The sequence below is a fragment of the Rhineura floridana genome, chromosome 3 (assembly GCF_030035675.1).
Source record: "Rhineura floridana isolate rRhiFlo1 chromosome 3, rRhiFlo1.hap2, whole genome shotgun sequence".
Classification (NCBI taxonomy): Eukaryota; Metazoa; Chordata; class Lepidosauria; order Squamata; family Rhineuridae; genus Rhineura; species Rhineura floridana.
Genome location: NC_084482.1, coordinates 193,868,799 through 193,990,694, shown reverse-complemented (window position 1 = coordinate 193,990,694; position 121,896 = coordinate 193,868,799). Strand labels below are relative to the sequence as shown.

General features: G+C 45.1%; 3 protein-coding genes across 6 annotated transcripts; 2 read left to right on the top strand and 1 right to left on the bottom strand.

Moving 5' to 3' along the window:
• Positions 1 to 1,345: 1,345 nt before the first annotated feature.
• GTF2H4 (general transcription factor IIH subunit 4) lies at positions 1,346 to 24,187 on the bottom strand. 2 transcript variants are annotated; one of them, XM_061619184.1, is made up of 16 exons: positions 24,064 to 24,187; positions 22,914 to 23,022; positions 21,492 to 21,561; positions 21,254 to 21,390; positions 13,702 to 13,806; positions 13,254 to 13,385; positions 11,737 to 11,833; positions 10,516 to 10,604; positions 9,782 to 9,893; positions 9,610 to 9,678; positions 7,236 to 7,319; positions 6,856 to 6,988; positions 5,659 to 5,789; positions 5,364 to 5,411; positions 4,522 to 4,600; positions 1,346 to 3,892 (listed from the first exon to the last, which is right to left on the bottom strand). In XM_061619184.1, exons 4-16 carry the CDS (start codon positions 21,382 to 21,384, stop codon positions 3,720 to 3,722), a joined length of 1,383 nt encoding a protein of 460 aa, XP_061475168.1. In that variant the 5' UTR covers positions 21,385 to 21,390; positions 21,492 to 21,561; positions 22,914 to 23,022; positions 24,064 to 24,187; the 3' UTR covers positions 1,346 to 3,719. The 2 variants fall into 2 exon arrangements, with proteins under 2 accessions (XP_061475168.1, XP_061475169.1); XM_061619185.1 differs by lacking the exon at positions 21,492 to 21,561.
• VARS2 (valyl-tRNA synthetase 2, mitochondrial) lies at positions 24,170 to 58,601 on the top strand. 3 transcript variants are annotated; one of them, XM_061619181.1, is made up of 30 exons: positions 24,170 to 24,366; positions 26,234 to 26,539; positions 27,238 to 27,322; positions 29,522 to 29,622; positions 30,809 to 30,930; positions 34,401 to 34,467; positions 34,782 to 34,879; positions 35,111 to 35,192; positions 36,936 to 37,055; positions 37,148 to 37,259; positions 38,548 to 38,636; positions 39,879 to 39,969; positions 40,091 to 40,218; positions 40,632 to 40,735; positions 41,079 to 41,160; positions 41,718 to 41,794; positions 42,838 to 42,925; positions 43,056 to 43,164; positions 43,498 to 43,568; positions 44,442 to 44,567; positions 45,702 to 45,806; positions 48,078 to 48,146; positions 48,225 to 48,303; positions 49,288 to 49,415; positions 50,947 to 51,099; positions 51,766 to 51,975; positions 52,236 to 52,347; positions 54,571 to 54,752; positions 54,938 to 55,087; positions 57,831 to 58,601. In XM_061619181.1, the coding sequence occupies exons 2-30, from the start codon at positions 26,267 to 26,269 to the stop codon at positions 57,933 to 57,935; spliced, it is 3,318 nt and encodes a 1,105-aa protein (XP_061475165.1). In that variant the 5' UTR covers positions 24,170 to 24,366; positions 26,234 to 26,266; the 3' UTR covers positions 57,936 to 58,601. The 3 variants fall into 3 exon arrangements, with proteins under 3 accessions (XP_061475165.1, XP_061475164.1, XP_061475167.1); XM_061619180.1 differs by having other exon boundaries at positions 26,140 to 26,539; XM_061619183.1 differs by lacking the exons at positions 24,170 to 24,366; positions 26,234 to 26,539; positions 27,238 to 27,322; positions 29,522 to 29,622 and having other exon boundaries at positions 30,837 to 30,922.
• Positions 58,602 to 62,152: 3,551 nt separating this feature from the next.
• LOC133380936 (E3 ubiquitin-protein ligase TRIM39-like) lies at positions 62,153 to 78,832 on the top strand. Its single transcript, XM_061619179.1, has 6 exons — positions 62,153 to 62,824; positions 69,401 to 69,496; positions 70,548 to 70,778; positions 72,457 to 72,479; positions 74,178 to 74,296; positions 75,953 to 78,832. Exons 1-6 carry the CDS (start codon positions 62,366 to 62,368, stop codon positions 76,459 to 76,461), a joined length of 1,437 nt encoding a protein of 478 aa, XP_061475163.1. The 5' UTR covers positions 62,153 to 62,365; the 3' UTR covers positions 76,462 to 78,832.
• Positions 78,833 to 121,896: the final 43,064 nt, after the last annotated feature.

The following is a 121,896-nucleotide window of genomic DNA, read 5'->3' as shown; positions in this document are numbered from 1 at the left end:
CCTTGCAAATGCATTTATGCAAGTTACTACTACTTCTAATAATAATAATCTCTAAAACTCTGATTTCAGAACTTAGAAAAATTGGTTTAAAACACAACTGTTCTGGTATTTCAAAAACATTTGGGGATTATTTTTATTTTTGTTTTGCAGTAACTTAAAGAACACCTAGCATGCAGTAAAAACTAAAAACACTGAATCCTCTAATGCCAAAACGTTAAGATCACAGAATTGTTCTGGGGTTAGACAGGACTGAAAATATTTGTTATTTCATTTTTATATTTTGTAGTAAAAAAGCAATGATTTACCTTTCTGCAAAGGAGGTTCTGTCTCCACCCCCCAACATTTATTTAGAATCCAGTCTAAATTTGTGTTCTTGGTTCATTGATTAAATTTTATGTGTCTAGCTGTGTCCACCAGGTGCCCCAAAGCTAGGACTGGGTGTCCATTTGGACACATAACTATTCCTTTAAAAATGCCTTGCCGCTGGGTTCAACTGGGGCTTACTCCCTGTGTGGGCAGGATAGCAGCCTGCAGTCTCAACTACCCACTCACATGGGAGTAAGATTCCAGTGAATCCAGTAGTTGCTTCTGAGCAGATGTGCCCCTTCATTTCAGTTGATCTTTCCTGAACCTTTTCCAGCTCTACAGTATCCCTTCTGAGATCCTTTCAGTCCACTTTGTTGAACCCGAGTCATATTTAGCCTTTCCTTTTCACTAACTTGAATAGGCCCAGCTAGCTACTTTGTCCCCTCCACTAACTGGAATTATGGGATGGGGATTCAAGCCATTCTTGAGTCGCAGAACCTTTCCTTAATTAAACACAGTCCTGCATTTAACAGCTTGTCTGACCAGTGGTGGACTACTGGTAGATCGCAGGTAATTTGAAGTAGATCTGCAAGGAATTCTTTCTCTCGGTTGCTTAACAATGACAACAATTCCCTAAATTATACCGCGGAAATATGGTGGGGATTCATGGGTGGTGGCTCTGCCGTGACTGCTCCTGGTACTTAAAACACACCCCTAGGCTCAGAATTCATGAGTTGTAGCTGTTGTGTCTTTTGCACCCAGCTCCTGTTAGTGGATCTGTGTTCTAGTAAAAAGGCAACCCCAAGGTAGATGCTTCATGCCCCCCTTTGCCCCCCCATACACTAAGAGGGTCTGCCCCCCCTCTCCTACAGCTGGCATAACAGGCTAGCTTTAAAATGCCTTCTACCAACCCAGATGAAACCCACTTGCCCATGGGTCATGATCTCTCTTATAGCTACCTTTATGTCCTCAGGAAACAGGCCTGCTGAGCTCCTCCGTTACCAAGCAGAAAAGGGAAAGGACCCCATTTAAACATAACTTCCGATGCAGCATTTTATTGATATTTCTGTCACAATACATACAAAAGTACAAAAAGGCTATCTACAAACCCGATCTAACACTAGTACATTGCTTGATCCAGTTTATAAATTCCCATTTAAGTGGCACAAGCCTGTTCCAGATCAACACTGACACCCTGCATCTGATAGAAACCAGTCTATATGTCCAGGAGAACAGCATTCCCTAACTTGGTGCCCTCCAGCTGCTTGGGACTGCAACACCTATCAGCCCCAGTTGGCATGGCTGATGGTTAGGGAGGACAGGAGTTTTAGCCCAAATTATCTGACGAGCACCAGGTTGGAGAAGGCTGAAAGAGTCATCAATCACAATACGTTTGCTTTGCGTTTGCACCCCCAGCCTCTCAGACTTGCTTTCCACACTGCCATAACTTCTGTGACTACATCAAAGACTGGGGAAGAAAGAAGATGAGGGTGCCAGGTACAAATTGTGTTTTTTTCTGTGGGTTATATGGCAAGAATTAGAAGGTTCACCAGCTGCAGATAGATCGGCAAGCTGGACACACCTTGATTGGCTCACAAGACCAATGAACATTTGCAACTCCAAGCCCTGTTACTTTTTAAAAGTCAATGCAGGTTTAAAGGAAGAATAAGTGACCGTGTGGCACCATCCACATAGAGAGAAACCATAGCAGACTCCCTTGCCAAGATGGCGGTGGCTCCATTACGTTACTTCCTTTTTCTCCAGCTTAAAAGAGGAAGAAGATAGGAAGAGATTGTGCCTAAATGCCTCTTGTCTAGGAGTCTGGCTCAGGAGAATGGTGGAATCTCTATGGTTCTGCTAACAAGCCTCATCTATTTGCTGTGGAATTTTGGCCGGGTATTCCTCACCAATTTGTGGCAGAAGGCTCTGGAGGAGAAGGCACCTCCGGGATAGGCTGCTTCCTTTTTAATAGACAGAGGCTTGGGGTTGTTAACAGCTGTCTGACATGTACAAGAACAAGATGAAGTCACTCTCTCTCCACCCACCCAGTACAGAATTGCAGCGATGGGGGAAACTGGGCTTGAGGCAATGTCCAGTTCGTAAAATGAATGCAACCCTGTCCATAAAACGGAAAGTGGAAGCTGAAGGTTGCATGTGATGTTGCTACGGCAATCTCCTACATACACAAGCAGAGCCGGGGGAACTGTTTTCAGGTCAGTGATCTGCCACACATGGGTAGAAGACAAATGCTCTTGAATTGTATCCCCACAAACACACCTACTAAGACCCGGGCTGGGGAATCTCGGCCTTCCAGCTGTTGCTGGACTCTGGCTGTCATTATCCCTAACCATTGTCCGTGCCAGCTGGATCTGATGGGAGTTAAGAGTCCAGCAAACATCTGGAAGGTCACAGGTTTCCCACAGCTGGCTTAGAACAAGAGCCTCTGGGGGGTACACAGTAGCTCTGGCTACTGATGACTAACTCAGCATGAGTGGCAATATATCTGTACATCCTGCCTACATCCACTGTATAATCTCAAACGGCAGCCTAAGCACGTGATGGATGAAAGCTTTTCCTCCCCTCATGGATACTTTAGGGCAACCTTTGTCATCCTGGTACCCTTCAGGTATTTTGGACTACAGTTCCCATCAGCCCCAGCCAGGATGGCCAGCGGTCAGAGATGATGGGGAGTTGTAGTCCAACAACAGTTGGAGGACACCAAGTTGGTGAAGGCTGTCTCAGGGCAGTAACTCCCCACCCTCCAACTCTGTTAAGTACTTGGAGGGCCGCACTTTTTAAAAAAAAAAAAAAAAACTAAGGCTGCAATCCTAGGTCTGTTAACTTCCGAGTAGACACAGTTAAGATTGCAGCCTTTGTTTTTATACTTGTATCCCCTTCTTGTAAATTGAGGCTGCAAGAGGTTTCCCCAGCCACGGGATTGACCACACAGTGGCTAAACTTTAGCAATACAGCAACACCGGTCATTTCTGCACCATTCACTAGGCCAAGGGTAGGCAGTGAAGCCCACCCAAGTTCAGTTGCCCAAAATATTTTAATGGGTGTTTTTAGCTGTCTTAACCTATTCCATACCAGCATTAGCCAAACTGTAATAGCAAAGCTTCCCCTTCCACAGAGAATTACTGGCAGGTAACAAGTTTTAGCTACTTTATCAGTTAAGAACTGTAACTTGCAGAAGTTTCCCCACATTTCTTCACCAGTTCTTGACTGGAGAGGAGTTATCAGGCAACCCCTACAAGGCCTTCTGCTGCTGCTGCTTCATCTCTGTGTCTCCGGTACTCATCCAAGGTTAAGGGCAGAGGGATGCAATGACATCCTCACCACGACCACCCCTGCTTTCCAGCAGCAAGTGCAAGAACGGAGATCTTGGTGTGCAGGCTCCTCCCTGCCCTCCCTCAGGAGCTGTGTTTCTGCCTCTTCCAGAAGCGTTTGACGTCCGAGTGGCCGGCAGGGGTCACCACCATGAGACGTTTGGCTGGGTTCTCAAAGACAAGGACCCCAAGTTCCTTCGCGTGGTCACGCAGCAGCTCAAAGTCAACCTGGGATAGGAACTGGTTATAGAGGACGCCTAGGAGAGAGCAGAGGCACAGTGACAAAGGATAGAAAGGAGCTCAGGAGAGGCAGATGCCAGAAGCAGAAAGGGAGGCAGGCAGAGATAGGGAAGGCAAGGCAGAGGAAGGCAGGGATGAAGGGAAGAATGAATTAAAGGACAAAGGAGGGGAAGCAGAATGGATCAGAAAGAAGAGAATTGCCAACACACACTAGTTTATTAAACCACTTAGTGATGAAGGGAAGAAGATTGCAGACCAAGCATTTGACTGGACCAAGAGAAGAGGTTGGAATGAATGAATGAGAGAGAGAAGGTGACTCAGAGAGAAGAGATTACAGGAGTAACGGCAGAAGAAGACAAGAGCAAAAATAAGAGATGGACAACTGGAGGAAGGTATGCGAGAAAAGGGAGGCAAAGAGGCAGCAAAAGAGGAACAGGTGCTTAATGCGATGCAAGAGAAGGTAGAGAGCACACAAAACAGATGAACCCAGGAAAGTGGAAATACAGCTCGAAGAAAGGGGTGGGAGACCAGCGAGTGGCAAAGGGGGAAATCATCAGAAGAATACAAAGGCCTCTCTCCTCCTCCATACTGCCCCAATTTTTCCCCACCAGGGTCTTCATCAGCTCTTTCTTCCACAGTTGCTCACCCTCAGAGAAGCGGAGTCTGTCTCGTTCTAGCTCCCATAGCCGGATCTGATCTGTGATCGTGGGAGGCAGCACTGGGGTCTATGGGGAGGATTGCAGGGAAATTGTTATGGACACGTATCGAAACCATCCACTTCCCAAAGCCCAGGAAGAAAAACAAGTTAATTTTCCCTATTGCAGCAGCAGCTTTCCTTGCAATCTGCCCAGCACTGCTTACCCAGAACCCTCCAAGTCCATATTTCACATTCTCTTGCCTCTGGGAACACTAAGCACCAATCCATAGCACTTCATAAGAAGAGCCCTCCTGGATCAAGCCAATGGCCCATCTAGCCCAGCATCCTGCTCCCACAGTGGCCAGCCAGATGTGCCTATGGGAACCCCACAAGCAGGACCTGAGTGCCAGAGCCACTCTCCCCGCTTGTGATTCCCAGCAAGTGACATTCAGAGGCATCCTGCCTTGGACTGTGGAGGAAGAACACAGCCTTATCCTTCAACCTTAGGGCGGTACCCAACTAAAGCATTTCATCAGCGCAAAGATTTCCACTTGTGCAATGGGACTTCTCCCCCTCTCCTCCCCCCACACCCTCCCCAAATGTGCTCCAGAGGATTGGGGGAACCCTTACAACAAATCTAGGGGGTGCACAAGGGGAGGACGTCCAACTGCACAAACAGAAATCCTTGTGCTGATGGGATACAGTCTCAGCACTAGTTTGGGTATCCTCCAGCCTTGTGGAAGATGCCTTACTCACTAGTCTTAAAGAGCACTAGCGCTTTTAAACAGGGAGACCTTATTCTTATAAATCCTAATCCACAGGGTAACTCCAACAGCCGCTGAAATCCTCACCTGTTTCAGCATCACAGAGTGAGCTCTAGTACGCAAGAAATGAATGATCTGTAAGGAAGGGGAAAAGAAAACAAGTACCAAGTGAATGAACCAAAGCTGTTCTTTATAAAATCGGAAGGACGCCATTACTTGATCAGTTCCACCGTTCCCAATGGCGGCTTTGTCTATGGTGGGAATCATCCACTTGGAAGCCAAACTAGGAGGATACTAAAGAGCCCAGCAGATGGAAGTGAACCAGACCTACCAGACCTCTTTTAAGCTGGTTCAAGTCAACTGCCTCTTCCTGGTTTCTCACCTGATCTGCTGCGATGCCGTTGGCGATGGCTTGCTGCACGCTCTCCCGGGTGACCTGAGCCACTACCAGGTTGGGGAAGCGATAGAGCATCTCAGAAAAGAGGGCAATGAGTGCAATCTGCAGTTCAGAATCTGGAAGCAGAAACAGAGAGAAAAAAAGTCAGAGCTTAATTTCTAAAAGCAAGCAGCCCTGAAAAGCACGCCAGCTGACCTGGAAGAACTTCCTCTATTTATTTATTACATTTATACCCCACCTTTCTTTTCATGCTAGAAACCCAAGGTGCCTTACATATAGTTCCCAAGCGGTCTCCCATCCAGGCACTGACCAGACCCGGCCCTGCTTAGCTTCAGCAGAGTGCTGGCCTCATGTGCCTTCAGACCATAGCCTGGTCACAACTCTAAACTCTGTGCGTGTGTCAGAGAGAGGGGGGATGGTCTCTGCACATGCTCGTGCACACTATTGTTATTCTACATGTTTCATGGGTGAGCCCAAGAATGGGAAATTCTGAAAACTGGGGGGAGGTAGAGGTAGGAAGAAGGATAGCTCAGGGGCAGAGAGCACCTGCTTTGCATGCAGAAGGTCCCAGCTTCAATGCCTGGCATTTCCACTTAAAAGAATCAGGCAGCAGACAATTAAAAAAAGCTTCTGCCTGAGACCCTGGAGAGCTGCTGCCAGTCAGAGTAGATAGTACTGAGTTTGGCGGACAAATAATCTCACATGACAGCTTCCTATGTAAATGAATACTGAGCTAGGCCCCAATGAACCTGGCAGACACAAAGTTCTGAAAGAGGGAGGCAGGAGACCCTGGATAATTAGGGGCTACGTCCCTTGGTTTCATCTCAATGTAAGTGTCCTTGGGATACAAAATCAAGGTGGCTATCTTGGATTTGTGGAAGTGGGTGGGAGGCCAAGAACATTTTCAATAAGAAGAACAGAGGAAGAAGCTGCCTCATACCAAGTCAGACCCTTGATCCATCTAGCTCAGTACTATCTACTCTGATTGGCAGCGGCTCTCCAAGACTTCAGACGGGACATTCCCAGCCCTACCTGGAGATGCCGGGGATTGAACCTGGGACCTCCTGCCCGCAAAGCATCTGCAATACCACTGAGCTACAGAATATAGCAGATGAGGATCTTGCAGATGAACAAAGCCCAGTGATACAGCAGAGACACATTGGGATTGAGCCTCTGACCAACCTGTGTACGCATAGATCCTGTAGTTGGTCTCCACAACGATAAAGCCCTGGTTATGTGTGTCCACCGTGATGCCAGAGATGCCAGAGGAAAGGTTGATGGCTAGGCGGGTCGGGTAGTAACGCCTAGATTTTCTCTGGAAGAGGAGAAGGATGAACAATGGCCTGCAAGACTCTCGAAAGTTTGAAATCCCTCATGCATACACAATTCTGCTTGCATCGGTCAATTCAAACCTACAATTCTCACGAGTTCCACCTCCTCATTGCTATCCGTTAATATTTTCAATTCCCCAGCCTATAACAGGTGGTACAAATTTATTTTTTAAACCGTGTTTCCTCCAAAACCCCATTATAATCTAACTTGACCAATGCTCTTGGTCTTACCTTTCTCTGAAAGACTAGGCCAAATTCCCGGAGGTGCTGAAGGAAATTCAGCAGAGACTCACTCATGCCTTCCACAGAATAATCCTGGGAACAGATGGGTAGAAACAGGGCTCATTCACACATGCAGGGTACATCACTTGATTATTCAACATGTAGTGTCTGCCAGCTGAATCAGCACGAACAGACTCTATTGAGAACCACCGAACGCAATATGCACTTTCTATCTCTTGCAGTTTCCCTGCGATAGCTCATTCATACATGCAAGTCATCTCCTGATGCTGTAGGTATTGAGTGATGGAACATGCATGTGTGAACCTGCCCTGTGCAGACATAAAACACCTAACCATGCTGTTTTCCTGCATCACAAATAAACATTACATTCGAGTAACTACAGCTAAGCATGTGGAATCTTGGTCTGAGGTGGGACAGACATTCCATCAGGTTTGAGCAAACCAAGATGAATGCTGTTTTTCCCACCACCCAACTCTCAGAGAATCACCGAGTTGGAAAAGAGTTCTAGAGCAGGGGTGAGGAACCTTTTCAGCCAGAGACCACGTTCCCTTTTAGGCAACCTTCCGAGGGCCACATGCTAGTGGTGGGTGGGACTAGAGGCAAAAGTGGGTGGAGCAATGAATGTAGATTTCTTCTCTGTGCAGTAGGCTAGTTTCCACAAACACCCCTCCCTATCTTCCATCCAGGCAATTAAGAGGCATTATCAGTGTTCAAGCTTACATTCCAGCCAGGCAAAAACACATAAAGAGGGTGTGAAACAGGGCCAGTGAGGGATTTAGCAAGGGGAGAGTCCCAACGGCCAGACAGAAGGGCTTTGAGGGCCGCATTTGGCCCCCAGGCCTCAGGTTCCTCACCCTGCTCTAAAGTCATATAGTTCTATGCAAGAGATCCACTTATATCCCTCTTAAGGTGGGCCATTCAGCTGAAGAAGTTCTAATGAAGGAGAGCCCATCACATTCTGAGGCAGCCAGAAACCATTTTTTTAACCAAATTTGTTATATTAGTTTTTTGAGGTTGTATTAGACCACTGATGAAGACCTTTGTGACAAAATGCTTTGGCTTATGTTGAAGTATATTGCATAGGATTTGGCTTATGATTACGATTGTGCTTATATGAGCGCTGGACAAAGGTAATCTTGCACTGAGGGGAGAATCTGAGAAACTGCCACCTCCAGCTGCCATCGTGGCCCCTCCCTTCTTCCCCCAACTGTCACCACAGGGACATCTGCAGCGCAGCCATCTTGCCCTGAGGGGAGTGAACAGTAACAGATTCTCCTTAAACTAGCTGAATTCTCCATTGTATTGTAACTTTTTTTAAAAAATCAGTACTTATTGTAATAATCTTATGTAAACCGCTTTGAAAGGTCCACCTCAAAAGTGGTATATAAATGCCTTAAACAAAAAAATAACCAACATGGTTGGGGGTTAGAGCACTTTCCCTAGGGTGAAGTGTATTTATTATTTATTTATTGCATTTATATACCGCCCCATAGCCGAAGCTCTCTGGGCGGTTTACAACAATTAAAAACAAATATACAAATTTAAAAACACATATTAGAAAAGGCGTTTAAAAACTCATGCTAAAATGCCTGGGAGAAGAGGAAAGTCTTGACCTGGCACTGAAAAGATAACAGTGTTGGCGCCAGGCGCACCTTGTCAAGGAGATCATTCCATAATTTGGGGGTCACCACTGAGAAGGACCTCTCCCTTGTTGCCAGACTCCCAGCTTCCCTCGAAGGAGGCACCCGGAGGAGGGCCTTAGATGTTGAGCGTAGTGTACAGGCATTATGAGTGCTGGAATTCAATGGATTGATTAGAAGTAGGTTTGGGGGAAAATATTTTCCCTGCAAAGCAGAATTATGGAATTTACCCTTTCTGCACTTTTGCTCCTCAGTTCATAAGCTCCACTAAGAGTGCTGTCCCCAAATATTAACCACCTGAGACCCTACAGTTTGAAGGGAAGGTCCTCTTAGCGGTGCTACCATTGGTGCTCCCTGGTTGGTGCTGACCTGTGACAGGGCCTTCTCTGTGGTGGTTCCTCATTTCTGCAATGGCTTCCCTGGCGAGGTACATCTGTCTCCCTCATTCTTAACTTTCAGAATTTTTAAAAAAATATTCCTGTTCACCCAGGCATTTGAAAACTGAAAGATACTGTTCCTAGAAACCTTGAAATTATGAGCTGTGGCTGTTCTTAAATGTTCTAAATTTGTTTTTTTTATTTTATTCTTAATTGCATTGTTTTGCTACTTCGTTGTTTCCCATCCGGGCTCCTTTGGGAAGAAGGACAGGATACAAATTTAAATAAAAACAACAACAATGGACAGACTGACAGGAAACAGGGTTTTTTCCTCTCCTTGCTCACCTTGCCAAGAGTGGAGAAGCTGAGCTGAAAGAGGAAGGAAAGAATCTCCACCAGATCCATGCCCCGGGTCTGTAGGGAATGATGCAGAAAGGGGGGGGGGGAGAAGAGGCTGTTAAAACACAAGTGGGAGGCAGTCAGAGAAAGGGGGTGGGCAGCCTCCTCTTCTCCGCACCTCAGCTGACTGGAGATACTGGAGCATGAAGTACCAGAGCTGAGATGAGGTATCCAGCAAGAGGAACTGGAAGCCAGAAGACGTGATGCAGGGCGGCTCTCCAGCTTCAGTACTGAAGAGAAGAGGAAAAAAACACAGAGGCTTAAGGAAAGCAAGACTAGATACTTCATGAGGGCATACTTACTTCTAGACCAGGGGCGGGAAAAAATTTTCAGCTCAAGGGATTTGGCCCTTGGGCTGAGAAAGGTTTCCTACTCCCACTCTAAAGAGACATGACACAAAAGGAAAATGGATTAGGAGGGAAGAAGAAAACAAGCCCGGTCAGACACCTAATTCTTAATGTTGTGTTACACAGACCTATATTTAAAAAATCAGCAAGATTGAACTTGCATCTGAATGTCATTCCTCATGGCTTCAGATCAGATTGGACCACAACTGTAACTGCAGATGGAGTGCTCAGACTGTCCATCCACTATCCATTCCATATCCATTTTAAAGTTTTTTAAAAATGTTTTTAAAGATGTTTTGTTTTAATATGTTTTTAACGGTGGTTTTGTTTTAATATATTTTAAAGTCTGTTTTTATGATAAAGTGTTTTCAGTGCGTTTGTTTGCTGCCCTGGGCTCCTACTGGGAGAAAGGGCAGGATATAAATCAAATAAATAATAATTCCCAGTCTCTTAACCCTTAAGTCTATGTTTCTTTCTCTCTCTCTCTTTGTACTTTGCTACTTACCTCTTCATTAGCCCAGCTTCAATGAGCAGCTGAGCTAAATCTTGGCTTACTGCTGCGCTTGGAGAGCCCACCATGAAATGCAGGATGACCTAAAAGAAGACACAGTGGAGAAACAGAAAAGGGTGGTGACCTCTTAGGCTGCCCTGGTTGGTTCATTGCTGGCTATGCACTCATTCAAAACAGGCCCACATGCATCCACATTCTCTCCTAGCTCAGCTGTAGCCAATGGCTGCGCAGTCAACAAATCTTAATTGCCTCAAAGGCCAGACTGAGAGAAGAAGAGGGTTGATCCCCGAAAGAGCTCTATAATGGAGTCCAACTGAGGGATCTCGTGGCTTACAACTAACAGCCAGTCTTGGTTGGACAAGGAGCAGCTGCTAATCAGTGATAGTTGCAGGCCTGGTGCTTCAGAAGTACCCCTCAGAAAACAGTAAAAGGATACTTGGTGAGGCAGCCGAAGGAAAGCATTAAGGTGAAATAGGGATATATCTTGAGAGGACTCAAAACTGGAACCTCATGTAGCATAATGATTATTTGGTGCTCCCTGGAAGGAAACAAGGGGCCTAATTCGCACACAGTGCTAAGCCATGGTTTATTAAACTATGGTTCATTAAACCATGGCGCAATGTTATGTGTGAAGCCTTCCCAGCAGTTTAACTATGGTTTGTTTACTGCCAACAAAACATGACCTGAAACTGTAGTTTGTTGTCGGCCTGGTTTGATTTAGCTATGGCTTTGTACTACATGCGAACCCAGCACCTTTCCTTCACCATGTTTTCTTGGCCACCCCACCCCAGATGCTCACAAGGCAACAAAGGCAACCACCATGCAAGAGTGGATGAGAAAGAAAAAGCTAGACATCATTTGTTTGACTGTCTGTGAGACAACTTGCGATTAGTGAAACAAACCATGCTGTAAACAAACCACAGCTTGGCATTAGATGTGAAGATAGCCAGAGTGTGTTTCAGCGACAAGAGCCCTCAGAAGTAAACACAACAAAAACACAGAAGGCCCTTCCTTTGTCTGATTATGCTCTCTTCCCCAAGAGAGCCTTGAACCAAGTCTTAGGATTTTAGGCAAGGAGGAAGAACGAGCAGAAGTCACTGTGGGTTTACTTTTGGGATAAGCTACCCCCAAGCTCAGTATACTTTACACTAAGATGGTGTGTGTGTGTGGGACGCTCTCAACCAGTCAGAACAGAAAGTCAAACAAAACACTCACCTCCCACCTCTCCTCAGCATACTTGTCTAGAGACGGGACATCCCGGGCATGCTTATCTGGGCCCAGCTGGCTAGTGTCATCAGACCAGGCCTTACCTCTACAGCGACAGGGAGAGAAGCAAGAAATGCTGGTGAATAGCCACAGAGCTGGTAGAAAGTCACAGGAGGGACAGAGTTTTCCTAAAGCCACAAAAACCTAGTCTCATACATGAGAGCAAGGGTTCTCAAACCTGGTCACAATAGTCTTCCAAAGGTGTGTATGCTACAATGTTTCTGTCAGCTCTGAATGAGAATCAGAGGACAATCTGTGGTCACCAAGCAAGGAAAGGCTGTGCACTCTTTTCTCCCAAACATTTCGCATCATGGTAAACTGCATTCTGTGACATGAAATGTCAAATTCCATCACTTCTAAGCACGCAAATTTAGTAATAACCAGGTGTGTATTACAAGGAATATGAAGCATGCTGGTCCCCCAGTTAAAGCAAACCAAGAAAAGAAGGAGGAATTTGCATGCAAGGGGAAGGCGTGTCTCTGCAAACTCACAGTTTACAAGTCACACCACTAAATCTGCAAGGGACTATGATAAAATATTTTTTTCTTTCATTGTTTTATTTGTTACTTCCATTGCTGCCCTGCCCTTCATCATTTCATGATCCAAGTATGTCACTTGTTCCTATTGCACTACAGCTAAGTCATCATGTTAGAGGCCAGCTCTGCAGCCAATGCTAAGCCATAGTTTGTTTTACCGAAGTATGGGTGTCTGAATGTCTGAACCTAGTCCAGCAGACTAATCATGGCTTGCTTTCTGGAAACAAACCATAATGTGAAGCATTGTTTTGTTGCTGGTTTGTAAACCATGCCTTCTTTTAGCTATGGTTTGGCATTATGTTGGAACTCGGGGACATCCAATGAAGCTGAATGTTGGAAGATTCAGGACAGAAAAAGGAAAATACTTCTTCATACAGTGCATAGTTAAACTATGGAATTTGCTCCCACAAGAAGTGATGGCCACCAGTTTGGATGGCTTTAAAAGAGGATTAGACAAATTCATGGAGCATATGGCTACCAAGGACTACTACTACCTATTGAGGATCACAAGTGGAGAGAGTGCCATGGCACTCTGGTCCTGCTTGTGAGTTTCCCATAGGCAACTACTTGGCCACTACCAGAAAAGGATGTTACACTAGATGAGCCTTTTGACTGACCCTACAGGGCTCTTCTTATGTTCTTAACCCAATAGCCTTGCTTAACCATGGTTTGTTTGTCCAACACCATCCAGACACTCATCAAGCTACATAGGAACAAGGGAAACTTAAAAACAAACCATGCTTGGGAGAAATAAACCATAGCTTATTTGCTCATCTGTAACACAACTTGTGGCTTGTTGAACCAAAACCAAACCATGGCATACTGTTAGATGCAAAAGTAACCCTGTATAGGATACTCTTCAGTGCATTAAATGCACTGAGCCTCTGCCTTGTTGCTCAGATCGTTATGACCTGTATGGCTCCCACTTACCCTCCCAGCAGGGCAATGCGCAAGTTCTCCTTAAATATTGGGTTCAAGAAGAGTCCTTGAAGTCCACCTGGGAGCAACTGGGTGTGCCAGATCCGCAGCCCTAGCAAGACATCTGAGCTCTCCTCCTGCTCCCTGAAAGTAAAGAACCGAGACAGATTGTTTGTGAGCCAAGCAAGTACAAAATCTGCACTCAGGCTCCAAAGCAGATAAAGATCAGACAGGACATTTCCTTCCCAGAGGTAATATCTGGACTGGATCAGGCCACGGAGAAGATATTAGGAAACTCTTGTCTGTTCTTTGTAGGAGCTTCACCTGATGAACTGTCTAAACTTCAGATTCTACAGAGCAGGGGCCTGGGTTGGGTTTTGCATGTTATTACTTGTTGATGTTTTAATGTCTTGTTACGCAACCTTGTTTCTAATGCGTGCCATCTCAAACAACAACTTACTTAGCATATTCCTTCTTTACCCACGATGCTACAGCGGCCTGACGGAGGGGCTGTTCCAGAAAAAGCATCCGCATGACATAGTTCTTGGCCAGCCCTGGCAGCTCGCTGGAAAACACAAGAACAGTGCCACAGACATGAAATGTGTGTATCATTTACGCAGGGGTGGCTATCATATGGTCTTCCACATGGTGCTGAACTGCAGCTCTAATCATCCTTGACCACTGGCCATGCTGGCTGGGGCTGAGAACTGTTCAGCAACATCTGGAAGGTCCCAGGGTTAGCCACCCCTGCCATAGCGTCTCCTGCCTGGAAGACACCGTGAAGGGTCACAGCATGGGTGGGGAACCTGTGGCTCTCCAGCTGTTCAGGACTCTTAACTCCCATCATGCCTGGCCACTGGCTATGCTGTCTGGAGCTGATGGGAGCCCCATAACTTCTGGAAGGGATTAGGCTGGGGAAGGCTGAGCTAGAACAAATTGCTTAAAAACAAAAAATTATTTATTTATTTATATTGATATCCTGCCCTTCCTCCCAGAAGGAGCCGAGGGTGGCAAACACTAAAAACACTCTAAAACATCTTAAAAACATCCTTTTAAAAAAAAAAAAAAGCATTAAAAACATCTTGAAAAGCAGTTCCAATACAGACGCAGACTGGGATAAGGTCTCTACTTAAAAGGCTTGTTGAAAGAGAAAGGTCTTCAGTAGGCGCCAAAAACATAACAGAGATGGCGCCTGTCTAATATTTAAGGGGAGGGAATTCCAAAGGGTCGGTGTCACAACACTGAACGTCTGCTTCCTATGTTGTGCAGAATCAAGATGATATCTGCTGAAAGGCCTCACCTGCAGAGCACAGTAACTGACTGGGTACATAAAGGGTAAGATGATCTTTCAGGTATCCTGGCCCCAGGCTGTGTAGGGCTTTGTACACCAAAGCCAGAATCTTGAACTTGGCCCAGTAGCTAATAGGCAGCCAGCGCAATTCTTTCAGCAGCAGGGCTGGCGATACCCTGCCCCAGTTAGCAGCTGTGCCACCGTGTTTTGCACCAGCTGCAGCTTCTGGACCAGCCTCAAGGGCAGCCTCACATAGAGTGTATTACAGTAATGTGCTCCAGCCAGTGAACCTCCAGCCTGGCAGTTACCAGTGCATGGACAACAGTGACCAGGCTATCCAGGTCCAGAAAGGCCCACAGCTGTCTTATCAGCCAGCACTCCTACCACTGACGTCACCTGGGCCTCTAGCACCAGCAGCACCCCGAGACTACAAACCTGCTCTTTCAGAGGGAGTACGACCCCATCCAAAGCAGGTAACTGACCAATTATCCAAACTCAGGAACCACCAACCCAAAATGCCTCCATCTTGCTAGGATTCAGACTCAGTTTATTGGCCCTCATCCAGCCCACCACCGAGTCCAGGCAGTGGTCCAGGGCATGCACGGCCTCTCCCGATTCAGATGTTACAGAGAAATAGAGCTGGGTATCATCAGCATACTGCTGACACCTTGCCCTAAATCTCCTGATGACCACTCCCAAGGGCTTCATATAGATCCTAAACAGCATGGGGGACAAGATGGTACCCTGTGGCACCCCACTGCACAACTGCCAGGGGGCCGAAAGACAGTCACCCAATGCTATTCTCTGAAAACGACCTTGGAGATAGGATGGGAACCACTCTAAAACAGTGCCTCCAATACCCATCTCACCAAGTTGGCCCAGAAGGATACCATAGTAAATGGTATCAAAAGCCACTGAGATATCAAGTAAGAATAACAGGGTCACACTCCCCCTGTCCTTCTCCCAATAAAGGTCATGAATCAGGGCAACCAAGGTCAATTCAGTCCCATAACCAGGCCCGAATCCAGATTGGAACAGGGCAAGATAATCTGTTTCATCCAAGAGTACTTGCAATTGCGGTGCCAAACCCCTCTCAAATCACCTTCCCTAAAAAGGGGGTATTTGCAACTGGGCGGTAGTTGTCACAAACCAATGGGTCCAGGGTGGGCTTTTTCAAGAGCGGTCGGATCACTGCCTCTTTCAGGATGGCTGGGACCACACCCTCCTGCAAAGACGCATTCACCACACCCTGGATCCACTCGGTCATACTCCCTCAGCAAGCTTTTATAAGCCAAGAAGGGCAAGGGTCGAGAGGACATATTGTTGGCCACATCATCGCAAGCACCTTGTCTACGTCATCAGGCTGCATCAGCTGAAACCGTTCTCAAGAAGTTGCGGCAGATGTTGCACTAGACACTTCACTGGGGACTACAGTGGATGGGCATTAAGATTGCTACAGAGGCAAGCAACTTTACCCTCAAAGTGCCTTGCAAACAATTCACAATGGGCCTCCAAAGGGTCTAAAACTCCATGTCCTGGAGTTCATGTCATCAGACCCCTGACAATATGAAAATGCTCCACTGGAGGGCTACTTGAGGATGTGATGGAGGCAGACAAGTGGGCCTCCTTCACTGCCACACAGTAGGCACGGTTATGATGCTTTACTTGTGCCTGATCAACCTCACAGCACTTCTTTCGCCAGTTGTGCTCTATCGTCCAGCCTATTTCATTGCTCACTGTGTACCAAGGTGCAAACCAAGCTCCACAATACCGGAGGGGGTGCTCAGGGGCAACTGTGTTAAGAGCCTGATGTGTCTCGTTGTTCCACAGCATGACAAGGGCTTCAACAGGGTCACCTGCTCTATCCTCTGGGAACTCCCCCAGGGCATTCAGGAATCCAGTGGACTCCATTATTATTTATTTATTTAATTTATTTATATCCCGCCCTTCCTGCTAGTAGGAGCCCAGGGCCAGGGGCGTCACTAGGGCAGTGCGGCTGGTGCGGGCCACACTGGGTGACACCACGAGACAGGGGTGTCACCCAGAAACGCCCCGCCCCCCTAGGCACCAGGAAGCGGGGTAGGCAGACGGCGGTGAGCTGTGCTGTCTGTGCAGTGTGCGCACGGCACGCTAACACAAAAGGGAGTGCATTTCTCCATCGCAGTAGTCGAATCTTGAACAAAATGCACGGTCTTGTCAATTGCAAAGTGCAACTGATGAAAATGTAAGATCGCCTCTCCTAGAGGTCTCCCCGGCTCATTCCTGGGCGGCGCGGCTAACAGGAAAGGGGGAGGCGAGACGCTGCGTTTTGGTCTCTCCTGCAAGAAACACGCAGCTGATGGGATTATTTCTGGGGCGAGAGAGTGCAAGGGGTCAGCTTTGAGTTGGGGCTGATCAAGATAATTGGCTTAGGAAACGGGCACAGGCTCCCCTAGGGATAAGCTGATGAGGACGGGAGGCAGCTTCTGGGTGTGGGAATTGGTGGGAGTCCCCCTCATGCCAGGTGTGTCAAGGCTTTATGTTAGTGCCACTCTAGGCGCTGTTATATCTTTTGTTTTGTTTTTCTCTGTGGAGGCTGGTGTTTTATGTTTTACATATTGATTTGTTACATTTTGATTGTGTCTTTAACAATTTTGTATGTTTTAAAACTTGGTTGTAAGATGTCTAGAGACTGCCCTGTGTTAGGCAACTAACAAATCAGTAATTTCAATCAATACATTAATAATTTGGCGTGATATTTTATTTAAATCCATTTTATTTATTTTAACATCCTAGTTTTCTTCATCAAAGACATACCTAAATTAAAATCAACCAAAACACCACATGAAAATTAATATTAATATTGTCTCATATACTGATTTTCAGTCACTCCTATACTATATAGGTTTGGGAAATTCTGATGTTTTGCAGTAGAACTAACAAGGGGCAGTTCATACACACAATTCCCACTTATTTTCATCATGTCATTGCATATAGGCTATATCACGTATAGTGCATTCTAGGCATGTCTAGTCATAAGTAACTTCTGTTGAGTTCAGTAGGATTACAGCCTCAGTCATTCCTCAGTAGGCATAATCTGCTGTGTCCAAGTGTGCAGATGCCAAGCCTCAAGCATAAATTAAAGTATGGGCTGTTTGTGCTGTAATTTATGGCGGCTTCCTGGATCATTCTCTCTGTCCTAATAAACAATTTCTTGAAGCTTTATTATTTCATTCACTTCACCCTCAAGACCCCACCCACCCACAATTGTAACATGCATTTATTGCCAAATTGGGTTTCCTAGCGCTGACAATCTGCAAACCAGAGCAGGCACCTCACTGATTAGAAACTCACTGAAGCAAGAGAGTTACCATGTTTCCAGTGCTTCAACATTATCCTGTGCATTCCAACAGCCTTATTATTCTTTGAGCGTGCTCATAAATAATATCTGGGCAGGACCAGGGGTGTAGTCATCTGGGGGCTTGGGGGGGTGTCTTAGACCCTTTACTTTTTAGCAGCAGGGTCGCAGCAGAGTCCCTATATCTCCAGCAGGCTATAAGCCAATCAGCATGAAAGGGGAGTGTGTTAGCCACTGAGAAGAGTCTTCTAACGTGCTTAATTTTTTCCTGCTGATTGGAGCCAATCAGAGTGAAAGGAAGTGAGTCAGCCACCTGTTTGTCCCAAAAGACTCTGGGCTTGTTTTTCTTTCACAGCAGCTTCACAAGAGGAGTTTCAAAAACCAGTTTGTAATACGGCATGGTGATCTGCTCTTTAAAATCAACTAAAATTATATTCTATCCATGTACTCAAAAGGAACTCTTACGGAAATTAAGGAGACTTGCAGTGCAATTCTTTGCACGTGTACTTGGAAGTTAGTCCCACTGTGATGAAAAAGACTTACTTCAAGTAAACACGTATGGGATTGCAGCATTAGTTCCAGATAAATGTGTTTTACTCTGCACTGTTCAGTTGCCACGCTAAATTTTGGAGCACTCCTATTCTTCATAGTGCTATGGCTAAGGGGCATTCTCTGATAATAAGGATCAATACATTTGAGAAACTCTTGGGCACCTGTTCATTGAACCATAAAGCTAGTTCTGTGAGCCCAAAAAGGCTTTATGCTTATATTCCTGAATTAGCAGCCTTCAGGCTGAATGGCACACCGAGCAAGAGTTTCAAAAGCATTTAATGATATGGCAACAGAGTTGGCTATTTAAAGGAGGAAGTCAAAACTTGCACTGGGTTAGTACAAATTCCTGGTGCATGCCTAAAGAGCTCTTTGAATTCCAACTCCACCTACACCTACAAATAATTTTTCTAGCCCAGAGTAGCCATTATTTTTCATGGAAATGCCATGGATACAGGTTATATAATGCACGTCAACTCTTGATAAGTTATATAAAAATGATATTGGAAGTTCTGCTTCTAGCAACAGGAATCTGTAATTCATACTTTATTGGAATTGAACTGTCTCCATAAAGAGCAAATAACAATATTTCAAAAATTGCTGATGGTCTTATCTGAGGACTGAGTGCATCTGCAGAGTAATACTTGGGATGGAGTATAGTAGTTGATTTGCTAGCAGCTACCACAGTGTCACAACATTTAATGCTGTTCCATCATTGTAGAGATATGGTGGCATTGTGGACTGGTTGCTGATGCAGGATGTAGACCTTAATGGCTAGTCACTCTTCACTGCATGATAGTAAAATCATGGCTACAATTAGAACCATTCAGACCCACTGTATACATTAATTTGCACGTTAATATTCTACCCTTATGTGTTATTGTAGTCTTTGTGCATGCTTAGTTTTGTGTTTCTGCACTGTGTTTGGTCAGTCACTTCGAATTCTATTGTTTTCTTACCAAATTTTCACTTTAACCACATGAAACTATGTATAAATGTAAATACATTTAGGCTGTGCGTATGATATTGTAATTTAAAGGTGTAATTTTAATTTTGCTAGTTGTTTATGTCACTACTATTGCCACTACATTCAGTGATATACGGGAATTGCGATTTATGAGTAACTTTAGTACAAAAAACATTACTAAGGATTCTGTATGGTCTGGTATGGGAGGAGGTCCATGGGGGTGACACCATGAGTTACCGCACCAGGTGACACCAACCCTAGTGACGCCACTGCCCAGGGCGGCATACAAAAACACTAAAAACACTATAAAGTATCATAAAAACAGACTTTCAAATGTATTAAAACACCTTTTTTAAAAAGCTTTAAAAAATCTTAAAAAGCATTAGTCTCCAGGGGCAGACCATCTTAATCTGTCTACCATGCCTGCAGGAGAGGATTGGAGCCATACATCTGAGCATCACCAGGAAGTGGTTGGACCATGACAATGGGGTGACATCAACCTCCCCTGCATCTCCAGAACACTCCTTCCTCCATCTGGAGCAAAAACCAAGTCAAGGGTGTGCCCTGCCCTATGTGTCAGACCAGTGACAACCTGAGAGAGTCCCATGGTTGTCAAGGAGGCCATGAAGTCCTGAGCTGGAACACTAGAGGCAGCCTCAGCAGCAACACTGAAATCACCCAGGACTATCGTTCTGGGCTCCTCCAATACCATAGCTGAAACGGCCTCTGGCAGCTCAAGTAAGAGAAGCTGCTGGGCAGCAGGGTAGATGGTGAACCAGCAGCAACCCTAGTTTACCATCTCCTTGGTCTGACACCAGATGCAGGCCCTCACAGCCAGCTCCAAGACAGAGTGGTTTCCTGGTGACAGAGATGGAAATTCTATGGACTACAGCAACCCCTTTTCCCCCGTCCCTGCAGCCTGTGTTGGTGTTGCATCGAGTATCTAGGCGGGCAAAGCTGGATCAGATCAACTCCTCCCAGCTCACCCACCAAGGTCTCGGTAATACAAATGTGTGAATGCTTTAGGAACAAGCGCTGCTGCTTTCACATATGACACTGATCAAATTTTTAAAATCTACTTTGTAAAAGGTTCGAAGTGTGTTCATGTTTATTAATGTATTAAGTATTTCTATACCACCCACTCACATAAGATATCAAGACAAAGCACAACGTAAAATGCTGTAAAACGATATAAATATGGCTCACTGAAAAAAGAAAATCAAGCAACTGAATACACCTGTCAGCATAAAAAAGTCTGCAAGAGATGTCTAAAGGTTAACAGCTGAATCTCTGCTGGAAGAGTATCTCACAGAATGGAACCAGCAACACTAAATGCCCAACTTCTAGTGGAGGCCAGTTGCGCTTCTGAGACTCAGGGAAAAACCAACAGAGCTCCTTTGGATGATCTCATGACGTTGCATTTAACTTCGGAAACAGCCATTTTTAATGGTAGCCCTTTGACACATGACTTTTTAATCTGGCCACCTGATTCCCTGTTCTTGTGAACAGTCAAATACTAGGGTGTAATTTAAACATGACACTGGAATGCATGCATAAGAAAAAACATCTGTGCGTCTTGTTTAAAGCAGGATCCTTCTCCAGTGCATGCTGTTTTAGTGCATCATGGCTTTGTGACTCAGTTTAAATTGGGCCTAAGGCTGCAATTCTAACCCTACGTACCTGGGAGTAAGTCTTATTTAATTCAATAGGCTTTATGTATGAGCAGACATGGTTAAGATTGCACTGTAAATTGTCTTGTTAAGAAGTAAGTTGGCACTTTCTGCTTCCACCCTCCTACCCTCATTCCTGGCCCGTGAAAAAACAGCATTCTCATTCAGATGTTTAAGAAAAAGGGGATTCTCACTCACCGAAAGACTGCTAGACATGTGGCAGGATGATTGTAGAGCCGGTCTAAGATGCCAGGACTGAGGCCCCGCAGGAATTCATGAAGGTTCTTGCATTTCAGCTGCACCCTCTGGAGCTTCATCACTGACTCCATAATAATCTACAGAAGAAGGTTTCAATAGAGATGAGAGATTCTGAACCCAATTCTTATCAGCCCCCAATTGTAAAGAAATAAAGATCCCTACTAAAAATGCAACTTACAGAATAGCCTGATCCTTGGTCCACTGTGCAAGACAGATAAGTGAATACGGTTAGGATCTTTGCACCAGTGCTGTAAAATGGGGAGGGAATACCACTGTTTATGGGCTGCCACAAAGAATGGTGTCCCCCCTCCCTGCTAAAGGGAGGCACAACTACCCCTCTGATGATCTTAAGTCCTGAGCAGGTCAGCAAGGAAGGTCTTTCAGATATTTGGAGCTTAAGGGAGCAATCCTTACTATGGGATGCAAGTATAATTTACTTAAATTAAGAACATAAGAACATAAGAAGAGCCTGCTGGATCAGGCCAGTGGCCCATCTAGTCCAGCATCCTGTTCTCACAGTGGCCAACCAGATGCCTGGGGGAAGCCCGCAAGCAGGACCCGAGTGCAAGAACACTCTCCCCTCCTGAGGCTTCCGGCAACTGGTTTTCAGAAGCATGCTGCCTCTGACTAGGGTGGCAGAGCACAGCCATCATGTCCTCCATGAATTTGTCTAATCTTCTTTTAAAGCCATCAAAGCTGGTGGCCATTACTACATCTTGTGGGAGCAAATTCCATAGTTTAACTATGCGCTGAGTAAAGAAGTACTTCCTTTTGTCTGTCCTGAATCTTCCAACATTCAGCTTCTTTGAATGTCCACGAGTTCTAGTATTATGAGAGAGGGAGAAGAGCTTTTCGCTATCCACTTTCTCAATGCCATGCATAATTTTATACACTTCTATCATGTCTCCTCTGACCCGCCTTTTCTCTAAACTAAAAAGCCCCAAATGCTGCAACCTTTCCTCGTAAGGGAGTCACTCCATCCCCTTGATCATTCTGGTTGCCCTCTTCTGAACCTTTTCCAACTCTATAATATCCTTTTTGAGATGAGGCGGCCAGAACTGTACACAGTATTCCAAATGTGGCCGCACCATAGATTTATACAACGGCATTATGATATCGGCTGTTTTATTTTCAATACCTTTCCTAATTATCGCTAGCATGGAATTTGACTTTTTCACAGCTGCCGCACACTGGGTCGACATTTTCATCGTGCTGTCCACTACAACCCCGAGGTCTCTCTCCTGGTCGGTCACCGCCAGTTCAGACCCCATGAGCGTATATGTGAAATTCAGATTTTTTGCTCCCATATGCATAATTTTACACTTGTTTATATTGAATTGCATTTGCCATTTTACCACCCATTCACTCAGTTTGGAGAGGTCTTTTTGGAGCTCTTCGCAATCCTTCTTTGTTTTAACAACCCTGAACAATTTAGTGTCGTCAGCAAACTTGGCCACTTCACTGCTCACTCCTAATTCTAGGTCATTAATGAACAAATTAAGCCAGCGTAAAGTACACCAGATTCATACCCCATTCAAGAGGCACTGTTAACTTGGACATGATAACCTTAATGTTAAAAGACCCTTTTTGTACTACCTACCCAAAGACAGCCTCTCACGACATCCAGTTATTTGGGGTTCTTTATTCTTGGGAAGGGTCAGTCTACCCACTTCAGCTCTCCTGTGTGTAGTGATGCATCCTGATTGCCTCTAGGGATGAAGCATGTTGTATATGACAAGTCTATCCACAGATACAACTGTAGAATTTCCAGCAAGCCACACTGGTTTTGGAAAAGTGTAATCACAGAAATGAATACCACGGCACTGAGCCTTTCAACATATTTTGTCAGAAGTATCAGTATGTTGACGAGAGTGCAAGGTTGTAATCCTAGATACTTCAGGTGCAACAGATTTAAACTGTCTGAACTAGCACTGTGCAACTCAGAGCACATGGCATTAAAGAGCCAGGGCACCTCAGCACAGATCTACATATGCAGCAGAAAAAGGCTTCAACCCTAAGCCCACTTGCCTGGGAGTAAGTCACATTGAATTAAATGGGGCTTATTTCTGAGTAGACAAAGTTATGATCGCACAGCAAAATTCCTTAGAACAGACTTACCATTTATAAACCATTTTTAAAAATGCTCTGTTACTTTTACAGTTCCTTGCATATGGTAAGCTAGCACATCTAAAGGAAGGCTACAAAACGAAGCCGTTACCCAGCTCTAAGTTGCTCTAACAATAAAGGAGGCTTGTGTATTTTTAAACAGGAAGTCTTTTTTCTCCCAGAGGGCCTCAATTGCCATTACTTCCAATATGATCCATCATTTCATGGAGTCAGGCTAGTGTCTACTCAGAAGTAAGTCGCAATGAATTCAAGGGGACTTAGTCCTAATATTGCTTGTAAGCCACCTTGGAAGGATCTTTAGTGTGAAAGGCAGAGTATGAATAATTCCAATAAATTTGCAAAAAGCTTTGCAATCTGGGCGGGGGATCGAGGGGGTTACGCCTGTTTCCCGCCCCCCCCCAGCCCCAGAGACCCAAACAAACTCAACGTATCTCAGCAAGGAATCCTCTTTGTGTCTTCAAGATCCCTCAGGCTTGCAATCCTAACCTCACTCACAACAAGACAGTAAGTCCCATTGCACTCAATGGGACTTACTTCTGAGCAGACCCTCACAAAATCACTCTCTCCGTGAAAACGTCCCCTCCCTTCTACTGGCCTCCACTCAGCCTTGAACCCGTCCTTACCGAGCTTGCATTTTCCCCGATCTTCAGCGCTTCATGATTTCTCTGTCTCAGCCACCAAACACAACCCTCCCTCTCTTCCGAGGGCTCCAAGTTCCCGTCATGCATTTCATACTGCACAGACAGGAAGCCGACCATAGAGAGTTGAGGTTACATTGGGTTGTTCTCCCTCTTTCTTTCTGCATGTGAGCTTATTTCTTCTCCTTTGGCAGCAAAAAGGCCCCCGGTCTTTCCCATGGTCTCTGTGTTCATCAAACCGGGTCCCCCTTGTCGTCGCCCCCCTCTTTGCACTTGGTGCATTTGAAGGTAGGTGTTTCTTCCTTCGTGTCTTATTGAAGTTCATTGCAAAAATGTCTCTTTTGGTGCCTGAGTTGACTTGAGATTTTGCTTCTTTCTTCTCCCTCCAATTTCTTTTAATTAGGCATTATCATATTAATTGGTTTTCCTTCTGAAGTGCTTAGATTGTTGGCCTTGTGGCTTTTATTATTGTTCTTACGTATTTATTTGTCATTTTCCATAATAAATATGTTAAAGCGACTTAAAAATTCATAAAATAGAAGAACAACCTTGACAATTGTTTATAACGAAATTCATGAGGAAAATACAACAATACCGAAAGTGCTCATCTAATGATAACTGTTGAAAGGATGAAACTCCTCCTTACTGAAAGATGAACATCCCAAAATAGGCCATTTTAAGTTACGTTGCTGCAATATGTCCTGAAACTGGAAGAAGGCAATTGCTCCTCCAGCTGTCAGGGACAAAGAGGGAGTGGCCAGGGAGGAGGTGCGGCTTGAGGAGAGTCCTGAGGGCAGACAGAAAGGCCTAGAGGAACTCACTTGACCTCCAGGTCTGGGATTCCCTACACTTTGCTTAATTTGGATTATGTAACCTTTGGCTGCTTCATTTCCTAGACCTTGAGGAATTCGGGAATCCCCCTTTGAGAGTGTCAACAAGCATATACATAGAGGTGATCCAGCTGATAGTGTATGTGGACTTTCAAAAAGTTTTTGACAAAGTACCTCACCAAAGATCCTGGATAAGCTTGGCAGTCAGGGAATAAGAGGCAAGGTCCTATTGTGGATCAGGAACTGATTAAATAAAAGGAAGCAGAGAGTAGGAATAATGGACAGTTCTCCCAATGGAGGGCTGTAGAAAGCAGAGTCCCCCAAGGAGCAGTATTGGGAGCTGTGCTTTTTAACTTGTTCATAAACAATCTAGAGTTAGGGATGAGCAGTGAGATGGCCAAGTTTGCTAATGATACTAAATTGTCCAAGGTGGTTAAACAAAAAGGGATTGTTCCAAAAGGATTGCTTCCTCCTCTCAAAAAATATTAAAAGCTAGGTGTCATTGACTTAAGGACCCAGCAAAGACTATTACCATGTGAGCTGATACTCCAGCAAAGCGCCATAGAGTTGACCACCCTCATAAGACCTGCCAGCTTCTGTTTCTGTGCCCTGGCTTGTCCTGTGACCTGAGCCCAGAGGGAGCCTGCTACTGTATTATTTGTGAAAGTGGCTTGAGGGTTGACTGCCCTCAGGCTTACAATGTAAAAGGGAAAGGGATTGGTAGGGTGGAGAAGGAGGGGGGCAGCAAACTGAGGCACTAATTCTTAGTTCCTTCTGGCATGGGGGGAGGGGGAAAAAAGGCTCCCTGCAGATCCTCCTTCTCTGGCTGATGTATGAGGCCAGGCTGGTCTTCTCCTTGCCATGATGTTCTTTCTTGGAGGCAGGGGAAGCAGACGACAGTGCCCCTTGGCTGATGGTAGAGGCCAGAGTGTGTTCTTAGGGCAACTGTCAGCTGGTGTTTTCTTTCCGGCAGGGAGAAAGGAAGAAACCCTCTTCAGCTGCCTCCTCCTCCTTCCTTTTTCATAGAGAGGCAGGCCAAAAGCCCATCTAGTCCAGCATCCTGTTCTCACAGTGGCTGACCAGATGGTTATGGGGAGCCCACAAGCAAGACTTTCCCCTGCTACAGTTTCCAGCAACTGGGATTCAGACTCATACTGCCCTTGGTAGTAAAAGCAAAGCAACTCTATGTGATTATGGCCTTATTTGGTTTCCTTGGACTTTCTTTGTGCAGGTTTCATCCACCGTGCAAGGATAGGAAAAGAGAATGATCAGTGGTGTGTGATTGGGGCAGCCGTGAGAGAGGCATTGTGCTTTTTCCTCCACAGATGCCTGAGAACTGAACTCATCCATTTCCAAGCATGCCGTCAGCCCAGTTCAGTTCTGGCTCCCATTGGAACCTGTGTTCTCTGTGCCGTTTGGTTCTCCGGACTGGGAAGAGGCCCTGGGGTGCACCTGGTGGTTGGAGCTCTTATTCCCAAGCGAGGAAGCCTGACCCCCATGGCCAAGAAAATCAGCCTGATTCCCACGGTCAAGTAGGGAGAATGAACCTTCTGAAAAACAAGGCTGAGAAACAGAAGCGCCAGCGAGAGAGGCTAGCATCCATTGAAGCCGGGCTGTGTGCTGGGCCAAAGGTGAGGCAGCTTCTTGGGACTGGCAGTGGTAGTGGCCCCATTGCGACAAATGACTTAAAAAGAGTCAAGTGGGGAGGAGCTGCAGCACAGTGGTAGAGCATCTGCTTTGTAAGCAGAGGACCTCAGGTTCAGCCCCTGGCATCCCCAAGGAAGGCTGGGAGAGATTCTCTATCTGAAACACTTTAGAGCCTTTGCCAGTCAGAGAAGGCCGGGAGTAGCCAGCACGGTGCTCTTCAGATGTTTTGGACTACACTTCCCATCATCCTCAGGCAGCATCTATGTTGATGGGAGTTTTAGCGCAAAATATCTGGAGGGCACCGCACTGGCTACTTCTGGTGTAGACACTACTGGACTAAATGGACCAATGGTCGCACTTGGAACAAAGAAGCTCCTTATTCTGTTTGGGTGCATGCGGAGGAAACGTATCTGAACAGATGGCACTGCTCTATCCTAAGTCAGACTGTTCGTCCAGTTAGGTCAGTTTTTATCCGCTGTGCTGGGCAGCGGCCCTGCAATGCCTCTGGCAGGATGTTTCCCTAGCCATGCCACCTGAGAGGCTATCTGCAGGCAAAACACATCCTGGACCCCTGAGCTATGGGCCTTCCTCTTTCTTAACAGGAGGGGGTTTGGGTTTGAGCATTGATGGGCGCTGTTGCTTTCTCCCTGGCCCAGCTGTCCCTTGTTTCTGCTTTATGCAGGAGGAGCCCCTGAGCCAAGAGAGGGGCCGAGCCATGAAAAACACAGTTCTGTATGACATCCCAACTGCTGCTGGACAGAAGAAAGGTATGGTGGGAAAACTTAACTCCTTGCCCTTCTCAGAATCTCCTTTATCAAGGTAGGTTAGAAAAAGGAACCCATAAAGACACCACCTATTATCCCAAATAAGTAAGCTTGTGCTCAATTTCCCCTGCCTGCCCCCATGTTCTATAAACTTAAAGGCTGTGATCAGAGCAAACTATGTCGCTTGAACATATTTGCAAGTGTCTACTGGCATAATTTTGTTTCCCTGGAGCCAAAGTTTTCAATGATTTGGGGGGAGGGGTATTGAGCCAAGGTTACCTTATGAACCTGCAAGGATTGGTCAGATTCTTGATGTGTAAGTGGGTGGGGAATGGGGAAGTTCCCCCATCCTCAGCAGACCATTTTGACAGGTGGGCAGAGTTGTCCACTTGTCAATCGCCTGACATCACCGTGGTGTCAGATGACCCAACTTCAGGGAAAGAGCTGGGAGTGCGCTTTTAACTGTGCTCCCAATTCTTTGCTTTCTTCTTTTGCGGCCTGGCTTGAACTCAAGAACAATTCCTTGCAAAAGCAGCGATCAGCTATACTAGGGAGCTCTTGGTTGCCAAGGAACAACTGGGAGTCTCAGGCTCCCAGTTGTTGCTTAGCAGCTGTGTCTACCTACCCAACATCTGACATCGCGTATGGCATCGTGTGTGGGCCAGGTGGGCATGGTTTAGGAAAAAATGTTCCTTGGACTAAATTTGGACTCTGGCTTTGCCTAATTTGTCCTGTGGGCTGAAAGTTACCCACTGCTGTTGTATAACAGAATCCTAAGAAGGCATAGTAATTGTATTTATTATTATTATTATTATTATTATTATTATTATTATTATTATTATTATTATTATTGCATTTATATACTACCCCATAGCCAAAGCTCTCTGGGTGGTTTACAACAATTAAAAGCAAATGTACAAATTTAAAAACACATTTTAAAAAGCAATTTAAAAAATTGTATAGTAGTAATAAAGTCCTGTAAATAGGCCCACAAAAGTTACTGGCTTGCAAAAAATGTTTTTACTAGTCTGATTACAGAACTGCGAATGGACGTAAGTCTTGCTTTATTCGCTGGGGTTGATCCCTGTGTAGTGAAGGATGATGGTGGAACACCACCAGCCCACTCTCTGCCAGTTGTACTGTTGCAGTGGCCAGGCTCATCTAGAGGGAAGGGTAGGAGGAGGGAGTGGGGGTGTCAGGCAGCTGGCCCTGATTTAGGTAGCCCACATCCCCAATAGCTTCTCATCTGCATCCAGTTTCTTATTGCTGGTGGCTACCAGGCTAGTACTTGGATACAAGGCTGAGAAAGTTAATTTAAAATGTTAGATCTACATGTTAAGTTATAATCTGCATTTACAGTTAAAATATTGTTGACTAGTGTTGCATACAGGAAGCTGGCCTGTTATTCACCCATTTCTGCTATAATGTCATTCTTGGAAAATTATGACTTTCAGCTCTGCTGGTTTTATTACAAGGTAAATTCTGTGCATCTTCAACCGACTAAGGTAGCTCCGCCACCATAGCTAAATTGGGAAGTGTTTGTTTTCTCTTGCAATATTGTTCAGTCCTCTCCATTGCATTGAGCAGGGAGCTACTGGTTTCCTTGCCCTTGAAAGGTAACATTGTTATATAGCATGAGTTCTGGCAGAGGGATATGCATCTAAAATAAATAAGCAATAGCCATTGGATTACTAAGGTTTTTTCTGGAGACTCAAACTCTGTCTCTGTATTGTTGTTGTTTACATAGGACCATCAATGCATATGACACTTTACAAAGTAAGCAAAAAATAAATAAATAAATCTCTGCCTCAAGGAGCTTACAATCTTTAATTTCAATATTTGCAGAGACAAAAAAAGAGAGATCAGGATTAGTAAGGAAGTCTTTCTTGCACAATCGTATGCGTGTTTATCTGGAAGGGAATCTCATGGTGTTCAATGACGTTTATACCTTAGTAAATGTGTTTAGGAGTGCAGCCATAGTCCCGCTGTAAGGAACTGAAGGGTCCAATATTGGGTCCAACATTTTGTCAGACTCTGTCCCCGTGTTTCAAATTTTTTCTCTCTTCAATCATCAGGACTAGGAACTTGCTTGTCTTAAACTGAAAGCTGAGAATTTCAGAATGCTAGGTTCCAAGTATGTTTATGCAACAAAATTCTGGAGCTTACAGATTACATTAATTCTTGCTGCATTCTTTCCCACAGATACTTCAGGATTGCTGCCCACCTCATATAGCGCACGCTATGTTGAAGCTGCTTGGTACGCTTGGTGGGTGAAGGAGGGATTTTTTAAACCAGAATACCAGGTAGGAAAATCACTTCTATAAACTAATGATATTAGATGGATTGAAACAAAGACAGTGCTCTTAGAATTGATGAATGAATGACAAAACTATGACTAAGGGGAGAAATGATAGAGCGTGGGGTGTGAAAAAACAGCTTCTTCCATAATACCAAAAGAATCGCCTAATGAAATTGATTTGTATGCCCTGATCAATGGTAGCATGTCACGCAGCATGGAATTAATTTACGGACTTCACTGCCACAGCATATGACAGCCACTGGTTTAGGTGGAGGATAAGGCTATTGCAGTTGTTAACCATGATCACTGTGTAGAACGTCCATATTCAGAGATAGTATACCACTGAATACTAATTGCCAGGAGGGGGGGAAAAGCAGAGGAAAGCTATTAGCTTCATATTTTGTAAGCTTCCCAGAAGGATCTGGTGGGTCACTATTAGGAACAGGATGTTGGATGAGCCAGCAGTGTGATGCGGCTGCAAAAAAGGCTAATGCAATTTTAGGCTGAATTAATAGAACTGATTTGAAGCAAGAGTTTTCAAGTCATGGGAAGAAAGATTTCTACTTTATTCTGCACAAGTCAGTCCTCATCTGGAGTACTCTGCCTCGTTCTGTGTGCTGCACTTCAAGGATATAGACAAACCAGAATGGGTTCAGGGGAGGGCAAAAGGTCAGCAATGTGGAATATAATGTTCTGTGAGGGCAGCTTGAAGGAACTGGGTATGATTACCTTAGAGGACTGGGGGCAGGTCGGGACATGATAGCCCTCTTTAAATACCTGAAAGGCTGTTACACACAGAAGAAGCAAAGATTTCTTCCCCACTGCCCCAGGGGACAGGACTAGATCTAATGGGCTTAAGTTAACAGAAGGGTAGGTTTGATAGTAAAAACAGTCTGACAATGGAACCCCGTACTTAGAGGGCTGATGGGCTGTCCTTTGCTGGAGGTCTTCAAGCAGAGTATGGGCAGCTATCTTTTGAAGATGCTCTAGCTCTGGATCCCTTGCATCAAGCAGGGGGTTGAACTACAAAACCCTCCCCAATGCTGTGATTAGGTGGAACTTTGGTCCTTGCTTGCCGAGTTCCTCTTACATTCTTGCAAACCTCAGAATTAGCAATAAGGCTGTGGTATCCTGATGGCATGCTGGCCTCAGACAAGGCTGACCTCTTTCCCCGTTTCTTTTCCCGGTAGCACCTCTTACCCCATCGGAAGGCAGAAACATTTTCTCTCTCTATCCCCCCACCGAATGTCACTGGGTCCCTCCACCTGGGCCATGCCTTGACCGTGGCTATTGAAGATGCTTTGGTACGGTGGTAAGTGATGCTCCGGAGGACTTTCTAAATGGTTAGGTGGGTCCTTCTCCTCCAGAGGGTAGACGGGTCCCATGCAGCTTTATGTTTATTATTGATGTATTAGTTTTTAGATGTATAGCTGTGGGAATTGTGCGTTGCAGATGTTTTGGATGAGCAGGTTGGCAAAGGCTATTCTCAACTACTTGTCCTTGCAATGCAATATCCCAAGGTGCCACTTTGCCATAAGTTGCCTGCTAGCACCACCGCTATCTCCAAACTCCACTCCAAATTCCATACACACTCTCTCTCTTTCTATCTCACATCTTGGCCCCATCTGCACTACACATATAAAGCAGCATTGTGTGTGTTATGTGCCTTCAAATCGATTATGACCTATGGCGACCCTATGAATCGAGGATCTCTAGTAGCATCTGTTGTAAACCACCCTGTTCAGATCTTGTAAGCTCAGGTCTGTGGCTTCCGTTATGGAATCGGTCCATCTCTTGTTTGGTCTTCTTTTTCTACTCCCTTCTGTTTTTCCCAGCATTATTGTCTTTTCTGGTGAATCATGTCTTCTCATGATGTGTCCAAAGTAGGATAACCTCAGTTTCATCATTTTAGCTTCTAGTGATAGTTTTGGTTTAATTTCTTCTAACACCCAATTATTTGTCTTTTTCATGGTCCATGGTATGTGCAAAGCTCTCCTCCACCACATTTCAAATGAGTTGATTTTCCTCTTATCTGCTTTTTTCACTGTCCAACTTTCACATCCATACATAGAGATCGGGAATACCATGGTCTGAATGATCCTGACTTTAATGTTCAGTGATACATCTTTGCATCTGAAGATGTTTCTAGTTCTTTCATAGATGCCCTCCCGAGTCCTAACCTCCTTCTGATTTCTTGACTATTGTCTCCATTTTGGTTAATGACTGTGCCAAGGTATTGATAATCCTTGACAAGTTCAATATCCTCATTGTTGACTTTAAAGTTACAGTAGGGCCCCACTCATACGGTGGGTTACGTTCCAGACCCCCGCTGAAAACCGAAAACCACTGAAAAGTGGAACTCATTGAATAGAATGGCACACGACGCCCGAAAACCACCATAAAAGCGGAACAAGCACTGTATGATTGAGGTTTAGTCTAATTGCGTCTAATTGAGACCGCTGCAGCAGCGAAGCGCCGTAAAGCGGGGCCCTACTGTACATAAATCTTCTGTTGTCATTACTTTACTCTTCTTGACATTCCGCTGTAGTCCTGCTTTTGTGCTTTCCTCTTTAACTTTCATCAGCATTCATTTCAAATCATTACTGGTTTCTGCTAGTAGTATGGTGTCGTCTGCGTATCTTAAATTATTGATATTTCTCCCTCCAGTTTTCACATTTCCTTCATCTTGGTCCAATCAAAGCAGGATTATACCACTTTAAATTGTCATGCCTTCCTCCAGTGAATCTTGAGAACTGTCCTTTGTGAAGGGTGCTGAGAGTTGTTAGGAGACCCCTATTCTTTCACAGAGCTGCAGTTCCCAGAGTGCTTTAAGTGCATTTGGAGGAAGCAGATTATCTGGATCCATTTCAATCAGGCTTCAGGCCTGGACATGGGACTGAAACGGCCTTGGTCGCCTTGGTGGATGATATGAGGAGGGCGTTGGATAGGGGCTAATGCACCTTCCTTGTCCTCCTGGATCTCTCAGCGGCTTTTGATACAGTTGACCATGGTATCCTTCTGGACCGCCTGAAGAGGTTAGGCATAGGGGGCACTGTATTGCAGTGGTTCCATTCCTTCCTCTCTGGTAGGTACCAGAGAGTGGCACTGGGGGATGAGGTTTCGGATCCTTGGCCTCTCACTTGTAGGGTGCCACAGGGCGCCATCCTCTCCCCGATGCTGTTCAACATCTATATAAAGCCACTGGGGGCTATCATCAGAAGATTTGGGCTGCAGTGTCACCAGTATGCTGATGACACGCAGCTCTATCTCTCATTCAAATCTTCACCGAGGTTGGCTGTAGAAACCCTGTCCAAGTGCCTGGAGTTGGTGAGTGGCTGGATGGGAAGGAATAAGCTGAAGCTGAACCCTGACAAAACTGAGGTACTGTTTGTGGGAGACAAGGGAATGTTGGGGGATGTTGACCTGGTGCTCAATGGGGTACAACTGCCCCTGAAAGACCAGGTCCGCAGCCTGGGGGTCATTCTAGACTCCCAGCTGTCCATGGAGGCTCAGGTCTCGGCTGTGAGCCAGGCGGCATTGTATCAACTCCATCTGATACAGAGGCTGCGCCCCTACCTTCCCAACCATCTGCTCCCATCTGTGGTACATGCCCTGGTCTCCTCTCGCCTAGACTACTGTAATGTGCTCTAAGTGGGGTTACCCTTGAAAATAGTCCAGAAGCTGCAACTGTTACAGAAGGCGGCGGCTCACCTGATTAAAGGCAGCCGTCGGCGAGATCACATCACTCCAGTGCTAAAAGAGTTGCACTGGTTACCAGTTGCTTGCCGGGCCCAATTCAAGGTGTTGGTTTTGACCTTTAAATCCCTATACAATGTCGGCTCAGTCTATCTGAAGGAGCGCCTCCAACATCATCAGGGATGCCGCTCAACAAGATCAGCCTCAAAAGGCCTTCTCTCTATCCCACCAGTTAAAACAGCTAGACTGGTGAGAACTAGGGAGAGGGCTTTTTCAATTGTGGCCCCCACTTTGTGGAATTCCCTCCCAAATGATCTCCGCCATGCCGCTTCTATGATGAGCTTCCGCCGGGCCTTGAAGACCTGGCTGTTCAGGCAGGCTTTTGGGGTGGGTTAGGTTTTATTATTGTTGTTGAGATTTTTAATGTTTTAATGTAATTGTATGTTTTTATTTTGTACGTTGCCCAGAGTGGCTGGACAGCCAGCCAGATGGGTGACTAATGAATTTAATAAATAAATAAATAATCAATCCCTTTCCCCAGGGAAGTCTGGCAATTGTAGTTCTGTGAGGGGAATGGGGGTCTCCTAACAACTCTCGGCAAAAGGGGGCAGAGCAGTGAATGTGACTTTTCCTTTTGCCCAATAGGCTGCATTCCAGCCATGCAAAATCCTGCGGTTTCTGCAGACACGACTCATGTGCCTCTCCATCCAGTTGAGCAAGAGGCATTATTACAGTTCAAGGACACATTCCAGCCAGGCAAAAGTGCTTGAGGAGGGTGCAGAGCAGAAGCAATGAAAGGGTGTGGTCTTAGCAGGGTCCCAAGGGCAGGATAGAGAGGGCTGCATTTGGCCCCTGGGCCTGAAGTTCCCCACCTGTGTTGTAAAGCACGTGATGTATATTAATGAGATCTGCTTCCTCCTTAGGCTGTTTGGGCAGGAGAGAAAAATAGAGGTATGCAGCTTCTAGGGGTGCTAGTTCTGATCTGACATCAGGTTATTGGGGTCCAGCTGACTGTGTGGTTTAGCAGGAGGATAGTTGGTACATCTCTCAGTGGCTGAGTTCTTGTTTTTTATCAATGTCTTACAGGAAAAGAATGCAAGGCTATAAGGTTCTATGGGTTCCAGGTTCGGATCATGCAGGGATTGCCACTCAGGTGAGAGCAATCTACCTTCTCCATGTTCACATAGATCAAGGGTGGGGACCCTGTAACCCTCCAGGTGTTGTTGGACTACAGCTTCCATCATCCTTGACTGCTGGCCACACTGGCTGAGACTGATGGGATTCCAACAGCTTCTGGAGGGCCAAAGGCCCTCCATCCCTGACATAGAAGCAAGTCCCACTGCGTCTGATGGGACCCTAGCAAGGATTGCAGCCTTGGAAGAAGACAGGATGGGAGTGCAGTGCTCATCGAGTCTTCCACGTGTCCTGTTTTTGAATTCCTCTTGCTTGCTTCTATCATCTGTCTAGGCTGTGGTGGAAAGAAAGATATGGAAGGAACGGGGAGCCCTGCGAGAAGAGCTTGCGCGTGACGAGTTTCTCCAAGAAGTCTGGAACTGGAAAGAGGAGTGAGTATGTTTGTATGTGAGGTGGTGGGACAGGAGCCCAAGGACAGAGTAGTATGTTTGCGTGTGTTGTATGCGAAGGTGAAAACTACATAAAATAGTCTAGATTTATACTGCAAGCAAGAGCCAGTTTGCTGCTTTCTGAGCAATTGAGCAGAACCCTTTCTGCTTGTTGTTCATTATGTTTCTGTATATAAAAGGTTTGTTTTTATTCTGTTTTCCCCCTGAGATTAGAAAAGGGAACGAAATATTCCAGCAGCTGAAGGTGATGGGAGCATCGTTGGACTGGGACAGAGTCTGCTTCACCATGGACTCTGTGAGTAACAGATCCTGAAAATACAAATGTATTTTGTGGGTCAAGACTTCGTCCCTTCAGTCCACAGAGGAAAGTGTCTGGGTTTTGGAGTTGAGCGGGCAGCCAAGATCTCCTAAATTCTATTCTATTCTACTACGGAGTTGGTGGGAGACTTTGAGCAATTCCTTTTGCTTCTCCCTGTCTAGTTCAGGCCAGTATGGATCTGGATAAGGGGTCTCCCACAATCAGAGCCACGGTCAGCTATAGATTGCTGTCCTAACTCATCCCAGAGGATTGTTGTGAAGCTCCATAATCCTTGGAGGAAGGGCAAGATACAAATTTTATAAGTAACGTTGCTCAGAATGTAACCTTTTTAAAAAAAATGTTCCTAAATGCTGCTAAAAATGGAGCAGCATGGTCCTCTGTAGCTATAAATGGACAGATCGGTTGAAGTCTGTTTCATTCTTACTGGCTCTTATTTTATGTCTGCTTCTTCCTGTTTTGTGCAGAGTTTTTGAAAGAATGCATGGAAAATCTGCATATAAATTGTACACATATTGTACACATTCTGACCCTAAAATACACATTTTTCAATGCATTTCCCCATCAGATATGTATTTTTGAATGCATTTTTACAATAAAACATATATTTTTGTGCATGTTATTTAACAAAATGTTTATACCACCTGATTGTAGAAAACCCTCTAAGCAGTTTACAAAAAACTTTGCACACCAAAACTGTATTGCAAAATCTGGAGGCACGTGTAATCTGACTGGAATTTGCGTTTTGATCCGCAAGCAAGTTTGAGGTCATCGAATTGGCTGAGTCCACTGTGACAAGCAGACCAAGCAAATCCCCTCCCCCATCCTTATCTATGGCTTTGTGGTTACGGCATTGGCCTTGAAGCTGATTAAGTGTAGAGATGCTTGAGGATTTTTGTTCAGTCTGCATCTTTCATCAAACTGACTTGATTCTCACACCTCCCAGATTAATATGTGAGTCAGGGTGCAATTATCTTTCAGTTCTTGCACTGAATTGTAGGATACAGTTTTGGCTCAAAAGAGTATGAAAATGTGTATAATAATGTGTATTTTAGGAATGTCAGTCACCGGTTGTTTTCTTTAAGTGTGCCTGTTGATGTCCCTGCAATTTCTGCTTCTTTTATAATGACTCCATGGGATACCGTATAGATAAGTCTATAATGTACATCTAGTTCATTTTTCTAACTATGCATCATGAAGTTGCATGATGATACTATTACTGTACTAGTTCAATGTACCCAGGAGCTGCAGGGTTTGAATTTCTGTTGTTGTTGTTGTTGTTAACTATGATGTTTCTATTGCTGTGTTAAGTTTGAATATAAGTAAAGCTTTAAAAATGTGTATTTTAGGGTTATATTTGAATAAAAATAATGTGAATTTTCATGACTTTTAAACATAAATAATTTGCAGTTTGAAGTGGAAATGGATTTATGAATGAACACATGCGAAACTGCTACAGACCAGAAAAAGACTGATTGGTCCATCACTAGTTAGGTGTGGCTTCAGTTCTTGCTGCTGTTACAAACTGACTTTAACTGTAATATGTATCTATTTCATAGAATCATAGAATAGTAGAGTTGGAAGGGGCCTATAAGGCCATCAAGTCCAAACCCCTGCTCAGTGCAACTTAAAGCATACCCAAGAGGTGGCTGTCCAGCTGTCTCTTGAATGCTTCCATTCCCTGTTGCGACCACCATCACAGCTTTTTCCTTTCCTTCTTAGGGCTTCTCCCAAGCGGTGACTGAGGCCTTTGTGCGGTTGCACGAGGAAGGTCTGGTGTTCCGCGACAGGCGCCTGGTGAATTGGTCGTGCGCCTTGCGATCAGCCATTTCTGACATTGAGGTAAGTGAGGAGGAACTGATGACACCCTGAGGCTGGGAGAATGTCAGATGCTGTTTCGGACACAGGTGACTCACAGATTGTGTCTCTGGCAGGTGGAGAACAGGCAGCTTGGGGGACGGACAGAGCTCTCTGTGCCTGGACTCCAAGGCAAAGTGCCCTTTGGGGTCCTGGTGACGTTTGCCTACAAAGTGGAAGGAGGGGAAGGTGAGTGAACAGTGGCCAGGTGGGTTGAATAGGAATAAAGAAGGGTTGGTACACTCTGAAAGAATGCTCTAGAATGTGTCACAGAATCCTTTGTAGTGGCCAGATATTCTGTGGCAGACAGAAAGTTAACTGCTTAAATTTACAGTTAAGTTAATTGCTTAACCAGCAATTCATTGTAGAAACAGTTTTCCTGAATGTAGGAGATGTGAAATATACTGAGAGAAAAAGAAACTGCCTAGGGATAAGTAACTTTGGACATACTTTGTGGCAGCCTCTAAACTGTGGAATTCTCTCCTCACAGAGGTGTGTCTGGCACCCTCATTGTCTAGCTTTCATCACACCTCTTTCCCTTGGCCTTTGATACCTAAGATATATATATACCTCATTGTCTAGCTTTCATCACACCTCTTTCCCTTGGCCTTTGATACCTAAGATATATATATACCTCAGGGAGGCAGCTACTTTTACAAGTACTAGGACAGGCAGGATCTATTACATCAAACAGAACATCACCTGCAGGTCCTGCAATATAATTTACATCATTGAGTGCAAAAGACCAGGATGTCATATCCAATACGTAGGGAAAACCACAACTGACCTACACACGCGCTTCAGGAACCACAAATCGGCAATTTTGACAAAAAAAAGTGGAGCAACCAGTTGCAAAGCATTTTAACATCGAGGGTCATAGCCTGTTGGACTTTTCCATAACAGTGATAGAGATGCCAGCAGATCCAGCAGCATTGACCAAAAGGGAGAACTTTTGGATATACTCTCTGGACACATTGGCACCACATGGCCTGAACCTAGAGGACAGTACCACCACTACTTAGCTTTTGCAAATGAAGCCCCTCTGAGCATTCCATCCTCAGAGCTCTATAACTGCCACCTTGGTAACAGCATTTGTATGTTGGCAGCTGATGAAGGCGGAAGCTGAAACATTTTGTTAATACAATAAAAACCTCTGTTTTGTTAATCACAATTACGTTCATATATATTAGGACTCATCCTATTCTTTTGGTTGTAAACTGTTTTAACTTACTTTAAACTTGCATTATTATATTGTTATATCCTACCCTGGGACCTTACGGTGAAGGGGGGGGGTAAGAAATCCAATAAATAACATAACATAAATCATTCACAACTATCACCATTCTCCTCACATGCCTGTATCTCCTTTTTAATCTTACGTTTTGACGAAGCCCACAGGCTTCTGTCTTTCCAGTTAAAATGACTTTTTAAAATGCTTTTCCCATCTGATCTTTTGCTTTCCTTGACTTGAGGGCAGGCGAGGAACTTCCTGTGGCCACAACCCGCCCGGAGACTATGTTGGGAGACGTGGCTGTTGCCGTTCATCCGGATGACCTGCGGTACATAGTAAGGCTTCTCCGCCTAATTCCCCGTTCCTGTGGGGCAGAGGAACCATAGCTTCAGTGGCAGCGCACAGGTTCTATAGGCAGAAGGGCCTGGTCTCAAATGATAGCAACTCCCAGTTAAAAAGTATCTCAGCTTGCAGAGACCTTGGAGAACTCATGGGATATGTCTGCAGACAGAAGGCACCTTTTTATGAAACTTGACTTGGAGACTTAAAGGTGGCTGCTTGAGTTGTTCTTTGTTGCAGGGATGGGGGACCTTTGGTTCATGGGCCGCCCGTGACCCTTAGCCTAACTTATTGTAGCCCACAAAAATGGGGTAGGAGAGAAATGGGGTGCACAGCATATGACACAGAGAGAGAGAGAGAGAGATGGGGTGGCACAGAGTGGAGAGATGGACTGCCTTCAAGTCGATTCTGACTTATGGCGACCCTACATATAGGGTTTTCATGTTAAGAGGTATTCAGAGGGGGTTTACCGTTGCCTTCCTCTGAGGCTGAGAGGCAGTGACTGGCCCAAGGTCACCCAGTGAGCTTCATGGCTGTGTGGGGATTCGAACCCTGGGGTCTCCCAGGTCGTAGTCCAACACACCTACCATCATCTTTGGCTCCACCCACCAGTGGCGGTGAGTTTTCCTGTGAATTTACAGCCCTTCACAGAGAACAGGTTCCCCACCCTCCTGCATCCATCAATATGGCCTAGATGTTGCTACATCACAAAAACTCTTATCTACCTTGGCTTGTAGGCTAACAGTCTTTGTCTCTCTTTCTCCCTCTCTGATACTGGGAAGCTGTCATGGGGTAGAACAGCTGCTTGGCATGCGTAAGGTCCCCAGGTTTGATCCCTGGCATCTCCAGGAAGGTCTGGGAATGTCCCCTGGTGGAAACCCTGGAGAGCTGCTGCCAGTCAGCGTAGACAATACCAAGCTAGGTGGGCCAATGGGCTGACTCTGTGTAGGGCAGCTTCCTATGAACTCAGGTATGCAGATTAGGCAATACTGGGATAGATGGATCAGTGGTGTAACTCAGTATGAAGCAGCTTCTTATGTTCCTACTTACTAGGGTAGCATATTGGGTTATGCATGGGGCTCCCCCCCCCCCGTAGGGCTCACCTTTTTATTTTTTTATGTCTTGAGAACCAACTGAACTATGACTTGATTTGCTGCCCTGGGCACCTGCTGGAAGGAAGGGCAGGATATAAATCAAATAATGAATAAATAAATTTGTCTTTCTGGGTTTTTTCCCAGCACCTTCACGGCAAGAGACTCTGCCACCCATTCACCGGACATCTCCTTCCTGTCATTACTGATCCCTTGGTGGAGCGGGAGATGGGCACAGGTAGGCACTCAGCATCTCTGCCTGTAGAAGCTGGGCGTGTGATTGACGTTGGTATTGGGTGTAGATATTTGTTCTTGGGGATGTTCCCCCCCCCCACTCACATTTTCACACCATCTTTCAGGGGCTGTGAAGGTGACCCCAGCACACAGCCATGCCGACTACGAACTGGCCCGTGGACATGGCCTGCCATTCATTTCAGTGATTGCAGAAGATGGCACGATGACGGCAGATTGTGGGGAATGGCTCCAGGTAAGCATGACCTTTTAAGGGACAACCATGCTAAGTGGAGCGTTCAGCATTTCTGATTGTCCAGAAAATTGTGTGAAGAGCTGTTGCAGTCCCCACCACATCTGGAGATTCATCCATCCATATCTGGGCTGGCCCAAGGGACACAGCTGCCTAAGAGAGCAGATTGGAGGCACCATTAACAGGAAGGAAGCAGTTTAATTAGTTAGTGAATGATGTTGATGGTGTTCTTATATGAGAGACGCTATTTGGATTTCCTGATAAAAAGTTTTGGGCGAAGTTCAACGGTTACAGGGTCCAGCTATCGTGCATGCATGTGAAAAAAGTGAAGTCCATGAAAACGTGTCATAATAAAATGGATTCCTTTTTTAAAGGTAGCACAAGACTGTATGATTGGTAAGGTATTACTCTTTCAGGGGCTGCACAGATTCCAGGCCCGAGAGAAGCTGTTGGCTGCTTTGAAGGAGAGGGGCCTTCATAGGGGTGCAAAGGAGCATCCCATGGTACTCCCTCTTTGCAGGTAATGGTAGAGAATTTACTTCCAAATTTTATATCACTCTTTGCCCATCTTCTCCTCCTGTCCCCAGCCCTCCTCTTCCACCTCCTCCATCTTCATCTTCATATCATTATTAATATTATGATTATTCACCTGACAAACAAGGTGCTATACGGCAGGGGTTTTGTATATTTTTTTTCTTTTACATGTATTGAATTGTGGTAGCCTATGCCTCTGAGCAATAAAGATATTCATTCATTCACTCTAATACTAACATCATGATGCTCAAGGATTTTAGCTTTAGAAGGTGGAAGGCAACCTGGGAAATGGAATGAGGTAACCTTTTGTCCTTCCTTTCCCTCCACAGCCGCTCTGGGGATGTAATTGAAACCCTCTTGAAGAACCAGTGGTTTGTGAACTGTGAAGCAATGGCTCACAGGGCCTTGGAGGTAACTTCCTAAAGACTTCAGCTTTGCTAGGATCATCCAACATAACCCAAGTTTTAAAGCATTGGGGGGAGCGGGGACCAAGCATGTCTTAGACTGCAGCGATCTTTTGCAATCAGATTTAGCAGACATTCATGCTTACCGTGGTAGAATTGCTATATGATATGTCCCATTGTTGCCTCAAGATATAGTGATGTCCACCAACTTGGATGGCTTTAAAGGGCTGTTACACCAATTCATGGAGAATAAGTCTTGTTGGTGGCTACTAGTCACAATGGCTATATGCTGCTTGCGGGATCAGAGGCACCGTGCCTCCGAATACCAATCACTGTAGAACAAGAGCAGGTACATTTTTTTGGTTTTGTGCTCATGTCCTGCTTGTATTCTTCTGGATGGCATCTCGTTGACCACTGAGAGAACAGAATGCTGGTCTAGATGGATGTCTAGTTTGTTTCAGCCGGTTATTGTGCTCCATTTGGGAAATAAGGCTTTACCTCATCTTCTAAGATCTCAAGTTACCCTAAACTGAATTAATCAGGGGTATCCCTTTCTGTCTTAAGGCTGTGGAATCTAGACTCTTGAAGTTGACCCCTAAATTTCATGAGAAAAACTGGAGGACTTGGCTCTTGAATACCAGGTAAGAGGATGGTCCTGTCTCTTTGATCACTTGTATCCTCCTTTTCTTCTCTCCAAGGCTTGACTGCGTCTCTTAAGACTGTCTAATTGGGACCCTTATTAGCGAGAGCCAGTTCAAATAATCTGTGTTGCAGCATCCACTACATTGAAAGCTGCCTTCTACTCTCAGGCTATTTGTTCATCTCGCCTGTATTGTTTACTCTGGATTTTTTTTAAAAAAAATCATAGGACCCCTTCATGGTGCTCCATTGTCTCAAGCAGGGGTTTTACCCGTCACCAATATAGCTGCTTAATTCTGTTTAACTGGAGATGCCAGGGATAGAACTTGGAGCCTTCCGAATGTAAAGCATATGCTCTGACCACTGAGCTGTGGTCCCTCCCCCTGTTGCTAGAGTCAGAAAAAGAGACTTTGGCTCTGATTCTATACTCACTCACCTGGGTGATTGACCGTCACTGGGACAGCAGCACTTACCTGACCTCCTTTCACCCACCATTTGCACTGTCCTGACCTTGCCACCGTATCTCCCCTCTCTCTGTTGGTAAGCAGCAGTGATGCGGGTGATGGGAGGTCAGGTAAGCACCACTACCCCACCCTGCTGATCGCTACTGCCTGGTTGTAAGCCCCATTGAACTCCATAGGACTTACTAAGGTGTTCCTATGACACCTCCCTCTTGCGCACGGGAGGTGCTGCTTTTGCAGCATAAGCAATGGCACTCATAGCTTGCACATCAGAAAAAGAGGGAATAATGATTCCAGAAGCATTTGGCTACACCAGCCTTTCCTAGCGTGGGTGCCCTCCAGACACAGAAGTCTTCTGTTGAGCAAACAGTATGTACAGTTTGATAACTAACTAAAAAACAAATGTTTTGGACTACAAGTCCCATCATCCCCACCAAACATGGCCAGTGGTCAGGGATTATGGGACTTGTAGCCTAAAACATCTGGAGGGCACCAGGTTGGGGAAGGCTGAACCATTTGATCCAGCAAGGCTTGTGTTCTTCAAATTTGAATGGTGTCATTTTGATTATTTATCTCTCTCTTAGGGACTGGTGTATTTCTCGCCAGCTGTGGTGGGGTCATCAGATTCCAGCCTACTGGGTCACTGTTTCTGAATCACCAGACTCAAGGGAAGTGAGTTTTTGCCTACTTTGCCTCAGTATCAGGCCCTTTAGCAACTGGTTGGTGGGGTTGGAGTTGGGGAGCAATCCTGGGCTCCTCCAGTTCCAGCTTCAACATGACTTGAATTTCATCTTTATTGCAGCAAGAGGAGAGTGATGGATTATGGGTAGTGGGCAGGACAAAAGCAGAAGCTCGGAAAAAAGCAGCAGGCATGCTGGGAAAATCAGAAGAGGATCTAAAGTTGATGAGAGGTAAAGTAACAGCAGATACTTGCACTGGGAGGATGCCACACGTCTGGGCTAATGCAGGGAAGTGCTTGAAATGAAATGCAGTAGCCTGTGTAACAGAACCAACCTAACGTTGTTCTCCATATCGCATCCCTACTGTTCCTTTCTATCCAAGTCACTTTGAGAAATTGCTTACATGCGAAATATTTGACAACGGTTCTATACTGCAAGGAACCCTTGCAAAAACCATAAATTACAGGTGAAGTGAGGACCATCGAGATTGGGACCTTGACATGAAGGTTGTAGGGGCTTTAACTTCTCCAGATCAGCCACCGTATGCCTTTTTGTTTTCACTAGATGCCGATGTCCTAGATACTTGGTTCGCATCTGGTCTCTTCCCTTTTGCTGCATTGGGCTGGCCCCATAAGGTGAGTAAACAGGCAGTTGGAATCTTAACAACATCAGAAGAGTCACATGTTCCCCATCCCTGGCCTAGGGGAAGAGGGCAATACTTACTTACCTACACACACATGCCACTCACATGCTTGCGTACATACAAACACACCCTATCCATTCTTCTGCCTTCACCCTTTAAGACAGGGTGAAGGATGAAGGGGTTTCCAACTGCATAACGAGTGTAGGCCCCCACTGCCATGGGAGAAGGCAGCTATAGACAAGATTATTCCCAAGGCCCTAGCACAGGGATGGGGAACTTGTGGCTCTCCAGATGCTGTTGGATTCCCAACTCTCACCAGCCCCAACCGGCATGGTCAGTGATGAGGGGAGTTTAGTCCAGTAATGTGGTTTCCCACCCCTACAGTAAAGGCAACATGTCCTGCTTCTTGTTCACTTACCACAAGCAGCTGCCCACTATAGCGATGAGGTTTGGAGCTCGTGAACAGCAGCCAGAATATTTGAAATGGGAGACACTGTAGCACTCACTTAATCCTTTTTGTGCTAGTAATGTTTAATTAACCTTTGCATCAGAGGGATCTTTATTATTATTAGTTATGCACTTGTAGTCTTTATTGAGCTTGTCTTCACAATAAACCTTTGAGTTGGGTTAATATTCTTCCCATTTTTCAGTTGGGCATTGAGTGAATGTTTCAAGACTACCCAGTGAGTTAATGGCTCAGGAGGGACTTGAATCCAGTTCTCCCAGGTCCATATCAAATGCTCAGCCTCACTGAGTGTTCTCTTGCTCAGGAGACTGATAGAAGAGCAGAGGGAAGGAGGAGGAAATATTATAGATCTGATGAAGGTTGTGTGGTGATGTCACTGGGCATCTTTCTCTTCTCCAGACAGGTGATCTCCAGCAGTTTTATCCCAATAGCGTTTTGGAAACTGGGAGTGACCTTCTGTTCTTCTGGGTGGCCCGGATGGTTATGCTAGGGAAGGAGCTGACTGGAGAGCTACCTTTTTCTCAGGTATGGACTGAATGCTAAAAATCCTGTCCTTCAGTTACTGGGAAGATCCATTGCCCTAAGACAGCCTTTCCCAACTAGTGAGCCACCAGATGTTGTTGGACCACAACTCCCATCAGCCTCAGCCAGCATTGCCATTAGTCAGGAAAGATGGGAATTGTGGTCCGACAACATCTGGTGGCCCACTAGTTGGGAAACGCCGCCCTAAGAGAAGCAAAGTGAGTCTAACTATTCATACTTACAATGTACTTTCTGATCGTCAACCAGATCTTGGCCACAATGTGAACACAACCCTTGAAGGGATAATTGCAATTGGTCCCTCACAATCTGCATTTTATTAATATTTATGAATTAAATATTAAGTTCTCTTTGGATTCTAGTATTCTGCCTTTCTGACCTTCTGAGTCAGAAAGTTGGTGTGACAGGAACTTAATTCCCAGATGGTTAGATTTTTATTGATTTTGATTAATCCCCACTACTTGTCTTATTATTTTTTAACTGACTGCTCCCTAAGATTCCCCTCTATGATGCTTCTTTGTGGCTGCTAGGGCTCCTCCAAAGTTTGTTCCATTTTTTAAAAACTAAATTTATTTATTGCATTTATATACCACCCCATAGCCAAAGCTCTCTGGGCGGTTTACAGCAATTAAAAACAAATATACAAATTTAAAAACACATGCTAAAATGCCTGAAGAGGAAAGTTTTGACCTGGTGCCGAAAAGATAACAGTGTTGGCGCTAGGCGCACCTCGTCGAAGACATCATTCCATAAATTTAATGATTAAAATGATTTAATATAGTGTTGATGGGAAAGCCTTTTGGAAGGCAGCCTTGAGAAATTCCTGTCACACTGCACCCACTTTTACACTTTGGCCACACCCATTTTGACATGTGCCCACCCAAGAGTCAATGTGGCCCTCTGACTAAAATAGGTTAACCATCCCTACTGTATGGAATGTGCAAATTTATTCAGGTTATATCTGGGTGCAGATTGCATGAAAAATTGGCTGGCACAAACATAGCTTCTGTACACAGTGATAAAGTTTAGTACAAATGAATGCCGTATTTGGGATAGGGGTGTGATTGTAGGTCCAGGAAGAAGATTATTAGCAGAACTATGTCTGTCTGTCTCCCTCAGGTTTTCCTTCACTCCATGGTCCGTGATGCTCATGGCAGGAAGATGAGCAAATCTCTTGGGAATGTGATAAACCCACTGGATGTTATTTACGGGGCCCCTTTGCAGGTACTTCTTGTTCTGAGGGCTAGAACAAGGCTTTCTCTTTACCACCTGTAGACCTTTACATCCCATTTCCGAGGCCCCACTTGTCAAAGACTGTGGCCCTAGTGTTTTCCTTATCCCACCAGCTGCCACAGTACACCTTCACTTAAAAGTACTTGCTTTTTCTAACCCTTTTCCTTTCACTGCTGTCCCCATTGAATTTCAACTTGTTCCTTTAACTATATTTTTCTACACCCAGTAATGGGATATAGGAATGGGACCAACAGACCCAGAGGCTTGTATCTAGGAAAGATGTTGTAACTTAGTAAAGCATATGATATATCATACAATCAAACCAAGTATTGTTAAATAACCAACCTGCAAGTAGATCTGTTATAATTTAATGATGCAACATAATTGATTTACTTGGTTAGTTATTTAACAATACTTAGTTCGATAATTGCTTAAATGTTACTGTTACTTTACCTCTTACTGTTGTTTCAAAGTTGTGGCTGTAGACTTGCTCTACTTCTCACCCCTATGCAAAGCTAATAGCCAATTTCCCTTGTTAATTCACAGGCAGGACTTCCCTTGAAGTCTTCTTTCTGGTCAGGGTCTCAATGAAAGGATACAAACTAGAACAGAGTCTCTCAGGTGTCACTCACATTGGACTCCACCTCTTGAAATTGCTCTGTCACTTTTAACAGGCTTGCTTCAACTCTCATTTGAAGTCTTCCTTTTGGTCAGGTACTTGAAGACCAACTCTTAGCTACAAAGGTGTCACAGTTGCTGCCTCTGAAATCTTGTTTCTCAATGCCAACTGCCTGCTGCTGTCACTCTATCCAGAAGCTATCCAGGAGACCTGCCTCTGGAATGTCCCTTCCCTGGTTGTCTTCCCTCAGCTTCTGCCTTCAGTGATTTTCAGCTTACTTTCTGCCTCTTCCTAGGATCTTCCTGGGTTCCCTTCACAGTCCATGAAAGACTGCCTGACTGAACCCGAGCAGTGCTGTTGCCTACCCTTTTATATCTTCCAGGCAGAACTCTTTGATCAATCATTGGGCAGAGAAATTCCAAGTCTTCATAGGCCCACATCTGAGGACCAATGGTTTTAAATGGAATGTCCACTAAAGGACCTATCACAATTTGACCCATCTGAATCCTTTTGACCAAGATAAAAGCTGGGCTTTACTTTCAACTGTCATAACTGAAAATCTAATAAGCAGAGTCATTCTTGTTGAAACTGTAGCAGCATAGCTGGTTCTTCTCAGAGTGGCCCTCAGCCCTCATGCATTGTATCTTTTCTGGCTTCACTCAGAAGTGACCTGCCAATTTATCTCCTCACATTTAACCCTTTACAGAATACGCTTAAAATGATTTTATTATTCTATTGCTTAGAAACTTGGCTAATTAAGTGCTGTATAAATATTATTAATTTATTATGTTAATTTAAACTTTTCCTCACAGTGTAACCACTTTTTCACACACATACTAAACACTCACTCCTCAGAGAAGATTCCTGGGCTTCAGTTGCAATCTTCTATCCATTTACCAGGGAGTAATTCTTACTGAAGTTATTGTTACTTACTTCTGCATACCCATGTCTAGGATTGCATAGTTAGAAACTCATTTACATCAATAGGTCTGATTTCTCAAATCTTCTCCCACACTATCCTCCCCATAGTCATATATTGTGTTCCTATGTGACATAGACAAGTTAACCATGAGGCTTGGAGCTGATCTACACCTGGACAATACCATTTCAGATTGCTGGGGGGGTGTAATTGTATGGCTGTTTCCAACCAGTAAAAGGCCCTCACTGCTAGGAAACTAGCATGTCGGGGATAAATGTTTTAGCTATCCTACCTGACATGCTAACTTTCTAGGTGCAGGATGGGTTCACCTCACCTCAAACTAATAGCCCCCCCTCTCCACTTGCAGCCTGAAATGATGCACTCTGGGCAAAGCAATCTCATGTGACCCTGCTGCATATATAGATCAGTTTGTACCAGAAAGAACAAGGAGCTTGCTGCATCCACTTGGGTGCACAATCTGCTCAAATTCTTACTTTGCACTTTTAGGCAGCTTTCCCCCCAAGATCTCTTCTATAACTAGGAATTTTAGACACCTGCTTTAAAAGTAAATGTTAAAAAGCTGAGGTTTCTTGGATGTCAAATTCTACAACAGATTCTGCATGTGTGGCATAGAGCCCTAGTGGGAAAAACTCTAGAGAACCAGTGGTGATTTCCCCATTATCTCTGGCTTCTTCTCTTCCTGAATGTGCCCTCTCATTTTCAGACCCTACAGGAGAAGCTTCAAAATAGCAATTTGGATCCGAGAGAGGTTGCTATTGCTATGGAAGGCCAGGTCAGTTCTCCCGACCCCCCCATGTGTTTATGTGGCTTTTCTGTACACTCACCCCCTTCTGTCTTTGTTCCTTTCCAGCGGAGAGATTTTCCTCAAGGAATCCCTGAATGTGGGACGGATGCTCTGAGGTTTGCTCTTTGCTCCTATAATGCCCAAGGTGAGAAGCTGGAGCTTTCTCCTTCATTTCCTAAGGGACCTTTTCTGTAAAATAGATGAAGTTGTACAAGGAGAAGTGGCTGGAATGGGATACACAGTGTTTTCTAGGTGCCCTGGTTCCAGTAGACCCTACCACAGAAAGGGTTACACTTGAACCACTGGTGATTTTGATGTGAAATTTACCTTGGGGATATCCACGAGCAACGTGTGGATGAGCTGCTCATTGTGTATCACGTCTGCATCCCATCCTTGCATCCCACCCCTGCCCCGCCCCCGCCTGGCCTTTGGATGAAGGGAGTGTATCCTTGCTGTTTTATTCTCAGGTGGAAGAGGTCATTTTTGTGCTGGTTGAATTATTATTTTTTCACAAAGTTTTTATTAAATTACACACTTGATACTATTTATTGCATATTGAATTGATTTGTAATCTGTCCTACAACCGTCTGTTCTAGGATGGGATATTAAATAATTAATTAATTAAAGAAGGTGTTTTCAAAGGCTGTAGTGTAGAGTGAATAAAGGATAGCTCTTCTCACAGTGGTGAGGAAGCATAGAGAAAAGCAGCACGTTTATTCCTTTCTGCCAGGAAGTATTTTGTTGTGGGAATAAATTGTGGTTACTTTGAAAAAAAAAGAAAAAGATATGAAGTTACCTTGAAGTTGAAGCAGGGAACTAGCCAGCTTAGCCGGAATGGCGTACAAAGATCTTTTCTTCAAGGCCCCTTGATTGGAGGGAGGCTGTAGCTCAGTGGCAGAGCATCTGCTTTGTGCGCAGAAGGTCCCCGGTTCAATCCCCAGCATCTCCAGGTTAGGACTGTGTGAAATCCAGGAGAACTGCTGCGAGTCAGTGTAGACTAGTGAGCTACATTGACCAGTGGTCTGACTTGGTGAAAGGCAGATTCAGTTTAGCATTATAACATGGTTAGGTGTGGATTTGGCTGACTTGAAAACTGAGGTCTTTGATGCACGTGCACACCCTGCTTCAGGTGACAGCATTAATCTAGACGTGGCTGCAGTGGAGAATGCCTGTCGCTTCTGCAACAAGGTGTGGAATGCCCTGAAGTTTACTTTGGCAGCTTTGGGAGAAGGATTTACTCCAGTGGATCCAGAGAAGGTAAGCGTGTGTGTGTGTACAGAAGATGTTTGACGGTGGTGCTGTCTGCTTTTAAGCTGGGTAAAAGTGAGATTGCAAAACAGAGACCTCCTGATGAAATACACAAATGATCTTCCTTTTTTTAAGTGGGAGCATTCATACCTCTCTAAATAACATAGACTAAAGTGGAAAACACTTAACAGTCCAATTGTAGACTTGTTGACTCAGGTCTGTTCCACCAAATTCAGTCGGATGTACTTTAGAGTAAAACCCTCTGCAGGCATTCAGGGACAAACTGTGCAGAGTGTTTGTGCTGGCGTAGGGGAGAGCACACAAGCCTGCATGCTCATTCATGTAATGCTAAACTATGGTTTGCCATTAACATCTGATCAGGCCATAGGATGGAGGAATGACCCCAGGGAGGCTTAAGAAACTTTCAGAGCAGTGCAGCAATGAAACAAGCTGCCTAAGATTCTTAGGGAATATTTTACTGTGATGTTTTCCAAGAGCCATCTATTGAAAATACGGGACTGTGTATTGTAAGTAGTAAATGATCCTGTCTTAGGGCTACTAGTACATTTTAGGTATGTGCCACAAGGAGCCAAGACCCATTATTCCCTTCTGTGCATAAGTGGTTATGGGGTCCCTGAGCATGCTATAATGCATTTGTTAGTCCTTAAGGACTCTTGGTTTTTGCTGCAAGAAACTTAACATGGCTACCCCTCTGGAGACTGTGGATAACAATAACAAATGCATGTGTTAAAACAGCCTTCCCCGATCTGGTGCCCTCCAGGTATTCTGGACTAAAACTCATATCATTCCTGATCATTGGCCATGTTGGCTGGGGCTGATGGGAGTTGTAGTCCAACAACGTATGGAGGGGACCTGTTTGTGGAAAAATGGAAATGGACTGCCTTCAAGTCGATTCCGACTTATGGGCGACCCTATGAATAGGTTTTCATGGTAAGCGGTATTCAGAGGGGGTTTACCATTGCCTTCCTCTGAGGCTGAGAGGCAGTGACTGGCCCAAGGTCACCCAGTGAGCTTCATGGCTGTGTGGAGATTCGAACCCTGGTCTCCCAGGTCATAGCAGTGTGTTAAAACATGCTCACAAGTTTAACATGTATGTAGAGGTGTGCTCTAAAAAATATTACGTGAATCAGTCTTTAGGGCTGAGGATTTTTTAATTCTATGATCCATCTCGTACCTTTTCCAGTGCTAATTCTGTCTCATGCTTCTTCTGTGTATGACTGACAATTACTTGGAGTGGTGAGGGAGCAGGTTGGGAGAAGGGGACAAATTAATGCCCAGGGCATAGCCTGAAGTAATGTGAATTGCTGAAGCATAGTGGTTTGGGTTTCGTCAGTACCTGGATGGGAAACAGCTAGGAACCTGGGCTGCTACTGGGAGGAAGGGCAGGATATAAATGTAATAAATAAATAATGATAAATAACCACATGCATTTTGCCTTGAGTTATATGTGAAAAGAAAGGTGGGATGTACATTTTAACAAATCAGAGCTCTGGTGCTATGCTGATGCATCTTCCTTCAGGTCTTCCCTAGCTTCCCAATGGACCAGTGGATCCTCAGCCGTCTCTATCACACAACAGAAGATTGTTCCCGAAAGTTTGAGGGGTGTGAGCTACATTCTGTTGCCTCTTCGATCCGTCTTTTCTGGCTGCACGATTTCTGCGATATTTACCTGGTGAGCTTCCTGCAGGTTCAGATTCCAGCCACCTCTGGGAATGTGATGAGCATGGCTAGATCTTAGCCTAAGAAGCAAAAAACTTAAAACAGGTTGAGATTGAGGAGGTGTGCATAGTCAAGGGAGAATGATGGGGAACTGGAGTTTTCTGTGAGATTTTCACTGGAGGCAAGGCTTGAGTAAGGCTTGAGTAAATAGGGTACTCCTTATGTTAAAGCAGGAGTGAGCAACTTTGCTTTCATTTCTTGTGGGTGGCAAGGGTGAGGCAAAAAGAGGGAAGGGGATGGCAGAACAAGAGAGATGAAGAAAGAGAGAAGAGATCTCCCACCCAATTTTTGCTCCAGCCCCACACATGGCTAGCATGTGGCCCCCAACAGATTACCCTCAAGTAAAGGGGATGCTGTCCTCTGCAAGAAATGTTTTTCCCTAACCCTGTTCCTAAACATTCACAGATGCACAGAGCAGGAGTGGGAGTGGGGAACAGGCCCTCTGTATGTTATTAGATTACAACTCCCATCAGCCCCAGCCATTGTGGCCAATAGTGAGGAATGATGGGAGTTGTAGTCCAGCAACATTTGGAGGACTACAGGTTCCACATCCCTGCTACAAAGGTGAGTCTTTGGAAAGCACCCCTCCTCCTTCCAGATTTCTATTATCTTTCCACAGGAGTCTGTAAAGCCGGTGTTGAGGAGTGGGGATCCAGCTCGGCTACTATCCACCCATCAGACCTTGCACAGCTGTGTCGACCTGGCTCTGCGCCTCCTGTCTCCCTTCATGCCTTTCCTCACAGAGGAGTTGTGGCAGCGCCTTCCTAAGGCAGACTCCCAGTCTCCTCCCAGTATCTGTGTGGCCAGATACCCCAGTGCTGAGCACCTGGTGAGAGCATGTCTGCGTAGCTAAAAGAGAGAATTGGTTAAGCTATGAGAAAGGCATTTCAAGGTGATTTGGGGCTCACTTACGCACTTTTCAAAAGAAATTATACAAGTTTACTTTGCAAACCTTGGAGTAAAAACAGCTGCTGTGGGACTTTTTCTGAATATCCAATAATGTAGAAATTACAATAGTCTTGTATTCCGCTTCATTCTAGTAGGAAAGATGAAGATCTTCTCATGTTTTCCCTTTCCCTTTGTTTTTAGGCTCATTGGTGTCAGCCTGAGGAAGAGGCAAACTTCCTGTTAGTACAGGAAGTTATTCGAGCGGTGCGGGCCCTGAGGGCAACTTATCAGCTGACCAAAGCTCGGCCGACAGGTGAAACCTGTTCAGTTGTCTGCCGTATGGGGAACGGTTCCATTTCCCACAAGGGTTCAAGGGCTCACCAAAAGTTGCATCTGGCACTTTCACTGTAAAAATTTCAGCTAATGCTGAAGTATCTATTTATTGTGGCCCTTGACATTTGAGGTGTGTGTCTTCAGGACCCACCCTATTCCGGTGATTGTAATTTGATTTAACTGTTTTTAATATTAAATGTTAAACTGTTGTAACTCACCCTGGGACCTGCTGGTGAAGGGCTGGTAATAAATGTAGTAGTAGAAGTAATAATAGTAATAGTAATCCGTACTTGTGGCCCAGGGGAAGGCTTTGGAACAACCCCTAGGTAAACTGTTACATAGTCCTTCTTCACAGAGTGGTAGGTTGCATCCATGTGCCCACTTGGTCCAGCACCCCATGCATTCCACACATTAGCTGAACATGTGGCAGGGGAACAGCACCAAATGTGCTAGCCCCAACTTAATATCAACATGGCTCCTCATGGCTCTGCATTTGGCAGAAGGTCTGAAGGAAGATCCTCCGGCTGTACTCATGGGGGCTCTTCCAGGCTATTGGAAACGCTTGATAATTGGGGTTGTTGATCATCTTCTACTCTCCATTCAGACATTCTGCCGACTGCACAGAGGTCATGTGGTGGAATCCTTGGGTACGTTAACAGAGGGCAGGGGTAGGGAATCTTTTTTGGCCACATTCCCTCATGAGGAACCTTCAGGGAGCCAGCATGCCAATGGTGGGTGGGGCCAAAGACAAAAGTGGGCGGAGCAATGAATGTGAATCTTGGTTTTATACAGTAGGCTACCTTCTAGCCACGCACGCACGCACGCATGCACGCACACCTCTCCATCCAGGCAAGCAAGAGGAATCATCACAATTCACTTACACATTCTAGTCAGTCAAAAGCACTTGAAGAGGGCCCAGAGGAGTGTGGCCTGGGAGAGGGGGTAAGGCCTTGGAGGAGCCCAGAGGGCCCAAATAAAGAGCTCTGGAGGGCTGCATTTGACCTCCAAGCCTCCGAGATGGGGTGAAGCCAGCAGATGTGGCACCACTCCCTCCCCTCCCCACACTCAGTGAATGCTTGGAAGGCACTTGTGAAAGGGTCTACACCAGTTGCTTGCATTGTGTCATTCTCATGTAGCAGGTATTCCTGTTGTGTTGTTTTTACCATGATTAGAGGAATGATCTCCTTTCTTTCTTTATGAACCAGAGAGAATATACACACTTGTTGTCTTATCGGGACCCCCCCAATTATGACCTCCTTATATTATTCAGTGCTTCTTTGTTCTTAAGCAGTTACCCCCATGTGGTGAAAAGGCATCATTCTCAAAAAGCAAGATACAGCCGTCCCCACCCCATGAGGGCCTGCAGTTCTTATAGTGACAACCAATAAAGGAAAACATGGTTGCTGTTTTGAGAGAGAGTAAACTACACTTCGCTGAGGACAACAAATTGCAAAATTGCACCCTCTTTTCATTTATGATACATTATTCCCGGCATGATGGTAGTAACTGCATAGGAGAAGGATTCCAAGGAGGAGTGTCCATAATCATTTCTTTACATACAATTCTTGCCATAAGGTGAGAAATCCCTGATTCTTCTGCAGTGACTCAGACACAGATCCTTTCAGTAAGTGTTTCATAGACGTGCTTCTTTCTCAGTGTGCATTGTGCGTGCAAAGATATTGCCATCATAGGTCAAGATGCGGCCAGCAATGGAAATGAAGACTTCTCATCATGTACTATGTAGGGCAGGGGTGGGGAACCGCAGGCATGGGAGCCAAAGGTGGCCCTCCAGGCCTCCTTTTTTGGCCCCCAGGGCCAGCCCACACCCTTCACTGGCTCTCCCCAGCACCCTCAAGTACTTTTGCCTGGCTGAAATGCGTCCTTGAACTGCGACGATGCCCCTTATCTGCTTGGATGGAAAGATGTGTGTACATGTGGAGGTAGTAACCTCTGACTTTATGTGGCTGGAATGTAGCCTATTGTACAGAGATAAGAGCCACATCCGTTGCTCCACCCATGTTTGCCTCTGGCCTTTCCCACCACTGGCACTCTTGGAAGGCTGCTCACAAGGGATCATGGCCCTTGAGCTGAAAAAAGGTTCCCTCTTCCTGACATAGAATATATCTGGTGCCCCCCATTGGCTCATACCCTTGACTGTCTGAAGGCAGAATCTGTATTTTTAAACCTCTCTGTCTATCCCTAGTTTATCTGGTTTGCCCAGAGGCAGTTCCCCGTGGCATATATGAGACCTATCGAGAACCACTACAGACTTTGTCCTTGGCTGGATCTCTGAGGCTCCTCCCTGCTTTTGAGGGTGCAGAACTACCTGCAAGTTGTGTGGCTGCAAAGGGACATGATCACACTGCCATCTATATGGATCTGCAGGTAAGTCCCAAGCTGGGGCAACCCTTGGTTCAAGGAAACAGGTTCATGAGGAAAATATAGAAAGATGTTGACCAGGTGAAATGCATTGTGGGAAGATTATGGCCTCCTTTCAGGGAGTAAGTGCAGGGTTTTTTTTAAGTATCATGCACTAAACCAGCCAACCTTTGACTCTTCTTTTACCCTAGGGATTGGTTGACCTCCAAAAGGAGCTCCTCAGATTGGCATCTCGGCAAGAGAAATTGGAGCGGCAGTTGACAGACCTCACAGTACGGGTTCAAGGGGCCAGGTATCAGGAGCAGGTCTCCCTGAAAGCCAAATCAGATCACCAACAAAAGGTATTAGCTACTGTCTTTGGGAAGGGGTGGCTTTATTGGTATGCCATGTTAAGTGATAGTTAATGTTCAAGATGTAATGCAAACAAGCAGCGTGCTGGAGCATGCAGCTCAAAAGCCCCCCCCCCTTTGATCTGGATGCAACAAACCACAAACCTTGCTTGTTGCATTGTCTGAGCTCAGACTCGTGGCTCATTTTCCCCCCAAAGAATCCACAAGTGGTAACTCATGAATAAACCTTGGCTATAGCCTGTGGTTTGTTTGGAAAGAAACGAACCATGAGTCTTGTTTCAGATGACATGACAAGCCAAGGTTTGTGATTTGTTGATTGCAGTGCGGCCAGGGCAGAGACTTTTGAGCAGCATGTGCCATCACACTGGTCATTCACATTTAAACCACAGGCCTTTGGAACTGAAGGTTTTAAGGGTAGTGACTGAAGAGGATGCTGTATGTTATTGTTTTACTTGTATGCTCCTAAACTGGGTTGCAGTATTTTAAGAGTAATTGGTTTTAACATCTTAATAGTTTAATCCTGTTTTAATGCTGATTTTATATATTTATATGTTTTATATTTTTATAGGTTCTTAATGATATGTACCGTTTCAATCCGGTTTCAGGCCCGGTTTTGGCACCGAAACAGCCTTGGTATGATGACCTTTGTCAGGAGAGGGACAGGGGGAGTGTGACTCTGTTGATTCTCCTTGATCTCTCAGCGGCGTTTGATACCATCGACCATGGTATCCTCCTGGAGAGACTCGCGGAGTTGGGTGTCGGGGGCACTGCTTGGCAGTGGTTCCGCTCCTACTTCGCGGATCGTCACCAGAAGGTAGTGCTTGGGGGACATCACTCGACACCATGGACTCTCCATTGTGGAGTCCCCCAGGGATCGGTCTTGTCCCCCATGCTTTTCAACATCTACATGCAGCCGCTGGGTGCGGTCATCAGGAGTTTTGGAGTGCGTTGCCATCAGTACGCTGATGACACGCAGCTCTATTTCTCCTTTTCATCTTCCTCAGGTGAGTCTGTGGATGTGCTGAACCGTTGCCTGACCGCGATAATGGACTGGATGAGAGCTAATAAACTGAGACTCAATCCAGACAAGACCGAGACATTGTTGGTGAACGCCTTCCCTGCTCAGATGGTGGATGCTTACCCTGTTCTGGATGGGGTTACACTCCCCCTGAAAGAACAGGTACGTAGTTTGGGGGTTCTTCTCGACTCTTCCTTGTCTCTCGAGGCCCAAGTGGCCTCGGTGGCACGGAATGCGTTTTACCATCTTCATCTGGTAGCCCAACTACGCCCCTATCTGGACAGGGACAACCTCGCCTCCGTTGTCCACGCTCTGGTAACTTCAAGATTGGATTACTGTAATGCGCTCTACGTAGGGCTGCCCTTGAAGACAGTTCGGAAGCTTCAGCTGGTGCAGAACGCAGCTGCCAGATTATTGACGAGGACCAGTCGGTCTTCGCATATAACACCTGTCCTGGCGCGTCTGCACTGGCTTCCTATTTGCTTCTGGGCGAGATTCAAGGTGCTGGTTTTGACCTATAAAGCCTTACACGGCGTGGGACCTCAATACCTTGTGGAACGCCTCTCTCGCTATGAACCTACCTGCTCACTTCGTTCAGAATCTAAGGCCCTCCTCCGGGTACCAACCCATCGGGAAGCCCGGAGGTTGGTTACAAGATCTAGGGCCTTTTCTGTGGTGGCCCGAGTTGTGGAACAGCCTCCCCGAAGAGGTACGCCTGGCGCCTACACTTCCATCTTTTCGGCGCCAGGTAAAGACCTTTTTATGCTCCCAGGCATTTCAATCTTCTTGATCTTTTTTAACCTTTTAATCTGTATTTTTAATTTTTGTAGTATTTATTTTGTTTTTGCTGTGCTTTTTGTTGTTTGTTTGTATATGTTTTTGTGTTTTTATTATGATATATTGTATTTTATCTTGTTTGTTCACCGCCCTGAGAGCTATTTTGCTAAGGGCGGTATATAAATTGAAATAATAAATAATAATAAATAAATAAGTATACTTATTTTTATCTGGAAGCCGCCTTGAGTTCCAGTTTGGAAAAAGGGCGGGGTATAAATAAAGATGATGATGATGATGATGATGATGATATAATAATAATAATAATAATAATAATAATAATAAACATTAACATGAGGTGTGAACCAGGCCTTTGGAGGTCACCAAATAATAGTACATTAGGGCCCCGCTTACCTGCGTTCTGTTTTGCGGCGTTCCACTGATGCGGTGGCTCTCAATTAGGGGAAATTCCCCATTTTAAAGCCGATTTTGCGATTTTACAGCATTTTCGCGTCATTTTTGTGCGACGTGGCCCATTATAGTCAATGGGTTCCGCTTTACGGTGGGGGCCTGGTCCCTAACCCGCTGTATAAGCGGGGCCCTACTGTATATGGATATTTCCAAAGTACTTCATTTTTGTTCCAGAAGGCAATGGGGATTTTTTTTACACATTTTTTATTTTTGACAAAACAAGATCCTCATTATGATTTTTTGTGTTAATGTGGTTGTGTCTGTGTGCCTGTGTTTTGGTATTCAACCATAAAGGGTTTGGGGGGTGGGGTAGATGTCTATAGGATTATGTTGTAAATTCTAGTAAATGAAATAACAAGTTTGAGCCTGTGGGAAAATAAATATGTATTAATAACAGCCCGACCTTCCTTACCCTATCTGTAGGTGTGATGCATCAATCCACATGTTTTTACTTTCTCACTTTTGGCATAGATTTCCTTGCTCCATTCGGAGCTGGAGCGGATAGAACAAGCTATATCAACCTTCCAGAAGATGGCTGTAAGGCAAGGATTGTCTATTGATACGGCTGAGCAATGAGAACAGGCAGCATTAACCCTGTACTGGGGTAGCTGGATTAATTACAAGACTGAGGAGACTATACATTGGGGAAGAAGTTGGGAGTTCTCTGAGACATCCAACTGTGTGATGGAGCCTGTCTTGTGGCAAGGGGGACAGCATATGGACAGTTGGGAGTCACCAGCTGAATTCCAGAAGCATCAGTGGACTGACATGCTGAATTCACAAGTCTTAGAGCCTCCATGGAGGGGATATTTTCTCTCCCAACAGTGTTCATTGCTAACCTTTGCTGCTGCCACAAGGATATATAGTATCCTCATCCGGCCCCTGAGGGTCATTCTTCTGCCACAGCATAGTATGCTTGGATGCTGCATATAGGTTCAGATGTTCAAAATCTTTGCCAGGGAATATGTCTCGACTCTCTCCCAAGGGATGCATTCACACAGAGAGAGTAATGTGTAAGCCTGGCTGTCCACAGAGATCAAGTTGCTGTGATTGTAGAAAAAGCTACAGCTGTATCTGTGGCTGCCTGCCACTGAATTTTCCATATGTGCTCTAGAGCCTGTTGGGGCACATCATTTGGAAAAGATGTGAACATCTGAAGTTGTTTTATAATGGCTTGTTGCCCCCACAGATTAATAAAAAGAAAATGGTCATTGGAGTTGAACAAAGTTTATTTAAAAGAAACTGGCGTGTTTTTTTTTTGATACTTGTGATAATGCAAAGGGTTGGGTACGTCTCCACTGGTAAGGTTAACAATACAGATTTCAGAGACTCTTGTGTCAGGACAAAGTATAAAACATTTGGAATTTACATCTTCCTTTTAAAAGAATCTGGAAAGTTTCTTACCATCCTATTTTTGAAAATGCAACGTGGATTGCTCATATGCTTAATGCAGGAGAGACTGAGAACTGCAAGTGCTAAAAGAGGTGGAAGGGGGAGAGGGCTTCTGGAACCCACAGGGATGTTCTGACAAAGCACAGGATATCATATAGGTGATCAGGACCATGGCCAGCTCAAAACTTAACAAAGCTGAGCAGCAGGCACAGGAACAAGCAGAATGGAGGATTACTCTAGCCAACGGCTAGAGACCAGGGCTGTGGAGTCGGAGTCGGAAGCAATTTTGGGTGGAGTCGGAGTCGGTAGAAATGTACCGACTCCGGCTTCAAAATAAATTTTGATTGACAAATTTTTTAAAATATAAATTCAAAATATCAAAGAAGCTTCTCATGAAGTCAGCTGTAGTTGAGCATTTCACCATAACTCAAGATGGAAAACATTTTGTGTGTCAGTGTATGACATAAGACCCAGATGAAGACAAATGCTGTGATGCCAAGATCAACACATATTCAGGCAGTGATAAAAATGCTCCTATGAGAGCTTCCAATTTAAAAAGACATTTACAGCCCTTTCCAGGGCTGTGGAGTTGGAAGCAATTTTGGGTGGAGTTGAAGTCGAAGGTTTGGCGTACCGACTCCACAGCCCTGCTAGAAACGTTTGCAAGCTTAAGTAGACCTACAGCCAGACTTTTTTTGCAGACAGATTGTCAGCAGTGTTTTTTTCAATATCTGTGCCTTGCTTTGGAGGTCCCTGCTTCAATTTGGGGACCTTTGAAAAAATCCCACTTCAGCTTGGACAAGCCCCGAATCTGTCTGAAGCGGCCCCCTCCCCTTTGGAATTTGTCTGAATTGGTTGCTCATCCCTACTTTCTATCCTCCAGGCATTTGGCGCTGCGTCAGTTTCTCTTGCAAACCCAAAGTATCTGTTTACCATGAGTCTGTAATACCACAGATCATTTAGAACGTAGGGAGGCAATGATGAAGGTTCAAACCCAGAATCGGATGAGTGCGTTTGATGAAAAGTAATTTAAATTTTTTACAAAACCAGGCCACTTGGAATTCAAAACAAAAAGGAAGTGAAGATACTGGATTATTATCACCAACAACACCACTACCCACCCTTCACATGTAGGTCCCAGGGCGGGTTTCTGAAATTTTAAAAATTATCTCTACCCTGTGGAGATAGCATTTAAGTTATAGGGCTCAAGGAGTCAAAATTCATAATAATGAACATAATTTCCAGGACCTAGAAGGCAGACAGAGTGTTCCTCTTGACTTCAAGCACATGTTGTAGCTATAGGACAGGACCCTGCAGAGAGCTGCGCTGCAGAACGGAGAGTATTGAGCGAGCTTAGTGTGTGTGTTTGAATCTTTGCTAAGTTCTACCTTTCCTGCAAATTAGTCAGACAGAGACTGTTAGGCTTTAAAATAAGAAATAACTACTTTATTCTGGAAGTACATACTTGATAGGAGAGTCCTTACATCTGGCTAACTAGCTAAGTTGGAGCAGCAGACTCTGATCCCAGGGTCTGCCCTCATGCTGGTGGAGAGGGAGAGACAAAGGAAAGATGTCTGCTCCCCTCTTGAGAAAGAAGAAGAAAGTGGGAAGGTACTGAGATCAACATCCTTTGCATATCAGTCTAGCAGGAAGGAAGAGACAGCAGGAGATCAAATGAGAGGTATAGCCTAGCAACCAAGAGGTCTCCTCTCTAGCTACCCTTTTTAACCCCATGCATCCTCAACCCACAAGTTGGAGTTGAACCTCATACATTCCAACAGTAGCATGAGAACAAAGAAACAGGAACAGGGATTGTGTGTCCAGTTCAATTACACAAACAGTAGAGTAGCCCAATAGAAATTCATGGACCAAAGTTACTCATGTCCATTATTTTCAATGGGTTAACTCTGAGTAGAGCTAACATTGGATATAGCCCAAAGAATTTAGCCCACTGTTCTTCAACCTTGGCTCCCCAGATGTTGATGGACTATAACTCCCATCAACCCCAGCTAGCTTAGCCAATGGCCAAGGATGATGGCAGTTATGGTCCAACAACATCTGGCGACCCAAGGTTGAAAAACAGTGATTTTTTATCTATAGTAACAAAATCTCCGAACAAATCTGGGCAATGTGACTTCCATCAATTAAATGAGGGAAACTGTAAAGATGGGGAGGTTGGTTCACATCATAAGCAGTGAGCAGTCACCTATTGATATCTTACAAGTCATAGATACTTCAAGAAGCAGAGTGAGAAGCCAAATCCAAAAAGTGAAGTACAGCACTTTCCTGGTGCCTGTGCTAACCTTACTCAAATCAGTAAGTGCAGGAAAGACATCTAAGGTTGTAGCCAACGAAGTCCTACTTAGAGTAGACCAACTGAAATTAATAGACTTAATTTAGTCCATGCCTATTAATGTCAATGGGTCTACTCTGAGTAGAACTAACACTGGCTATAACCCCCTAATTTTTACCTCTCATGAGCTAATTTGGCTATGAATTAAAAAGTATTTTTGGATAATTACTTTCAAGAGCAACTAGGTAATCACAACTAGGAGGACAAAATGATAATCAGTTTTTGGTCTCCTAGGCAATAGAAGAACAGAAATACACAGCAAGAATCTGGTACAGGGCAAACCTCTGCGTGGATTCATTTTCAGGGAATGATGGTATTGCTAGAATTTGTACTCTGCTTTTTCCTCCTGTGAAAGAGGCCCAAAGTTACTAACAATACACAAGTAAAAATACATTTGTTATTATAACATCATCTAAATGACGTTACTAAATAATGTTGTTTTCCCCACTCCTCCCTCCTGTTTTCTCGTGTGTCCTGCCTTTTTAGATTGTGAGCCTGAGAGCAGCCCTAGAAAGAACATTTTGTAAGCTGCTCTGAGTGCTTTTCTGTGGCTAGAGGGTGGGGTATAAATGTATAGAGCCATAGAAGTAAAATCAACTCATAAAATGAGTGGATAAACCAATTCTTAGAAGTGTGTGCGTGTGCGTGCACGTATACAAATCAATAAATGGGAACTAAAACAAAAATGTCTCTCCAGTTCCAGATTTAAAAACAAAACAAAAATCCAAGGAGCACCCCAATGTTAATAACTAGGCTAAGGTTTACCAGCATCTCCTGGCTCTTGCACTGCTGGCACGTTTGATAGCAGTTTTGATCCATTCGCTGCTGTGTATGCAGGAGGTTCCTGGTTCAGCCTCCCCGTCCCCGCGTTAGCGGGTCCACGAAGACCTGGGGGAAATTCCCTCTGAAACCCTGCAAAACCACGGCTAGTTAGGATTAGATGGTCTGACTTATGAAACCCTTCACTTAGGGATCTCTGCAGATCAAGCTGCTGTTTAAACACAGAAGAGCAGGCCAGGCCTTTTTTTCCTACGGTAGGTTGACAACTTTAACTGAGCTGCCATATATCATCATGGCCTTCCCCCTCCCAGAGGCTGTAAAGGAATTCCCTCTTACAGTGCCACCCTTCTGGATTTCTCCCCGCCTAGTTTCGGTTTCGGCCTTTTGCAAGCTTTTGCACAGGCGAGGGGGCAGGCGGTGGCAGAGGTCCAGCAACAGCCGTTGCAAAGTTCCTTTTTAGACCTCCCTCGCAGTGGCAGCCATGGCCGCGGCCGATCCTGCCCGTGCCCTGCAGGAAGAGCTCTTCTGCCCGATCTGCCTGGATTACTTCACCGAGCCGGTGATCCTCAACTGCGAGCACAATTTCTGCCGGGCCTGCATCGTCACCTACTGGAGCGGCTCGGGCGACAGCTTCCCTTGCCCCCAGTGCAGGAAAAGGTCCCACAAAGGGAAACTCCGGCCGAACGCCCAGCTGGGGAAGGTGGCCGAGAGGGCCAAGGAGCTGGCCTCGGTCGCAGCGCCGCGTAAGGGCCCTCCAGGCTCCACTTCTCGGGCCGGCAGCAAGCCGGGAGCCGGCTGGGAAATGTGCAAGCAGCACTCGGAGGCGCTGAAATTATTCTGCCGGGACGACGAGGCGCTGATCTGTGTGGTTTGCGACAGGGCCAAGGAGCACAGAGTTCACACGGTGGTCCCTGTAGAGGAGGCAGCCGAGGAGTACAAGGTAAACACCAGAGTAGTTGGGAGGACCACAGCTGGGCTCCATTTGCTCCAGGGATCTCTATCCACAAGAGATTCCCAATATTTTTGTGAAAAGTCCTCGTTTTGCCTTTGAAGGGGGTGGCGGTGGAGATTTGGGGACGCACTGTTAATGTGCGCAGGGTTTCAGTTTATTCAGCCTCACAGCATCCTTCCCTGTTTCTTTAATCAACCAATTCATTCATTTCAATACATATAAAACGATCCTAGGTTATAACATCTCACCCTATCACAGGACATCACATTTTATCATATCAGTTTTAAGTAGAAAAATCTATATACCATTAAATGTTATTTATAGGGTCCATATCAAGATGTGTTAACTGTATCATAAATCCCTAAAAACAACAATCTAAGATCTTATTCGTGTAGCCTTCCCTGTTTCTAGAGGTGAAATGACTGCGCAGGAGTGAATGAATGCATCTTGACTCTTTAAGTCAGAGGTGGGGAACTCCAGGGGTTGCTGGACTACAGTCCCCATCATCCCTGAGCGTTGGGGCCATGCTGGCAAGGGCTGATGAGAGTTGGAGTCCAACAACATCTGGAGGGCCATGAGTTCCCTCTCTTTGCTGTGTAAGTGTGCATACAAGTCAATCTGCAAAACTATAGTGCACTGCTTCCTTTTAATCAGCCCACACACTTCCTGTTCTGATAGCAAGCCCCAACAGAATAGAGTGTATGGAGATCCTGTTTTACAAGAAGCTAAAGTCTATTCAGTCAGTTGTTTGCGGCGGCGGGGGCAGGGCGTGTAACCACCATCTCATCATCCTAAACTGAAAAGTGATAATAGGATTCTAGCTTTTTTAAAAAAAAGCATGCACCATAACTTCAGTTGAATTGGGGAAAGGGAAGGGAACCACACATAGAGCATACAGTTGCACATGCAGTTCTCCAAATAAGCTAGGTGAGCACATACAGAAACTGCTTTTGCAGGCAGTAATGTTCCCAGGTCAGGGGTGGAGCACTTGATGTCATTGGACTCCCAACTCCCATCAGCCGCAGCCTGCATGGCCAGCCCAGCAATATCTGAGAGGCCTACAAGTTCCCCAACCCTGCCCTAGCTGCATTGGGGTGCAAGCATTGCTGGCTATTTTTCTGTTGAAATCAAAGTAACTGGCAACTCACATCACAAGCCCTTATGTAGTTGAATTTTCTCCATTGGCATTATTTTCAGCTAGGCAAACAGTCATTCAGATTAACAGTATATTCCCATATTTCACTTTCCCACCATCTCCTTTCATAATTGAAGCATTAGAAGAAAATGCAGCATGCAACCATGCATTTGAAACCCTGTGCAGGAAAAAGCCTCTGGGGGCGATTTTGTGGTAGGGAAGCAGTTGGTAGGGAAAGAGCTAAATATCTCTTTTCTCCCACCCCTTCCTCATCTCTCAGCCTCTGCCCCTCCAGTGGATTTTCAGGCTAAAAAAAGGCTCTTTAGCTGTTGTTGTGTTTGCATGCAGGAAGCATGCACTTTGGCCTTTAAAAACTATTCGGGGCAACTGGAGATGGAGGTCTTTACAAATGTCATGCCCCCTGGACTGTGTTGTCAGCTTAAACCAAGGGTGAGGAATCTTTTTCAGACAGAGGGCCACATTCCCTTCTGGGCACTCTTCCAGGGGCCACATGCCAGTGGTGGGTGGAGTCAGAGCAGAGCAGGAATTGTTACTAGATGTCCATTTTTTTTCATTTAGTTGGCTTGCACATAAAAGCCTCTGTACCCTGTATAAGCCCTGACATCTGGATTGAGGAGAAAGTGGTTCAAACGGAGAAGGGGGGACAGGTAGTGAATACAGCCTTGCAAGTGCATCTAACAATTTGCTAGCCTAGCAAAATTCTTACAAGCCTGCCCGCCCACCTCCCGTAAATACATTTATTAAAAAGCAAATTAAAATTAAAAGCTGCTGCTTATGATCCACACCCCACTGTAGCAGAATTCTTATGGGGGGGGGGAAGAAAAAAATACATAGAGCCAGACATCACAGTGTACAGGAGGGAGAGATTTTGTTAAGACTTTTTTTCAGAAAGGCTGGTGGTTTGTAAGAACCCTAAGAATTATTGTGTAATGTGCCTCTACGTTCTATCGTTTCCATCCAATGTCACAAAAATGTCATACCCTTAGTGTTTCAGTGGCTTCCAATCTGAATTTATGTTTTTGGCTCCTTGGTTCAATGTTATGCATCCATTTGTGTCCACTGGGTATCCAAAAGCTAGGACTGGATGTCCATTTGGACACAAAACTGTTATGTAAAAAAATGCCGTGAGGCAAAAGCGGACGGAACAATAAATGTGATTTATTCTACAGTACGCCAGTGTCTAGTTTCCAGGTCACAGACATACACACACCCCTCTCTATCCTCCACTCAGGCCAGCACGAGGCATGATCAGAATTCAAGACCACCTTCCAGTCAGGCACAAACAAGCAAGGAGGGTCAAAGGAGGCCTGGTGGGTGCGGCTTGGGAGCAAGTGGGACCTAGGGAGAGTCCCAAGGGCCAGATAAGAAAGGCCTGGAGGGCCACATTTGGCCCCCACCCCTGGACTGAGGTTCCCTTTCCATAGTTTAACTAGATTAGAACAGTGATTCCCAAGCTTTTTCTCCACACACCACTTAAAAATTGTTGAGGGTTTTAATGATTTTTCTGCCTGTTGTAGCAATAGTCATGCGCTGTGCTGGGTGCCGTATGGTTTTTGTATTTTTATTCCTTCTTTTCTTTTTTTTCTTGTATTATAATGTGCATTTCACAGAATTCAAGTTATAATACAATTAAATACATACAAAAAATAAAGGAAGCAATATACATACAATTAAAAGCCCGATGTTTTGCAAGAGGTCAGTAGATAAACAGTTTTTTATAATTTTTTAATATGCTTATACACGGACTACGGACCACCTGAACGAAGCTTGCAGACCGCTGGTGGTCCACAGACCACAGTTTGGGAACCCCTGGATTAGAAGGATCAGCATGGGTAATTCAATACCTATAGTCGGTGCCAAGTTCCCATACTCCATATTTTATTTGCTCCCTTTACAAAGATTTCTCTTTGGTGGTATGTATGAAATCGATTTGGATGGGAAGGCCCACTGACCATGCGAGTTCCTACTTTCTGCAACCTGAAAGAGATGACACAAGAGCATTAGCCATGTCATATGCTTAAGGCACCTTGTTTGTTTAGATTTGTTGTCTTTACTGTGTATGCTGTTGCTGTGTAAGCTGTGCTTAACATAAAACTTTTTTAAAGACAATCAGACACGCAAAAGTATTTTGCAGCCCCTTACTGCCTTGAGCGGTTGAACATTTCAGGGGCAACTTCGTACAGGGATACTTCTGTTGTGTGAGAAAAGTGTATTGGAATTCTATGGCATGATGTAAAACCTGAATCTCCACACAGAGTGGAGAGGGACAGGGGGAGAGTAGGCAAGCACCCAGACAACACCATTGTTATATGGCATACACACCATACATGTAAAACACATTATTTCCCCCAAAGAATCCTGGGAACTGTAGTTTACTCTTCACAGAGCTACAATCCCCAGCCCCCTTAACAAACTATAGTTCCCAGGATTCTTTGGGGGAAGCATTATGCTTTAAGTGTGTGGTGTGTATGCAGCCCACAGTCTCAAAAGCAGCACCAATTCCCTAAGAACAAGCAGCATGTCTTTGGGCCGCTCTCCTGTCAGCTGTAAACATTCAGGCTTCTGCTTCCTCTGGCTACCTTTCCACTGTTTCTGTTAAACCTAACCAAGTAGTGGGATGCATTGCAAACCCCAGGAAGTAAGTAACCACCAGTCATCAATAGCAATTGAGCCAGTAATGTCTAGCCATTAGTGCCCAACTGAGAATGCATCTTTAGCCGTTAACTAAAGAAAAGCCTCGAGAAAATATCTCCTTGCTTTTCACCAGTGTCTGGTTTGGCATTACAATGTGAGGAGCTGATATTTACTAGACTAAAGAGAGAGCCAGTATGGTGTAGTGCAGTGGTTCCCAACCTTTATGAGCACAGGACCCCCTTTATAAGCTGAACATTTTTTGTGACCCGCTCCCCGCAGGGAGGCAGGCTGACTGCCAGGAAGGAAGGGGGAAAGCAGCCTTTCTTTGCAGGCTTGCTTCTTTTTGCTTCACAAGAAGCCCTCCTCTCATTCTAAGTAAGGGCGTTGCCAGTAGCGGCAGTGCAAGGAGACGGGAATCAGTGATGGTCATCCCCTCTTCTTCCTTGTAGCTCCACCCTCAGCCTCCTTTGGCATCTGCCATGTATTTTATAGGCAGATGCCTGCCCTTAGTGCGCCTGAAAGACACTCTGGCGCTTCAGCAAAAGGCCTCCCCTCTCGTTTGGAGCAAGGGGGAGGCGTCATCTGCAGCGGCAGCGGAAAGCAGACAGTGTCGAGGGAGTGAAGACTTTTTTTAAAAAAATTAATAAATAATTTATTTCTTTACTGTTCACGGCCTCCTCTGGATTACTTCGCGGCCCCCTTGGGGGGCCCGGCCCCCAGGTTGGGAACCACTGGTGTAGTGGTTAAGGCAGCCTTTCCCAACCGGTGTGCCTCCAGATGTTGTTGGACCACAACTCCCATCAGCCTCAGCCATTGGCAATGCTGGCTGAGGCTGATGGGAGTTGTGGTCCAACAACATCTGGAGGCACACCGGTTGGGAAAGGCTGGGTTAAGGTGTTGGACTACAACCTGGCAGACCAGGGTTTGAATCCCCACACAGCCGTGAAGCTCACTGAGTGACCTTGGCCCAGTCACTGCCTCTCAGCCTCAGAGGAAGGCAATGGTAAACCACCTCTGAAAACTGCTTACCATGAAAACCCTATTCATAGGGTCACCATAAGTCAGAATCGACTTGAAGGCAGTCCAAAGAGAGAAAGAGATTCAAACATGCAAAAATAGCACATAATACAGTCAACCAGTGGCGTCGCTAGCGGGAGTGCGGGGGCGTGCGGACCTCCGGTGCGTGCCCTCCCAGGGGCATGGATGAGGTGGCTGGGCTTGCGTGTGCGTGCCTGTGCGCGCGCACGCCTGGCCAGCCACCCTGTCTATGCCCCTGGGAGGACGTGCGCCAGAGGGGCACCCATCCGCAGAAGGCCTGGGAACACCGGCGTGCCTCCCTCGCCCCGCCGACGCTGCTCCCGCTCTCGTCCGCCCGCCTGGCCGCCCACCCACCCGCCTCTGAGGAGGAGTCGGTGCAGCCTTGCCGGGCAACGGCGCACGGCGGGGTGGCTCTGGGTGTCACCCCCCTCATGGTGACACCCGGATGCGGGCCGCACCCTTCGCACCCCAGTAGGGATGCCCCTGTAGTCAACTCAGTAAAATCTTCTCCCTGTCTTTCCATGTTCAGGGATTATATAGACAGGAGGATTACAATTTTGGAGCCGCTGCCACTGTCTGAAGTGGTGCAGTGCAGGAAGGATACCACCATGTGCTTGTAATGCTCACTTGAATTGCCTCGTGTCACAGTCAGCTCTGGTTTTCATACATAGGTGTCAGGGCACAAAGCTCCCAGGAAAGAGTGTACAACATCTAAGAAGGCTTGAGCTTGTATACCTCTCAGCAGAGCCTATGAGCCGCTTAAGTTACTCATGCCTATGCAGGGAGTGGGGATGGATGGATCTGTCCATTGTGGTTCTCTCAGGTTCTCATTTTTCCAATCTTAAAATTCGGTTCTCCACATTTCTGCAGCTGTTTGCAGATTGTTGGGGTTTGGTAAAAAAAAAATCTTCATGAAAATTCTTTAGCATTTTAGTGTAAATTTCTCCTAATAAACACATTTTTGTATGCAGCTCTTGGAGGTCACTGATTCATAGGGTCACCATAAGTCGGAATCGACTTGAAGGCACATAACAACAACAGACAACAAAAACACATTTTTGCAAGCATTTTCTCCTAATATGTTTGTTTCTGTATGCATGTTCACAAATGTATTCATTTTTAAACACATTTTCCCTTAATGTATGCATTTTTGTAAATATTGGTTGGTTGGAGAATTGCATCATAAAATTCGGATAAGTCCAAATTTAGGAGTATGGCTGTGTTTTGGTCAGTAGTGTAGTGGCAAATTCAGAAGTGCAGGGTCTCTTTATGATAGTCCCAGCCATGCCCCCTCATAGCCACACCCCCTTCTAAGATTATACAACCTTCCATGAGCATGAAAAAGGAGTGTGTTAGCTACTGAGAAGAGCCTTTTCAGTGGCTGCCTCACCTCTTTTCACTCTGATTGACTCCAATCAGCAGGTAAGGAAAAGGAAGCATGTTAGAAGACTCTTCTCAGTGACCAAGACACTGCCTTTTTTTGCATATTGGCTTATAGAACGCTGGAGACATTGGGGCCCTGTTCAGACCCTGCTCTCAAAAAGGTAAGGGGTCTAAGACCTCCCGAGATCTTGGATGACCATACCCTGGGTTTCTCTTCTCCCATTTAATAAATCCAGCTTTAAATGTGAACCGGATTGAACTTCTCCCCCATCCGTAGCAGGGAGTCTCTGGCGGAAGACTAGAATGGCCCACTCCCTAAGCCATGAACTCCACCTGTTTGTTGCTTTTGGCAGGAACAGTTTCAACACCACTTGGCCATGCTGAAAAGCGAGAGGGACAGCAGGGAGATCCTTGCAGTAAACCAAGGGAAGAGACTGGAAATGCTGGTGGTAAGTTTCCCTCCCCTGCCGAAGTCGTGTGCTATTTCGGGCTTGAGGGATGGCATCGTGTGTGCAGCACCCCAGAAAGGCACTTGCATCAGGCACGGAGTGTGCATTATCATGCAGCGTGACTGTGTCCATGCCCTAAAGAAGTCTAGGCAAAATCCAGTGCCACTGTGTTTCAGACCTGCGGGGAACATCTCTTCCTGACACCCACTATAGTCCTCAGCCAGACCCTAGACGTGTGCAAAACCCCATCTAACAAGCCCTGAGCTAGACAGGATGACAAATGTGTGGCTGCTGCTTACGGCAGCAGCCCCACATTTTCTCCTCCCCCTCCAATTCTAGGTAATATCTAGTAATACAAAATCCATGGCGTGACATCATTGTATTGTGAGCCTCCCTGCTGCCGCATGTGGCAGACAGCAAAGTGCAGCAAAGGTGGGGGAAGTCACCAAATATCTCCGGTCCCCTTGCAGGCTGCCCACAGGCATCTGGTTCTTATGATATGTAAATACGTTGCTTTACTGGGTGTTGCAGGGTAAATCATAGGGGGGGGGGGCTTGTAGTGGGCCAAGGGTAGCCAGTGGGGTGCCCTCCATAGTAACATAGGAAGCTGCCTTATACTCTGTGCTTGTGGGCTTTCCGTAGGCATCTGGTTGGCTACTGTGAGAACAGATGCTGGATTGGGTGTTGTTATGTATCAGACCATTGGTGTATCTAGCTCAGTACTGTCTGCTCTGGCAGCATCTCTCCAGGGTTTCAGGAAGGGAGTCTCTCCCAGCTTTACCTAGAGATACAAGGGATTGAACCGGGAACCTTTTGCAAGAAAAGCAGGTGCTCTGTCACGGAGCTCCAGCCCTTCCCCAGATGTTGTTGGGCTCCATCTCCCATCAGGCCTAGCCAAAGGAGGGACCGTTACTGGGCTTTCGTGTGCTGCTTTTGCTGCAGCAGTTCCCTACTGGCAAGGAGGCGATTTGCTTTTTCATGTTACCTGCCCTTATCCTTTTGGGAGGAGGTGGGCTGTTTGTGACGCTGTGCTGCGTTCCTCCTCCTGCAGGGTCGCACAGCAGCTGAGAGGCAGCGAACCGCCCGCACGTTCCAGCAGTTACGGGAGACCCTGCAGGACAGGGAGAGCCATATCCTACAGGGGCTGACGAAAGTGACCGACGACCTGAAGGAAATGCAGCAGGAGAACAACAGCAAGGTCCAGCGGGGGATGCCACTTCTACAAGGATTGATAGTTGAGCTGGAGAACAAGTGTCAGCAGCCAGACACTGAGTTTCTCAAGGTAAAAGAGAGGGGGGCAGAGGAGGGAGGTGAAACGGAGGTGAGGCAAACCGTGTGGCTGTGAGTCTAAGGGGTGTGGACGTGGAGACAGTTTAGCTTGTGGCCCTTGCGAGGTAGAAGATAGATACTGGAGGGTTAAAGAGGTAACTGTGTCTGTCTTGCCATATAAAAGTTTTTTCCTGGGTCCCCAGGGTTGGCCCAGGACGTTTTGCTGCCTGAGGTTGAGCAGCAAATAGCATCCCACCCCCAGCTCAAGGGACGTAGTTCCAGTGAAGTTATTTTGGTACCTAAGGCCAAAAATCCCACAACTGCATCCCTCCCTCCCTCCCATTATTTAATTCCCAAAATAATTTCCAGCCTGCCTCATATGTCATCCCAAGGCTACTGTATACATCCTCCTCTCCACCGCACAGGTGAGCCAAGTTCTCCAAATGATCACTTGGGCCACATTCACACCATACATTTATTCCACCATTATTCCACTTTCAAGTGTCATGGCTTCCTCCAAAGAATCATGGGAAATGTAGTTTGGGAAGAATGCTGAGAGTTGTTAGGAGGCTCCTATTCCTCACACAGAGCTACAGTTGTCTGAATGGTTTAGCAGCCAGTCCCTCTTTTCAGGGAACTCTGGCAATTGCAGCTCTGTGAGGGAAATAGGGCGTCTCCTCTCAGCACCCTTCACAAACTATACTTCCCAGGATTCTTTGGGGGGGGGAGCCATGACAGTTTACAATGGAATAAATGTGTGATGTGAACTTGGCCCTAGTCGTGCAGAAGCCCTGCTCATTTCCCTACTTCACAAAAACAGGGAGTCATCATAAGTTTAGTTAGTTTAGTTCAGGGGTGGTTACCCTCCAGACCTTGCAGTCTGGCCTTTGGGACTCTCCCCAGGCTACACCTCTCATTGGTCCTGCTTGGTACCCTCCCTGAGTGTTTTTGCCTGGCTGGACCATGCCCTTTAACTCTAATAATGCTTCTTGCTTGCCTGATGGAGGAGGATAGAGAGGAGGGTGTGAGTACTAGCCTTTGTATAAAAGTGAATTTTTATATTCATTGCTCTGCCCCCTTTTGCCTCTGGCCCCTCCTGCCACTGGCATGTGGCCCCTAGAAGGTTGGCCAGATGGGAATGCGGCCCTCAGGCGCAAAAAGGCTCCCCACCTCCGGTTGAGTTTATTCAATTTATGCATCACTTCACACAACCAAGGCAATTTCCTAGGGGTTCTTCTAGACCATCGCTATTTTGGGGTGGGGTTCAATTATATACCAGCAAATTCAGATTGTAGTGTTATAGCTGATTGGGAGGTCATGTGCAACAAACACCCTTTCCTGAAAGACTGGACTTTTTGCGATAAGGAAAGTGGTGGGGATAATGCACTGGAAAGTGTGGGATAACACTTGCTTTGATGCAACGTCATCTAACCTCCCTGCAAAGAAATCAGGATGAATGCTCAATAAATAGATCATCTGGAAGCATCTAAAGACAATAAAATACAAATTCAATGAGCAAATATGAGAAGTCATTCCTCCACACAGTCGGGCCTCAGTGAGAGCCCAGTTCATACATTACTTGCCTCCCAATAGCTGTACGGAGGAATGTTGAGTTGTGAATTGGGATACTAGGAGGGCTTCTCTTAAAATTCCACTTTCTGACCATTTCTCTCCCTCTCTCCACCTTTTAGGATGTTGGAAGCCTATTGAACAGGTAAGCATAGCTTGGCTCTTTCTACTAACACTGTTTTGGTCTCAATCCTATCCTCATTTACGTGGAAGTTAGCCCCACTGAATTCAATAGGACTGTGTAAACATGGCTTGGATTGTACTGCAAGTTACTAGAGGAGGAGTGGAGAACCTGTGGCCCCCTCCAGATGTTGCTAGAATACAACTCCCATCATCCTTGGCCATTGGCCTGGTGGCCAGGGCTAGTGCTTTTTTTGATTTAAAAAAAACGAGGTGCCGGTACTCATACCTTGATAAGAGTGCAGTGGGTGCCAGCACTAAATGGTTGCCACAGGCAGCAAAAAAATATTTAAATATGGCCAGGGCTGATGGGAGTTTGAGTTCCCCATCATCCTGAGGGCCACAGGCTCCCCAGCCCTGTACCAGGGAGACCTCCGGCACAAAGTCGGGTTGGGCTAGTTCAAATCACCATGGACAGTTCCTTGCGCACACTCACCTTTTCGGCCTTAATGCCCCCCCCGCTCTAAGGTCTGCAGTCTCCCAAGCTGTCCAGGCACCCTTCTTGTTGTCTCCTGCCTTCCTACCAAGAGCACATGCTCTCTCTCTCCCTGGGCACTGTATGAGGGTTGTTCTCAGCTCTTTTTCCCATTTCTTCCAGTAGAGGAAGGCCCATTATGGCAAATGGGGTGTTGCGCCAACAGCCTTGGTCTGCTCTCAGGCCACTTTCACCTGCCTGTCTTCCTATGTACAGCCAGTCCAGGGGGTAGCACTGCCTGCCAGCTTCCTCCTTCATCTCAGTGTTGCCCCTCAGCAGGGGGGAGGATGGGGAGAAAACTAGAAATTGTTGGCTCTGCCTGTCGTTGGCTCTAGCTCCACCTACTGTTGGCCTCTGTACCTTTTGCCTCTGTACTGTTGGCCGCTGTACCTTCTGTACTAGTCCCAGTGGGTATCAGCCACCCTGATTCCTTCTTTCCATAGTGGATCCTCTACCTACAGGAAATTTCCCTTAGGCTCCCGGTTCTTCGCCTGCTGCTAACTCCTTTTTTTATGGGTATATATACACAGTATACTTAAATAAATGCACATGATTTCCGATAACTAAATCCAGCCACTCTTCTTTATATATATTTCCACAATATAGAAAAAGTGCATAATTCATTTCATTCTCAAAGCATAAAGCAAAACATTTTGCAACTGAAATTGCTCCTAAAATTGCATATGGTTGTATGGAGTCCTTCAAATTCCATAAAATTCAAATTCTTCAGATTCAATAAATTTATCATCAGTTTGCCTGCCTTCCCTAACTTTCACAAAATTAGTTGATTTGTTCATATACACCAGAGTTGCTGGACTACAACTCCCATCATCCCTGGCCATTGGCCATGCTTGCTGGGGCTGATGGGAATTGTAGTTCAGCAACATCTAGAGGGCCAAAGGTTCCCCACACCTGACCAAATGTATGTCTCTTAGGTCACATCTACCCATACGTTTAAAGCACATGGGCTTCCCCCAAAGAATCTTAGGGGCTGTAGTTTACCCCTCGCAGAGCTACAATTCCCAGCAGCCATAACAAACTTCATTTCCCAGGATTATTTACCTTGGATGTGAACCTAGTTGTCTGAATCCATCCGTAGTTTCTGACAAACAAGAAGAGTGCCCAGCTGTCACCTGATAGCTCTTCTGCATTCTCTCTCTCTGTGTGTGTGTCCCTCAATCACTGTAGGTGCAAAAATTGGAACTTTCCAAAATGGTCACCAGTGTCCACCACAGAACAGGAAGAGAGAATTTCCCATTTCTCCCGGAAGAAGACAGCCCTATGGGAGCATATGACTGAGATGCGAGGTTAGTACTTACAGTAGTGCTAACTTTTTCACACAGTGCCAGGTAAACTATGGTATTTGCTCTCACAAGATCTAGTGATGGCCACCAACTTGGATAGTTTTAAAAGAAGATTAGTCAAATTCATGGAGGAAAAGGCTATCAGTGGCTACTAGCCATGCTAGCTGTGTTCTCCTGTCACTGTTGGAGGCAATTTGCCTCTGAATTTCAGTTGCTGGGAACCTCAAGCAGGGAGAGGTGCTGTTTCACTCAGGTCCTGCCTGTGGGCTTCCCCTGGGCATCCAGTTGCCTTCTTATGTTCTTAGTAGTATTAATGGTGTTATATCAATTATATCCTAGACATGAAACTTCAAGGAAGGCGTAGTAGTAAAGCCTCCCATTTTTTTCCACAAAGTTCATTGAATAAGTTCAGGAAGAATTGGGTTTTTAGGGTAAAGTGGAGTGGTCAGGAGAAGGTGTGTGGAGACAAAGGGGTGCCAGGAATCATTATACCATTGTTAGTGTTGGTGGAGAGTTCATAAATGGACAGTTTACAGATAGCTTTATGCCCCACTTTTTTGTGTGCCTTCTATTTATTTATTTCTAACAGCTAACTTATAAACAACTCTTAACAAGTGCGGAACTGCTGGCACTTCATTCATCTGATTTCACAAACATCATGTTGTCAGTTTGGAAGGATTAAATAGGAGTGTTAACAAGGCCAGAATGACTCTAAATGTACCTTCAGCATAATGCTAAACCATGATTAACTTACACCTTGGTTTATTATGTCACAGAACAGCTAAAAGCACCCGTAAGAGCACCTGAGCCTTGGGAGCAGTTTGAATTTTTTGCTGCCCTTCACTTATGGCTCTGTAGCTTTTGGGTGGTGACAACTCCTTAAGTTAAGGAGGTCCAGATTTGCATGTAAAGCTAAGTTATGGTTAACTGACGTTTAAAAACCAACTGCAAGCCTTGGTTAATGAATGACCTTTAACTGTCATTAATAAACCATGGTTAAGCTGCCGGGCTAGGTTTCACACATAATGCTAAGCCTTGATTTAACAAACCATGGTTTAGCGTGATATGAAAACCAGAAAAGTCAGATCTTCTGCTAGGGAAATTACAGGTAAATGGCACAGTATAGCTAGGAGATACCTGGAAAAGATAACTCATTCTTTCTCCTCACCCATTCCTTCAGCTAGAGAGAGGAGGCAAGCTAGCTGTGAGTGGAAAACAACAGAAGCCCTTTGGGAGAAAGAGGGCAGTTGGTGAGCAGGACAAGGAAACAGGCAGTACCTTTTGGTGGGACTTTGTCCCTCTGGAAGTCTGATGTGGAGCAGTGGATTTTGCTGCTGGAATGTTTGAGCTGTTTGCCTCCACCTATGCTCAACCTGTAGATACGTATATAAATGCAAACATTACAAAACACCAGTAAGATTCCATTATCCTCCTTTCAGTGGAACCCAAACCCAGGTAAGCACTGCCCCGCTGGAACCCCTCATCACTCAGAGAAGTGGGGCAAACATAACAGTACTAATGGGAGCAGGTAGTTTCTCCCTCCAAATATCTTCCAATCTGTTCATGCACATCATATGTGATGCAGATAGAGGCACATGCTCCACAAATCGAATGTGTTAAGCCTGTTCTCCGTATTTTTAAACATTTTTCTTAATACAGAGATCGTGACCTTGGATCCCGATTCAGCTCATCCCAGACTTGCAATTTCAGCTGACCGGAGGACTGTGAGCCGCAGGGACACTTTTCCAGCTCACCAGAACACTTCTAAAAGATTTTACCCGTCTTTCTGTGTGCTGGGTTCCGAGGGCTTCACAGGTGGCCGTCATCACTGGCTGGTGGATGTGAATGGCCGCTGTGGTTGGGCCCTGGGTGTTGCTCAAGAGTCTGTGGAAAGGAAGAGGCCAATGGTACTTGAGCCAGAGCATGGAGTTTGGGCCGTGGAGCTGGGCCCTTATGAGCTCCTTCCTGCAGCACCAGCATCTGGGGCAAAGCCAGAGGCGAAAACCCGCAGGGTTCTTGTTAGCTTGGACTATGAAGCAGGGTGGGTGACCTTCTCTGACACCTGTAACTCAGAACCTCTCTTCACCTTCAGGGCCTCCTTCAGAGAGAAGCTCTACCCTTTCTTTTGGCTGTGGTCCCCTGAGGCCTCGATCACACTGTGTCCCTGACACAAGTGAGGGGTGGGACAGAATGGGATACCTTCACTTGATCTCCGTCTTCTGCCTTGGAGTGAGAAGAGAAGAAAAGAACTTTCACTGATTTACCCAGTCTCATCAAACTTTGGATCAAATTAAAGCCTGGAGGCTTCCATCGTCTTAGGGTGGGACTCTATCAGGGGTTGGCATCATGGTGCCCTCCAGATCTTATGGACTACCATTATCCCTGGTCAGTTGGAGCCATGGGCTCCTGCTGGGAGGAAGGGCGGGATATAAATCAAATAATAATAATAATAATTAGCCATACTGGCAGGGGCTGATGGGAGCTGTAGTCCAAAACGTCTGGAAGACACCACATTGACTACCCCTGGGTCTATAGGAGGGATGAGGAACTTGTGGGCCCTCTAGATGCTGTCGGACTCTTACCTCCCATTAGCCCTGGCCAGCATGGCCAATGGCCAGGGTGACAGGAGTTGTAATCCAGCAACATCTGGAGGATCATATATTACCAAGCCTTCATTTGCCGAGATGATGTGGTGCAATGGTTAGAGTGTTGGACGTAGATTGGGGAGGCTGAGGTTCACTCCACCCTACAGTCACAAAGTGCACTGGATAACCTAGAGCCAGTCACTTTCTCTCTGCCTAATTTACCTCACAGGATTATTTCAGTTCTTTAGCTCAAGGGCAGTGGTCAAGGAAGATGGGAATTATGGTCCAACAGCATTGGGAGGGCACCAGGTCCCCCATTGCTGCTTCAGAGGACGGATGGGATGGAAATGGAATAAATGCAAAGGTTGCCAAGAAGGATCAGTGTAGGGTGACAGGGGCAGCTCCCTATCTCATCCTGTGCTTGCAGTTTGTCTCCGGCAAATGCTCCCTAATGGCGTTTTCCCTCAGCTGTGGAAAAAGTAATGTAAAATGGGTTGTGGTGGAGAGGAGGGTTAAGCAATACTTATCAATGTTGATTTTCCCCAGCGAGTGGGAAGGAAGGCTTTTGGGCCGAAAGTTTTGGCAAACAAGGAAAAACACAAGTTTGGGGATGCTGTGTTTGCCTTGTAACATTTAGCTCCACTCTTAGGCTTAAATTACTTGTATCTGGTCCCTTATTAATGATTACATTACTATTTTTGTTATTTTGCTGGTTGGGGAAGAAGCTGCAGCGAAGCCAAGAGATGGCAGAGCCTCTGCTCCTCTTTTTCTTTCTCCATAGTCCCCTGACCTCGAATCCTGGGCTGTTTAAGCTTCTGAACTCCAAGAGCACTTCATTAAGGCCACATTCACACCATACATTTATTCCACTATTATTGCACTTTAAACAGTCATGGCTTCCCCCAAAGAATCCTGGGAAGTGTAGTATGTGAAGGGTGCTAAAAGTTGTTAGGAGACTCCAATTCCCCCCACAGAGCAGCAGTTTCCAGAGTTCTCTGGGAAGAGGGACTGACTGTTAAGACAATCTGGCAGTTGTAGCTCTGTGAGGGGAAAAGGGTTCTCCCAACAACTCCCAGCATCCTTCACAAGCTTACCCTTCTTAATGCAGCCTAGGTTTTGGCAGTAGCAGTACTCTCCCCTTCTCTTGGCTGGCCTGACTGAGGCGGTGTACACAATACATTTAATCCACATATCCCCACCACCACCAAGAATCCTGGGAAATAGTTTGTCAAGGGTGCTAGAAACTGTAGTTTACTGTAGCACTGTGAGGTATAAACTACAATTCCTAGGATTCTTGCTGTGTGTGTGTGGGTGCTTTAAATGTATGGTGTGCAAGCAACATGAGTTATAGTAGCCCTGGCTCCTGGAGAGGTTGTTCAGGGCCTCCTTAAAGAGACAATCACAGGAAAAGCCATTCTACCCAAGGTGATCCCCTGTGGATCTTTACAATCTGTAATTTGCCAAGACAGCCAGTAGGATGCAGCATTGCCATGAAAAGAGAATCTGCATCCCAGACTGTCAAGGCACTGTCTCTTAAATGCTGCTGTCTCATTTCCACCCAATCCAATTTTAATTCTTTATTTGTTATCTTGGTCTCTCATTTCCGTGGTAAGATGCCACGTTGACTTCTGAATCAAATACGATGATTACGCATGCTCACCTTTTTTGGACAGCAAATGCTCCAAAATAGGCAAACAATGGCGGTATAGGAAATGGTTTCTGTGCCAACTGATTGTACATGATGACCGGGTAATGACTTTATGAAAGACTGCACCTAAAGAGGTGTGTTTGGGAGGTTGCTTGATTCAGTTCAGGACAAGGTGTCTATCCTTTTAATAATTGCGTAGTAGAGAGAACAAGTTCCTGCAACAAAATGTCACAGTGTGGGGTGCTCACCATACATATAAAGCACTCCTATACTTCTATAAATAGTCACTGCTTCCCCCCTAAAGAATCTTGGTAATTGTAGTTTGTTAAGGGTGCTGAGAGTTGTTAGGAGACCCCTTTTCCCTCTCACAGAAGTACAATTTCCAGAGTTCCCTGGGAAGAGGGATTGATTGTTAAACCATTCTGGGAACTGTTTAAAGTGGTATAAGAGTGTATATACGAAGAGCCCTGCTGGATCGGGTGAGTGGCCCATCTAGTCCAGCATCTTGTTTTCTCAGTGGCCAACCAGATGCCTCTGGGAAGCCCATAAGCAGGACCTGAGCGCAAGAGCACTCTCCCCTCCTGCAGTTTCCAGCAACTGGTGTTCAGAAGCACTCTGACCATTGGGTCAGAGTATAGCCATCATGACTAGTAGCCACTGATAGCCATCTCCATGTATTTGTCTAATCCTCTTTTAAAGCCATCCACGTTGGTGGCCATCACTGCTTTACATGTATTTGGCTCCTCTCCAGGATTCCAGCCACTCAGTGCCTCTGAATACCGGCTTCCTGAGGAAGGACAGTGGGGGAAACGCTATTGCACTCATGTCCTGCCTGCAAAGGTGTGCTTTGCATTGGGATCCGGTTGGCCACTGAGCAAAACAGGATGCCTGACCGGGCAAGCTTTTGGTTTGATCCTGCAGAGATCTTCTGTCTTCTTGGTCCCCTTCCCCATTATTTAAAAAAAAAAAAAAACCAAAAAAGTTGGTCGGTATTCCCTGGTCACTGAACACTTCCATTTCTAATTGGACAATTTTTGGGGTTCCACCTCCACTCCATAGGGCTTCCCCCCTCACTTTAAATATTTTCTTGTACTTCTGCAAACCTTCGGCTTTTCCTATACTTGCATGTGAAGTGCCTTTTTTGATCGATGAGCAACAATAGCCACACAGCCTGAATGTTGTAAACAGAAGGAATGATTCTGACAGGTGCAGCTTCTCTCATCTTACTGCTAATGTGGGAGAAGTATTTATTAGATTTATATCCCGCCCTTTCTCCCAGTAGGAGCCCAGGGTGGCAAACAAAAGCACTAAAAACACTTTAAAACATCATAAAAACAGACTATAAAATATATTAAAACAAAACATTTAAAAACATTTTTAAAGCTTTAGAAACATTTTTTTAAAAATAAGAAAATGCTTTAAAAACATCTTAAAAAGCAATTCCAACACAGATGCAGACTGGGATAAGGTCTCTACGTAAAAGGCTTGTTGAAAGAGGAAGGTCTTCAGTAGGAGCTGAAAAACAACAGAGATGGCATTTGTTTAATATTTAAGGGGAGGGAATTCCAAAGGGTAGACGCCACTACACTAAAGGTCCGTTTCCTATGTTGTGCAGAGCAGAAATCCTGATAAGATGGTATCTGCAGGAGGCCCCCACCTGCAGAGAGCAGTGATTGACTTGGTATATAAGGGATAAGACAATATTTCAGGTATCCTGGTCCCAAGCTGTAGAGGGCTTTATATACCAAAACTAGAACCTTGAACTTGGCCCAGTAGCTAATAGGTAGCCAATGCAATTCTTTCAGCAGCGGGGTGACGTTGATGATACCTTGCCCCAGTGAGCAGTCTCGCTGCCACATTTTGCACCAGCTGCAGCTTCTGCACCAACCTCAATGATAACCCCACATAGAATGCATTACAGTAATCCAGCCTGGAGATTACCTGTGCATGGACAAAAGTGGTCAGTCTATGCCAGTCCAGAAACGGCTGCAGGTATCTTGCCAGCCAAACCTGGTAAAAGGCACTGCTAGCCACTGAGGTCACCTGGGCCTCTAGCAACAAAGATGGATCCAGGAGCAACCCCAGACTATGGACCTGCTCTTTCAGAGGGAGTATGACCCCATCCAAAGCAGGCATCTGACCAACTATCTGAACTCAGGAACCACCAACCCACAGCATCTCCATCTTGCTAGGATTCAGACTCAGTTTATTGGCCCTCATCCAGCCCGGCACCGGTCCAGGGCTTGCACAGGCTCTCCTGATTCAGATGTTACAGAGAAATAGAGCTGGGTATCGTCAGTGTACTGCTTACACCTTGCCCCAAATCTCCTGATGACCACTCCCAAGGGCTTCATATAGATGTTAAACAGCATAGGGGACAAGATGGTACCCTGCGGCACCCCACAGCACAACTGCCAGGGGGCCAAAAGACAATCATCCAATGCTATTATCTAAAAATGATCTTGGAGATAGGATGGGAACCACTCTAAAACAGTGTCTCCAATACCCATCTCACCAAGTCAGCCCAGAAAGATACCATGGTCAATGGTATCAAAAGCCGCTGAGAAATCAAGTAAGAATAACAGAGTCACACTCCCCTGTCCTCCCACTAAAGGTCATCCATCAGGGCAACCAAGGTCAATTCAGTCCCATAACCAGGCCTGAACCCAGATTGGAACAGGGCAAGATAATCTGTTTCATCCAAGAGTACTTGCAATTGCTGTGCCACAACCCTCTCCATCACCTTCCCTAAAAAGGGGGTATTTGCAACTGGGCGGTAGTTGTCACAAACCAATGGGTCCAGGGTGGGCTTTTTCAAGAGCGGTCGGATCACTGCCTCTTTCAGGACATCTGGGACCACACCCTCCTGCAAAGATGCATTCACCACACCCTGGATCCACTTGGTCATACTCCCTCAGCAAGCTTTTATAAGCCAAGAAGGGCAAGGGTCGAGAGGGCATGTTGCTGGCCACATCATCACAAGCACCTTGTTGACATCATCAGGCGGCATCAATTGAAACTGTTCCCAATAAGTTGCAGCAGACGTTGCACTGGAAACTTCAGTGGGGATTACAGTAGGTGTGGATGGGCATTAAGATTGCTACATAGGTGAGCAACTTTACCCTCAAAGTGCCTTGCAAACAATTCACAATGGGCCTCCAAAGGTTCTAAAACTCCCATTTCCTGGAGCTGATGTCAGCAAATCTCTGACAATATGGAAAAGCTCCACTGGACGGCTAATTGAGGATGTGATGGTGGCAGAGAGGGCCTTCTTTGCCACACTCACCGCTGCACAATAGACACAGGATGTTTTACTTGTGCCCAATAAGCTTCACAGCACGTCTTCCGCCATTTGCGCTGTAGCCATCATCCAGCCTGCTTCATTGCCCTTAGCTCACTGGTGTACCAAGGTGCACTCTAGGCTCTACAATGCTGGAGAGGGCTATCGGAGGCAACTGTGTCAAGTGCATGACGTGCCTCACTGTTCTACAGAGTGACAAGGGCTTCAACAGGGTCATCTACTGGGAACTCCCCCAGGGCATTCAGGAATCCTGTAGATTCCATTAGTCTCTGGGGGCAGACTATCTTAATCTGTCCACCACCCCTTCAGAGGAGAATCGGAGTCATAAGTCTAAACTTCACCAGGAAGTGGTCTGACCATGACAATGGGGTGACATCCACCCCCTTTATGTCCAGACCACCCCTTTCTCCATCTGGAGCAAAAACCAAGTCAAGGGTGCGCCCTGCTCTATGTGTTGGGCTCGTGACAACTTAAGACAGCCCCATAGTCATCATGGAGACCATGAAGTCCTGAGCTGGAACACTAGAGGCAGCCTCAGCTTGGACGCTGAAATCACCCAGGATTATTGTTCTGGGCTCCTCCAATACTACAGCTGAGATGGCCTCTGCCAGCTTGGTCAGAGAAGTTGCCGAGTAACAGGGTGGACGGTACACCAGCAGCAGCCCTAGTTTACTGTCTCCTGGGCCCAACACCAGATGCAGGCGCGCACAGCCAGCTCCAAAACAAAGTGGTTTCCTGGTGCCAGAGGTGGAAGTTCTGTAGACCACAGCAACTCCCCCCCCCTGCAGCCTGTGCTGGTGTTGCACTGGGTACCCAGCTGGGCAAAGATGGGTCAGAACAACTCCTCCCAGCGCCCTCACCCTCAGGACTCCCTAAGAGGTTCCCAAAGGGGCAACCCCTCTGGTGGCAGACCCACCGCCCAAGAGAAGCCAGTGTTTTATGCCCCCTTACCCAGCCAGGAGCTGATGCAAGAGGCTGCAAGATTGTTTGGAGCCTTTCTCTGGAGCCATGGTCAGGGAGGGAGTCCCAGTCCTTGCAGCACTTTCCAGGGACTTCAGCTGTCTCAAGAGACAGCAACCCAGAGAAGCGAGCAAGGGAGCAAGCACCCAGATGCTCCAATACTCACTCCCAGGGCAGGTCTTCTCCAGTGCCCCAGTGCTGCAGCTATTCCCCTACTAGCTACCCAAAAGTCCTACCCAAAATCTGCTACTTGTGTTCAAATATTCAAGTACTCCGCCCATATGACCCAACAAAATAATTTGTACATTCTGAGTGGGGGTTTGCTTTGAAACATGACCAATACTTGACCACTGTCATACACACTATGGTAACTTCCCATTTGACCTACTGTAACATGGGTTGTCTTTGAAGAACATCTGGACATTTTAGTAGCTGCTTCAGAATATGGCGACCCACTTATTTACCATTGTTAGCCACAGAGAGCCTGTTACTCTGATCTTTATGTAGGATCCTACTCTGGTTTCCAGTTAGTTTCTTGACTCAAGGAACTGGTTCTAACCTTTAAAATCCTAGACCAGGTTGGCTGTCAGCCACAGCAAGCATGGCCAGTGACCAGGGCTGATGGGAGTTGTAATTCAGCAAAATCTGGAGGCCCAAGGGTTCCCCACACCTGCCCAAGACCACATAGGTCCTTGGTATTTTAGGGATGCATCATTCCATGTGCTCAGCTCCACGGAGTTCCCAGACCTTTGGAAGTAAAACTGGTAAGTGCGAAGAGCAGGGCCTTTTTAGTGATGGTGCCCACCATATGGAATGCATTGTCAGGACCCCTCATGCATAGCTTTTTGAAAGCTCACTAAAGCTTTTTGATTTCACAATGCATTTGAGACGACTAGCTGATCTGCTTGTATTAATCACAAAGTTGATCTCTGTTTGTTTGATGATCCTCAGGCACTGCATTGTTTTAAATTAGGGATGTTCTTCTATGTGCTTTTTTAAACATGGATTTTATTGTAACCTGCCTTAAGAATACATTTGGGCTCCAAGCCCCAAATCGTCTGAGTTGCCTAGGATAACCTACCCTCAAGTTAAGATCCTCTTCAAGTGCCCTGCTTTGCGTGACCCTGAAATATGTTGGATGGTGATGCAGGGAGAAAGCTTTCTCTTTTGTGGCACTAAGTTGTGGAAATCCCTGCCTAGGGAAGATGTCTCACTCTTTCCTTGCTAGCTTTTAGGTGCCGAGCTAAAGCAAACCTCTTCCAGCTGGTTTTTGGGGTGCTCTGAGTGTTGTTGTTTTTTATGTTGATTAGTTGCTGCTGCTAACTGGAACTTTAGCTGTGACCTTTTATTAATTTGGTTTGTTTGTATATGATATGCTTTAATTTTGGATATCCTTTTCCAGTGCACTTTATAAGCCACCCTGGAAACGTTCAACTGAGCAAAAGGGTTATAAATATTTTCATAAATTATAAATTTGGAAACTACTGTCAAAACTCAGTTGTTTAGAGTGAATTATAATAGAATATATTGATACTCTATGGCATCAGTATGGAATTCATAAACCACTAGTTATGTATTGGGGGGTAGCAGAAAAGAATGCAAAATCCAGTAGAGGCTAGAATATCCTCAGATTTACAGTAGACTGGTTTAGGAACTTCAGTAAACAATCTGAATTTGAATACACTCACTTACATACACTTCCTTCCATGGCTATATACACACCATACATTTAAGGCACATGGGCTTCCCTCAAAGAATCCTGGGAGCTGTAGTTTACACCTTACAGAACTACAATTTCCAACACCCTTAATAAACTACAGTTCTCAGGAGTCTTTGGAGGAAGTCAGGTACTTTAAAAGTATGATGTGTACACAGCCCAAGTCTCCATTCAACTCCAGACACCACTAGGTTCCTTTAGCCATCTAGTCAGTTTCCTGGGAGTCAGCTCCACTGAATACAGTAGGGGTTCCTTAGATTCATAGAGTTGAAAGGAAGGTCATCCAGTCCAGCCTCCTAGTCAGTGCATCCCCCATAGATGTATGTTCAGCCTCTGCTTAAATACCTCCAGCAAAATGCCTCCATTCTCTCTGTATGGAGCTTTCTGCTGCATAGCTGTGTCATACATGTGCAAAGGGAAACATCTTTTTTTTAAAAAAAGGAAAAGGCTACATCTGTTAGCAGCATCCCTTGTCTGCTCTTCATTGGCACGAGATTCAGGATCAAGCTACAAATAAGCTTTGCATGTGTTCTTTTCTATGTATTTTATATTTTAAAATGTTTTTATGATGTTTTAAAGTGTTTTTGGTGCTTTTGTTTGCTGCCTTGTGCTCCTACTGGGAAGAACGGCAGGATATAAATCTAATAAATAAATAATAAACAAATAAATATGTACTGGGCGAGCACCATGCAGAGAGAGGGTAAACCCAAAATACATGCATTTGCAAAGACTTTCCAGTTATGAAATGGTGCCTTAGCCATTCTTTGCTATTATATATTTTTAAATAACCAGTTGCCTTTCATGGGCACAATCCTCTTGACCTGAAGCACTTCAGAACCCTGTTAATTTCAGTGAGTTTAAATCAGTGAGGTTTAGGAGCACTGGACTGTGGTGGGGCCCTGTTCTGTTTTATTATTGTTGTTATTGTCATACTCTTTCTCCTACCATATACATTTTGTTCACTGATTTGTGCCCTTTTTTAAAAAAAATCAAAATGTCATTTATGGATATGATAATTTTCTTCTCAAAATTTGGATGATGATTTGAATAGGGGTTGGGGGAGCCCAGGGGTATGGTGTGTAAGCACACAAGGCTACCACTGTGCTGAAGCTAAGCAGGTCTGGGTCTGGTCAGTGCCTGGATGGGTGACCACTCAGGAACCACATGTACGTCGCCTTGGAAGAAAGGTGATACATACGTGCAAGAACCTCCCCCCAGCACATCTGGCTTCTGCAAAGGAGTGGCAGTGGACCAGTGGCAGTGGTAATGCTTCAGACCCATGGATCTATATGGGTTTATGAAGTCCCTTCAGTTCTCCTGCTCTCTTATTCCTTTGCCCCAGAAGGTTCAGTCAACGCGCACATTTTCTCTTCCATTTCTAGAAAGGTTTTACAGGTAGAGGGGAGATGGAAAATGAGATGTAATAAAAATCTGGGGAAATATGGCTGGAACAGACTTTGACCCAACTGGGAGCAAGGATGTGAAGAATCAGCCCCAGGTGAAAGGCTGTTTTATTACCCTTTACAACCTATCTTTTTCTTGCTGTCCATCAGCACCTGACTAGCTCCCATATCGTTAGGCAGAAGCACTTCCGTTTTAATGGGAACACTCCTCGGTGTCATGGGAAACCGTGCGTCCTCCTTCCCATAAAACCATCCAATTTGGTCACTGGCCCTCCTGCTCTAGGATGAGGTCACTGAGGACAAGGAGCAACTGCAATGGAGCCGGTTCTGGCTGCCCCCTGCAAGATCATCTTCCTAGTAATCCTGTGCCTTGCAGAAGCAGGTAAGACCTCTTGGACTGACAGCCAAAGCTGATGCATGTTCACTTGGAAGTAACTCCCACAGTGCTCAATGGGTCTTGCTCCCAGGTATGTGTGCCTATGATTCATCCTTAGCCAAATAGGATCAAAAAACCATTTGCCCACTATGTGGCAGAGCCCAGGATTTTTGACACACCATCTACAGCCAGGGTGGTGTAGTGGTTACAGTACTCAGCCATGAAGCTCACTGGGTGACTCTGGGCCAGTCACCAACTCTCAGCCTAACCTACCTCACAGGGTGGTGGTTGTGAGGATAAGAGGGAGGGGGAAACACCAGCTTGAGCTCCTTGGAAGATAGATGGGATATTAATGCAATAATAAATAACATAAAATAAAATAAAGGCCGGCCCTCCCATTAGGCAATGTGAAGCAAACTGCTTCATGCAGCAAATCTGGGGTGCCATTCTAGGTGTATGTGTGTGTGTTTCCCTGCTTAGCTAGTCACCCTATACAAGACTTCTATTTCTTTAATTACCAAGCATTGACCAGTGAATAGGAATATAAGAATATACCAAGTCAGACCACTACTTCTTGTATGTAGGTCAGTATTGTTTGCACTGACTTGCAGCAGCTCTTTCCTAGGCAGGAGTCTTTCCCAGCTCTAACTGGAGATGCCAGGGCAGGAACCTGGGACTTTCTGCATGCAAAGCAGATGCTCTGCCACTGAGGTATGTCCCGTCCCCCAATATTTCTGTTTGCATGAAGTAAGTGCCAAGGAGGTGGGGAGTTTTACAGGAGAATCTCATACCAATGCAGGAAATATGATATATATTTATTGCCCTCTCCCAGCACCCACAGGTCCCATTCTCACTGAAGGGACAACTGAGGAAATGAAGACAATCCTCCCAGCCAACAGAGATGGTGAGACTGTTGGTAGGATATGTAACACCCTGCCGTTCATAATGGTCGTGAATATTATTTATAAGGCAACCCACATCTCTCGAAGATATACAGTCACATTGACTGTAAATGTTACAGCTCATGGTAAAAACACAATTATTACTGCTGGAGGAAGTACCGCTATCAACCTTGGAGTCATTATTGGAGACACCTCTAGAACAGGCGGTGACACTACAGCGGATAGTGAAATTCAAGGCACCACTTTGCAAAGTGCATCGGCCACCCCTACAGCCACCCCTAATGTCTCCTCCACTGCTTTTGAAGATGCCACTGAAAATGCCTCCCCAAATGTCATCAACACTACTTCTACATACACCGCTTCTGCTACCTACGCAAATAGCCTGGGTCCTGCAAGTGCTACAACCCAAAATGGAGTCCCGATGGTCAAGACAGGAAGTGACATCAGCTACTTTCAGGAAGTCTCCCCTGGTCAGGAAGATGTCACCCCATCAGAAACCCCCGAAAATCTGACTCTTTTTTCAACAGAAAATATTACTGATACCATCACTGGGAAAACGAATACCCAGGGCCATGAAGAGAGCACCACTTCTGTCCTGCCTAGAAATGTCAGTTCTACCCTTAAAGAATCTTCTGGCAATACTCAAGGTAATAAGCAACCAAATCTATAGCCCCTCTGGGTCCTTCAGAGTAGAGGGGAAAAACTTTTCTCTAGTCACTTTCTCTACACTGTGCATTATTTTATACACCTTAACCATGTCTCCTCTTACTTGTCTTTTCTCTAAACTGAAAAGCCCCAAATGCTGCAACCTTTCCTCATGGGGGAGTTGCTCCATCCTTCTGATCCCCTCGTTGTAGTCCAACAACATCTGGAGGGCACCACTTTGGCTACCCGGCATAGAGGGATAGGCAAGTTTATTTGCCTGTAGTGATTTCTCATGGTGTCTGGTGTCTAGTAACAAATGTTACTTAGGAGACTGCTCAGGTACTAAGTAACTCCTGGGACTACAGAAGGTCCCAGGTTCAATCCCTGGGATTTCCAGCTAGGGCAGGGAAAGACCCCTGCCTAAAGGTCTGGAGAGCTGCTGCCAGTCAGTGTAGACAATGCTGAGCTAGATGGACCAATGGTCTGATTCAGTAGAAGGCAGCTTCCTGTTTTCCTGCAAAGTGATATTTGCTTTGGTAACGCACATGTAAGGGGGGGCAAGGGGATATTTTATATGGGAGAACTGGCAGGCAGAAGGAGGGAGGGTACAACCATTCTTGTATCTGCTGATCCTCCCATACAAAAAATGCTCACAGCCCAAGGCCATTCCCCCTTCCCTAAGCCAAGCTGTTATATGGTCTCAGAGCCTGATGTGTGGGTGAAGGAGAGAGAGATGGGCCAAAATCGACTTGGGTGTGCATGAGTAGTAAGGATCCACTTTCCTGGCAATTGACTCTTCAAATGTCCATTTCTAGCTTGGAATGCAACCATGTGGTTTCTAATTATGTGTTTGCCCTGTAAAAAAAAGTTCTGCCCCGAAATAGGGTCCATTGCCAGTACTATTTGTCTGTCACCTTCACTCTCAATTGGATTTGGTTGCTCTTGGTGATGCGTTCATGTAGTCGATTCTGATTGACTCTACATTGCATCATCATGACATCCCATTCAACAGGTGATTTTTTAATGTAGTTATTGTATGTAAGGAAGCTGCCGTATACCTAGGCAGACCATTGGTCCAACTAGTTCAGTACTGTCTACACTGACTGGCAGCAGCTCCCCATGGTTTCAGTGTGTGTGGAGGGGTCACTCCCAATCTTATCTAGAGATTCCAGGGATTGAACCCAGGACTTTTTGCATGTAAAGCAACTGCTCTACAGCTCAGCTATGGCCTAGTAATGTTAGAGGGGTTGACACAGAAGTGATGGATTGGTTCCAATTTTTAAAAAAATGAACATTCTCACAAATGTGGTGTTGGAGGAGAGCTTTGTGGATACCATGGACTGCGAAAAAGACCAATAATTGGGTGTTAGAACAAATTAAACCAGAACTATCACTAGAAGCTAAAATGATGAAACTGAGGTTATCATACTTTGGACACATAATGAGAAGACATGATTCACTAGAAAAGACAATAATGCTGGGAAAAACAGAAGGGAGTAGAAAAAGAGGAAGGCCAAACAAGAGATGGATTGATTCCATAAAGGAATCCACAGACCTGAACTTACAAGATCTGAACAGGGTGGTTCATGACAGATGCTACTGGAGGTCGCTGATTCATGGGATCGCCATAAGTCGTAGTCGACTTGAAGGCACATAACAACAACAACAACAAGGAGTTTCTAGGCAATATTTCTGCCTTTTCTGAATGCACTCCTTTCATCCCAAAACCTAAACTAGAGAACATTGAAAGTAACCCTATAAACTGCTGTGTGTTTGGAATATGGATCTCTACCAAGAGCCTGCATGTCCATCCCCCACACACATACACACTAGTCTTGTTGATGATGGATTCCTGCACTGAGCAGGGGGTTGGACTCGATGGCCTTATAGGCCCCTTCCAACTCTTCAGTTCTATGATTCTATGAAATTGCTCTCTGTCTGGGCCACTTATATTTTTAATCCTGTCATTTTGTAGGGAACACTGCATGCTATCCTAACTGTGTCACTTTTCCAGCATGGGCTACTGTCCTTCTGTGCCTGACAACTTCATTCTTCATTTTCATGTTGGTTGGCCTCGTATTTTTGGTAAGTTTTTAGAATGGTCAGATCTGGGCCTACTTGTGTAAAACACTGTCAGTGCAGATAATTAGATATAATGGTTTCAGTGAGTCTCCACCTCTGTTTTGTGAAAACGGAGGTGTACATTAGTCAAACTCCACCCCTTTTAACTCTAAATTCTGGGGTTTGTGAGATGGGATCGTTTTCTCTTCAAACCAGCTTCACACTGATGTGAAACTGTTCTGTCGATCAACCTGTTGTGACTCCCAAGGTGCGTCCAATGGAAATGTGTTGCTGTGGGCGGTCCTAAAAGCTCTGACATCAGGAGTGGGGCTGAATCAAACAGTAAAGATGTGTACAGCTGGGTGCAGTTTTGTTTCAGACTGCATCCAAACAAAATGATCTCCCTGCTTTTTAAGGAACTAATGTGCATGCAGCCTTAGTGTTTGAACCTAGCCTGAAAATCAGGATCCCAAAGATCTCTGGCAAAGTCAGGGCACTCTGGTGGATGTGGACTAGAGTAGAAAGCTACTTTGTAATTCTGTTCCCAGCTGTTTCCTCCTCTTACAAAATGCCCTTTCCCCCTTCACAAGCATGTGTGGACCCTTCCACTGGGCACATAGCACAACTGTCCCAAACATGAATCTTGGAGAAGAAAACACTCCCATCTGCACTATACGTTTAAAGCAGTATCATACCACTTTAAACAGTCATGGCTTCTCCCAAAGAATCCTGGGAACTGTAGTTTGTTAAGGGTGCTGAGAGTTGTTAGGAGACCCTCAGTTCCCCTCACACAGCTACAATTCTCAGAGTGGTTTAACCATCAATCCCTTTTCCTGTGTTAGGAATTGTAGCTTTGTGAAGGGAACAGGGTCTCTTAATCGTTCTCAGTGCCCTTAACAAACTACAGCTTAAGGTTTTTATGATACTGTTTAAAGTGGTATGAATCTACTTTAAATATATAGTGCAGATGGGACCAAAGTCCTAATTTTGACAGGAACATTGTGCTTCCAAATGGATCACAGTATAGTCCACTGATAAGAATCTGGCCTGTGAAGCTAAAAAGGTTCCCCACCACTGTTGCATTATTTCACTTACTTCAAAAAGACATCGTGTTTGGGGGGGGGCATCCTGCTCATTCTGCTGAATAGGAGGATCCGAGACTTCTGACCCAAAGTTCTACCCTGGCCTTAACTATAGTGGGGAAGAGCTAAGCCAGGGGGTTGGGAGGCCCTCCAGAGTTGTTGGACTCCAGTACCCATCAGCCCCTAGCCTGCATGGCCAATGCTCAGGAATAATGGCAGTTGTAGCCCAGCAACATCTGGAGAGCCACAAGTTTCCCACTCCCCAGAGCTAAGTGATGGTTGGCAAAAAGGTGGGGGAATATTGAGCTGAAGTGTCCACTGAACCATCAGGAGACTGTAGAGCTCGGATGGCCTGGACTTGCTCCTGGGTGTGTCTCACTGAATATTTTGGAAGCACTGAGTGCCAGAACCCATAAATCATTCTGTCTCCTTATCGTGCCAACCTACATTCGTGACATGTCCCTCTTCTTCTTCTCTTCCAGTTTCCTTACTGCAGAAAGGTTGGGCACCCCACAGCTGTGCCGTGTGGCTCTTCCCCTCAATACTCTGCTTAGCAGTTTTCCAGGGAGAGAGATTTCTCTGAAATGTCAAAATAAGTTGGCTATGTAGTTGCTTTTCTCTATGTAGTTGATAGGATGCCAGGGTTTTATTGCCTTGTTTTGCTGCTCCAACATGTGTGCTTTTTAAGATAAAATCCTAGACAGCGGCCAATTTTCTCACAATTGAATGAAAGAGTGTATGTAATTGCCAGTCTGCATTTAAGCCAGGACTCTTCATAGTCTAGCTCCAGAACCTATTTCCAGTGGCAGGCCTCAGGCCTGGAAACATGTGAAGTTATGGGGAAAGGAAAGGGTATCTGGGAACATGTGCAGAGTGCCTCTCCTTTCCAGTCAAAGAACCCAAGCCTGCACAGTGTGTGGCCCATCAAGTCAAATGCAGCCCATATATCAGGGGTGGGGAACTGCATAAATAAAAGGTCTGAGCATTCACAATTTGGGTTAGTAATTTTTGCTCTGGGGGTTATGGTACAAGCAGTTCAACTTGTTGCCTGATCCTGTGAATTGCTGCACAGACAGTGCCTTGTGCAATTGGCTGCAAGTGTTCTAGCTGCAGTACAAGGGAACAACCCAACCCCTTTCACTGATAGCAGGATCACATCCATGTAGGCAATCTTGGTTTTTAAAAAAGTTTCCCTTTTAGGTATAAATAGATACGAAAGATACATACAGTAGCAAATATTTAATTGGACCAGTAACATTTGTGACAAATTTGCAAGGCTAAGGAGCTTCTTTTGGTGTGTGACATAAGCTGGATATTATTGCACCACTTGCCAGATACAAGATATTTGTTAGGACATAACATGATTTTGCAGCTAAATTGAAGCAGCTAATTGTGGCAGCCAAGCTTCTAGTGAAACTATGCTATATGACTACCTGGTTGTGCAATGCTGAGTTTTCTACTTACTCACGGGAATCTTGTTGTGGTTGGTATGGTATTGCACTTAGAAATCATTACTGTCTTTTCTTTTCCTGTTTGCATTTCATTTACCTTTAACCTCACTCCCTTACATTCATAGAAGCAACAACAGTGGTTCCATGTACCCAGCTCAACCCCATTAAACCCACTGATGATACACCTTGTTGGTTATATGATGGTTTGTTTCTTGCCCAGTAGTGGTAAAAGAAAATTCACATACTGGGAAGTGTGGCTGCAATTGCTGTTGTCCCCAGCCTGCTTTCTGTGAAGGTAGACCAAACCATCTGTGTCTTCTCTCTGTCAATTATTGCTCAGTGGAATTGGGTTGGCTGTCAAAGTGAGTTTATAGCAGCCCACAGAATAGACAGAAAAGGGTAGAGAATCTTCTTACTCATTTCTCAGACCTCTTTCTGAAGTGAAGGGTCAAATCTGTAAAGAGGTTTGGAGCAGCCATGTTGAAAGGTACGGGCAGGGCATTGCAGGCCGGGGGTTGCCAACCCTGCTTTGATATGGATATCTTTGCAGAGGATCCCTAGTCAATCCTTACCAACAGCACAAACCTAACCATATCTACTCTGAAGTAAGTCCTATCGAGTTCTATGGGGCTTAATAAGTGTGTTTAGAATTGCAGCCTTCAGGGGCATCCATCTTTACTCCTGAGTGCTCCCATCTATCTCCACAACACTAGGGCTTCTTTCTTCCTACAATGGCCTTCTGGTGACTGGCCTGGCCTGAGGGCCCTTGAACCCTTTTTGCCAGAAGCGAATTGGCTAGATGAAATGTTCCCTACCCAGGCTCCATCTTTGAGCTAAGATTTCTATCTTAATTTCCAATCAGAAAAATGTTTTTGTTTGAATTGTATGCTCTAAGCAACTGTGGTTGATGCTTAATGTATCATGCTTAATGACATCACTAGGACCCGCCCCTGTGACATCACTAGGGCCCACCCCTGTGACATCAGTAGTGTCCGCCCCAAAATCTTAGGGTTTGGGATGCTTCTGACCTGGCAACCCTAATCTAAACCAGTGGCTATCAGTACATTTTATGGCAGTAAATTCCACCTATTAATTGTGAAAAGAAATTGTTTCTTTTTCATTCCTGAAGCTGCTTCTAGTCAGTTTCACTGGGTGATGTAGTATTATGAGAAAAGGAAAAAAAAACATTTCTTGCCTCCATGCTTTGCATAATTTTAGAATGTCATGTCTCACCGCAGCTGACTTTCCCCCCAAAAAAACCAGGGATGGGGGACCAGTGGCCCTCCAGATGTTGCTGAATGAATGACTACAGCTCCCATCATCTCTGACTATTAGTCATGCTGGCTGGGGCTGTTGGGAGTTGGAGTCCAGCAACATCTGGAGGGCCATAGGTTCCCCAGCCCTGTTCTAAAGGAGCTCCCTGCTCAGTCACATTCTGTTTAACTGGTACATATGCCCATAGGTAATGAGGAGTAGGAAAGACAAAACAGTAATCTACTTTTAGTAATATACATGAGAAGCTAGAAATTAGTATTTTATTGATATGTACCTCTATTTTGGAAATAGATGATGAATGGATAGATGTTAAGATTTAAAAGTACATTGACAGGATAAAGCAGCAAATCAGATCAGTATGATGCATGATAAAATGGGGAAAAATCTTATTCCATTGATAAATATAATAGAGAAAAGGGAAAAACAGTTTGAACATCCCTGTGAAATTATGTTGAAATGGATAGATATAAAACAAAACAAAACAAAAATACTGTATGGGTGGATATTCATAAGATGACCATGATTATTGTTTCACCCAGGGATTATAAACAACTTAATACTAAATGGATGAAAGGTTGGCATATAGCAACAGTCAGAAGTCATCACTATACAAGATGCAGGGTAGATAGATGGATAGATAGGTATACCTTTCATTCTCCTGAAAGCGTTCAGTCTGAAAGCAGGAAAACAGAAATAGGACACTTTCTGCAGTGTGTCACCTAGATATGTGTGATATGCAGCCTTACTTCTCTTTAAATAGAAGCTATTCATTAAAGGAATTATAAACCAATTATCTCAAGCATCCTGAATTTTGTCTCAGTGACCCCCAACCCCTGCATCAAGCATGGCACGTGGCAAAAGATAGGGAGAAGGACAGGGAGGTAAGGATTGCTAAACTCTAGAGCAGGAGTTTCTGACAACCTGCCACAAATCAGGAAAATAACTGGTTTGTCTTCATACGCAGTAGTTTATTCTCACATTAACTTCTGCAATATAGTGAGCATAACATAATAAAAAACCTGCTGGATCAGGCCCATCTGTCCAGCATCCTGTTCACACAGTGGTCAGCCAGATGCCTGTGGGAAGCCCGCAAGTGGGACCTGAGAGCAACAGTGCTCTCCTCACTTGTGATTGCCAGCAACTGGTATATGGAGGCATACTGCCTCCAACAGTAGAGGCACATCACTTCTGCATACTGTTGCTCTCTTGCTGAATATTATCCCAAATATTATAAGGAGGCATTTTACAAGTGGCTAGACTGCTGATGGCAGCAGATGGATGACAGCATGTGACACCCCTGCTAAAACCTGCACTGACTGCCCATATTCTACTGAGCCAAGTTGAAGTCTCTTGTGTTGAACAATTTGGGTCCAGGATATCTTAAGGATCACCTGAGCCCTTACAGTCAAGCCTGATCACTAAGATCACCCAGAGGAGCACTGTTAGTTGTCCCCAATAAGCCTCAACCAGAGGTCAGGCATTGAGTGTTGCTGGGCCCATGCTATGGAACACTCTCCTGGAAGAGATTCAGCAAGCATCCTCTCTTTTGACTTTTAAGCATTTCTTGAAGACTTTTTTTTTGTGCCAACCGGTCTATGCAGCTGTTTAAAATGTCAAATGATTTTTTTGCGGTGCTTTAAATGTTATGATGTTGCTGTATACCACCCTGATGTTTTGTGAGAGGGTCAACATGCTCTGCCAAGCCACTCAGAAAGCATTTGTCTCTTTTTCAAGCATCCTGCATGGAACAGCAGCAAACTGTTGCATTAAGAAAGGCCACAAGGGGATGCAAGAAACTGGGGTTTGCCTCTTGAGTTGCATGTGTCGTGTCACCTGTCAGCACATCTGGGGGAGTGGCAGACAGCCAACCCACATAGCACTGGTGGCTCTATTATTCTAATGCTGTATTTTAATGTTCTGTATTGTTTTAAACTGCTGCTGTTTCAGTGTTTTCATATGGACTGTGATTTATATGCAGCATGATTAATTTTACAGGGTTATTTGTTTTAGTATGATGTGAGCCGCCTTGGAAGGGTTAGCTCTGAAAGGCAACCTTCAAATACAGGATAAAAAAAATGGGAAAGGACACTTCTCAGTCCAAAAAGGCACAAACAAAACTTCTGGTTCGCTTGGCAACAGTCCACACCTTAGGGCGGCCTACTATATGCTCTGAGAGCTGTGGTTTTAGAAACTTCCAGAACAGAGTCTTGTTAGGCTTTAAAATACCCAGTGGAGGCTGATCCATTTGAACAAATTGGACACTGCCCCACAACCCTCAGTGTGCCCTCATCAAGCTCCTGCCTGCCTGCCTCCTTAGTTATTGCAGTCCAAGGGAGTGGAAGCTGGTGCCCAATGAGACTGGTAGGGTGGAAATCAGGGAGGCCAGCAGTAGGGGGCGCCAGAGCAAGTGGCTGGTGGAACTAGAACCAATGATAGGTGGAGCCAACTAATTCTTGTTTTGTCCCCATCTTCCTCCTTGTAGAGTTCTACAAGGGCAACACTGAGACTAAAGAGAAAGAGGCTGACAGCCAGTGTCACCCCCTGGACTGGATGTATGTAAGGATGCAGGTAGGTGGGTACTAAGAACATAAGAAGAGCCTGCTGGATCAGGCCAGTGGCCCATCTAGTCCAGCATCCTGTTCTCACAGTGGCCAACCAGGTGCCTGGGGGAAGCCCGCAAGCAGGACCCGAGTGCAAGAACACTCTCCCCTCCTGAGCCTTCCAGCAACTGGTTTTCAGAAGCATGCTGCCTCTGACTAGGGTGGCAGAGCACAGCCATCATGGCTAGTAGCCATGGATAGCCCTGTCCTCCATGAATTTGTCTAATCTTCTTTTAAAGCCGTCCAAGCTGGTGGCCATTACTGCATCTTGTGGGAGTAAATTCCATAGTTTAACTATGCGCTGAGTAAAGAAGTACTTCCTTTTGTCTGTCCTGAATCTTCCAACATTCAGCTTCTTTGAATGTCCACGAGTTCTAGTATTATGAGAGAGGGAGAAGAACTTTTCTCTATCCACTTTCTCAATGCCATGCATAATTTTATACACTTCTATCATGTCTCCTCTGACCCGCCTTTTCTCTAAACTAAAAAGCCCCAAATGCTGCAACCTTTCCTCGTAAGGGAGTCGCTCCATCCCCTTGATCATTCTGGTTGCCCTCAGCTCCCCCCTCCTTAGTCTCAGTGTTGCCCTTGTAGAACTCAGCAGAGAGGAGGATGGGACAAAACTGGAAATAGTTGGCTCTGCTTACCATTGGCCTCCCTGCCTTCCACCTACCAGTCCCAATGGGTACCAACCATCGCTGAAAATACTACAAGGTTCTTTGTTCTCTGTGGTTCTAGAAAAATATTAAGAGCTAAGGGGCTGTCTTTGGACTAGAGGACTCATGACATTTTAAGTGACTTGCCCCACCTGCAAGAAGAAGGACAGAGGTTCTCTGAACGAGAACTGGGAAAATCCTGCATTCTAGGGGAGTGTCAGGAGCTGCTGTCATCTGTGGATAATTGCCCAATGTGGTGAGCCTCTAAACTGCAGGAGCTGGACAAGGAAATGAGTGCTGTGATTTTACAATGGAATAAGTAAATACAGAATAATAATGCTCAGCATTTATCTAGCCCTTCAGATTTGCTTAAGGCTCTTTGCATACTGTATAACTTTTCCCCTTACAACTCTATAAAGTAGGTGACTATTACTCCCATAGTATCTTTTTTTGAAGGTTGGGGTGCATTTGAAGCTGAGACACTACCTCATGACTTCATGATGGTACAAAATTTGAAGCAGGGACTTTCTGATTTATAGTTTAGGCTGCAATCTTAATCCCTCTTACCTGGAAGTAAGTCCCACTAAATTCAATGGAACTTACTACTGACTTCTGAGTAGCCTTAGGCTGCAATTGTAACCCCATTTACTGAGCTGGGAGTGAACTCCATTAAATTCAAGTGTGCCTACATCCTGCTTGCATGCTTTTCATGAACATCTGGTTGACCCCTATGAGAACAGGATGCTGGACTAGGTGGGCCACTGCCTTGACCCAGCAGGTTCTTCTTACATTCTTACTTCTGAGTAGAGATGGGTGAGAAATTAGATTCAGTTCACATTTCACAGTTCACAGAATCTATCAAATTTGCACTTGCCAAAACAATATGAGAACCAAAACACAAACATCCTTGGAAATTCACACTTAATTTTTTAATGCAGTTTGCCAACCAAACAATTTTTACAAAAATGCATATGTTAGGGAAAATGTGCATAAAATAAATACATGAGTGAAATATGATGAGAAATTGCTTGCAAAAATGGGTCAGTTCATTAAAACTGTCTACAACTGTCTACATTTGCACTAAAACGCTGGAGAATTTTCATGAGTATTTTTTTAAAAAATTGCAAATTGCTACAGAAATGTGGAGAAATGAATTTAACATTGGAAAACATGAGAAATTGAGAGAAGTGAAATTGACAGATCATTCCATCCCTACATCTGAGTAACATCAGTCTCTTAGTCACTGCATCCAGTAACCCTTACATGGGTGTAGCAAGTATTGCTGAAGTATTCAGAAGGCAACAGGTAAGAAGAACCACTTCATTCTGGTGTCTGTCACTTGGTTATAATAACCCACTTTTCCTTCAGAGAAAGAACAAACTCTGTAACTGGAACACATTGCACAAAGCAGGGACATTGCATTCGTTTATTTAAATTGCACGCTATTTTGAGCCTCCCTCCTGTGGTTACATTTTTTTCTTCCAAATTAATTTGTCACAGAAGTGGGTTGGGACTCCTGGAAACCATGTTCTGAGGGGAGGATGAAGAAACTGAGAGCTTCTCTAGGCAACCTGCTTTTTTGAGCCTCCATCCTAATGTACTTGCACAAAGCTTATGTGGAGCTTAGATTATACCAGGTCTTTATTGAACATTCATTCTGTTTTGTTTGTGCAGAGGTTATACAACAATGAGCATTCGTCCTGCACTCATTCTGATTTGCTTGTGTAGTGCTCACATGCCTTCCTGTCAGTCAGTCATATACCCCACACTGTCCAATGCATTTCCATGTCGCATTCCAAACTAGGACGACGGAGCCCTTTAACTGTACAACCCTAACGTTCCGGTATGTGCTTGAATCCGTCCTGCAAAATATTGTCTGGAGACACCCAGAAATTGCTTGGTGAGCTGCCATTATCCAGTTCCCAGGGTTTCAAAAAGAGAAAAAATGGATTGATAAAAACAGTAGCTAACAGACAAAGACAGAACTCAAATCAATGCCGGTCTGTTAGGATGACAAAATGCTTTCAAAGCGGCACTGGTCAATGTGTCCCATCCTTATGGGGGTAATGGAAGTTGGGAGTCCAGTAACATCTGGAGGGCCACAGATTCCCCATCCCTGCAGTTTATAAATAATTTAAATCAGGGCTGGGGAACTTGTGGCCCTCCAGATGTAGGTGGACTACAACTCCTATTATCCCTAACCACTGGGCATGCTCTAGGACTGATGGTAGCTGGAGTCCAGCAACAAATCTTAAATAAAAAATAATGAATAATACAGAAGACGTTACAATTGTTTGTATAGTGGATTTGTATCCTGCTTTTTGACTGAAGAAGTCCCTGACGCAGCTCACAATATTAGTAAAATGCAATTAATACATTAAAAGCCATATGCTTAACACCACATCAGAGAGTCCAGTTGGAGGAGGTACCTGGCATTTCTTTTCCCTGCCTCTCCTCCACCCCTTGTTTCTCCCAACATTGCCGGCAGTATTAGGTGGCCCTGCAGTGAGTGAAGTAACAGTCCAGCTAGAGCAGAAGCAGACATCTGGTGCTGTGATTCTAAGCATGCTAAGGAAATAAGCCCTATTGAACAAAGTGTGCTTTTAAACCATGTATGTTTTCAACTTCTTTATTAACCTGTCCCTGTTATCTCTCTACAGGAGAAGCTGTTATTCTGTCGTTTCGTTTGTAGGTCTATGACAGACCTCTTCAGGGGAAGAGTGTCATAGGATTGGACAGGAGTGTGTGTGACCTAGATGTCATCTTTGGTTTTATTCCTGTAAGATGGGGTCCTGCTTTGTTAAGTTAATAGCTGTAGACAACTTTGTTAAGTATCTCTTTGCATGACTAAAGAGTGCAGGTGACTGGTTGCCACAGAAATTAATAGCTGGAGATGCTACCAGAAGGGGAGCAAAAGAGGCCAGGCCTTCTCCCCCTTCTCCTGGAAGTGATGTCAGAGAACAATAGACCTGGGTTAGTCTCATCAGGAAATGGAGTTGGGAAGACACAGATGCCTGACTTGCTGTCTGGGCTGGATCTAAGTTATGGCTTTGTCCCCTCACCAAGAAACCTAATGGAAAAACAAGATGGGATGGATCCTGTTATGCTCATCTTGTATATATGGATACATTAAATGGCACATCCTAAAGATACTACTGTTTCCAGTGACCTTCATTATACAGCAAGGGTAGCCAATGTGACAGCCTCCAGATGTTGCTAAACTATAACTCCTATGGCCCATAGTAATTGGTTTTACTCAGAAGCCACCTTGGCAATTAGCAGTATATAAATAAATACCTCATCATCATCATAAGGAACTGATCTTTCAGCATGGCAGTTCCTACACTCTGGAACTCCCTGCCCATTGACATTAGGCAGGTGTCTTCCCTGTATTCTTTTCAGAGCCTGCTAAAAGCCTTTCTGTTTACGCAAGCCTACCGAGATATGTAAAGTTGTTGTGTATTTTAAGTTGTAATGAATGTATACTTTTAACTGTCAATTTTATTCATTTTGCTTTTTATGACTTGTTTTTAATATCAACTTTTATTGACAATTGTAATGTATGTTTTATATTCTTTGTAAACTCCTTTGAGGTTTTATTTATAGTTAAGCAATATGCACATTTGGTTAAAATCACCACCATCCTCATCTGGTGAGTCATCATGACCCATAGCTGGATCATGCAGGGTCACACCAGAGACAGCACTGATATAATTTTCTTTTAATAGCCAGTGGGGTAGCTGTGTTACAGAGTAATTGAAAAATGTTTTGTGCTGGGCTTGGGGGGGGGGATTGGATTAGGCGGAGGTCTCCACACACATCCAGCTCTGCTGGCTAAGCTGGCCTCCCACTGGCCACTGCTGATGGAGTGGTGGAAGCATGCAGTACTTCCCCTGCTCTCTGCTAAACACACAGGAGTGCTGGCAGTGGTGACAGTCAGTGGAAGGCCCCAAAATAAGATGTTCCAGAGGTGGGGAGTGGGAAGAGCAGAGCCAGTCCAGGGTCTGTTGTATCCTGATCTGGTCTCACTGCTGGTGCATGACAGCATTGGGCCCGGTTGCTGTGCCCTCAACACCACCATCCCAGCTGCCACACATGGCAGAGCTGTCGATGTGGTGATGTCCTTGGCACTCTGTTCAATCTTGCCAGGTTGGGGAGACTTTGGATTGCAGACATACTCTTTTGCAGCAAAATCAAAAAGGAGTCAAATGTTATTATGGCACATAAGCCAGGGGTAGCTATAGTAGTGATCCCCATCCGGTGTTGTGGACTACAACTCTCACCATTCCTCATGACTGGCAAAACTAGCTGGGGCTGATGGGAGTTGTAGTCTAATATCATTTGCAGGGGATCACATTGTCCATCTCTGACATAAGTTTTCATGGATCAGAGTCCTTTCATCAGGTGAGTCCCTAGAAACAAAACAAATGTGTTGGTCTTTAATGTTGTAAAACACAGAGGTCTTATGTATTGTTTGTAATAAATATTGCAAATGTATTTATTGGCATATTAGCTATACATAGGCTGAAAACAATATTTGTTATTTATAGTTCATCTTGACGTTTGTGGTTTGTGTTGTTTAAACAGTCAGGGATATTTCTCTCGATTTTGGTTTGTTTTGGTCTTTAATATGCCACAAGACTCTGTTTTCTTTTAAAGTTTTGTTCTTTTAGGAGATGGGGAAGGCTAACAGGAGAGAGAGAGAGATACCTATAGTTAAAAAAAGTGGGTCACATAATAAAGTTAGCGGATAAAGGTGAATCTGAGGTCTGGCAAGGCCAAAATCTGTTACCATATATTCACATCCCCTTAGGTAGCTACATCCATCCCTTATTTTCTTCATGGCTAATAGGCTTGTTTCTGTATTGCCACTGGCATCTTGTAAAACATCAAGAATGAGTTTCAGGCTGAAGGAGTAACCGCCAAGTCTAATGTCTTAATTAGCAGTTTCAATAATTATGGCATTGGTTGAGGCAGGTGTCTGCCTGCCTCTGACTGAACTGGCTTTGTAACTGAAGCAAAGCTGAAACAGGTATGTGTGTCTCTTGGAGAAAAGAATTTTAAAGCATCACAGCTGGGGAGGCCATGTTATGATGTTGCTCAGAAGGCTTGGTACCCGTTGACCTACATTATAATATGTAGCTCCTGCTGGGAGAAAGGGCGGGATATAAATCAAATAATAAATAAATAATATAGCTTTAACTGTCGTTAGAACCTTTGCATTTGGTTTAAACTGATCTTAATATTTTTAATGGCTGTAACATGCCCTGGGACCTTGTGGTGAAGGGCAGGTGAATAAGAACAAGAATAACAACCACCTAGTTAAATGTCTAAAACAGCTGCAGAGTCACCCCTCATCTTCCTTCTCTCTCCCCCTTACCACCACACAGACACACACACACACACACAGTGTTCCCTCCCCACAATTACATTATATTGATTCCCATTTAGTGTTCATATTTAGTGCTCCAACAATAGATGATTATTCAGCCCAGAGGACCACAGAAGTATGATATGGAGCTTAAGGAAACGCAATGCAAGCAAATTTACCCACATTGACTGTAAACTGCATGAGATGCTAAAGGTAAAGGTGTCCCTGCACTTGTAGTGCGAGTTGTTTCCGACTCTTAGGGTGATGTCTTGCGACGTTTACTAGGCAGACTGTATATATGGGGTGGGATTGCCAGTTCCTTCCCCGGACTTTCTTTATCCCCCAGCATATGCCGGGTACTCATTTTACCGACCACGGATGGATGGAAGGCTGAGTGGACCTCGACCCCTTCTACCGGAGATTCGACTTCCTCCTTCCGTTGGAATCGAACTCCGGCCGTGAGCAAAGCTTTCGGCTGCGTTATTGCCGCTTACCACTCTGCGCCACGCAGATGCTAGCATAATAAAAATATTTTAATAAATTCATTTTAGGAATTAAAAAAAGGAAGCTGTGCTATAACTCTAACTTCCTTCTCTCGATCTCTTCTCTCGAAGACCTTCTCTCGATCCCACTGGTTAAAACAGCTAGACTGGTGAGTACTAGAGAGAGGGTTTTTTCAATAGTGGCCCCCACCCTGTGGAACTCTCTCCCAAATGACCTCCGCCATGCCCCTTCTATGATGACCTTCCACCGGGCCTTGAAGACCTGGCTCTTCAGGCAGGCTTTTGGGGTGGGTTAGGTTTTTACTGTTATGGTTTTAAATTTTAACGTTTTAATGTATTGTTTTTTATCTTGTACGTCGCCCAGAGTGGCTGGACAACCAGCCAGATGGGCGACTAATAAATTAAATAAATAAATAAATAAATAAATAACTTAAATGTTTTGATGTTGATGAAAATATGAGCTGTTTCTTGCCAGGATTGACAGACTTTATCCTCCTATTTCCTGATTCAAATCTTTATTGCTGCTGTGAGGAACATCTGACCTGTGCACTTAATCATGCCTGGCACGGGTCCCAAATTGGCTCACAAGACTGTTTCCCACAAACCACACCTACCTGCTCCATACCAGATATCAACTTTCATTGGGAACTCCCTAGTGCAGCCTGGGGGGCTCGGTTTGCTCCACACTGAAGCAATTTGCATTCAGACTGCTTCCTAAAATGGAGCTTTTTTCCTTCAAAGAGAAACTTTGAACCCTTTTGAACTTTAATAGGTGTCAATCACCCAATGTTTGTATGATGCTATGTCGGGCAGTCCTGACCACCAGTCAAAGTTGGCCTGCAAAGTGTGGGGGAAATCTGATGGTGACCAAAACACTTTATGTAGAACAAACTCCGACATGCATTAGGCATTGTCCCGTTCAGAGCGGGATCCCCGAGACTGAGACACCGGTGCAATTAAATCTTGTTTTATTAAAATAATGGATACATCAAACACAGTGCGCTTCATAAGAATCTCTACGCTAGCTCACTAGAATTCCCTAACTACACTCAACATGTTCTGCAATGCGTGAAGAAAGTTGACTCAGCAGCTCCAACCGGAAAGCTGCAGTCTTACGTAGGGAAAGTCCTTGATCGTAATCTCTGACTCCTTCGCAAGTCCGACCTCTGTCCTGTCCGTTTCTCGCGGCGTCGCAAGCTGGGAGATGAGTGGTGTGCCTCCAGTGGCTCATCCAAAAGAACCGGCTCCTTAGCAACAGGCTCTAGGTCAGGGGGCGGAGACACACTTTGAGGCTCCCCCGAGCCACTTGGTGGAGTTAGCGCGCGCTCAGAGGCAACCTCCAATGGATCCTCTGATCTGTCTGGAGGTGATGCGCTCCCTTCTTCGGCTATCACACCATCCGTGGGAATTGGCCCGAACTCAACCTCACTCTCCCTCCCAAGGTCTTGTTGAGACTCCACCACTCCTGCGTCCTCCGCGCCTCCAGGCAGCTGGGGAGTCTGAAACTCATGTCTTCCCTCTCCCAAGCCCTCGTGGGTGAGCAGAGGCTCAACAGGCATGGGAAAAGCCCAGCAGCCACCTATGTCCTCAGCTACCTCTGGGCCCTGGTCTCCAGAGCTTATGAACTTTGTGTAACCTTTGGACTGGAACTGCTCCAGACTCTGGTGAACTGGCACACATAAAACATGGGCCAGATTCCCTAAAATTATACCAAGCAGATGACTATGGGAAACCAGCAAGCAGGACCTGAGTGCAATAGCACTCTCCCCACTTGTGATTCCCAGCATACTGCTTCAGACAGTCGAAGCAGAACAGAGCCATCATAGCTAGGGTTGCCAGGCTCGGGGGCTGAGACTGATCCTGGATCTTTCGGAGAAGAGCAAGTCAGCCAAGTGCGGGTGTTCTTGCAATGCTGTAATGGGAAAAACCACAAGGTGGAATTCTCCCTTCCCCCTGCACAACTTTGAAAGACACAGAAGGCCTCTTGGAAGCTAGGCCTGACAACTGTTCCTTTCAGTATAGCCCAGCATCCAGACTCTTCCTTTTCCTTGGAGCAGCAACAATCTTCCTGCAGGCCTTTGTTTAGACCCCCACCTCAGAGCTGTATATAACCCTATTGAATAAGCCTCTTTAGTTACCAATGTCTGTGTGGAGGAGGCTGAACTCAGTATTAACAGTTCATCAGACAAACACATTAACTAAAGTCCTGGTGGAATTCTATGATTTAGCATTCACTTTGCCCAATAGAACTTGGAAATCATTGAAAATTGAACCCCAATATGCATATCCCTGGCTTTTCATTTTAAAAGACAGGTTTTGTCTCTTGCACAAATTAGAGCAGGGGGGGCAGCACCTCAGGCCCAGGGGCCAAATGGACCCTCCATGCCTCTCTATCATGGACTCTCCGCAGATCACAATCCTCACTGGCCTTCATACCCTCCATGACTGCTTTTGCTTAGCTGGAAGGTCTCTTTGAACTCTGATTATGCCTCTTTGTTGCCCGGATAGAAGGCAGAGAGGGGTATGCGAGTGTGTGCAGAAACCAGTCTACTGTACAAACATAACATTTTCATTTGTTGCTTTGCATACTTTTGCCTTGCGTACCACTGCCATGTGGTCCCTGAAAGGTTGCTTAGATGGGAATGTGGCCCTCAGTCTGAAAACGCTCAACCAGTCCTGTATACAGTATCATACACAAACAGAAGAATCCAGGAAGCATTGCTGCTGCTGTTGATAATATTTTCTTATTTCCTACATTTAATCAGAACAATTTCAATTTGTTGTTGGGAGTTTAGATATAATTGTAACATGCACCGCCATGACTCTTTCAGCCTCTTTGTCTTAGTCATGCTTCCCACTGACCAGTGAGCAGTTCTGATGTCACAGTCTCCTGTATTTGCATATGGGAGGGAGGGAGAGCTCACTGGTGTGCATTATGAAGTACTGTTGGCTCTTCATATACCATTGCTACATCACAAGAAGGGGATATTTTTCCAGCCAACCAATAAAACAGCTGGCCCTTCACTTGAACACAAGCCAGCTGAGGTAAGGACAGCACAGAGCCTTGTATCCCTAGGTACAGCTGAAGGTGAGATCAGAGGGAGGTAAATGGCTGCTGCCCAGAGTGAGAAGAAGAAGGCCCCCCCTCAGAAGAAGATGAAGCAGCCACTGTGCGTGAAGACTGCGACTAAGAAGATCCATCCCAAACAGAAGAAGAAGCTGCAGATGAAGCAAGGAAAGCAGGTGCAGAAGAAAATGGGAGGGAGGCAGGCGAATAAAGTCAAGGCTCCAGGGCAGTCCTCTAAGATGTCCCAACAAGCGCACCAAAGAAAGGCAACCTTGCCAACAAAGGGCAACGGAAGGGCAGCCTCCTTTGGGAAGAGTGCCAGCAACCCCGTGTCCTCCCCAGCCAAGTGGGACAAGCTGGGGAGGAACATCTGCAGCTTCAGCTGCAAGGACCTTCAATACGAAGTGAATGAGCTCATGCGCAAGGAACTGACATCGCGCATGTTTGCCAACAAGCCCCGTGTCTCTCATTAACAGAACAGTGCCCCCCTTTACTCCCCAGGCTGGCCTTAAGTGATCTCTATAGGGGAGGAGGAAGGGAAGAGGCCAGCCTAAAGAAAATCCTATCTTTCATCTGACAGAAGAGATGGCATTGCCAAGAACCCTAATTCGCGACCAGGAAATGACTGTGCTGCAGCCATCCTCCACACTGTCACAGTGACGTTCCCAAATGTGTGAGAAGAGCCAAATCTTTACTGAGAAATGGCATTGAGAAGAAAACTGGACCCACATGAAGGGCCCTCTTTTCATTATAAAAGAAGAGACCCTCCAGCTTCAAATACTGTTGGATTTCCCAGATTGCATGTGAGAGATTTGCTTTCAGGGCAAGAAAAAGCAGCTAGCTAATAATATATTAATAAAATGGGATTTTAAAATTATTTATCTGTGTATTATTGTTGTTATTAATAATAATATTTTTTAAAATATAAATGTGCTTTACCCCTCCCCACACATACACTTTGAGTGTCTCAAAGTGGCTTATAAATATAGGAGCAAACATACAAGCAACAAAGATCCAACCATTAAAACAGGCAAAAAAGCAAAACCAAAAAGAGCAGCAACACAAACTCAGTACATTAAGACGGCAAGAAAATTGAAAGCTTGTTTAAAAAGGAATGTTCTCAATTGCAGGCAGAACACAAATAAAGAAGGTGACCTAACACAGGAGCTGGCAAACGTTTGGAGGCAGTGGGCACATGTGGAATTCTGGGAAAGTGCCATGGGTGGGTGCTAGTCACACCATGGCTGCTGTGTAGGGTGTGGCATACTATAAAATGGCTACCACATCTAAAAGAACAGAAAGAGACGGGACCATAAAATGGTATAGCGTTAGGGTTGCCAGGTCCATGGCCTGAGACTGATCCTGTATCTTTAGGAGAAGAGAAGGTCAGCCAAGTACAGGCTGGGCCTGGCAACCAAGAGGTCTTCTGTATCTTTAAAAGTTGTCCAGGGGGAAGGGAGAATTCCACCTTGTGGGTTTTCCCATTATAGAGTTGCAAGAACACCTGCACTTGGCTGACCTTCTCTTCTCCTAAAGATACAGGATCAGGCCCTGAGCCTGGCAACCCTAACAGCCATGCCCCTCCCATCAGCCCCTGTCAATGGAAAAAAGACAGGAGCCTACATCACTCACAGAGAGAAACTCTTTGCACTTCTCCTCTGTTCAGAACAGAAGAGAGAGTGGGTGTTGAGTCCTGGCAACCCATGAAATGTGGGCACATTTAACGGGATGTGTTTAAAGCAGGACAGGCAAAGTCAGTGCAAACAGGAACTGAGCAGGAGGAACAGCTGGCAGTCTCTCTTGGATTCCTGTGTTCTTTTGGATGTGTCTGTGTGCTTTAAAGAACAACTGGAGCAGGTTCTGATCCAGATCATGATAATCTTGAAAGCAGGTCCTGTGCACCACAGTACTCTTTCCATTTGTGATTCTCAGTAATTGGCATTCAGAGTTATACTCCTTCTGATAATGGAAGCAGAACATAGCCATCAGGGTTAGTACCACTGGTAGCCTTATCCGCCATGAATTTGTCTAATCTACTGAAGACCTTCCTCTTTCAACAAGCCCTTTGAGACCTTATCCCAGTCTGCATCTGTGTTGGAACTGCTTTTTAAGATGTTCTTGAAGCATTTAAAAAGATGTTTTGTTTTCAAATGTTTTTAAAAGTTTTGTTTTCATATATTTTAGAGTGCTCTTAATGTTTTTGTTTGCCACCCTGGGCTCCTTCTGGGAGGAAGGGTGGGATATACATTTAATTAATTAATTAATTAATATTCCTCTTTTGAAGCCATCCAAGTTGGTTGCCATCATTAATATAATGCGATGTTACGCTAAGATACTCGTACAGTAATAACTTGATTAGAGGCCTTAGTAACTGTTCAAGCTGAAATCCTGCAACTGAAACTGTTAACCCAGGGGGGAGATACTTTCATACTGCAACCTGAATGGTGAGATCAATTGTATGTAAATATGAAAGCTCATCAGTCATGCCTGAGTCAAGACATAGAGCTGGACTAGGGAACCTGTGGCCCTCCAGAATGACACTGCTGGACTCCCAACTCCCATTAGCCCCAGTCAGCACAGCCACGGGTCAGGGATCTGCTGGATCAAAAGGCCTTCATCATTGAGTGAGAGTACCAACTAGAATTTCAAAGGACAGCTGTGTTTCCATTCAGTTCACATATTGTTTTGGAAAGTGTGAACCAGGTAGATTCATCTTTAAATGCGAACTGACTTGAATTTCTCCCCCATCCCTGCTACCAGCAGAGGAGATGTTCTTGCCTTATGTATACAAGGATACTGACTGTACATCATGAGTCAAAGAAAACTTATCTTCAGCCTGATTTGAAGCAGGATTGTTAGTTTTAAAAACCAAAAATAAAAAGCTTGCCAGGAAGAGTTTCACCTGTTAAATTTCTGTGTTGGGAGCCCTGCCAGATTTTGGTGCTGGTGCTGGTTAAGAACATAAGAACATAAGAAGAGCCTGCTGGATCAGGCCAGTGACCCATCTAGTCCAGCATCCTGTTCTCACAGTGGCCAACCAGGTGCCTGGGGGAAGCCCGCAAGCAGGACCCGAGTGCAAGAACACTCTCCCCTCCTGAGCCTTCCGGCAACTGGTTTTCAGAAACATACTGCCTTGACTAGGGTGGCAGAGCACAGCCATCATGGCTAGTAGCCATTGATAGCCCTGTCCTCCATGAATTTGTCTAATCTTCTTTTAAAGCCATCCAAGCTGGTGGCCATTACTGCATCTTGTGGGAGCAAATTCCATAGTTTAACTATGCGCCGAGTAAAGAAGTACTTCCTTTTGTCTGTCCTGAATCTTCCAACATTCAGCTTCTTTGAATGCCCACGAGTTCTAGTATTATGAGAGAGGGAGAAGAACTTTTCTCTATCCACTTTCTCAATGCCATGCATAATTTTATGTACTTCTGTCATGTCTCCTCTGACCCGCCTTTTCTCTAAACTAAAAAGCCCCAAATGCTGCAACCTTTCCTCGTAAGGGAGTCGCTCCATCCCCTTGATCATTCTGGTTGCCCTCTTCTGAACCTTTTCCAACTCTATAATATCCTTTTTGAGATGAGGCGACCAGAACTGTACACAGTATTCCAAATGTGGCCGCACCATAGATTTATACAACGGCATTATGATATCGGCTGTTTTATTTTCAATACCTTTCCTAATTATCGCTAGCATGGAATTTGCCTTTTTCACAGCTGCCGCACACTGGGTCAACATTTTCATCGTGCTGTCCACTACAACCCCGAGGTCTCTCTCCTGGTCGGTCACCGCCAGTTCAGACCCCATGAGCGTATATGTGAAATTCAGATTTTTTGCTCCAATATGCATAATTTTACACTTGTTTATATTGAATTGCATTTGCCATTTTTCCGCCCATTCACTCAGTTTGGAGAGGTCTTTTTGGAGCTCTTCGCAATCTCTTTTTGTTTTAACCCTGAACAATTTAGTGTCGTCAGCAAACTTGGCCACTTCACTGCTCACTCCTAATTCTAGGTCATTAATGAACAAGTTGAAAAGTACAGGTCCCAATACCGATCCTTGAGGGACTCCACGTTCTACAGCCCTCCACTGGGAGAACTGTCTGTTTATTCCTACTTTCTGCTTTCTGCTTCTTAACCAATTCCTTATCCACAAGAGGACCTCTCCTCTTATTCCATGACTGCTAAGCTTCCTCAGAAGTCTTTGGTGAGGTAAGAACATAAGAACATAAGAAGAGCCTGCTGGATCAGGCCAGTGGCCCATCTAGTCCAGCATCCTGTTCTCACAGTGGCCAACCAGGTGCCTGGGGGAAGCCCGCAACCAGGACCCGAGTGCAAGAACACTCTCCCCTCCTGAGGCTTCCGGCAACTGGTTTTCAGAAGCATGCTGCCTCTGACTAGGGTGGCAGAGCACAGCCATCACGGCTAGTAGCCATTGATAGCCCTGTCCTCCATGAATTTGTCTAATCTTCTTTTAAAGCCGTCCAAGCTGGTGGCCATTACTGCATCTTGTGGGAGCAAATTCCATAGTTTAACTATGCGCTGAGTACCTTGTCAAACGCTTTTTGAAAGTCTAAGTACACTATGTCCACTGGATCACCTCTACCTATATCCTTGTTGACACTCTCAAAGAATTCTAATAGGTTACTGAGACAGGACTTTCCCTTGCAGAAGCCATGCTGGCTCTGCTTCAGCAAGGCTTGTTCTTCTATGTGCTTAGTTAATCTAGCTTTAACAATACTTTCTACCAGTTTTCCAGGGACAGAAGTTAAGCTAACTGGCCTGTAATTTCCGGGATCCCCTCTGGATCCCTTTTTGAAGATTGGTGTTACATTTGCCACTTTCCAGTCCTCAGGCACGGAGGAGGACCCGAGGGACAAGTTACATATTTTAGTTAGCAGATCAGCAATTTCACATTTGAGTTCTTTGAGAACTCTCGGGTGGATGCCATCCGGGCCCGGTGATTTGTCAGTTTTTATATTGTCCATTAAGCCTAGAACTTCCTCTCTCGTTACCACTATTTGTCTCAGTTTTTAAAAAAGATAATTCTAATTTGGAATTTTGCACATAGCATTCCCAAATGAGTTACTTTTACCACTTCAAGCAAGCCTGCCTCACCTGAGCTCTTGTAACTACACTGCATCTGCAAGTGTAAAACCCCTCCCTTACACACACACACACACACACACACACACACACACACACTTCTTACATGACTGACAGAAAAGGGAAGGACAATCTTTGCTGTTTGCAGTTTATTATTTACATTAAACTTCTATGTTCTAATTACAATCCACCTGCACTTGCATGGGAGATAGCATGCATTCTATACACTTGTGTTGAGTCAAAGGAGACAGGACAAAAAATGACCAGACCTACGATCCAAATTCTTGGCTAATATTTTTGGCTTGATCACACACTTTAGACACATGAATCATTAATAGAAAATGCCTTAATCATGAGACTTGGTCTTAAACAATACCACAATTAGACACTGAATAATCTTTCAGCAGTAGAGCTACCTTTCAGGCAACATGTAATTTCATATTCTGAAACTATTGGGATACAAGTTGGTTCAGCCCAATGTTTTGAATACCTAGATGATGTCCTAAATCAACCTCTTATTTTCTTTGGCATTTCCCTCTTGGTCTTCATCCCTTGAACCTTCATATCTTCCCCTCCCTTCATCCTACTGATTTTGGGAGTCCAGTGCTTCAACCCCCCCCCCCGCATCCCAGGAGGTAGGGAAATTGTGGTGGAATTCATAGAAAGCTCTTGGAACTTTTTATTATGTTGTAAAAATGAACAAATGCTAGGGAAGAATAACTGTTTTCCAAATTTTGCAGTGCAGTTCTTCAGCCAAGCAATGTGTACAAAAATGCATATACTAGAGTAAAAATGTGCATAAAGATGCATATACTAATGAAAATAATATATAAAAATGTATTAAATTGGCAGCACACTTGGATGAAACGGATTATTTGGATCCATACCAATCGGGTTTCAGGACTGGACATAGTACTGAAACAGCCTTGGTCGCTCTGGTGGATGATATGAGGAGGGTATTAGATGGGGGAGAATCCACCTTTCTTGTCCTCCTGGATCTCTCGGCGGCTTTTGATACCGTTGACCACGGTATCTTGTTGGATCGCCTGGAAGGATTGGGAATAGGAGGCACTGTTTTGCAGTGGTTCCGTTCCTTTCTCTCTGACAGGCATCAACAGGTAGCATTGGGAGATGAGGTTTCAGACCCTTGGCCCCTCACATGCGGAGTGCCACAGGGTTCTATCCTCTCTCCCATGCTATTTAACATCTATGTAAAGCCGCTGGGAGCTATCATCAGGAGTTTTGGGCTGCGATGTCATCAATATGCAGATGACACGCAGCTCTATCTCTCCTTTAAATCTTCACCAGAGATGGCTGTGGAGACCTTGTCCAAGTGCCTGGAATCCGTGAGTGGATGGATGGGAAGGAACAGGCTGAAGCTCAATCCTGATAAGACCGAGGTGCTACTTGTGGGTGACAGGGGGAGGCTGGGTGCTGTTGACCTACAGTTTAATGGGGTGAATTTACCCCTGAAAGATCAGGTCCGCAGCCTCGGGGTGGTTCTTGATTCCAAGCTGTCCATGGAGGCTCAGATTTCGGCAGTGAGCCGGGCAGCTTGGTACCAATTACATCTCATACGGAGGCTGCAACCCTACCTCCCTATTCATCAGCTCCCACTGGTGGTACATGCCCTGGTCACCTCTCGATTAGACTACTGCAATGCGCTCTACGTGGGGTTACCCTTGAAAACGGTCCGGAAACTACAACTGGTGCAGAATGCGGTGGCTCGGTTGCTTACAAACAGCCACCGCCGTGAACACATCATGCCAGTATTATTTCACCTACATTGGCTACCAGTTGTTTTCCGGGCCCAATTCAAGGTGTTGGTATTAACCTTTAAATCCCTATACGGTCTCGGCCCAGTTTATCTGAAGGAGTGCCTCCAGTACCACAAATTAAGCCGCCCAACCAGATCAGCCACACAAGGCCTTCTCTCAGTCCCACCAACGAAAACAGCTAGGTTGGTAGGGACTAGAGAGAGGGCATTTTCAGTGGCGGCCCCCACTCTCTGGAACTCCCTCCCATTCGATCTTCGCCATGCCCCTTCCCTGGATATATTTCGCCGGGCATTAAAAACTTGGCTTTTTGGACAGGCCTTCAGGAATTCCGGGGAGGGTTAACTTTTTTGGGATATTTTATTATCTATTGATTACCCTAACTGATATCATGCTGCTATGATTAATGATCGCACTGATTTTATTGTATTTTATCTATATTGTATTGTAATTTACTGAATTTTAGTTTGTATGTTGCCTAGAGTGGCTTCGGCCAGATAGGCGACACAAAAATTAAATTTATTATTTATTATTATTATTATTATTATTAAATGCAGGAAAATTGTTTTGCAAAACTGTGCTTATTCATGAAAATGGCATAAAAATGCATAATTTAGGAGAAATTTGCACTAAAACGCTGAGGGATTTTCATGAGTTTTTTAATTGCAAAGTAACTGATGAGAAACATCCCTAGGTGGTAGTCACCAGATGTATCTGTAGTATATATAAACAGCAAAGGGGCTCAGGAGGAATGGGCTAGGCTGGGATGGAGACGGCCACTTCTGCCTCTTCTCCACACACAGTCCAATGTGTGTGTGACTACCTTACTGTGCCTAATGGGAGGGCTGGCCCTGCTCCTAACAATTAGTTCCCATAGAGGTACGTTAAACAAGCATTTTAGGCTATATCTAACCACTAGGGATGGAAAGGTCTGTCTGTTTTGGTTCTCTTTGTTACTCATTTTACCAATGTTAAATTGAGTTTGCTACATTTCTATAGCGACCTGCAATTTAAAAAAAAACAAACCTCACGAAAATTCACCATTTTAGTGCAAATTCTCCAAATAAACACATTCTTGTAGGCAGTTTTGACAAAGGCATACACTTTTGCAAGCCATTTCTCATCATTCATGCCTTTTTACATTATTTTCATTCATGTATTCATTTTATGCACATTTCCCCTAATATATACATTTTTGTAAATGTTGTTTAGTTGGCGAACCACATCCCAAAATTCTAATAAATGAGAATGTCGAAGGATGGCTGTGTTTCGGTTCTCATGTTGTTCCAGAAATTGCGAACTTGATAAATTCTGCTTGAAATGCAAACTGAACTGAAATGCTCACCCATCTCTACTAATCACAGTCAGCCAGCAGCCCCATAACAGCTGAAAAGTTTTGCACCTATGCATGGAGAATTTACACCGAGATAAATAAAAGCCTGTTTTCTCCCCACACACTACATCATAAGCACATAGATGCACAAGCAGATAGTGTGAGAGGTTATCCCAGGGAATGGAAAGTCCATGCACACCTCCCAATATCTCCATCCAGCACTCCATCTCTGTGGCATGTCAGTGACTCATACTCTGGCATTCTATGGAGCCTACTCCATGCCTATTCTTGACTAGATCAATTCCTTGCATTGATTTCTAAAAACCTGCACACTGAGGCTCAAGTGAAGCCTCCTTGGAGATAGAACTCCCTACCTATGTAGTCCCAGGCATTCTCAGAGTAACAGGTAACAAGGTAGTGGTGAGTTATTATAAAGACAGTGGCTATATACAGAAAGATAATAACAGGACATATCAGGAACATGCTTTGTCATCTGCAGATACACCCAAAGTTGAGCTCAACTTGGGCTCCTTTCCAGCACATCAATTAATCACATGGTTGCAAACATTATTTTTTTGTCTCGGTATAATTAATGGCATGGGGTTATGCTGTTCAGTGATATTAGGCAACATTTTTGTTTTTGTTTTTTAAAAATATCCCCCCCTTCTCTACAAACTCAAAGATATGCCTATCTGACATTATATAAATATGACAATTGTCATGTTTTAGAACATTTGTATCTATGCAGAGGTGTTAACCAAATTAGGAAAGAGCTGGGTCTTGCGATAGCATATATAAAGGAGCTAGCAAGAGTTATGGGAGAGAAACCAAGAATATCCACGGCATCTAGGATTTCTTGTTCACTTCATTGTGCTGCCATGGAGGAGAAAAGGACAAACCATAAAGAGCAGAAAAGGATTCTCTTTACATTTGTGATCCTGCTCCTGTGTACAGCTGCGGCAGGTGAGGCTCTTTTCCTGCCATTTGGTGCGGCCATCTTAAAATTGAATCTCGCCAACATTTGAGGGGCATTTCATCCTTCCATTCCGATTTTGTTGGACAAAGCAGGTTAAAAAAACAGTCAATGTATGGGTGGTGTTACGTGTTCTGAGGGAAATGTGTAAGGTTAGGGACCACGTTGATTGCTAAAGTGAGGGCAGTAGTGACATTTGCAGGGGAGAGGAAATAAGGGGGGGAAACTCCAGGGGCTGATGTGCACCATACATTTAAAGCACATGGCTTCCCTCAAAGAATCCCTGAAACTGCACCTTGTTAAAAGTGCTGGGAATTATAGCTCTGTGAAGGCAAAACTACCGTTCCGATTATTATTTGGGGGAAGCCATGCATTTTAAATGTATTTTATATGTGTGGTCTGGATGTGACCTATGTGCTTGAAATAAGATTTCCTCCACAGCCTGAGATAAATGTTATTTCAAGCACCCAGAGAATACCGCTCTTTCCCCCTTGCCAATTATGCTTCTCCAGTTTTGTGGTTGGTTTTCTACACTTGCAAGGGAGGATCACTGGGTGGGAGGGGGATGTGTAACCTTTGCCCTTTCTGACAAGTCTCCCCACCAAATAGCCCCCAGTGATTTTAAATCATTTTTTCCTCAGCCAGAAACCAGAAGGAAGCACACTTGGTGGGGGAAATTGCCTGTGGAGGGGGGAAGCATTCACAGGGGAAATTAGTAGGGCTCAAGTGAGGTTAATCACCTCTCTCTTTTACCCATTTGATCTGTCTCCTGCAAAATCAGGGTTCTAAAATGCAGCAGGAGCCTCCATGAATCCAAAAGGCTCATCACTGCAGAAATTAGCCTTCCACAAATTGGAAGGTGACAAGAATGGCAATGGGGTGGTGGAGTTCACACACTCAGCCCCACTGCTTCTGTGTGTACATTTTCCTTATTATAACACCTAAAGAGGACTAATGTGTGTTTCCTCCACCCAACTGCCTACAGAACAGTCCCCAAAGCAACCACAGGCGGCTTTGTCATGGCATCCTCCTGCCAGCCGTCCCCATGGCCCAGGCTCGCCGCAAGAAGGAGTAGCTACCACCTCCATTCACCCGCCACATGGCAGCCATCATATTTTGCTAGAGGGAAAAATGAAATCCCTGACTTGGGTCTACTTTGTGTGAAGCCGGTTAATATTTCACTGCCAGTACTGAAATTTCATAAGATTCTGAAAGTGTGTGTGTGTGGGAGGGTTTTATCATGTAAAATATGTTCATATTCCCTCATCAGCAGGAAAATGTCATTGTCAATGTAATGTTTTTCTTGGATTGGGAGATGTAAGCATTGGAGGCTGGTGGCTCCAATGTCAGTAAGGCAGTGAATACGCTCCAGGATTTAGTCTGAACGTTCAAGGAAGTTCAGACTAAAACGTGGATTGGATTCACTGCCCCAATGACATCAGAGCCATCAGCCTCCACTGGATGTAAACTGAAATCAACGCTCGTTGTAATCTATGTGGTAGATTAGGCTGAGACAGAATCCCTTTTCAGATGTTCAAAAAAGAACAAGTGAGGCCTAAAAGTGGGGAGTGGATATGTGCATGCTGGCCTTGCCCCCAATGCCCCCACATGAGCCAGGCATACACAATCAATCCCTAACCTTCCCTTGCTGAGCAGGTATATCTGAAGGCGCTCTGAAGGACATTTGAGTTGACGCGTTTAAGCCTCCCCACAGTGGGGAATCCTGCATCATCATTTTTCTCTAACTGCATTCAGTTAGAAGCCCCCTGCAGTCCCTCTCTCTCAAGACAGGAAACTGAGTAGTGAAGGGGACACATATGGCCCTTGCCCCAGTTCCAGTCCTCACATGGTCCCTTTGAATGCCTGAAGTGGGGTCTAGCCTAAACTCACCAAACTACTTTAGACCAGTCATGATCTTTCAGCCTGACCCACCTCACAGGGTTGTTGTGAGGAATAAATAGGACAGCCCCATTTACACTGTCCTGAGCTCCTTCAAGGAAAAGTGAAATACAAATAAATTAAATATAATCATGACATGTAATATATAATCCAAATAATAAAGAAATAAATGAAGTGAAATAATGACATAAATGAAAGCAGCACCTTGCTAAGTGTGAATGTTTCGTTATTGGTTTCAAACTGACGTTATGAAAAAGGAAATGCTTAGCATTTTTCTCTCTCCTCCACTCACTGTCATCTGCTTCCAGATTCTCAAAACCCTCACACAATGGCACATTCTGGCAATAACACTTCTCCTGAAATGGTTGAGCTTCCGGTGACCAGTGCCACTCCCATCCTTTCCACGACTCTTCAGCCCGTCCATAAAACTACAGCCTATGCAACAAACACCTCCTTCATCATCACCTCAGTAGGCACGCTTAATTCCATCGAAAGTGTATCTAATACCACTCATCCACCAATAATGTACGCCTCACCCAATGCCACTGGTAAGTCACTGGCCGGCGAAGGTGGGAAGAGCTGGAATCATTTTCAAATCCTGCAGGGCTCTGTGTGACACAAGGGATGCAAGGGAATGCATTGCTGCTCTTAAAGTGCTGCTTCTTTTTTCAAATAGTTCAAACGGGAGTTGTGCCATAAAACTTGAAATGTAGCTATCTAATGTGAATGGTCCAATAGATATAACACCCGCATCCCCCGCCCCATACACACACCTACGCGAACAGGCACAGGCTCAAGGATGCAATTAAGATTGGCAGAAAATGACCTTCTAAAATTCTCCATGATGCTTGTAGGCAGAGAAACTGGGGAAGAGGAGAGATTTTGCTGAATGATCATGGTGTTGGTGGTGTGAAATTATCCAATAGTTGTTGTGTGGTATTTCCAGAAAATTGTCTTCTGAGCAGTTTTGGCTCACTTAATGCTGAACTATTGTGGCTTCATAGGGTTGCATCCAATGTTAGTCCTACTCAGAGTAGACCCACTGGAGTGAATGGACTTCACTAACTTAGGTTCATTCATGTCAGTGTGTCTGTTCTGAAAAGGACTAGCATTGGATACACAACCTATATGGTCAGAGGAAGCACTCAAGGGGCTAAGAGAGGAGGACTGGAAGGAGGAAGAGAGGCCAGGCCCATTCCCTCTTTCAGTCACACTAACAATATAATAGCTGACCTTGGTTTTTATTGTATTTTTAATGTTTTTATTGTCCGGTTGTTGTTATAATGTTGTAAACCATGTTGATGTTTTTAAATGAAACACTATTATTAAATAATATTAAATAATATTAAAACTGGATCCACATTATACCCAAAATTCATGGATGGCTAACAAGGGGAGGCCATTTCACTAAATACTTTGCTGGGGAGGACTGAAATTCTCCATCAGTTCAGGAAGAACTTTAAAAAGGAAAAATATCAAAACTTTTTCAGGAACTTATTTTCTGACAAATTTCAGCACAGCTGTTCAATTCTTTGCCCTTTTTTTTTTTTTGGCCACAGAGGGACACCACATGCCATCCCTCCTCCTCCTCCTCCTCTCTCTCTCTCTCTCTCTCTCTCTCTGTGTGTGTGTGTGTGTGTGTGTGTGTGTGTGTCCCTCATACTACAGAATTGTAGGAATGATATAATTAAGTGTGAAAAACATTAATGCTTGTACAGGTATGATCAGGAGCAACCAGCAGGGAGGGGTACTGCTGTGCACCTGGCCTCCCGGCAGCAGTGTCGCTGCTTTTTACCAGGAGGGGGTATGGCAGTAGGGTGATTGGCATTGTGCAGATGCCCCTCTCTACTGTTTTCTCCGGGGCATGATATAGGTTACTGTGGCAATTGCCAATACAGGAAGAATTCAATCATTGCTATACAGTAAGCATTTCTTGAATGTATCATGATACCTCATGCTGAATTAGCCTGTTGGGCCATCTAGCCTAGTGCTGTCCATTCTGAGAGGCTCCAGCTCTCCCACATTCCAGACAAGAGGGTCTTTCCCAGCTTGCTACCTGATAATTTTTCATTTGAGTAACTGGTGATTGAACATGAGATCTCATGCTTGTAAAGCATGTGGTCTGCAATAGAGGCATGACCCTTCCTCTTGGTGCCCTGTGGCTCCACAGCCACTTCTTTTATGGGATCTTTTCCACTACTACTGCCTAGAGTGAAGGGTACTACCACTCAAAACCAATTTTAAGCCAAGCCCATATTACATCAGAGGATAATTACATCTGTGATCATCACATGACTAGATTGTGTGTTGTTGCATCAGGGTGATGACAAACCTGGTTGTGGAATGCCCTCCCCAAAGAGATTTGCCACCCATGTTGCAATATTTTCACTAGTAGGCAAAACTTTTTAAAAAATACCAAGTCATTTTAATCTATTGTAATGCCTAGTCTGCTTTTATGGACTTTATCTGCCATTTTATTATTATTTGGTATTACAATATTCATTTTTGTTGTATGCTGCCCTGAAATCCAAACAGGATGAAGGACAGTATATACATGTTTTAATGAAACAATAAGCAAAAAAAGAAAAAGAAAAAAGCAGCCCCTTTTTAGATGGCACTGGGTGCCTTTCACCTGCTCTCCTGCTTTTTGCTGTGTTGGGGAGACAGGAAGCAAATTGTAATATTTATTCTCCGCATGTTCCCAGTGCAGACACAACTGACTAGATGATCAGTTTGTAACACCTGATTAACAACTCTTGTGTGTTTGTTACATCGAGAGGGCCACAGGTTCCCCACTCCTGGATTAAATGTAATGTTTCAATGCATTCCTTATTCCCAGCAGATAATATGCCATCGAAGCCTGTGTGTTTGCAGGGCTGGGCCATCTTCCTTATTTGTTTAGGAGCCATTGTGACAGTATTCCTGCTGGCTGGTATCCCAGTGATGGTAAGTGATACATGCACACACATTATCAATCATGACTCAATGTTGCTGGACAAGGTGAAGTGCTGCTGCCAGAAGGATGGGGAACCTATGGCTTTCTAATGTTGCTGGGCTTCCAGCTCCCATCGGCCCCAGCCAGCATGGCCAATGAATAGGGATGACAGGTGTTGTAGTCATAGGAACACAGGAAGCTGCCTTACACGGAGTCAGATCTATTGGTCTGTCTAGTTCAGTATTGTCTACACTGATAGGCAGTGGTTGTCCAGGGTTTCAGGCAGGAGTCTCTCCCAGCCCTACCTGGGGATGCTGCGAATTGAAGCTGGGAACTTCAGCCTGCAAAGCAGATGCTCAGCACTGAGCTAAGGCAACATGGGGAGGGCCACAGGTTCCCCACTCTTGTCCTATCATAATAAGAGTAATACCTTCTCCCCATGATTTCGCTTTCCAGATCTACTGCTTCCTCCAAGAACGACACCTACAGCCTGAACGGTGCTCCCGATATAACCGCAAAATCTATGTGGCTCCTGAGGGACAAGGCCTCCAGCTAGAGTGAGAAGAGACAGAAAAGGAGATTGGAGACCCAGCAACAGGATGCTTGGATGCTATCTGCAGTGTTGCCGCAGATTCTCTGCATTCCCAGGACATTGTTTTAATTTATTACTTGGGATGCTGCCACAGCAGAGACTGAGGCTCACTGTTATTTTAGTTTGACACTCAATGTACTTACAATGAGAAAGAAATAGAGCCATCTTTGTGCGGTTATGAAAAAAATGGTGCAGCACATTCTGGAGCCACCTGGCACCCTAAGGTTCACATGGGACCCATAAAGGTCCAACCCCCAGCTGCTTCCAGCTGCCAATGAGACTGATGCTAATACCACATCATAGTCCAGGGCAATCCATCCCACTGTTACTTATAACACTTTCACTCTCTTGCCAGCAAAACAAAAAACAAAATTCAAATGGTTTGAAAGAACAGCTCTCCCATATTTCCTCTGGGTTCTGATGGTAGACACAGGACTTAAACATTAGGGACAGGGAAAGGTTTACTAATTTGCACTTCCCGAAACAATGCATGAACCGAAACACAGCTATCATTTGAAATTCATATTTTTCTGAATTTTGTGACATAGTTCCCAACTTAAAAAAATGTTCAAAATGCATATGTTAGGGGAAAGTGTGCATAAAATGCATATATTTGTGAAAATAACAATAATGAAGTAACATAGTTTCTTGTGCTTCTACGGAAGGAAGGGCAGAATAGATGGATGGACAGGTAGGTAGGTAGGTAGGTATTTAAGACTCCTCTGTAGAAACAGCCACTGTGGCTCACTTCAGGCTAATGTTGATGATGTGAATGTTGACACTTGGGAAAATGTGACTGTCAATATTTGCTGGCACAGATCTGAAAATGGAGAAGATAATACACACATACCTGTACAGACACACGCACACACACTCACAACATGATTTCCAGGTAGTATGCTGACATTTGTCATATTTCTTACATTCATGTATCACACATAGACATCATTACATCGAATGTAAAACAAAACAAAATTAAACAAACAAACAAACCCAAATCAGAACTAAAACACTACGTGAGACAGAATCAGCAAGTAATACAAAACAAGTAAGACCAAACCAGAGCAGTTTGAAATCTCCCATACCTTTCACTCATCATCACCCCGGAAACAATAGATCATGACTCCCAAGTCCAGAACAGCACCACTTAATAAGGACATTTTGTTTCAGTGACAAAAGACTGGATTAGAGCCTTTCACCGCTCTTTCTTAGGCACTTGCTTGCGATGAGTGTCTCATCACTTATCCAACCTGTTCCCATTTAATTACATGCCCACATTCACCTTCAGTAACCATTCCTCAGAATGGAGTCACCAGGTCATCGGTGCTATATCCCCAACATGACTATCTCTTTCCCTTGACTTATTTGCCGCTCCTTAACATAAAGTTCAC

Coding starts and splice junctions, on each gene's coding strand:
- LOC133380936 (XM_061619179.1), top strand. CDS start 62,366: ATGGCCGCGGCCGATCCTGCCCGTGCCCTGCAGGAAGAGCTCTTCTGC. Junction 62,825..69,400: donor AGGCAGCCGAGGAGTACAAG/GTAAACACCAGA, acceptor TGCTTTTGGCAG/GAACAGTTTCAACACCACTT. Junction 72,480..74,177: donor GTTGGAAGCCTATTGAACAG/GTAAGCATAGCT, acceptor CAATCACTGTAG/GTGCAAAAATTGGAACTTTC.
- VARS2 (XM_061619181.1), top strand. CDS start 26,267: ATGCCGTCAGCCCAGTTCAGTTCTGGCTCCCATTGGAACCTGTGTTCT. Junction 34,468..34,781: donor ATGCAGGGATTGCCACTCAG/GTGAGAGCAATC, acceptor TCATCTGTCTAG/GCTGTGGTGGAAAGAAAGAT. Junction 52,348..54,570: donor GACCAAAGCTCGGCCGACAG/GTGAAACCTGTT, acceptor GTCTATCCCTAG/TTTATCTGGTTTGCCCAGAG.
- GTF2H4 (XM_061619184.1), bottom strand. CDS start 21,384: ATGGAGTCAGTGATGAAGCTCCAGAGGGTGCAGCTGAAATGCAAGAAC. Junction 9,679..9,781: donor AGTATCTCCAGTCAGCTGAG/GTGCGGAGAAGA, acceptor CATTCCCTACAG/ACCCGGGGCATGGATCTGGT. Junction 4,601..5,363: donor ACTCTGTGATGCTGAAACAG/GTGAGGATTTCA, acceptor TCCTCCCCATAG/ACCCCAGTGCTGCCTCCCAC.